Genomic DNA, 144,179 nt, shown 5'->3' with positions numbered 1-144,179 from the left:
TCAGTGGAAGACCCTGCTCCAGCCCAGATCCAGGCCCCAGCAAGCCCAGTGACAGTCCCCAGGCAGGCCCCAGGGGGTAAATGTCTGATAAAGGGGTAGGGGGGATGTTTGGTGAAGGTGTTCAGTGGCACAGGGGTGGGGGGAGGGGGATCACTTAAAATGACACAGGAGGATCAGAGGGGACAATCAAAATGACACAGGAGGATCAGAGGGGACAATCAAAATGACACAGGAGGATCAAAAGGGGTTACTAAAATGGTAATCCCCCCTCTGATTCTCCTGTGCCATTTTGATTCCCCCCTCTGATCCCCCCTGTGTCATTTTGGGTGATCCCCCTCCCCCCACCTTGATACCCCAATTCCTTTTTTTTACCCCTAGAAATGAGCGCAAAAAGGAAAAGCTACTCCGTGGAGTACAAGAAAGGAATCGTGGAAGACTCTTGGGGCCAAAATCTTACTGCTTTCTGCAAAGAGAAGATGTTGAGTATCCGATTGGTCCAAAAATGGCGAGCAGAGTATGGTAACCTCATTGAACAAGTGGACAAGGGAAATGCTAAAAAGCGCAAGTGTGGATCAGGTCGGCAACCATTATTTTCCGAGCTGGAAGACCTGATCTGTGAATGGGTTGTTGACAGGAGAGCAAAGGCTTTGGTTGTGAATAGGGCTCAGATTCAAGAATTTGCCCTTGCAATGGCACCACAGTTTGACATAGCCCCCAAAGACTTCAAAGCATCACAACACTGGCTGGATAATTTCCTTCAGCGAAGTGAACTGTCTTTAAGAAGATCTGCAACATTGTTTAGGTTGGAAGATACTCAAGTTATTAAGCGAGCACTTGCATTCAAGTCCTTTATTGATGATGCTGACTTCTCTAAATACAATCTTTCCAACATGATTGCTATGGATGAAACTGCAGTGTTTATGGGCCAATCATCTCAAACAACAATTGAACAGTGGGGTGCCTCCTTAGCGTACATTCCCTCCACTGCTTACGAAAGTGCACGTGTTTCCTGTATTTTGGCAATTCGTCTGGATGGCACTAAAATCCCACCTTTAATCATTTCTAAGGGCAAGAAGGAAAAGATTGAACGTGTTTTGGGTGTTTTTATTCTTGAAACTGAAAAAGCCTGGGCCACACAAGCAGTTATAAGGCAGTGGGTCGATTTAATGCTGCCACTTGTTATGCGAGGGAGCCAAAGAGGTCTGCTAGTCTGGGATGCAGCCAGCACTCACCACGCTAAAGACATGAAGGCATTTCTTCACGAAAGAAAAATAGATCAGATAATGATTCCCGCAGGAATGACGGCCTATCTCCAGACTCTTGATATTGCAATAAACAAGCCATTCAAAGACAATTTGCGCATGGAAATTAATGACTGCATTGAAAATAGAATGGAGAGAAATCAGCGTGGAAACTCTGTGAAACCTAAACTGCAAGAAGTTGTGACTTGGGTGAAGAATTCATGGGAGAAAATCACTGACAGTTGCATTGCAAATGCACTGCGAGCAGGCTACCTTGACAAGAAGTACTCATTTAAAGACAGTGCTATTGCTAAACATGAGAGATTTGGTCCACTGATTCTGAAAGAAATGGAGTCACAAGAAATTCACCAGGAAATTCAGGAATTGGATTGTTATGATGATGATCCAGAAGATGATGACATGATTGTCATTGAATAAATGAGTAAATTCTTGATACTGTAGGATTCACAGTTTGTCTGGTTTGTGTTGACAACTACCGTACTACCGTACCGTATACAGGTAATAAATTTCCTTTATTTTCATTTAACAATAAATGTGTACCGTATTCTTCTTCATGGAAAAATAAGACATCCCCTGAAAATAAGACCTAGCGTGTCTTTGGGGGCAAAAATTAATATAAGACACTGTCTTATTTTCGGGGAAACACGGGTAGCATTTAGCAGGCGGAAAGAGGTGTCCAAAGGGGAGAAAATATCAAAGTGGGACATTACTTTTTCCGCCTCCAGTTTGGGAACAAGAGCAGGGAGGTCTCCCTTCAGCAGTTGTATGGTTGCTATTATACTTCAGGCCATTTGAGTTTAATATGGTTCATTATTACAATACATCGTAAAACCTTCAGAATGAAAGGAGAATGTTTTGTGGGCCACTTGGTCCTTTTGTGTGTGTGGCAACTCTTAAGTTATTAGTTTTTAAAATCAGTACTTTTTAATGGAAACACACTCAAGCAGAGGGGCTTTTCAGAGAGGTCAGGGAGTCTGATTACAGTGTAAGGGTCACCGGTTCCCCCCACGCCACCTTCGTTGGCAGGAGGCAAGCGCTTTTCCCAGTGGGAACAGAGAGGGAAGGACTGCCGCCTTCTCCCTCAGTGGGAGCACCTTCATTTGCCACCTGGGGACCTGCGCCATGCTCCCCCGCCTCCGCCCACCCGGCGCCCACCCCCCCCCCCCCACAGCCCTCAACTGGCAGGGTTATAATTGCCTCTCCCCACCCCACCCCCAGGGGTTGTTTTGAGTAGCTGGAGGCGGCAGCGAGGAGGGAAATTCCCTTGTGACTCCCTGCGCCCCAATGAGACCCAAGAACCCCGGCGACTCCTTGGATACTTTTCACCGTGTTCTGTTGGGGGGCTTAAAGGTGGCAGCTAGAAAAAGAAACTTCAAAAATTAGAAGGATTGAATCGGTCACAGCAGGTAAAGGCAGCCCAGAAAGTCTTTAACAATAGGGACACCCCGGAGGAGAGACAGGTCCCGCAGTCAAGGGGGAATGGAAAAAGGAGAGAAAGAAAAGGCCAGCAGCAAATAGGAAGGAATTAGTATGCCTATTGTAGGAAGCAGGGGCATTGGAAGAGAGAATGTCCTAGCAGGTTAGCTAGGGAAGCAAAAGGGGAGACTCAGACTCCAAGGATCTTTAACTTAGAGGAAGAGGACTGTCAGGGCCAGGGCTCCTTTCCATTAAACCCCCAGGAGCCCAGGGTAACCTTACAAGTGGGGGGCAAACCTGTTAGTTTCCTGGTGAACACTGGGGCAGTCTATTCAGTCTTGACAGAGCCGATGGGACCCGTAACCTCTAAGAAGACATCAGTCCAGGGAACCACTGGACAAACTGCCTGTTTTCCTTGGACATCAAAAAGGACTGTGGACCTCGGAAGGAACACGGTAACGCATTCATTTCTGGTCATGCCAGAATGCCCGTACCCCCTACTTGGACGTGACCTCCTACAGAAACTACAAGCCACCGCCACTCCAGCTCGGCTGCTGAACTGGACCGAAGTGGAACAACAGGCCTTTGAGGAGCTAAACAAGGCTCTCGTCTCAGCACCTGCCCTAGCCTTGCCAGACGTCACGAAGCCCTTCCACCTCTACGTGAGTGAGTTAAGGGGCATTGCCAAAGGGGTTCTCACTCAGACTCTAGGTCCCTGGAAGAGACCTGTGGCCTATCTGTCTAAGAGGCTAGAGTACGGCAGCAGGGTGGCCAGTGTGCCTCCGGGCAGTGGCCGCCACAGCATTGCTGGTAGAGGAGGCAGTAGAGCTGACTCTGGGCCAGGAACTAGCCCTGACAACACCCCATGCTGTGGAGGCCCTCCTTTGAGGTGCTCCGGAGAGATGGATGTCAAACACCAGGATCACCCAGTGCCAAGCTCTTCTCCTGGACCAGCCCCGCATCCGGTTCCATAAGACACTGGCCATCAACCCTGCCAGCCTGCTCCCAGACGATGATCCGGAGGAACCCATTCATGACTGCACAGAGGTAACAGACACAGTACAAACAGCTCGCCCAGACCTGACAGATGTCCCGCTATCATCACCAGACGAGGTACTGTTCACGGATGGGAGCAGTTATGTTCAGATGGGATCCGATATGCAGGGGCAGCGGTAGTCACCCTGGACCACACCATTTGGGCACAGTCCCTGAACAGGGGAACATCAGCACAAAAAGCTAAACTTTTGGCCTCAATCCAGGCCCTCCGATGGGGACACAGTGCCATCCACCGGGAAAGAGGGTTACCAACTTCAGCCGGAAAGGACATTAAAAATAAGGAAGAGATTTTAGCCTTATTAGAGGCCATCTGGCTCCCAAGGGCAGTTGCAATAGTGCACTGCACAGGACATCAGAAAGGGGAGACAACTGAAGCCAGAGGAAATAGAGCCACAGACCAAGCTGCCAAGGAAGCCGCCCAAAAACTAGTGGGGCCTTTACAAGTCTTAGTAACCCTGCCGGACCCCGACCTACGACAGACCCCCTCCTACATCAAGCAGGAGGAATTGGCAGAACAGAAGCAAGCCATCAAAGGACCAGATGGTTGGTGGACCCTACCAGGTGACAGACTGTTGGTCCCAGAGGCTCTAGGTCGGACGTTAGTTGCCCAGTTATCCCAGGCTACCCACCGAGGTGTCACCAAGACTTCTGAGCTTCTGCAAGGCAGGTACTACATACCAAGCTTAGATAATTAAAAGCATAGTCACTAAAGGTGCTGTCTGTGCACAGGTAAATGCTAAGCAAGGTAAGAGGGTCCCCCTGAAAATTCGGGCCCTGGGAGAAATTCCCCAGGAGAGCATTGGGAGGTGGATTTCACAGAGATTAAGCCACTAGTGTCAGGGTACAAGTACCTGCTAGTTCTTATAGACACCTTCTCAGGTTGGGTTGAAGCATACCCCACTAAGACAGAAACTGCCTCTATAGTAGTCAAGAGATTACTCCAGGAGATTATACCTAGATTCGGGCTGCCAGTAGTCATAGGATCAGATAATGGCCCTGCCTTTGTAGCCAAGGTATCCCAAAGTATAACAAGCCTTAGACATAAATTAGAAATTCCATCGTGAATATGGCCACAAAGTTCTGGACAGGCATGAGCAGGACTCTAAAAAAGGACTTTAACTAAATTTGTCCTAGAAACCGGTGAAAACTGGACCAACTTCCTGCCCTTCATCCTCTTATGGGCCAGGTGTACCCCCTACCGGGAGGGGTTCTCCCCTTTTGAGATCATGTATAGTAGACCTCCCCCAATCCTTCCCAGGGTCAGGGAGAAACTGAAAGCTGAAATTCATAACCATTCCTTGCTCAAGTCCTTACAGGCTCTGCAGTATACCCAGAGAGCCACCCATAAGCTTGTTTGAAACGCACTGCCAGTGCTCACCGCGGACCCTGTACATCCCTTCCAGCCCGGGGACTCGGTGTGGGTAAAGAAGTTCACTGCCTAGTGTTGGCTGGCGTGGCTCAGTGGGTTGAGCATCATCGTCCCATGCCCTGAGAGGTCGTAGATTCGATTCTCATCAGGGCACATAGCCGAGTTTCGGGTTCAGTGCCCGGTTGGGGTTTGTCGGGGAGGCAACCCATCGATGTTTCTCTTATGTCCATGTTTGATGTTTCTTTCTCTCTCTCTCCCTCTCCCTTCCTCCCTCTCTAAAAGTCAATAAAAACATTTAAAAAAAAAAAAAAAAAGAAGAAGTTCACTGCCCAAGGATTCACCCCAACCTGGAAGGGACGCTACACTGTTATCCTGAGCATGCCCATGGCTGTTAAAGTAGACAGCACCCAGACCTGGCTACACCACTCCCAGCTCCTCACCAGGAAACGGCCTGGATCCTGGCAACCAGCGACCTCACCGGTGAGATTCCAAGCCTGGGCTCCACACAGGCCAGGAGGAGACTCGACGTCTGCAGGAGGGGAACTGGGCTTCAGTGAGGACAGTACTGACGGGGACCGTGGTACTAGGGGCCTTGGTAACTGTAAGAACATTTTTGCTAGCCAGTGAGAAAGTCCAGAGCCAAGTAGGGCTAGATGTGCTAGGGGACAACAGAGCAGGAACAGAACAGAGAATGTCCTTAAAAGAAGTGGGGTGAGTAAATACAGTAAATAGAAAACTAAATGTACCAAGCAGGCAGTTTAGAAAAATTAATGTGGTCAAACTACTTGTAGTTAGGGGCAGTACAATCCCCTAACTAATAAGGATGAGTTCATGATTTGACTCATAAAACCAGTAGGGTATGAAGCATGGTAGCAACCATGCTTGGGTAAAAATTGCTGTTTAATATTTTAACCTGCTGTTTTGGGTTCTGTACTCATTTGCTTGCTAAAACAATAGAAAAGTTATTTTGATTTTCTGAACTTATATATGCTATCCCAATCGATTGAATACTCCATTGATGGTGGTTTGAATATCCCATTGATTGTGATCTCACTGGTTATTGAAGCACATTCTTCTGGGAACGAGGACAGCTCAATTACCCTAAATTGTTTCAGTAGCTACAGATAATGAGTTTCAGTTGACTCAGTGGTTCCGGAATCAGCCTCAGTAGCTACAGATAATGCATTTTGGTTGACTCAGTGGTCCCGGAATCTGGACAGCACAATTATTCTAAATTGCCCCAGTGGCCCCAGATAATGTGTTTCTGTTGAATCAGTGATCCGTAGACCCAAAACTATACTTTAGATAACTAACTTGCTCAATTTTGCTTCTGTAACTGCTTTGTGCAAACCAGGTTCCTCATTCCAGACCCAAAGATGTAATCGATACCTTTGTGATATTCTGCCAATATAAGCCAGATGTGGCAAGCTTTAGGGTGCTGCGAGATCTGGAGCACTTTTGCCCCTTGTATGCTGCCGGCCTTTAATAAATGACTCCATAATTTGACTTCTTGAGGCGTCCTTTGTGAGATTCGGGGTACACTACAACATCCCTACCTTTCCTCTCTGAAATCAATAAAAATATTTTTTTAAATAAAGATAAAAATAATCAGCAATACTTTAAACAAAAAGTTCCAAAAATTACTGTCATCTTCAGTTAATTCAGTCCTATAATCAATCTTTGTTTCTCCTAATTATTCACCAGAGCTTCCATAAATTCAGGTATTTTCTAGAGTTATAGTAATCTTAATCCAGTTTAAGGGGATGATCTAAAATTTTTTTCTGAGATATGTAATTTAAAGTAAAGAGTCCTTTCCAGGGATCTCTCAGAAGATGTAACATTTTATATATATATATATATTTTTTATTAATTTTTTACAGAGAGGAAGGGAGAGGGATAGAGAGCTAGAAACATCGATGAGAGAGAAACATCGATCAGCTGCCTCCTGCACACCCCCCACTGGGGATGTGCCCGCAACCAAGGTACATGCCCTTGACCGGAATCGAACCCGGGACCCTTCAGTCCGCAGGCCAACGCTCTATCCACTAAGCCAAACCGGTTTCGGCAGAAGATGTAACATTTTAATAAATGTATTATAACAAAACTAGAGGCCTGATGCATGAAATTCGTGCAAGAATAGGCCTTCCTTCCCCCAGTTGCTGGCACCGGCTCGCAGCCCTGGCTTCATCGGGAAGGTCATCTGGAAGGACGCCTGGAAGGATGTCCAGTTTAATTAGCATATTATGCTTTTATTATTATAGTGAATGTCTCTAAATGAGAAAACTAACAAACACACCTTAAAATGACATGGTTACGTTATAGGCACCTCTCATGACACCAGAGAGGTGTTCCTGACAGGACAGCCCCCTGAGCCAGAGGGAGAGGGCTATCCCCAACCTTGACCCTTGTCTTCTCATGTAAATGAGCTTATAGGATAGACCTTGCCTGCATTTGAAAGCCAATGTATTAAAGCAGTTGGAGTATGCACCTTTACTGAAAAAGCAAAGCCAGCAAACCTATGCACCTGGCTCATGAAGCACAGAGAGGCTCTCAGCTCATCTGAAGAGCAGGTTGGGTGGGGTCTGGGCGTTATATACCCTCGGGTCTATAGGTCTCAAAATTCCTTTGAGTAACTCTCAAGGTCCCTTTACTTTATTGTGGCCTTCCCAGAACACATGAGAGGCACCTGGCAACTTTATCTTGTCAAGCCTGAGACTGCGGGCTTCTCTGCTTAGGGAGTAAAGCTGCCCCTTTTCCCTCCCCCCCACCCCATTCCCTCCTTTCCTGCATCCTCTCCTTAGGGAGGCTTTTAACCATTTGCTGTGTCCTTGGCTGGGGAAGAAAATGGCGTTTAGTTACAAGCTGGATGCAAATTGCCCACACTGTGTGGCCTTATTTTAACTTTCCTGTCTCAGTTTTCCTATTCCTCCTGCCCTGGAATCCAGTAATAGTTATAGATCTAACTAGAGGCCCAGTGCATGTGCACTGGGGGGAGGTGTGTGTGGGGGTGGTGGGTCCCTCAGCCCGGCCTGTGCTCTCTTGTAGTCTGGGAGCCCTTGGGGGATGTCTGACTGAAAGTTTAGGTCTGCTGCCCATGGAGCAGGCCTAAACCACAGTCAGACATCCTCAGCGCTGCTGCGGAGGTGGGAGAGGCTCTTGCCACCACCACTGTGCTTGCAGTCATCAGCCTGGCTTGTGGCTGAGTAGCACTCCCCCCTCCCCCCGTGGGAGCGCACGGACCACCAGGCGGCAGCTCCTGCCCCCTGGTGGTCAGTGCGTGTCATAGTGACTGGTCGTTCCACCGTTTGGTCGATTTTCATATTAGCCCTTAATTTTATAGGATTATAATGTAATTGACACCTAACCATGTCCTTTCTGTAACACACAACATTCCAGAATAACAATCAGTTATAAATGAAAGTATCAGAATTTATAGACTCTTGGAGATTTTTATATAATCTCTAGAACATTTTAATGTGGTTATGATTTCTTATTTGATAAAACATCCCATGTACCTTATGTATAAATTTTTTCCTTCATAAGGAGAAAAAAGAAACCCTTTTTTCAACAGAGCACCTATGCATGCACAGCACATGCATGTGAGGGAATGTGTATCCTCCCAACCTCTCTTTGTAAAATAAATGGCAGCACATGATAAGCTTGCTCTGCACTTGGTTTTGACCTTAATATGTTCTGGAGCTCGCTCCATGTCCATCAACACAAGGCCCTCTCTCTTCAGTGGCTGCAGAGGGGCCACTCTGTGACTATATCATAAATGATTTTTTAGCTCACAGAAGTTGACATTACTGATGTATGACATTAGTAATGTCAACTTCTGTGAGCTAAAAAAACATGAGATGATTAAAGAAGGGAAAAGTGTGGACACCCTTTGTCTCTGTGTTTGCTAGCCAGCTTCATCCACTGCCTGCGGGAACCCCTTTCACGTCCCACGTGGTTCAGGGTTCAGGTTCAAGGTTCGGGTTCTGGAGGAGGCCGCACACAAATGAAAGAGACTAGAAAAGTATTAATTTGGGAATATTGGGGGCCAGGCGGGAGCCCACCTCTAGGGGGAGGACTAATCTTCGCTCTGGCCTTGCAATCCCTTTTATTAAGGTTTGGGATTCACCCATAGCCAGTAATAGCCAATCAGCAAGGATTTACATAAGATTGACAGGTGGAAGTTGCTTCAGCTACCAATGTCTCAATCAGAGGACAATGGGCGGCTTCTGACATCTCCCCCATTTCTTTTCTTTAAAAAAATCTTGCATCTGCAGACTAGAAATAAACATATAAGAACAAAAAATGAGACAAGCAGTAATGGTTATGCTGAGAGGCAAATGAATCAGTCTGTAGTAAGTTTCTTTTCTGGGCCAACAGTTTTTTGAGTCCCAATTTCAATGTCAAACTGTTTTGAGTCCCAATTTCAATGTCAAACAGTTCCTTATGTGTACATGTCAGCAATGATATTTCAGTTCTGGATGGTGGACAAATGGTGGTAATGCAGGTCCAACCCTCTCTGGTTTGGTCCTGGGTAACCTGCAGTGACACACAGCTGCTGACTGCTAGTATGGCAAGGCGTCGTCAGTGTCTTCCATCTCTGGACTGTTTCTCCTCTTGTCTTCGTGGCTGGAGCAGTCCTGTCAATTCCTCTCTGTTGCAGGAATCCACATGGTCTTGGAGTTGTTTTCTGAAAATATACAAACATATTCTCGACCAAAAGTTAATAAAGGAATCTTTTCTATAAATTTGACTTGGGATCCTTTTATTTTTGCCCAAACCATTTTCCTTTGGCTTATTTTGACACCATGTGTGTTTTTCATGGGTGTCTTGCTGTTAGCATTACAAATGAAAATTAATTTTCTAAAGTAAAAATTTTCTAGATGTAATTTACTTACAGGATATTTTTCCTTACATGATATTACTCCACTATCCCCCCTTTTTTTGATTTAATTATTAGGAGGCTTTTGGAAATTTTATAATGTAGTCTTGATAACTTTAAATTTTATTTTTTTGCACAAAAATATGACTGCATGTTAAGCAATTTTACCATGAGATGAACTACCAATAGAAATTTTAGTTAATACTTTAGGAACAGCTTTTTGTCCAGTACAATTAAATTTTCTTGAATATTCACTTATTTCAATTAGCCAATTTAATCTGAAAACTTGACTACTATTTTACTGTCAATTTTAATACTCTATCAACAATCTTATTTTACCCTGTAAATATTAGTGGAAACGATTATTTGCATTCTTGAGTAGGCTCTGAGCATTCCTGTTGTTAGGTTGGATTTAGATATAGGGCAGTTGCTGTTGGCCAAGTCTCTGTCTGTTACCTGGGTCCCGATCTGAGCTGGGCGTGGGAAGTGAAGCAGCCATGGGGGCAGGAGACCTCCCTCAGAAGGGGTGAGGGTTCAGGCCCCTGCAAGGTTGGGAGGGTGAGGGTCTGTGCCCCACCGCTGTTGACCCCCAAGTTCTCTCCTGATGGCCCCCCCTGCAACTGTGCCTGTCTTAGGTTGTTCCTTCCCTGAGGAATCTTACCCGTCTCTGGCTAACCAGTCATCCTCCGGGGCCAAGCAGGGTGATGTGAGGTTCAGTTCTGTCTCCTTAGTAGCCTATGCTCCCGTGGCCTCCACGCCCAGCACCTGCCTTGGGATCCCCTCACCTGCTGGCAGGGCCCCGGCACTGATCACATATCTTGGGGAACCCAGGTTTCTTCTCCGGGGAGGGCCCATCTCACCCCACTGGGCGAGAGACAGATCCATGGTACCAGCCACCACGAGGCTTCAACCTCAGGATGAACAGAAAGCTCAGGCAACAGCTGTGGGCAATTGGATTGTGAGAAGAGGGTCCCTCTTGGCAAAAAGGGCAAGAGGGGCCAATATAGAATGCTCAAGTGCCTTCCCAGTGCCTTTATTTCTTCTGAAAGGGATTAAATCCTTTCGTGTCCTTTTTAAATTGCCAAACATTCAAAGAATTAGTTTGTAAGTTTGTTTGGGATAATTGTACAATATGCTGTTGTAAAATATCAAAAATTATAATGACATTAGTGGCCCGGTGCACGAAATTCATGCACATTAAAAGGGGATTAATTAGAGGAAATAATTTAATATTGCTATTTGCCCTTTCTCTATAATAGAAGTGTCAGAGATGAAAGAAAATTAGTACAATGTATACGAAAACTTTCCTCCTGTCAGAGTCTGGGGCACACCACGGGACACAGAGTCAAGTCCCCGCCCACCCACATATGCTTCAAAATTGCGTGAGACCCAGACCTGGCCGCGCGCCCCCCCCCCCCCACATTGGGCCAGATCCAGACCCGGCCAGTCCCAACCTTGTCAAAGCCCACTGGGCAGGGGATGTAGCCTCAGGTCCCCTGGCCCGGTGCCAGGACAGGGGGCGTGCCTTGAGGACCCCCGTCAAGTTCCACCAGGTGTGGGACACGGCCTGAGGTCCCTATCAAGCCCCGCTGGGTGGGGGTGTGTGGCCTGAAGTCCCCTAGCCCAGCACCAGGACAGGAAGCACACCTTGAGGTCCCCCGTCAAGTTCCACCAGGTGTGGGACACGGCCTGAGGTCCCTGTCAAGCCCCGCTGGGTGGGGGTGTGTGGCCTGAGGTCCCCAGCCTGGCACTGGGGCCGGGGGATCAGCCTGAGGTCCTCTAGCCCAGCACCAGGACGGGAAGCGCACCTTGAGGTCCCCTGTCTAGCCCTGCTGGGTGTGGGGCGTGGCCTGAGGTCCCTTGTCAAGCCTCATGGAGGCAGGGGAGGGCATAGCCTCAGGTCTCTGCTGATTGCTCGTTAAGGCTCCTTATGGGAACTTGGCCTCAGCTGTGGGTGCAACCATCTTTGTGATGGAGTGATGCTTAATTAGCATATTCACTATTTATTAGATAGGACTGTAGAATAATATCATGTAAGGATATTCTTTGCTCTAGTCCAGCCATGGGCAAACTACGGCCCGCGGGCCCGATACAGCCCGTTCGGCTGTTCTATCCGGCCCGCGGAGCCGAAAGAGTGGAGGGTTCTCTTCCTCTCCCCTCCGCTCCTTTACTTTGAATTTATATTAGTTCACACAAACACTCCATCCATGCTTTTGTTCCAGCCCTCCGGTCCAGTTTAAGAACCCATTGTGGCCCTCAAGTCAAAAAGTTTGCCCACCCCTGCTCTAGGCCGTAGCAATTCCATTTCAAACTGGCTGTCAATTTCTTTTTGTATAGACAAGGTCTTAGTTACACTCCCAGGAGCAAGTAGTGATAGTCCCTTCCTTTGGTGTCCATGCAAGCCAGAAGCCTCTCTTTAATTTTACACACAAAGGAGCAGTGGTTTGATTTTGTGTCATACAAAGGGGAAGCTGGGTGGGGACCTCTGTGTGATTATACTTCCTTGCCCCACCCATGTTCCTCCTGGATGACCAAGGTGTTTGGTATTATTGGTGACTACATTAGGCGGGGGATCAGCCCACGTAAGGGCTCTTACCCATGAAGGGTCAGGAACATAAGTCCAAAATACTTCCCCATTTGCCCCAGGTAATATTACCATACAGTTGATGACTGCTAGCACGGTAAGAAAGACATTCTCAGGCATTCTTGGGGTTCTGGTCTCCTCACAAATTCACTCAGCTTTTTGTACATCTTCTTTACCATGCCCCAGGTGTCCTCCAGGCTGTTTGTTGTCCGGCTCGTCCTCCTCCTGCTCCTCATCTTCAGTGGGTTGCTTGGAGTCGCTGCTCTCTGTGGCTGAGGTAGTTGATTGTCTATAGCTGCATGGTGTGGCTCCAGGCGCAAGGTCCTCATTAGTCTGGCTAGTTTCTCTCTTGGATCCCTGTTGCAGTTTAATATTTCTAACAGGAATCCACTCGGGTTTGGAAAAATTCTCTGGAAATATACAAGCATACCCTCTGCCAAAGGTTAATAATGGATCGGGTCCCTTCCATAAACCAGATTCAAGATCTTTCCATTTAACTAGAGCATTTTCTTTTGTTTTATTCTGACACCAATGTAGCTCCATAGGTGTCTTTCCATCAGCATCACAAGTGAAAAAATTTAAAGTAATTAAGGCTTGGTACAGCCTACGGGCAGGTGATTTCTCCATCATTCACCCTTTTTGTTTTTCAAGTTGGGATTTTAGCCGCTGATGCTGTCGTTCAATAATGGCCTGTCCTTGGGAATTATATGGTATTCCTGTAATGTGCTGAATTTTCCACCTTTTACAAAATTCCTGGAATTGACAGCTTGTGTAAGCAGGCCCATTATCAGTTTTAATAATTTTTGGAACTCCCATAACAGCAAAAGCAGCTGGGCAATGATTAATAACCTGTTTTACCGTTTCTCCTGTAGATGCAGTGGCCCATAGGACTTTTGAAAAGGTATCTACAGAGATATGTAATGCCCCAAGGCATCCAAAGGAAGTATAATGCATTACATCCATTTGCCAGATATGGTCTCTTAGCAAACCTCTAGGGTTGACTCCTGTGTTAGGCCCTTGAGGTAGATGTAACATGCAAGTGGGACATTCCTTAATCATCTGTTTTGCCTGTTGTCGAGTGATTGAGAATTGTTTAGACAGCATTTTGGCAGGCTGATGTAAAAGCTGATGAGATTCTAAGGCTTCTTTTAATAAAGCAACCAATTGATCAGCATGTGCATTTCCTTTTGTTAAAGGACCAGGTAAGACACTATGAGCCCTGATGTGAGTGATATAAAAAGGATATTGTCTCTGTTGTACAATCTGCTGAACTTGTTTAAATAGTAAAAATAAACTTTGGTCACTAAGCCATTTCAACCAGGCAGTTTCAATTCTATTCACGAAGTTCGAAGCGTAAAAGGAATCAGAGACGATATTAAGAGGCTCTTAGAAATCCTGCAATGCAGCCTTAATGGCCTCTAGTTCAATTCTTTGTACAGAAGTATGACTGGTCAGTATGACTCGGTCTGAATTTATTGTATGATAGGCAGCTTTCCCATTAGATGATCCATCAGTAAAAACAGTTAAAGCTCCAGGAATAGGTTCCTGCCTAGTATTTTTTGGTATAATGATGGAGGTATTATATAAAAATTGTAGTAATTTATCTTTTAATAGGTGACAGCTAAGTTCCTCTGAATATCCACTTAACCCAATTTGCCAATTTATATCAGTCTGAAATAACATTTCTAATTGCTTCCCAGTGAGGGGGAGGTAGATACACTGGGGCTCTTCCCCTCTAAGCTGTTTACAACATTTTCTAATTTGAAATATTAACTGGGCCAATAGTTCTACATATGTAACCACAGTTTGAGAGGATTGATGCCCTAGGTGGACCCATTCAATAATAGCAGGAGAGTTTTTATTTTGAAAGATGACTCCACTGGGACTATTTGCAGTAGGGTTAATTTGTCCCAATAAAGGTAATTCGGGCTGTACCTGTGCTACTTGGGCTGAGGAAATTGCCTGCTCAATTCTTAGCAACTCATTCCTATGTTTCGGGAGAGGAAAGATTAGAGTCACCTCTAAGTAAATTAAATAAATTTGTCATTTCTCCTGTAGAGATCTTCAGATAAGGTCTTAACCAGTTAATGTCCCCTAATAATTTCTTTTTTTTAAAATATATTTTATTGATTTTTTACAGAGAGGAAGGAAGAAGGATAGATAGTCAGAAACATCGATGAGAGAGAAACATCGATCTGCTGCCTCTTGCACACCTCCTACTGGGGATGTGCCCGCAACCAAGTTACATGCCCTTGACCGGAATCGAACCTGGGACCTTTCAGTCCGCAGGCTGACGCTCTATCCACTGAGCCAAACCGGTTTTGGCTCCCCTAATAATTTCTGAAAGTCATTTAAAGTTTTAAGAATCTTTTCTTATCTCCACCTTCTGAGGCCTAATGCATTGGTTTTCAATTATGGTTCCCAGATATTGGAAAGGCGTTTCTTTCTGTACCTTTCCTGGAGCAATTCTTAAACCCCATTTAGGGAGCCCCTCTTCTAATTGGGAAAACATGGCCAAAGTCTGCTCTTCCCATGGGCTTGCTAAGAGCAAGTCATCCATGTAATGAATAATGTAACATTGGGAGTATTTGTCCCTTAAAGGCTGAACAGCTTGAGCCACATATTTTTGACACAAATTAGGGCTATTGGCCATTCCTTGAGGTAAAACCTTCCATTGATATCTTTTCATGGGTTCTATATTATTAATAGATGGCACTGAAAATGCAAATCTTTGTTTATCTTGAGGTGCCAAGGGAATGGTGAAAAAACAATCTTTAAGATCTATTACTATAAAAGACCAATGTAAAGGGATTTGTGAAGGTGCTGGGAGTCCAGGTTGTAAAGCTCCCGTGGTATGCATAGTAGCATTAACTGCTCTAAGATAACAATCGCCATTTTCCTGCCGCCTTCTTAGGTATAGTAAATATAGGTGTATTCTGAGGTCTATTGGAAGGCTCTATGTGACCAGCTTCTATTTGTTGACCCCATGTGGGGTAGTTTTGGCCAGCTGCCTTCTGCTTCTCTCCTTTTTATTAAGCTAGAATTTTATTTTTAAAGAGTATCCCCTTAGGCTTATTTGCATATACAGAGGGATCATGGGAGGTCTCAGTAACTTTATTCAAAGGGAGGGGTTGGCCTTTGCTATTTCAAGATGGCGGCCCCCAGGGGACTGGCAAGCCATGTGGCCATCATGGCAGCTGCCAAACACAGGCAGTTCTCATGGTGGCTGTCTAAGCTGTTCTTTTAAAAGATAGTCAAAATTATATTGCAGACAAACAAAAATCTCACTAGCTGTTTCTCGTCTTTATTAGAATTGTTTACAAAAATATTGGCTTTTCATTTAGCTGAAAACCTTTATTATAATTTAAAAAGCTAATTTATTTAAGTAATTTAAGTAGGTATCTTTAATTAAAAAAAAGCAAAGCAAATTTAGTAAATGTTTACATCTGATGCACAAGCTGCAAATGTTGCCCCACCTCTAGCTTAATTAAGAATGCAAATGGCTATGGGCTTTTTGTCATTTTAAATTCTGCTGTTGGATTTTAAGAAATATTTAATTACTTCATTTTGCCCTTCTTAGAGGCCAAAACCTTCATAGCATTTAAAATATAGTTATTAATTTTTATTTGATGCAATTTTTATTTCCATGCAATTTCAAGTATATTAGATCGGTTAAATTGAAAATATTTCCTTTAAGAAGAGAGAATTTATTTCTTGTATTACTCTGGGCGCCCTTGGAGCTTTCCAAGAATCATCTCTTGGTTACAGCCTTGAAATTTTCACATGGAAAAAAACATCAATATATATATATATATATATATATATATATATATATATATCCATATATGATTTAAAGATTATAATACTTTTTATAATTATCTTAAGATATCAATTAGATTTTAAACTGGTCTTTATATTAAAAATTTTCAGTTGGGAATCACAGAATTAATCCTTCTTTTTTAATTAGACCAATAAACAACATATTTTGAATTCCTAATTATTAGAGAAAACACAACATTTTACTTTCTCAAAAATAAGTTTTTATACTTTAGGCATTTAATTACCACAACCACATTTTTTCCCAATTTAATTTGCACTTTGAACTTTTAAAGCTGGCAGGTCAAATATATTTAGCATTTCCTAGATTAATAACACTTTACATTTTTAAGAAAAATACAAGACATAATCAATTAATAGCTTCAATTCTGTCCTCTAGGTTTTTCTCATGAGGCAAATTTAAACTTTAATTTTTATTTGCCAGTGGCTCTGGAAAACCAGGTTTGGTCTATTCAAATGTAAATTACCACATTTTTCAAAGATGGCTCCTGGCAGGAAACTGGATTACCTGTCTGCTGGGGGAAGGGCGTCTACCCCTTCCTCCATTAACAAAGGGCGTAGCCAGCCCTCACCTGGGCTATTTAGATTTTTTATAATTAATACATTACTTACCTATATTTCAACAATTTCTTTGAGATTCTAGAGTCAATTATAATTATTTTAAAGCATTTACTTTGGATAAATTCTATAACAGAGACAAATTTACTTATTTCCTTGAACACCTTAAAAGTTAACTTTGACCGAGGTTCATTAGCATTTTAAAAACTACTCTTTATTATGGAAATGCCAATCCTGCTACAGCTAGAACTAGCTTGACTTTCTTTCCCTGGGTCAACTTCGCCATTTTTCTTAGGAAAAAAAAACCACATTTCTGTGTTTTTCCTTTCTGCAGCCCTTGTAGAGAGATTCCAGCTTAAAACTCTATCTAATATGTCCATAAATTGGACCGTGCGTGCATTTATTTTTAAGCTGGGCTTCTCTTCCCACAAGTACAGAAATTCCAGACACATTTCTAAATTTTTAAGACTTTTTCATGGCGAGAAAGGAGACTTTAAATTAGCATACTGGGAGAATGGGCATTCATATTGGATCGCCATGTGTCTCTCCCTTCCCCTACATCCTGCTTGCTCTGGGGGAAGCATCAGCAACAGATCTGGCTGAATTTCTTTTCATGCTTAATAGATAAAGGCAGATCTCAAATTTTTTCTTTCTTTTTCTCTTTCCAAAGCAATAACTAACACCCAGTTTGGCCAAGATTTGCATTTCCCTTTGAGTTCTTCTATAATTTTTAAACAAACCATTGAGTAATCTCATTGTGGGAGAGCAGAAAGTGTTGCCCTCTCCTGCCACCTTTGAATTTCTCTGCACCAGAGGCAGTTTCAGCAGTGGAGTTTCATTTATTATTACAGATTTTAGATTCCAAATACAAACTAAGATTTTAATTTGAACAAGAAACCACATTCCTTAAGCATGCAAACCAAAATTCTATAATAAAATTTACTTTATAACCTAATTCTTCCCCATTAGCCTGGCTGAAAAAGACGTTCCCACCCTACTTACAGATCCTGTTTCTGTAGCTGGCTGTGGGCTTTGAATTTCCCTCACCTTTTTTCGGTGAATTTTCCACACCTTTTCTCAGTGTATTTTTTCCCTTCTTCCCTCTAGGCGAAAAATATCATCTCCTCCAGATGCCCCATGTTTGGGGCGCCAGTTGCGGGAACCCCTTTCACGCCCCGCGTGGTTCAGGGTTCAGGTTTTGGAGGAGGCTGCACACAAATGAAAGAGACTAGAAAAGTATTAATTTGGGAATATTGGGGGCCAGGCAGGAGCCCACCTCCCTTTTATTAAGGTTTGGGATCCCCCCATAGCCAGTAATAGCCAATCAGCAAGGATTTATATAAGATTGACAGGTGGAAGTTGCTTCAGCTACCAATGTCTCAATCAGAGGACAATGGGCGGCTTCCGACAACTGCTTCTTTTAAAAAAAGTTTTTTTAAATTGATTTTTAGAAGGAGAGGGGATATGGGAGAAAGAGAGAAACATTGATCGATGTGAGAGCAAAACATTGATCAGCTGCCTTCTGGACACCCCCTACCGAGGATTGAGCCAGCAACTCGGGCATGTGCCTTGACCTGGAATCAAACTGGCAACCTTTCAATGCGTGGGATGATGCCTAACCAACTCAGCCATACTAGCCAGCGCCATCCCCAGTGGAGGTTGTGCAGGAGGCAGCTGATCAATGATTCACTCTCATCATTGATGTTTCTATCTCTCCCTCTTCCTTCCTCTCTCAAATCAATAAAAATATATTAAAAAATTTTAAAGAATACACTTGGCATAAAGCACAAGTGGGCATCTCAGCTAGTCTGAGTGCCCCATTTGGTTTCTTTTCCCCCTACCGGTTTCAAGGTTCCTTTGCTGGATAGACTAGATTTCAATGTCACCTTTTTACATTGTTGTGGCTTTTCGCAGAATTTATGAGAACATCTGTTGATTTTATCTTGGCAAGAACCAAGACTGCTGACTTCTTTTCCCCTTTCCCCTCCACCTGCCCTTGCAGCTATCTCTCCTGCCTAACACTCCCCGCTCATGTGATATCATCCAAATGCTTTTGAGGTTTGAGGAACGATGGTCAGTTTTCCTTATCTACTTCCTGCTGATTGAGGATGTAGAGCTGGTTCTTGGGTGGCATCACTTGTCTTGCCAGACACTACTAATATATGTATGTGTTAGACACACCTGCCCTCAGTGAGCTCAGGCAAATGAGAAAAAGGTTTAAAGAGCCCCATTGTATGAGGTTACACTGTTGGAAAGTGCTTAAACCTGGGAGTCAACCCTAGATCTATCTGACCCCAAAGTAGATTCTGGGGTAAAGAGTTTGAATTTTATCCTGGGAACACAGCAACTGAAAGATGGGAGATCAAGGAGTCACTATCAGATGGTTTGTCAAGAGGTCACTTGGAACAATAGAAAGATTTGAGGAAGCAAGGGTTCAAACTACAGGCAGTGGCAGTGACTGAAATAAAGGAAAGGATTTGGGACCATCTGGGAAGTAGAATAGAATTACTTGTTGACTAGATGTGGAGAGAGAAGTGAAGAGGTGAGGCCAAAATTGCCATTAGGTTTATGACATGGGGATTGAGCAGGTAGTTAGAGATAGAGAATACAGGAGGAGGAATAGGTTTGCAGAGGATATTGTCTCTGTTAAGTGAAACATCAAAATGGAACTCTCTGGTTGAAAGTTGGCTATGTTCATTTTGTGATATTACAACTTATATTTTTGAAAATAGAACACATTAGATCAGACCAAAGAGAGTGATTAGGAAAATTTCTTGAAGTTCACATGCTAAGAATATCACATGTTTTGTGATTGATTTCATGGGGCAACTTGGAATCTATGGTTTATTAAATAAGGCATCCTATGTAAAAATAAAACTGTTAATAAAAACATTTAAAATTGTATTGTCATTACATTTTATAAAAAGTAATTGAAGCCCAGCTGGTGTGGCTTGGTGGTTGAGCATTGACTGATGAACCAGGAGGTCACGGTTTGATTTCTGGTCAGGGCACATGCCTGAGTTTCGGGCTTCGTCTCCAGTGTGGGGCATTCAGGAGGCAGTCAATCGATGATTCTCTCTCATCACTGATGTTTGTATCTCTCTCCCTCTCCCTTCCTCTCTGAAATCAATACAAATATATTTTAAAAAGTAAAAAGTAATGGAAGCCATTGCCATAGAAGTGATTACTTTGAGAATATCTATAATATAAAAGCCTAATGACCATCACAACAGAACAGTCGACCAGTCTGCGTGGGGCGACTAGGCTGGCAGGGGGGTTAGTGAGGGGTGACCAAATGAATGAGCAACAGGCTGTGTGGGGCACCCAGGCCAGCAGTGGGAGCAGTTGGGGGTGACCAGGCTGGCAGGGGGGTGCAGTTGGGGGTAACCAGGCTGGTAGGGAGGGCATTTAGGGGTGACTAGGCGAGCGGGGGGCGGGGAAGTTGGGGGTGACCAGAACCACAGGGGGGGCAGTTAGGGGAGATCAGGAAGGCAGGCAGGCAGGTGAGCAGTTAGGAGCCAGTGGTCCCGGATTGTGAGAGGGATGTCTGACTGCCGGTTTATGCCTGATCCCCAGGATCGAGCCTAAACCAGCAGTTGGAGATCCCCAAGGGGTCCCGGATTACAGAGGGTACAGGCTGGGCTGAAGGGACCACCCGCCTATGCATGAATTTCATGCACCAGGCCTCTAGTATCCTATCTAATAAAGAGGGAATATGCTATTTGACCATCACTCCATCACAAAGATGGCTGCACCCACAGCTGAAGCCAAATTCCCATAAGGAGCCTTAAGAAGCAATCAGCAGGGACCTGAGGCTACACCCTCCCCCACCCCTGTAGGGCTTGACAGAGGACCTCAGGCCACGCTTCCTGCCTTGGCAACAGGCCAAGGGACCTCAGGCCATGCCCCCCACCCGGTGGGGCTTGATAGGGGGCCTCAAGGTGCACTTCCTGTCCTGGTGCTGGGCTAGGGGACCTCAGGCTGTTCCCCCCGCCCCAGTGCCAGGCCGGGGGACCTCAGGCTGTGATTCCCTGTCCAGCGGGGCTTGATGGGGGACCTGAGGCTGCATGCCCCCCCACCTGGCAGGGCTTGACGGGGGACCTCAGGCCATGTCTCCCTACCAGTGGGGCTTGACAAGGGATCTCAGGCCATATCCCCCACCTGGCGGGGCTTGATGGGGGACCTCAAGGCATGCCCCCCGCCCCAGTCTGGCCTGGGGGACCTCAGGCCATGCCCACCGTCCTGGCGCTGGGCCAGGGGCCCTGAGGCTATGTCCGCTGCCTGGCGGGGCTTGACAAGGGTGGGACTGGCCAGGTCTGGATCTAGCCCAATGGGGCGGGGGCCGGCTGGGTCTGGGTCTCACGCAATTTTGAGGCACATGTGGGTTGGTGGGAACTTGACTCTGGGTCCCGTGGTGCGCCCCAGACTCTGACAGGAAGAAGGTTTTCATATACATTTTACTAATTTTCTTTCATCTCTGACACTTCTATTATAGAGAAAGGGCAAATAGCAATATTAAATTATTTCCTCTAATTAATCCCCTTTTAATGTGCATGAATTTCGTGCACTGGGCCACTAGTATATAATAAGAAAGAAAAAACGAAAGAAAAAGAATTCTTGAAGAAAAGGGGGATTTAAGTGGCATTTAAGTGAATGTTGCGGAGATGAGCAGTGGAAATCAAGGGACTTGCGTGTTATTAGGAATGACTGAACTTATGAGGCGGGAATCTCATCTGCCTTATAATATTGACAATATTCCCTATGCTGTACTTTACATCCCATGGCAGATTTTCTGTTTCATGATTCAGTTTTGGAAGGTTGTAAGTCCTAGGAATTTATCCATTTCTTTCAGATTATCCAATCAGTTGGCATATATTTGTTTGTAATATCCTATCTAATAACAGGGTAATATGCAAATTAACCATCACTCCATCACAAAGATGGCGGCCCCATAGCCACAAGATGGTGGCACCCAGTTCTCTCAGCCCCGCCAGAGTCCCCTAGTACGGGGGTGGGAAGGTGGCCGCTGAGAGCGGGCAGCATGAGTGGCTTTCCATACCCGGCTGTGAATGAGCCTCTGGCCAGGCGGAGGCACGGAATGCTTGCATCGTCGCCCCGGCAACGAGGCAAGCGTTTCGCACCTGGCCGTGGATGGGCCTCTGGGACATAGAGAGCCTCTGGGCATCTGGCGTGGAGTGGCCAGGTCCTGCAGAGAGCTACTGGTGCATGGATTTGTGTGCAGGGCTACTAGTTTCCTTTCTTTTTAAAAAAAATTTAAATATATTTTATTGATTTTTTTATAGAGAGGAAGGGAGAGGGATAGAGAGTTAGAAACATCGATGAGAGAGAAACATCGATCAGCCGCCTCCTGCACACCCCGTACTGGGATGTGCCCGCAACCAAGGTACATGCCCTTGACTGGAATCGAACCTGGGACCCTTCAGTCCCCAGGCCGATGCTCTATCCACTGAATCAAACCGGTTAGGCCACTACTAGTTTTCTTATAATCTTTTGTATCTCTGTAGTGCAATTGGTTATTTTTCTTTTATTTCTGATTTTATTTATTTGGGTACTTTCTTTTATTTTCTAGATAAGTCTGCTTAAAATGTTTATCAGTCTTATCATTTCAAGGAAACAGCTCTTGGTTTTATTTATCCTTTGTGTTGTGTTTTATTCCTTTAAATATATTTTTATTGATTTCAGAGAGGCAGGGTGAGAGATAGAAACATCAGTGATGAGAGAGAATCATTGATTGGCTGCATCCTGCATGCCCTCTACTGGGGATCATGCCCACAACCCAGGCATGTGCCCTTGACCAGAATCAAACCTGGGACCCTTCAGTCCACAGGTTGATGCTCTATCCAACGAGCTAAACCAGCTAGGGAGTGTGTCTTAGGTTCTATTTATTTCCACTCTGACCTTTATTATATTCTTTCTTCTACTTACTTTGGGCTTTGTTTGTTGTTCTTTTTCTAGCTCCTTTAAGTATAAGGTTATTTTCTGAAGATGTTTTTTGTTTCTTAAAGTAGGCCTAAAATGCTTTGAATTCCTTTTAACTCTGCTTCTACTGTGTCCCATAGATTTTGAGTTGTTTTCTCATTTTCTTTTAATTTTTCCAGGTCCTCTTTTAATTTTTTTATTAATATTTTTTATTAATTTCAGAGAGGAAGGGAGAGGGAAACATTAATGATGGGAATCATGGATCAGCTGCCTCCTGCACGCCCCCTACCAGGGATGGAGCTCACAAGCCGGGCATGTGCCCTGACCAGGAATTGAACCTGGGACCCTTTAGTCCACAAGCCGATGCTCTATCCACTGAGCACAACTGGCTAGGGCAGTTTTCTCATTTTCATTTGTCTCAAAGTATCTTTGATTTTTTTCCCTTGACCTCATTGTTAACACACTCATTGTTCAGTAACATGTTATTGAGCTTCCACGAATTTGTTTTTCAGGTTTTTTTTTCTTGTAATTAATTTCTAGTATCATATCATACCATGGTGATCAGAGAAGATGCCTATATGAGTTCAATTGTGCCACGCCAGCACAGCCAGAGGTTCGGCGAGCCTGAGGGAAGGCTGGCGAAGGATGAAGAAAAGACAGACAAAGAGAATAAGCTGGGTCTAGGTGGATCTTCTGTGCCTGGCTGAGACCACAGAGCAGATCCAGACGGCAAGCTGTGCCTTTATTTTATAGTCAGAAGTAAACAAGGTAGTGGTCACTATAGTTACAATGTTCTTGTGAGTTTCACTTGTTTTGGCAGCACTTGCTGCATCTCCCACAGCCCATTAGGTACCCAGGAAGGATCTAGGGAGCAGTCACAAGATCAAGCTTAATTATGCTAAGAGGGCTGTGCCCTCCAAGCTGGGACTTGTTTGTGGCTTTGCCAGCAGGTCAGTCCGAGGCTTAACCCTATAACTGTTCCCTACATCTCGCCCTTCTTTTATTTTTAAGCTACTATAATGAAAGTAAAACTTAAACATAAAGAACAAAGTTCTGACTATTAAAATATTAACAAAACAATGCCAATTCAAAACCCAATAACAAAACAATGCCAATGCAAAACCCAGACATGGCTATTAATAAAACAATGCCAATGCAACACTACAATAATAGAGAAATCAAACTACAGTAACATTTTTCTACTAAATGAAAGTTTCTTTTTTTTAAAAAAATATATTTTATTGATATTTTACAGAGAGGAAGGGAGAGGGATAGAGAGTTAGAAATATCGATGAGAGAGAAACATCGATCAGCTGCCTCCTGCACACCTCCCACTGGGGATGTGCCCGCAACCAAGGTACATGCCCTTGACCGGAATCGAACCTGGGACCCTTCAGTCCGCAGGCCGATGCTCTATCCACTGAGCCAAACCGGTTTCGGCGAAAGTTTCTTTTGCTGATTTACTCAGAGTCCTCAGACTTGGCTGCGCAAGAGTTTGCAGAAGACTGGCAGCTAACCAATACTAGTATGGCCAGAAACATGGTTGAGAGAGTAGCTTCCACTTCCTGCTTTTCTACCATCTGCTGGGCCTCAATTGTTAACTTCTTCAGCTGACCCCATGTTGGCACCTCGGTCTCTTCCATAGCCTCCTTCGTCTTCCTTTTCTGCTTTGCTGTCATTGGGGCAACTCTCAATCTTTTGAACAATGGGATAAGGAGCTTCTCTGGGTCCATTGTGGTGACGCACGTAATGCTCTGGCACCCAAATTGGCTGCGCTGCTCCTTCTGGAAAGATACAAACACAACCTCTTCCCCACATCATTACTGGATCTAGTCCAAACCATTGTCCAGTTTGTGCATCCTTCCATCAGGCTAACCCCGCGGAGGCTATTGTACAGGAAGCCTGATGCCTTTTGGCTGCTGTACGACCCTCTGCATCGCAATTCAAAAAATTTAAAGTATAGAGAACATGACTGAGTTTGTTTTGAGGTGACACATAACATCCGTCTCCCCCTTTCTGTTTTAGTAATTGCATTTTAAGAGTACGATTTGCTCTTTCCACTATTGCTTGACCTTGAGGGTTGTAAGGGATACCAGTTTTATGACAAATTTGATATTGCTGAGAAAAATGTTGAAAAGCAGAACTAGTGTATGTGGGTCCATTGTCTGTCTTTAGCTCTAAGGGAGGACCTAGTACCACAAAGGCAGCTAGGCAATGATTAATTACACGCTTGGCACTCTCTCCCGTTTGGGGAGTTGCAAAGATAAAGCGGGAGCAGGTATCTACATTAACATGTACCCATCTATGCTTACCAAATTCCGGTATGTGGGTGACATCCATTTGCCAGATTTGATTAGGTTTAAGACCCCTAGAATTAACCCCCAACGATTGTACAGGGCAATGAATTACACACTGAGGGCACTGCTTAACAGTTTGACGAGCCGAGAAATACGGAATTGTTTGCGTAAGGCAGCAGCATTTTGATGATGCAAAGCATGGGAGGACTGGGCAAGAAAAAATGGGGTAGCCTCTTGCATTATAGCAAGGAGGTGATCAATAGCGTCATTGCCCATAGCTAATGGACCAGGGAGACCTGAATGAGATCGGATATGACCAATAAAGCAGGGAAATTGCCGTTCTCTAATGACTTTTTGAAGGTTGAAAAATAAACGAAAGAGTTCCTCCGAATTAGTGTGCCCTATAGTAGCCGTTTCAATTAGTTTGGCCATACTTACCACATAGGCACTATCACTATATAGGTTGATGGGCTCCGTAGCAAAGTCTATCAAGGCATAAATAAGAACTTATATTTCTACCCATTGTGCTGAAATATAAGGGGTTTGAAGTACCCTTACTTCCCTGCTGCAGTAGATCCAGCCTTTCCAGAACTGGATCCATCTGTAAAAATGGTTAGTGCCTGAGGTATAGGTTGTGACTTCACTGTCTTTGGGAAGGTAAAGGTAGTAACTGAGAGAAATAGTAAAACCTTATTTGCTGGATAATGGTTACCAACCTGTCCAGAGAAATTAGCAAGTGCAACTTGCCAACTTGTTGATCGTTGCCAGAGCCAGTCTTGCTGTATAGCTGTAAATGGTACTACATAAGGTCAGGGTCTTGGCCCACTAACTGGCCTGTTTGAAGGCGGGCTCGAGCTATTAGCTGGGAAACTGAATCATGGAAAGGAGTTAATACCTTAGTTGGAGAATGAGCCAAATATAGCCATTCAACAACTCCAGGAGCTTGCCAAGTGACCCCAGTGGGTGTATGTGTTGTAGGGAAAATTAAAACCTGTAAAGAAAGGAAGTAATCAATTCTAGTAAGTTGTGCTGAACTTAAGGCATCCTCAATTTTATGTAAGGCTGTCTTGGCTTCCTCTGTCAAGCAGCGTGGGGATGAAAGAGATGAATCTCCCCTTAGGATATGAAATAAAGGGCTTAAGTTAGCAGTGGTTAATTTTAAAGCAGGTCGAACCCAGTTATTATCTCCTAATAATTTTTAGAAGTCATTTAATGTAAGTAAAGTGTCAGTCCGAATTTGAATTTTCTGAGGTTTTATTGTTTTCCCCCTCAATAATGCTGCCAAGATAAGAAAAAAGAAATGTCCTTTGAACTTTTTCGGGTGCTATGCATAATCCAGCACAATGCAGGGAATCCTGTAAATCTATATAGATATTATTTAGATGCATTTCATTTTCATGAGCTAAGAGAATGTCATCCATATAATGAACAATATAAGCCTTGGGATATGTTTTCCTTATAGGATGTATGGCTGCAGCCACAAAATCCTGACATAAGGTAGGACTATTGGCCATGCCCTGAGGCAATACTTTATGTATCTCCACCCCTATCTTGCTTTCTCCAATCCTTGCTCATATTTGGGAGAAAGTGCATCGTCTGGAGGGCTCTCTCCTACAGGAGCTATAGCCCCAGGGACTGGAAGAGGCAGCGGAGGCGCCAATGGTGGAGTTGGAAGTCTTTGGTACCCTTCCCCAATCTGTCTTGATTCCCCTGCCACATTCATCCACTCCCTTTCTGGAGTAGGCTCTAGAGTAGGGGTGGGCAAACTTTTTGACTCGAGGGCCACAATGGGTTCTTAAACTGGACCAGAGGGCTGGAACAAAAGCATGGATGGAGTGCTTGTGTGAACTAATATAAATTCAAAGTAAACATCATTACATAAAAGGGTACGGTCTTTTTTTTTTATTTCAATAGTTTTATTCATTTCAAACATTTTAACAAGAAGAATGTAAACACTAATTATTATAATTTGAAACTTCAAAAAATGGAGGAATCATAGCACAATAACATACCTTATATTGAAGATGGCAAAGGCAAAATAAAATTGCCTAACAAAGGAAAGGTACAAAAGCCTTTCAAATTAAACTTAAATATAATAAAATAATTTAAAATTAAAACAAATAGAAAAGAACAAAATGTGTAAACAGTAAATTAAACATTTTCTTTAGTGCAACTTCCAAATTATGCCTGGGATGTAGATGTAGATGGCAATGTAGACTGGGTTGAAAGGTTTTTGGTCTTTAAAACATCAACTTCAGTGGGAACAGTGTTGTTGGTCTCCTTTTTAGCTAATGCTCTGATACTGTGCTCTCCAGGGGCCTGTCTCCCTACATCAGCACGATAACGTGTCTATGCATTCCCAGGGTGATGTCGGGGGACGCGTCCGCGGGCATTTCAAGGAGCCTCTGGAAGATTGAGAGGTTGTTCCTTCTACTGAATGGGCGGATATAAATCCGCCCACTCAGAAGAAGGAGCTGCGGCCGTGTTTCCCGACGTTGCCATGTTAACACTGCTGCTGGTGAAGGAGCGGAGGGGAGAGCAAGAGAACCCTCCGCTCTTTCGGCTCTGCGGGCCTGATAGAACAGCCGAACGGGCCGGATCCGGCCCGCGGGCCGTAGTTTGCCCACGGCTGCTCTAGACAGTCCCGAATCAGGGACCACAGACTGAAAGTAGAGGCAGGCATTTCCTCTGGACCTTCAGCTATATAATGATCACGAAGCTGTTTTCCTACCTTCTCCCATGCCTCTATATTTACCTTTCCTTCCTCAGAAAACCATGGGCAGGTTTTACTCACAAAATCCAACAAATCAAAAAGCTGTTCATACCTCACAGAACAGTCCTTGCTTGGAGCATAGCCTTAAGCATGGATACGCATACATTCTTTCCCTGCGATCCTGAATTTCCCATGTTTTACACATAGCTATTACTAAACTGTGCTCCTTACCTTCCTTTTTGCTTTCTGCACGTGCTTCACTGGAGCGTCCTTTCACCTGACAATTGCAGTTCCCTCACACTCAGGTCTGCATTGAGTGCCACTTGTGCTGAACTCAGCCCCACGTTGGGCACCTCTTGTGCCGCGTGAGCACAGCCAAGGGTTCGGCGAGCCTGAGGGAGGCTGATGAAGGATGAAGAAAAGACAGACAAAGAGAATGAGCTGGGTCTAGGTCAGGGGTGGGCAAACTTTTTGACTCGAGGGCCACAATGGGTTCTTAAACTGGTCCGGAGGGCAGGAACAAAAGCATGGATGGAGTGTTTGTGTGAACTAATATAAATTCAAAGTAAACATCATTACATAAAAGGGTACGGTCTTTTTTTTTATTTCAATAGTTTTATTCATTTCAAACATTTTAACAAGAAGAATGTAAATACTAATTATTATAATTTGAAACTTCAAAAAATGGAGGAATCATAGCACAATAACATACCTTATATTGAAGATGGCAAAGGCAAAATAAAATTGCCTAACAAAGGAAAGGTACAAAAGCCTTTCAAATTAAACTTAAATATAATAAAATAATTTAAAATTAAAACAAATAGAAAAGAACAAAATGTGTAGTGTGAAAGAGCCCATTATCAATGTCAGATTGCATCCACTGGACTCTATAAAAACAACCAAGTGCCACTTTTAAATGCCCATTGCAACAGTTTTTCTTATTAAAAGCTGGAAATGGCAGGATATTTATCTATATACCCCTACTGTGACAGCCTGGCAGAGCATTACAAAGGAGAAAACCCAGCATCTGGTGATGTCCATAAGTACAAGACTTCAGGCTGTCATTATCAGGAAAGGGTTTCATCCAAGTATTAGATATGAACATTTGATTTTCAGTTTTTCATTTGTCCAATTACTTCTGAAACCCTGAAATTAAGCGATTTTGTAATAAAATCTTTAGTTCATCACATTTCTATACAATCTTTTTGTTCAACCCACTGAATTAGGGTTCATTCACACTAGCTGTGCTGCCGTTGCAGTGTGGTGCAGTACTGCAATGCAGCGCAGCTAGGGTTAATGCAGGGTACACAGGTTTCTATCATGTTTGCGTTGATGCTAATGTGCAGTGGTGCATGTTAACACAAATGTCCTGTAGCACGCATTTTTACAGGCGCAAGGGGGAGAAGCAAACGCAGCGCAAAATGCATTTGTTTTGCCGCTAACACATGCGGTTAGTGGCCACGGTAGCGTTACTGATACCGCATCCGTATCAGCAAAAAAATGCAGCCGTAGCATGGCTAGTGTGACATGTCCTCTGTGTGTCTTTTTCCCTGCTGCGCGCGTCCGCAGTGGGAAAAAAAACTGCAGTGGATATAAGCCCTAAAAGCTGAAAGTCTTTGTTGTTTTATTAACAAGTCATTGTGATGTACAGAATGTGGGAACAGGAAAAAAATGTGTTTGAGTAGAGCTCTTAATCTTACCTCAGAAAGGCTCTGATACTGTGCTCTCCAGGGGCGTGTCTCCCTACATCACCACGATAACGTGTCTACGCATTCCCAGGGTGATGTCGGGAGACGCATCCGCGGGCATTACAAGGAGCCTTGGAAGATTGAGAGGTTGCTCCTTCTACTCAGAAGAAGGAGCTGCGGCCGTGTTTCCCGACGTTGCCATGTTAACACTGCTGCTGGTGAAGGAGCGGAGGGGAGAGCAAGAGAACCCTCCCCTCTTTCGGCTCCGCGGGCCAGATAGAACAGCCGAACGGGCCGGATCCGGCCCGCGGGCCGTAGTTTGCCCACGGCTAGTCTAGGTGGATCTTCTGTGCCTGGCTGAGACCACAGAGCAGATCCAGACGGCAAGCTGTGCCTTTATTTTATAGTCAGAGGTAAACAAGGTAGTGGTCACCATAGGTACAATGTTCTTGTGAGTTTCACTTGTTTTGGCAGCACTTGCTGCACCTCCCACAGCCTATTAGGTACCCAGGAAGGATCTAGGGGGCATCATAAGGTCAAGCTTAATTATGCTAAGAGAACTGTGCCCTCTAAGCTGGGACTTGTTTGTGGCTTTGCTAGCAGGTCAGTCCAAGGCTTAACCCTATAACCGCTCCCTACATTCAATCTTCTTAAATTTATTGAGATTTGTGTTGTATCTTAACATGTTGTGTATAGTAGGAAATGTTTTATATGCAAGTGAAAAGAATTATTTTCTGCTGCTTTAGATTAAATGCTTTGAAAATATCGATTAAATCCATCTGGTCTAGCATCATGTTTTGGACTTCTGGACTTGTGTGTCTTTTTCCTTCACCAGGTTTGGGAAATTTTCAGTCATAATTTCTTCAAATAAGTTATCAATCTCTTGCTCTATCTTTTCTCATTCTTATAACCTCACGATGTTGATGTTGTTATACTTTTTTTTTATTGTTTTCATTTTTATTTTTTATTTATTAATAAATCTTTATTCAGATTATTATAATTGTTTCTCCTTTTCCCCCCCATAGCTCCCCTCCACCCATTTCCCACCCCACCTTCAACCCTTACTTCCCCCCCACTGTCCTCATCCATAGGTGTATGATTTTTGTCCAGTCTCTTCCTGAACCCCCCCATACCGCTTTCCCCCTGAGAATTATCAGTCCACTCCCTTTCTATGCCCCTGATTCTATTATATTCACCAGATTATTCTGTTCCTCAGGTTTTTAATTCACTTGATTTTTAGGTTCACTTGTTGATAGATAGGTGTTTGTTGTTCATAATTTATATCTTTACTTTTTTCTTCTTCCTCTTCCTTAAGAATACCTTTCAGCATTTAATATAATACTGGTTTGGAAGTGATGAACTCCTTTAGCTTTTTCTTATCTGTGAAGCTCTTTATCTGCCCTTCAATTCTGAATGATAGCTTTGCTGGGTAGAGTAACCTTGGTTGTAGGTTCTTGCTATTCATCACTTTGAATATTTCTTGCCACTCCCTTCTGGCCTGCATACCGTGTTTTCCCGAAAATAAGACAGTATCTTATATTAATTTTTGCCCCCAAAGACACGCTAGGTCTTATTTTCAGGGGATGTCTTATTTTTCCATGAAGAAGAATACGGTACACATTTATTGTTAAATGAAAATAAAGGAAATTTATTACCTGTATACGGTACGGTAGTACGGTAGTTGTCAACACAAACCAGACAAACTGTGAATCCTACAGTATCAAGAATTTACTCATTTATTCAATGACAATCATGTCATCATCTTCTGGATCATCATCATAACAATCCAATTCCTGAATTTCCTGGTGAATTTCTTGTGACTCCATTTCTTTCAGAATCAGTGGACCAAATCTCTCATGTTTAGCAATAGCACTGTCTTTAAATGAGTACTTCTTGTCAAGGTAGCCTGCTCGCAGTGCATTTGCAATGCAACTGTCAGTGATTTTCTCCCATGAATTCTTCACCCAAGTCACAACTTCTTGCAGTTTAGGTTTCACAGAGTTTCCACGCTGATTTCTCTCCATTCTATTTTCAATGCAGTCATTAATTTCCATGCGCAAATTGTCTTTGAATGGCTTGTTTATTGCAATATCAAGAGTCTGGAGATAGGCCGTCATTCCTGCGGGAATCATTATCTGATCTATTTTTCTTTCGTGAAGAAATGCCTTCATGTCTTTAGCGTGGTGAGTGCTGGCTGCATCCCAGACTAGCAGACCTCTTTGGCTCCCTCGCATAACAAGTGGCAGCATTAAATCGACCCACTGCCTTATAACTGCTTGTGTGGCCCAGGCTTTTTCAGTTTCAAGAATAAAAACACCCAAAACACGTTCAATCTTTTCCTTCTTGCCCTTAGAAATGATTAAAGGTGGGATTTTAGTGCCATCCAGACGAATTGCCAAAATACAGGAAACACGTGCACTTTCGTAAGCAGTGGAGGGAATGTACGCTAAGGAGGCACCCCACTGTTCAATTGTTGTTTGAGATGATTGGCCCATAAACACTGCAGTTTCATCCATAGCAATCATGTTGGAAAGATTGTATTTAGAGAAGTCAGCATCATCAATAAAGGACTTGAATGCAAGTGCTCGCTTAATAACTTGAGTATCTTCCAACCTAAACAATGTTGCAGATCTTCTTAAAGACAGTTCACTTCGCTGAAGGAAATTATCCAGCCAGTGTTGTGATGCTTTGAAGTCTTTGGGGGCTATGTCAAACTGTGGTGCCATTGCAAGGGCAAATTCTTGAATCTGAGCCCTATTCACAACCAAAGCCTTTGCTCTCCTGTCAACAACCCATTCACAGATCAGGTCTTCCAGCTCGGAAAATAATGGTTGCCGACCTGATCCACACTTGCGCTTTTTAGCATTTCCCTTGTCCACTTGTTCAATGAGGTTACCATACTCTGCTCGCCATTTTTGGACCAATCGGATACTCAACATCTTCTCTTTGCAGAAAGCAGTAAGATTTTGGCCCCAAGAGTCTTCCACGATTCCTTTCTTGTACTCCACGGAGTAGCTTTTCCTTTTTGCGCTCATTTCTACTGTAGGGGTAAAAAAAAAAGGAATTGGGGTATTAAGGTGGGGGGAGGGGGATCACTCAAAATGACACAGGGGGGGATCAGAGGGGGGAATCAAAATGGCACAGGAGAATCAGAGGGGGGATTACCATTTTAGTAACCCCTTTTGATCCTCCTGTGTCATTTTGATTGTCCCCTCTGATCCTCCTGTGTCATTTTGATTGTCCCCTCTGATCCTCCTGTGTCATTTTGATTGCCCACTCTGATCCTCCTGTGTCATTTTAAGTGATCCCCCTCCCCCCACTCCTGTGCCACTGAACACCTTCACCAGACATCCCCCCTACCCCTTTATCAGACATTTACCCCCTGGGGCCTGCCTGGGGACTGTCACTGGGCTTGCTGGGGCCTGGATCTGGGCTGGAGCAGGGTCTGCCACTGACTGAGAACCTTCAGTCATCATGAAGGCGGCTGCGAGCATCAGGTAGTGTCACCAGAGACAGACCAGCACTCACCACCTTCGCCGCGTCCTGTCCGCTCTAATCCTCCTGTTCTTCTACACGCATCTGCGAAAGTCTCCTCTCTCCCGCCCCGCACTCACTGCTCACTCCGACCTCTGCTCCACCTCCCCACAGCAGTGATGTCAGGACTCCGCGTAATGTCACTGGTTGCAAGACGCCAGTCGGGGCAGCCGTAGTGACCAGTTTACGGTAAATTAATTTTCATTCTGAGATAGAGCCTGGGGCCTTATTTTCGAGGGATGCCTTATATTTCACTCAGAAGGAAACCTGTAAGTAGGTCTTATTTTCGGAGGATGTCTTATTTTCGGGGAAACACGGTAGTTTCTGTTGAGAAATCAGCTGACAATCGTATGGGTACTCCCTTGTAGGTAACTAACTGTTTTTCTCTTGCTGCTTTTAATATTCTCTCTTTATCTTTTGCTCTTGGCATTTTAATTATGATGTGTCTTGGTGTGGTCCTCTTTGGATTCCTTTTGTTTGGGGTTCTCTGTGCTTCCTGGACTTGTAAGTCTATTTCTTTCACAAGGTGGGGGAAGTTTTTTGTCATTATTTCTTCAAATAGGTTTTCAATATCTTGCTCTCTCTCTTCTTCTGGCACCCCCATAATTTGGATATTGGTACACTTGAAGTTGTCTCAGAGGCTCCTTACACTATCTTCATATTTTTAAATTCTTTTTTCTTTTCCGATTGGGTGTTTTTTACTTCTTCGTATTTCAAATCTTTGACTTGATTCTTGCGATCCTCTAGTCTGCTGTTGGATCTCTGTATATTTTTCTATGTTTCAGTCAGTGTAGGCTTAATTTCTCGTTGGTCCTTTTTCATATCTTCGAGGGTCTCACTAAATTTATCCGTGGTTTCTAGAAAGTTCTTGAAAAACCTTATAACCGTGGTTTTCAATTCTATATCCAGTAGTTCGCTTTCCTCCATTTCTGTCATTTGTGACCTGTTTCTTTTTCTCCGCATTTTGGCTGCTTCCCTGTGTTGATAGAGTGGCTTTGTGTGCTAGGTGTCCTATAGGGCCCAGAAGCTCAGTCTCCCCAGTTACCTGAGGTGGACACTCTGGGTGCACCCCTTTGTGGGCTGGGTGCGCATTCTTGTTGTAGTTAATCTTTGATTGTTGTTGGTATCACTGGGAGGAATTGACCTCCAGGCCAACTGGTTGTGAGGGTCAGCTGTGTCTACGATGGGAGAACTTCTGTGCTGGAGACACCCTTATGGGGCAAGACTTACTTCAGTGGGGCTTTGGTGCTCACTGAGTTTCCCCCCTGAATGTATCCCTTATGGATCTGAGGAGTTGTAATCTGGATGGTCCCACTCTGACTAGTGGGTACACTGGCTCTTGGATCTCTAAGGAGGTGCTAATTTAGCCTCTGCCTGAGGCCACCCAGCTGGAGCTACGGAGAGATCTGCAGATTCCTCTTCTTTGTTTGGAGTTTGGAGGTGCCCAGATGAGTCCCAGCTGTGAAGCAATGCAAGCTGCTGTGGGGCCTTGGGCCATCTTTTGGATGTTCTGGGTCTCTCTGACTCAGCTGCAGTTTGTTAGGTAATTTTAGATTTAAAAGGACCAGGCCATTCATATGCAAAAACTTCTGCGCACAGCGTGGGTGGGGCGGCGTCTCAGGGTGGAGCAAACAGCAATGGCTGGCCGTCAGCCCTGCCCTAAGAGGCCCCCAGGTCTCAGTGTCCCTCTGTAATCGCTGCAAGCATCTCTGAGAGAAAGCTGCCCTCAAGTTCCGCCCGATGCCAGAGAGTCCAGTTTCTCCCCACATGAGTCTGAGTCCCCAGAGTCTTGCCCGGAACTGGGGTTCAGAGCAGTCGGGAGCTTGTGTCTCCCTCCCGATTAAAAGACAGCTGCGTGCGTACTCAGTTGCCAGCTCTCTCCTTTCGCGTGCCTCCATACCTCTGTACTTTACTTCCGCAGCTCCTCTGAGTCTCAGTGTGCTTTTCTCTTTCCTTCTAGTTGTAGAATTCCCACTCAGCCAGCCTTCCTGTGGTTCTGGATGATGTCTGTTTTGTCTTTTAGTTGTAGTTTTGAAGTGGTTGTGTGAGGCTGCAATTTCAGGTGTTAACCTATGTCGCCATCTTGGTTTCTCTCTGTCCATTGATTTTTAGAGAGAGTGGAAAGGAGAGCGAGACAGAGAGAGAAAATCGATGTGAGAGAGGCACATCAATTGGTTGCCTCCTGCATGCACCCTGAACAGGGCTGGGGATTGAGCCTGAAACCAAGGTATGTGTCCTTGACTGAAATCGAACCCGCAATCCTTCAGTCTGTGGGTCTGTGCTCTATTCACTGAGCCAAACCAGTTAGAGTGGATATTATATTCTTTATTTTTGGTTCTTTTTTTATGGTATCTATGTCTTTTTACATGCTATTGAAATTCTCAAGTTTTTTGAGCATCTTTATAACCATTGCTTTGAACACTCTGTTAGATAGCTTGCTTCCATTACATTTAGTTTTTTTTTCTGGAGATTTCTTGCTATTTCATTTGGGACATGTTTCTCATTCTCCCCATTTTGGCTGCCTCTCTGTTTTGCTGTTGCTGTGTATTAGGTAGATCTGCTAGCCTTAATAGTGTGGACTTACACAGTAGGCATACAGTGGTACCCGGTGACATAGTCTCACTGGTCACCTGTACATAGTGCACCAGGAATGTTTGTTGTGTAGGTTACATTTGCCCCTGGGTCGGCTCTCCAGACATGTCCCCATCCCGCTAGTTCCCCAAACATCCTCCATCTCACAGATTGTCCTCCTGCCGGCCCTCAGCATTACCCAAGCAAGTCAATCACATCCTCTTGTGGAAACCAGGGGTTACTCTAGCCCAGTGGTGGGCAAACTTTTTGACTCGAGAGCCACAATGGGTTCTTAAACTGGACCGGAGGGCCGGAACAAAAGCATGGATGGAGTGTTTGTGTGAACTAATATAAATTCAAAGTAAAGGAGCGGAGGGGAGAGCAAGAGAACCTTCCGCTCTTTCGGCTCCGCGGGCCGGATAGAACAGCCGAATGGGCCGGATCCGTCCCGCGGGCTGTAGTTTGCCCACAGCTGCTCTAGGCTCTGGTCACAAGCCTGCCCCCGCCCCCCATCCCAGCACCTGTGGTCTGAGATCATACTTTGTATGACTCCCATCTTTAAGAAATTGTCAAGGTGTGTTTTATGGCCTAAAAATGTGGCCTGTCTTGAGGAATGTTCTGTAAGCTTGAGGCATACACTTTGAAATAATTTAGGAATGTCAATTTGATGTTCAGTTCAACAACGTCCTTGCTGAACTTCTGTCTCTCTGCTCACATCGCCCGTCTGTTCTCTCATGTGTCCACTGTCTACATTAGAGACCTTGGTAGATTAATCCTAGTTGTTTAAATTCCCAGTCTGGTAATTCCAACATTGCTGCCCAGTCTATGTCTGATGATTGCTCTGAGTTTTTTGTCTTTTAGTACACTGTGTATTTTTTTTGTTAAAAGGTGGACATGATGAACTTATTGGGTAAAAGGAACTGAGGTAAACAGGCCTTCAGTGTGACATTTTAGGTTTATTTGGGTAGAAGCTAAGACTGTTTTACCATTTGCTAGAGCTGTAGGTGTCAGAGGTGAATTCAGTTTATGAAAGAGGTATGTTTTGTATGTTGGATGTGATAAGTTTTGTGACATATAAAGAATTTTACGCCGATAATGATGGCTGTATGGTGCTCGAGCTCCCATCAATGGCTACAGGCCTGCCGTGCAGGACCGGTCCCAGAGGCTGCTCTCTTAGTGGTGAGGTTATGCTGCATTTTCTTCAGACCTGGAAGTAGCTGTGAAGCCCCTGGCATTTGAAGATTGCCTCAGTGAATTTCTTCCAATTTCAGAGGAAAGCCTCGGAGCCAGGCTGGCTCCCAGGAAGAGCTGTTTCCAGACACTGCTGTCTGCCGCAGGGTGCCTGTCACAGTGTCTGAGGACAAGGACATCCTAGCACTTAGCTCTGAGGCAGTTTGGAGTCAGTGGTTGTTTGTAAAAAACTAAGCAGTAAATATGGTGCTCAGTCATAAATACTAGAGATGTACAGAGAGCACAAGAAGGAAACGTGGGAAATGGAATGGTAAGCATGATTTTAGCTGACTAAAAAGGCTCAGAAAGGCCAAATGATAGTATGGACCAACAGCTGCTCCTACGTGAAGTTGGCCTTTACATTACTGATATTGGTTGAAACTATTTTCCATTTTGGAACTTCTCAGGCACATAAAAATACATTTTTAGACAGCTAAATCTCAGACAAGCTTTAGGGAAGACAACATGTAAAACTCTATACAAAAAAACTGACAGCAAAAGAAGAATAAAAAAAATGTAAAGTGCTGTATTTTTAATATTAACAATTACATTTTCAAAAATATCATTCACATCTAAAGGTAACAATGCCATAAATCTATAGCTTACAGTAGGAAATATAGGTGTAAATAGCCTATGTACACTTTGCATTATTGATACAATTTTATACACATAACCCTATACAATACCCAATAAGCTTCAGAGAAAACACCTACAAACCCACTTGTCTAGACAGTAGAGAAGTTTTTTAAAAAGAGACAAAAACAAATGATTCCTATTTCTCAGCTGCGTGTGATGGAGCTGTACATGTATGGAGATGAAGTCCGAGGTATTTATCACATGAAGATATTTAACTTTGCTCCATGCCAGCCATGAGGGACAGTGCTAGAGACTCCACTGTGGGGAGAATAAAGTTAAAAAAATTGGTTTAAATATTAGAAAATGTATGAGTAAGGCTTTAATCAATTCAAAACTGAAAAGTATTTAAAGACATTTTCCATTTTTATTGATTTCAGAGAGGAAGAAAGAGGTAGAGAGAGATAGAAACATCAACGATGAGAGAGAATTATAGGCTGCCTCCTGCACACCCTCTACTGGGGATTGAGCCTGCAACCCAGGCATATGCTCTAGACCTGAATAGAACCCAGGCCCCTTCAGTCCGCAGGCTGACACTATCCACTGAGCCAAACCTGGTAGGGCCACATTTTCCATTTCTAACTAAAATGGTGATTATTTTTAATGTATAATAAAGATAATCTTCATTTATTAAATACAAATTTAAAAAGTATGATTTATTTCTATTCACTTCATTTTAATTTTGAAAACAAATAAATCTGGACATTTCACGAAATAAATTGTATTTGTTCCACATGTCAGAAACTCTGGAGTCCGTTCATAACAAAATGCCAAGTTCTAACCTGCAACCACCCAATTAAAAAATGGACAAATGGCCCGGCTGGTGTGGCTCAGTGGTTGAGCATTGACCTATGAACCAGGAGGTCATGGTTCAATTCCCAGTCAGGGCACATGCCAGGGTTGTGGGTTTGATCCCCAGTGTGGGTGTGCAGTAGGCAGCTGATCAATGATTCTCATCACTGATGTTTCTCTCTCTGTCTCAGTTCCTCTTTGAGATAAATAAAAATATATTTAAAGAAAATGGACAAATGCATCAATATTCCTAACACAGTGTTTTAAAAATTGTTCAGCTGTTCTTTTTTAAAAATATACTAAACTATGCAGATATTCCAAAGATTAAGACATTTCTTTTTTTTTTTTTAATATTTATCCTTATTTATTTTAGAGAGGGAGGAAGAGAGAAACATCAATGATGAGAGAATCATTGATTGGCTGCCTCTTGCACGCTCCCTACTGGGGATCAAGTTCATAACTCGGGCATGTGCCCTGACCGGGAATCAAACGATGACCTCCTGGTTCATAGGTTGACGCTCTACCACTGAGCCACATGGGCCAGGCAGTTCAGCTATTCTTAATGAATAGATCACAATTTGAATATGCAGAAACAGGGAAGAGATTAACCCTGCATATTTTCCCCAAAAAGCTGCACAAAGAAATACGACTTAGTCCTGTGTTTCTGCAAATTAAACATCACTCTCCTCCCCGACGCACCCTACAGACTTCTGCCTGCTTCAGTGTTTGTCAGAAGTTTTAAAATTGTTAAAGAAACCCTCCCCCATCTTTTGAAAAGGAATAGTTACAAAAGCTGCACATGATAGAAAGTTACTGAGCCCAGCCGGTGGTTGAGCATCAACTTATGAACCAGGAGGTCATGGTTTGATTCCCGGTCAGGGTACATGCCTGGGTTGAGAGCTTGATCCCCAGGGAAGGGTGTGCAGGAAGGAGCCAATCAAGGATTCTCTCTCATTGTTGATGTTTCTATCTCTCTCTCTTTCTCCCTTCCTCTCTGAAATCAAGAAAAATATATTAAAAAAAGAAAAGTGTGACTGAAATCTATTTTGCCTTCTGCTTTTCTAAGCAATAGTTTCAGAATCCACTGGTGTAACAAATGACATACTAGAAAGCAAAATCTTTAGTAACTGTGTTTTATCTTTGATATTCATTCATCCCACAGTAATTCTGAAAACAAAACAAAACTAAAACACACACACACACACACACACACACACACACACACACACACACACACCAACCACAATTCAAAGCATGGTCCAGCTGCTGACACTTTCCAGGTTGAAATAATTCGTAATGAGATCAGTATCAAAATAGGAACATGCAGCCTTTGTACAAGAAAATAGAAAAGCAGTAAGATTTTAGTATGTATACTCACGATGTGGAAAGGACCCCCTGCAGACAGCTTTGTTTAAAATGGTGACAAGAAACATATGGCAGTTTTTAAAATCAGACTCCATTTTCTCTATAGATTCCATCCTAGGAAAGAAAGTACATTTCAACTTAAGTAAGTGCATCTGGAATAATTTCAAAAGTACCTCAGTCTAATTATTTAGAATCCCAAGTATAAAGACAGAAAATAAAATTTCTTGCCTCACTTTTTAAAGAATATTTTCCCTTTTTTTTGGCCATTTAATCCTTTTTTATTTTTCAATTCCAGTTGACATACAATGTTGTATGTTTCAGATGTACAGCCCAGTGATTAGACATTTTAGAACTTACTAAGTGGTCATCCCGATAAGTCTTGTACCCATCTGACACAACACCTTAGAATACTGACTGTATTCCCTATGCTGTCCATTACTCCCGCATGATTCTTCAACCCATTCGTACTCCTTAATCCCTTTAATTTTTTTGTCCAGTTCCCCAACCCCATCAAGTAACTGTCAAAATGTTCTGTTTCTATGAGTCTGTTTCTGTTCCTCTTGTTCATTTATTTTGATTTTTAGATTCAATTGTTGATATGTATTTATTGTCATTTTATTGTTCACATTTTTAACTTATTTTTTTCTTATCCTCCTTAAAGAAGACCCTTTCATATTTCATATAATACTAGTTTGATAGTGATTAACTACTTTAGCTTTTTCTTGTCTGGGAAGCTCTTTTATCTGTTCTTCAATTCTGAAAGAGAGCCTCGCTGAATAATCTTTGCTATATGTCCTGCTTCTCATCACTTTGCATATTTTCTGCCACTCCCTCTGGCCTGAAAAGTTTCTGTTGAGAAATTAATCAACAATCGTATGGGTGCTCCCTTGTAGGTAACTAACTGCTTTTCTTTGCTTTTAAGATTCTTTGTCTTTAATCAAATGTCTTTGGCATTTTAATTATGATGTGTCTTGGTGTGGGCCTCTTTGGGTTTGTCTTGTTTGGGATTCTCGGTGCTTTCTGGGCTTGTGTGTTTATTTCCTTTACCAGGTTAGGGAAGTTTCCTATTATTATATTTTCAAATAGGTTTTCAATTTCTTGCTCTCCATTCTCCATGTGGCATCCACATGATGCAAATGTTGGTATGCCTGAAGTTGTCCCAGAGGCTCCTTACACTATCTTCATTTTTTTGGGTTAGGGTTAGGGTTAGGGTTAGGGTTAGGTAATTGGGTTAGGGTTAGGGTTAGGGTTAGGTTAGGGTTAGGTTTAGGGTTAGGGTTAGGGTTAGGGTAATTGCAGCATTACATTAATTTTATGAATAAGGCAGAGAAAAACTAACTGCTCTGCTGTACATTTGAGCTCACAATGAGGACGTAGCAGGGTGCTCAGGCAGGCAAGCTCCTGGTCCTTGCGCCCTTTGCTCGCAGGGCGCTTGCCCTCCATGTGCTGACGTGAGTCATGAACACCCCACACATCGAATACAGAATCCTTCTTCTAGGGCTCATCTCAGATACAACTTGGGACTACAGTGTAGCATGGCTTCTAGAATTTGCTTTAAAATTCATTAAGTGCGAGTGGGTGAGTAGTAAGCAGACCTAGTTACAGCTGGCGCCTGTTGAGGCGGAGTGAGGGCGCCTTGGGTCCGTTCTGTCCTTTTCTCTCTACTTCTATGTATGCTTTAAGCATCGACAATAAAAATTTAACAAAACCTACACAACAAAACATGAATGTAATCGAAGGATATTTGTCCTCATTTAAAAGACTTCAAGTTTTACTTATTATTTTACTGCTCACAAAAGAATCGCACAGTCCTGATGTTGTCTAGTTTAGGTGAGCAGATTCTTCAATTTTTTCCTTAAATATGTGGTATGTGATATGTTGCCAAGATGAAAACTCTCAGGATGGAGCCAATGAAAACACTTACAGCACAGAGGCTCCATAAGCCACATACTTACTGCCAAGCCCCAAGGCCTGCCTGCCAACCATCTGCAAACATGAGAGCCAAGTTCAACACTTTCATAATGGCTTCCTTCACAAAGCTGACCTGCAGATCAAAGCACGGACAGATCACTGTCTTGGTAACTACGTTTGGACATTGACACCAAAACTTTTACCTCACTTAGTCACCAAACAAGTCCCTCAGCACAATGACTGCGTGCTGCGCAGGAGAAAGGGCGCCTGGCTCGGAACAAAGTGCACTGGGCCCGGCCACACACACGGCGCCCGCAGCACAGGTGGTGGCAGCACAATCTGACCCCTTTCCTGGGACAGTCACTGAAATTCACCAGTGAAACGAGGCAAGCATTTCCAATGGCTATAAGAGGACTTCACCCCAATATTCACACTAAGGTGGGCGCACTTCCCGAATAAAGTACTCTTATGTCACACGTGCAGATAAAAATTTCCAACTGACTCTACGCGCAGAGTAGGTGAGGCCAGGCTGGCAACAGAATTCTCACGGTTTCTCTAAATTTGTAACCTCATGTGGTCTGGTCTTTCCTTAAAGAATATTCTACAGAACAGAAACCTAATAACTATAACATTCCAAAGCCAAGAGGCAACCTCCCTTGCCCAGCTTCATTCCCAACTCAGTGGACAATATTACAGGTGACGTCCCATCTCACGTACCTTCTCTCTCAGCAGACATCGATCATGGATAGTTGACAAATATCTATAGTGAATTTTAATCAATTGATCTAAATCCTTGGCTTCCTCAATTTGATGTTGAAATTCCAACCCTGTACTGTGAAGAATCTTGGAAGAGAAAGATGAAAGTATAATCAGATTTCTTCTTAGAGAACTTGTGTAACCCCACACAAAACTTTCATTTTATTTAAAAAATATTATTACTGATTTCAGAGAAGAAGGAAAAGGGAGAGATAGAAACATCAGTGATGAGAATCCTTGATTGGCTACCTCCTACACGCCCCCTAATGGGGATCAAGCCTGCATCCTGGACACATGCCCTTAACTGGAATCCAACCTGGGACCCTTCAGTGCACAGGCCGATACTCTATCCACCAAGCTGAAGTGGCTAGGGATGCACTAATTTTTTTGAAATATAAAAATTAAAAAATTTATCAGTAAATTGAACAAGTTTTTCTAAGTTCCATTGTCTATATAGAGGTGGGCAAAGTAAGTTTACAGTTGTAATACAAATAAATGCTATAATAATTAATAAATAATAATACAGGAATAAACTGCTTCCTGTACTCACAACTGCACACCTGATCCTCCTGCCACTTCCTCAGCACGGAGGCTGAGGCCAGTGCCTGAAAGGCCACGCTGCAGGCCCAGGAGGCAGAGAGCGCAGCAGGTCTGACATGGAGGCTGGGAGGACTCACTTCCCTCACAGAGTGGGTTTAGAACCTAGAGATAGTGTGACTAGAAGTGTTTTTGGCAAGCACCTGAAACCCCCAATGAGTCCTGCCCTCCAGTAATACAGCCATCGTTCAAATAGCTGAGTGCCTCACTCAGAACTTCCTCTTGAGCTGGTTTTAAGATGTGTAAAAAAAAAAAATAGCACTGTAATTAAGTTTCTTGTTTTGAAGAAAAGAAAAGAGGATGTGATCTGGTGGTTTCTTCCTCCTGACACTCCACACTAGCCTGACAGATTCTGGCTGCTACCCAAAAGTGAAGCGATTTCCAGGGGCGGCTGTCAACACTGATCAAGTTCAGAGGCTCCCGCAGCAGGTAGGAAGGCAACTCCAAAAGAGGGCACTGGCTGTGTCTGTCGCGGGGGACAGGAGGGCCGACGGGATACATGTCTCAAAAACAGCCCCTCCCTACCCTATTGCCACAGTTTCATGACCAAAGTTTTTTTAGGGGCTATTTTCACATTTACAGTCTATGAGTACGTGGGGGGCTCCTCTGGGTGTATTACTATTGGAAGGAATCTTACCTAATAATAGACAAACATGTAAATTGACTGTACCTCTGCTATGCCCACAGACAATCAGAGTGAGTATGCAAATTAGAAAACCAAAGATGGCGGCTGCCCAGCTGCTCCAGGCACGGAGTGGCCAGGCAGCGCAGGACGCCTGCTATGAGAGGGAGGGCGGGGGGCGAAGGGATCTACAGGAGCAGAGTGCCGCAGCAAAGACAAGACTCTGGCGGGAGTCTGCAGCAAAGAAGGCAGACTCTGGCCGGAGTCTGCAGCAAAGACGAAGAAGGAAGACTCTGGCCAGAGTGAAGGCTTGGGTCCTGGGTGCCGGAGGAAAACCGGTGCTGGAAGCCAAGGGAAGGAAGGCCTATTGTACGAATCTCTTCGTGCAATGGGCCTCTAGTCCTATGTAATAAAAGGGTAATATGCAAATTGCCCGAATGGTGGAAAGACTGGTCGCTATTGACACACACTGACCACCAGGGGGCAGACACTCAACGCAGGAGTTACCCCCTGGTGGTCAGTGCACTCTTCAGCCACAAGCCAGGCTGATGGCCGGAGAGTGCAGCAGCCTGCCTCCACGGCAGTGCTAAGGATGTCCAACTGCGGGGAGCGGGCCTAAGCCATCAGTCCGACATCCCGAGGGCTCCCGGACTGTGAAAGAGTGCAGACCGGGCTGAGAGACGCCCCCACCCAGCCTGTGCACAAATGTTGTGCAGCAGGCCTGTAGTTCTCTATAAACAGATACGAACCCTGGTCATGATGTAGTTGTGTAAGCTGTTTACAAAGTGCATGAGCTTCACGCGCAAGAGGAACATGCGATGAATCTGCTGCCTCACTGGTTTCTTCTGTGGTCCAAACTGGGCAGCCATTTCCTGTCCACACAAAAGCCCATCCTGCAGTGGTGGCTGTCCAGTTAGTTCTGTAAAGGATTCAAAGAGCAGTGTGGGGGACGAGCTCCACTCTAAGCTGACCCTCCTGCTCAGGGCAGGTCCTTGGCCCATGGTCACCATGTGCACGGCAGGGACCGCCCTTCAGAAGCTCTGGAAGTTAAGCTCTGAGAAGTTTCTGTATCACCTGGATGATTGCTGTTATCAAAAATGTACATGCAAAGTCCCATGAACTTGTCATTAGAATTTTCACATTACCTAAGATGAGCTATTATTTTGGCTAAATTCCAAATCAAGTTGTTGTATTTCAGGTTAACTGTATATATGTCTGGTATTTCATTCAGGGACATTAATTCTGACATCTGTAAAAATGCTGCTATGAATACATGTCATTTTGGTACTTGTATATACCAACCTCTTTTCAGGGCTAAAATTAAATGATAATTTATCTGCTGAAAACAAATCTTACCACCAAATAGTAAAACATCCAAACTGTATTTTGCCCATTTTATTTGCAGTAAGAGAAGGAACACCTGATTATAAATTTTTTGACATTCTGAACTTATAACAATGTCCACAGGCCATGGGACCTATGAAAACAAGAACAGAAAATTAGAATAGAAAGTATTCTAATGAGGCACATTCTCATTTTAACAGAAAGCAATGTTCTTACAAAGAGGACCAGCACTTACCTTATAGCTCAGAGTCAGGCCATCTAAAATGTGAACGGGGAGTTTCTTCTTAGTTGTGTCCACATTTTCAAAAGATATAGACAGACTAGATAAAAGAAATTTAGTTTTAGTTTGTGAAAATATTATGCTCATATAAAAATGCTCTTTAAAAAAACCCTTATCGCCCTAACCGGTTTGGCTCAGTGGATGGAGCATCGGCCTGCGGACTCAGGGGTCCCAGGTTCGATTCCGGTCAAGGGCATGTACCTTGGTTGTGGCACACCCCCAGTGGGGGGTGTGCAGGAGGCAGCTGATCGATGTTTCTCTCTCATTGATGTTTCTAACTCTCTATCCCTCTCCCTTCCTCTCTGTAAAAAAATCAATAAAATATATTTTAAAAAAAAAACACCTTATCACTTTAACATTTATTTTATTTACATTGTATTCCAAAAAAAGACACAGTATTTCATAAAAGGAGTGCAAATATTCCAAGAAAGGCATATTTTCTGACATATATTCCAGAATAGGAATTTGGTTTTGGAAATAAGAGGGAAAAGTTTTCAAATACTGGGTTTAGCTATAAAAGAGAGGAGACACTTCACAGTGGCAGTAGGTTAGTTAGGAAGAGACGAAGGCAGGGTGCTGAATTCTGAAAAAAATGCAGGCAACAGGCTCAGAAGCAAACCTCTGCTCACCCAGAGTGTGTGTGTGTGTGTGTGTGTGTGTGTGTGTGTGAGGTGGGTTCTGATCCTAAAGCATGGTGTCATGCTCATTTTATCCACTCGTCCCTAACACTGGTTTGAATGTGGCTCTCAAGTTGCAGCAAGAACCACTCCTTCCCCAAAGAAGCCCCACACATCTGTCCTGAGGCCACAGTGAGGGGCCTGCGTGTGAGGGTGCAGGTGCTGCTGGCTTACGCAGTAACTCTGGTGGCTTGTGGGGTCAAGTGGAACGGGAGAAGCTAAGAGCTGTCAAGCTAAGAGCTGTCAAGAGGCATCAGAGAGGAGCTTTTAGATGAGCAGCATTGAAGACACAGGGATATGTGACATTCGAGCAGTCAAAGGTGTTAGCTGTGCAGGCTTTTGGGCCAGGTCATTAGGGGTCGATGAAGCCATCAATAGGGAAGGGACTTGCCCAGGAACGAGTGCTGAGGGAGGAGGACAAGGGGCCTCCGGGGGGTTGGGGAGAAGTGCGAGGTGGGGAACAGCCTTGGCCTTGATGCTGAACCCAGAGATTCTCCCTGGGACTCAGGAAGCCAGAGGGGTAGACAGACATGCAGAGCACATGGAAGCCATAGCAGGAAGGGTGGGCGGCTCCTTGCCCTGAGTTAACCTATGAATGAATGCAATCTAAAAAAAAAAAAAAAAAGCCCTAGCCGGTTTGGCTCAGTGGATAGAGTGTCTGTCGGCCTGCGCACTGAAGGGTCCCAGGTTTGATTCCGGTCAAGGGCACATGTCCAGGTTGCAGGCTCCCCAGTAGGCAACATGCAGGAGGCAGTCAATCAATGATTCTCTCTCATCATTGATGTTTCTCCCTCTCCCTCTCCCTTCCTCTCTGAAATCAATAAAAAAAATGGCATCTAGTTTTATGTTTTTGTAGAGCCAGACACTTGAAGATAAAGTGCATTTAGAAAAATAAATAAGCAAGAATAGCCAGGAAAACCCTATTAAACCAAAATGCAATAGGCACACAAATAAAAAGAACAATGAAATAGAATGAAAAATCTAGAAAGAGGCCCAAATACATATGAAAATTTAAAGATAAAGGGGTATCTCAAATAAATGAGGGAAAGATACATTTTGTTTTTTGTTTTTTTTAAAGAAATAAGTGATGAGAACCAACCAGTCATTTGGAAAAAGATTAAGCTGGATCTATTTCTCCTATTTAGCTGGATAAATCCCAAATGAATCAATATATAAATGTAAAAAATCAATTCAAACACTGGAAGATGGTGAATTTAAATAAAACTGGGAGTAAAACCTTCTTAACTATGACTCAAAATCCAGAAATAATAAGAGAAAGACTGTTATGCTATAAAACTAAAAAAAATCTGCATGACTATATGCAACAAAAATGATTATATGACAAGCAGAACAAAAAGACCAATGTCAAAGTGGGAGAACAAACTACAGAGCTCCTAAAAGTAGAAAAAGATGATAAAGACCAACAACCTGACACTGACAGAAATAGTGTCAAAAGACATGAATAGCTGTTCTTAAGAGAAACGCAAAAATGAACATTTGGAAAGATGACAAAGCTCACTCATTTTAAAAATGTGAATTAAAACTACACTGAGCATCAGATGGCAAAAAATCCAAAAGTTTGACAGCACATTGTGTGGGCGAAGCTGTGGAGAAAGCCACTCTGTGCACTGCTGGGAATCAGAGGAGATATAGCCTTTGGGAGGAGGGATCTGTTGGGACCCAGCAGAATTACACACATGTTTACTCTTCGCCACAGTCCCAATTTAGAAATCTACTTCCAGGTCACACTGAGGTGAACTGTGCAAGGCCAGCCCTGCACACATGCACCGCGAGAATCAGAACCCAATGCCCCCTATGGCGCAGTGGGCTGATGGACATGGCAAAACCAGTCGGTGGGAAAGGACGCCCTGCCTGACCTGTGGGGGACTGAGTCTGCGATGTGTTATTTACGTAAGAAAAACCGAGCAGGTGTTGGAGAGTGTGGACTGTGCTGCATTTCATGTAACATGCAAGGAGGAAAAGGAATACATACACACGTTTTTTTGGTCCAAAAAGTAAACATAACAAGGATAAAAGAAAATCTAATAAAAATGATTACCTACATTTTTGAATGATAATCATTCAAAACAGGCAGAAACAGAAGCCAGGTGTCCCTAAAAGTACCTTTGTACCAGTGATTTCAATTTAAGAACGCATAGCTGTTTTACCTAATTCAAAAACAAAATGGAACTGCCCTGGCTGGTGTTGCTCAATGGTTAGAGTGTCGGCGTACACACCGAAGGGTAACCGGTTTGATTCCCAGCCAAGGGCACATACCTGTGTTGCAGGTTTGATCCCCGGCCCTGGTCGGGGAGCATGTGGGAGGCAACCAATTGATGTGTCTCTACATGGATGTTTCTTTTTCTCTCTCCCCGTCTACCCTTCTCCCTCCTTTCCACTCTCTCTAAAAATCAATGAAAAAAATATCCTTGGGTGAGAATTAACAAAAACAAAAAACAAAAAAAGGAACTAAGGTGGGAAGAAGCAATTCCTGGAAGTAGAAAATAAACTGTAACCCTTTGTCAATGCTGGTCTAATCATAGGAAGAGCTATTCCAATTGACCTTGAAATGCAGATGACCTGAAGTACAAGAAAATAATCCCAAGCATGTTTTGGGGGGCTTGTTATTGTTACTTTGGAACTATTACTATTTATTATAGAACGAAACCAATGTCTGTTACTGTAATGTGTTAGTGACATTCAAAGGAAAATAAAAATGAAATCTGTTATCTTGAACATACACTGAAAATATCGATAAGAGCTTATCTCTCTTTCTACATGTCTCCTAGCTCTGTCCACACCGAGAGCCCAGAAGTGGTGACCACCCAGGGCCGGGGGATGTGCTCGTGCTCCAGCCCCAGCTGAGGGCTTCCGAAGCCTCCCAACAGCCGAGCGCTGTGAGAGGCACTGGGTCTGGGCAGGGCGAGCGCAGGACGAGCACAGGGCGAGCCTGGACAGGCTGAGCAACAAGAAAAGACTGACTGCCCTAACCGGTTTGGCTCAGTGGATAGAGCGTCGGCCTGCAGACTGAAGGGTCCCGGGTTCGATTCCAGTCAAGGGCATGTACCCTGGTTGCGGGCACATCCCCAGTAGGGGGTGTGCAAGAGGCAGCTGATAGATGTTTCTCTCTCATCGATGTTTCTGACTCTCTATCCCTCTCCCTTCCTCTCTGTAAAAAATCAATAAAATATATATAAAAAAAAGAAAAAGAAAAAAAGAAAAGACTGACTGCAGCCCTGGCCAGTGTGGCTCAACTGGCTGGGCAGCATCCATACACAGGGCACAGGCCCGGTGTTGAGCTCGATCCCTGTAGGGGGTGTGCAGGGTCAATGTTTCGCTCTAACATCGATGTTTCTTTCTTCTTCTTCCTTCCTGTCTAAAAATATTTTAAAAAAATGAATGTCATAGATGAAAACTTATTAAAAATAGAAAAATTCATGGGTTTCTACTGATATTGAAAAACATAAACTTCTCTGGTCCCCTCTGGGGGGTGCTGGGCACTAATTTCTCATCTGGAAAAGAATTGAGCAGTTATCCTGCTTTTACTAACTGTATTATTGATGAAATTCTGTTTTTATGGAAGAATCAAAGGTAATAAGAGAATGAAATAAAAACAAAAGGAATTATTCTATCTACTACCAGCAATAGATGATCAGTAACCAGCATGGCTGTGAGAAAAATAATGCCTTAAAAGTGACACGTAGCCCATGTTAACCATTATCGTTATTTATTTCAAAGGGGAGTAAGAAAGGGACTGAGCACGATGGGGTGAATGGGATCCCTGCGCTATGAAGACTTGGTGGCACTGACCCCCAGACCTGGCCCAGCTGCTCCGCAGGAAGGAAGAGCTGAAACATACAACTCTGCCCATCAAGTGGTGGCATCTCCTTCTCACTGAGCCGGGCTGGCCTGTGACTCGGTCTGAGCAGCATGTGGCAGGAGTGAGGGCCCACGAGGCCAGAGCTCCCACAGACCCCTTGAGACTGTCATGGAGGAGGCCAGGGCAGCTGGCTGGAGGGACAGCCACTCGGCAGGGAGGTTGCACAGCTCACAGCAGCACAGCCTGACAGTCGAATAGTCCCATCTCGTCATCCCCTTTTGCTTAGTGGGCAAGTCACTTAGCTTCCTGCTGCCTTGGTTTCCCAATATGTAAAATAACAGCAGCAAAATTTATAGGGTTAGTGTGAAGATTAAATAATATACACAAAAATTCACAGAAGGGTTCATGGCACGTGGTTTACTTTGTAATATTGAAAATGAAAGGTGCCTCCCATATTTTACCGTGAACTGTCTTCAGGATAACGCTGTCCTACTGCTTCTTGGAGCTGGACGTTAAGAAAAGACACATTTTGCCAGTTTTCCTTTTCTCTTATTTTGTCAAAAATTGATGTGTAGAAGTCATACATGGTATCTCCACCCTCCATTAAAAAAAAATTCCTCATGGCCTGCAAGTACTCCACCAACCTGAATGGAGAGAAAATAAGCAACTTGAGCCAGGATTCTCCATCAGTAACAGGTTTATACGCTACCATTTCCAGTGAAACAGGCTTACATCCCACAATGACTAAAATCAGAAACACTAACACTTCTTAAATACATTGTTAATACTAAAAATAGCATTGCTTTATTTTAATGATCAGAAAGTTATTTTTCCATCACGTAGAACACTGGGCAGTCACAAAAGTGTAATAAAAAATAGTGAGTCCAGCCCTGGCTGGTGTGGCATCTGAAAGGGTGCAGATTTGATCGCCAGTTGGGACACATACAGGAGGCAACCGATCAATGTTTCTCTCTCTGTCTTTCTCTCTCCCTCCCTCATCTTCTAAAAAATCAATGAAAATGTATCCTTGGGTGAGGATTAAAAAAAAAAAAAAAGTGAATCCAAATCCTACTATTCATAGTGAATTTCCACTGTTAATATTTGGGGTGTTTCTTCCCAGTCTTTTTTCTGTGCATTAAAAAAAATATAGTCCTCATTATATAACACTAGAGGCCCGATGCATGAAATTCGTGCAAGAGTAGGCCTTCGCAGCCCCGACTTCGTCCAGAAGGTGGTCCAGATGTTTTGCTGTTTGGCCATTCGGTTGATTTGCATATTACGCTTTTATTATTATAGATATCATGCTTTTTAAGAACAAAATATGTTATTAAATACTCTGTATAAACATTATTTGTATGAACTTTACAAAATTCACACATGATATGAATATGGCATATTTATAGATATGCCATAATTTAAAGAACTGGTTATTTCATGTTTTTCACTCTGATGGCAAATTTTGTGATGGGCATTTTGTGCAACAAGCTTTATCTGTCTTTCTTTTGGGATAGCATATCAGAAACAAAAAATTAAATTTCACAACACAGTTAAGAAAACATTAATGGTTAATTGATTCTTTCAAAAGAAAATTGTTTACTGCATAATTATTTCCTACTCTAATAGAACTTAACTTGAAATACAGGTTTTAAAATAACTGTTCTTAAGTACAATAAACTACAGACTACTTCCGAAATGAACTCCTTCATACCTGTAATCTGTTTTCAGCGTTTGCATGAGGTCTCCACAGCAATCTAGATACTGCTTGTCAATATGGGGGTAGAGGCAAGATCTCAGCGTTAACTCAAATGTCTGGCATGTCACAGATTCCGATGACCTAGCCATACACACCTCTCCACCAGCAAACTTCTCGTGAAAGTCACTCTGTTCCAAATACAACCTTTACACACACAAAAAAATGAGTCTTCTTTTTAAGAGCAGCTGTTAACAGAATTCTCTTTAACTCCAGAGTACCATTTTAACTGTTAAGTCTTTAAATTACCAACTATTACAGAAAATCTTTTTCCTCAAAATATACTTTGAGTGGCCCTAGCTGGTTGCTCAATGGTTGGAGCGTGGGTCCATGGACTGAAGAGTTACAGGTTCGATTCCAGTCAAGGGTATGTGCCTCAGTTGTGGGCTTGATCCCCGGCCCTGATCCAGACTTGTGCAGGAGGCAACCAATGTGTCTTTCTCACATTCATGTTTCTCTCTCTCTCTTCCCCTCCCTTCCACTCTCTCTAAAAAAAAAAAAAAAAAAAAAAAAAAAAAAAAAAAAAAAAAGAAAGAAAAAATCAACGGAAAAAATATCCTCGGGTGAGGATAAACAAAACAAAATAAAATGCTTTGGGTGGATCAATTTTTCAAAGTCACTTTTGTCTTTAGGATCAAGTACTTGTAGCCATTTGGTTGCTGGTAGTGAGTGATGGCCATCAGATGATGAGGGGGCACTGTGTTGGTATTAATACCTAAATGCTTCAAAGGGCCAAGGTGCATTCTGGCCATAAGGAAGGTCTGACTCAATATGTCTGATGTCCATCCATAACCCAGACTTAAAAATTAATTTAATCCTCACCCGAGGACATACATAGAGGAAGGGAGTGGGAGGGAAACATCGATGTGAGAGAAACATTAATGGGTTAACCGCCTTCCAAACATGCCCTGACTGGGAATCGAACCAGCAACCTTTCTGTGCACAGTACGATGCTCAATCAACTGAGCCACCTGCCAGGCAGAACCCTGACTTTTTAGAGCATCTCCGGTTCCAGGGGCAGCACTCCCTTGGGCCTAGGGCACGTGATAATCTGTGGACTTGCACCAACATGGAGGCCAAATAAGACATCTGAAATAAGTGAACACAGTATCCTGTATTCCATTCATGAGGTAGGAGAGGCTACAAAGTTTTTATTTTTAAGGCTGGAAAGCCCCACCTGGCAGAAATAAACCATTACTAAATACTGCACAGATTCTGCTATTTCCACCATCGAAGATATTGCAGTTGGATTTCACCTGGCAAAGTTGACTGCCAGCAGGGGGTCGTGAGCATCGTCCAGCTCCAGGTGTCTTTCCGCAATGGACTGCATCCTAACGAGGGTCCCTCGGGCTGCCTGCTGCTTGGTGAGGGGCTGTGTACGGGCTTCTTCTCCATGTCGAAGGCGTGACTGCACAGATTCCAGAAAGAGGCTATATAAGCCTTTTCTTCCTGCATCTAAAACATAAAGAAATATGTCAAGTTACTTAATGTTATTAGCCATATTCTAGTAAATAATATTAAGTAGCATTCAGAATTATTATGTAATTTTATCTAAATATAGCCTGGTATTTTTCCTTTGGATTATGAGGGTCTATTCCTGTTTCGTTACCTTTAAAATACAGTGCCACTAAACATTTTTACATCCTGTCAGACAACTGCAAAATTCATGGTGAAACATTAAAGTGTAACCTAACTTTTTTCTGAACAAGGTAATACCCCTAAGGAGGATGCTTGAAAGTTAAGTTACCATGATACCGTACAGCACTTTGATAATAACACTAAGGGAAGTCTTAATTTCACTGGAAAAAAACACTTCTAACAGTAACCCTGAAAAGCTCAAGACATTTTACTATTCATTCAAAAGAGAAATATTACAAAGTGAAAATATTATTAAAGCACATAAGATATGAGATTTCTGGTCAAGATGCTGGTGCAGGTAAATGCAGTACTTGCTGCCTCCCACAACCACATAAAAATTACAACTAAAATACAGAACCACCATCATTCAGAACAACCTGAAATCTGGCTAAATGGAAGTCCTACAACTAGAGTATTAAAGAAGAAAGCACATTGAGGCTGGTAGGAGGGACAGAGCCACAGAACAGAGTGGTCTGACACCCATGTGTGGTATTCTTTTAATCGGGAGGGATATCTTAGTAGTGGAGGTCTATGTGAGAAGCAAGGTGTCCCAGCCCCACACCAGGGCCCTCAGCCAAGGGTTCCAGAGCTGGGAAGAGCATCCCTGTAATTTCAGGCTGTTAAAACCATTGGGAATTGTGGTTGAGTGACACAGAGGCTGCTGGTGTCACAGGTGTTCCTCTTAAAGGTTCAGCACATGAACTTACACTGACTTGCTGCCTCTGAGCTCCAGTGCTGGGGCAGTAGCTTGAAAGGTGCAGGGGATATGGGGAGGAACTGAATTGTTTGGCATCAGGGTGAGGACTGGGGGGCAGCATTCTCCTAGACAGGGGTACTGTCATTGTTCCTTTGCTGAGCCCTCCCCCCAGAGCCTGCAGACAGGCGCCATATCTGAGTCTCCATCAACCTGGCTCACACGCTTCACCCCACTTTGGTGACTCCCTGAGATCTGACCCCACACAATTTGCAGCCTGAACCCAAGCTGTTGCAGTGGTCTTACCATATGAATAGGCTCTCTTGGCTCAGACTTTGCTAAAATCTCTCAAACAAGCAGCAGCTGGCCTCAGCATGTCCCATACCTCTCATTAAGAGGGCCTAGGCCTGGCACTAGCAGCCATTTGCAGATCACTCCGTAGCTCATGCCAGGTGGTCCTAGGCAGAGCATAGGCCAGCCGTGGGCAAACTACGGCCCGCGGGCCGGATACGGCCCGTTCAGCTGTTCTATCCGGCCCGCGGAACCGAAAGAGCACAGGGTTCTCTTGCTCTCCCCTCCGCTCCTTTACTTTGAATTTATATTAGTTCACACAAACACTCCATTCATGCTTTTGTTCCGGCCCTCCAGTCCAGTTTAAGAACCCACTGTGGCCCTCGAGTCAAAAAGTTTGCCCACCCCTGGCATAGGCAGTAGCTGACTTTGCACCTCCCTGGAGGCCCCAGAGCCAGTGCACCCTACAGTGGACAGCTTCAGACCATAGCAGATTACAACTCTATTCAACTATGAGTGATACACTCAAGGGGCAGACTCAGTGAGCAGCAAAGCCCCACTAAAGCAAGTTCTGCTCCATAGGGTGCCTCCTACACAGCAGCTCTCCCACTGTAGTTGCAGCTGGTCCTCAGAGCCTATAGGCCTGGATGGAGGTCAACTCCTCCCAGCGATGCCAACAACAATCAAGGCTCAACTACAGGGAGTGCCCACCTAGAGTGCCCAGCTCAGGTGACTGGGGAGGCTGAGCCACTGGGCCCCACAGGACACCTACTACACAAGGCCACCCTACCAATTCCAGGAGACATAGCAGCTCTACCTAATACATAGAAACAAACACAGGGAAGCAGCCAAAATGCAGAGACAAAGAAACATGTAACAAAAGCAAGCAACCTACTGAATACAGAGTTCAAAACCACGGTTATAAGGTTAGTCAAGGATTTTTATGAGACTTTCAAGGATCTTAGTGAGAATGTCAAAGACATGAAAAAGGACCAATCAGAAATGAAGCATACACTAACTGAAATAAAGAATAATTTACATGGATTCAACAAGCAGAGAAGATTCCAAGAATCAAATAAATGATTTGGAATATGAGGAAGCAAAAAACTCCCAATCAAAAGAGCAAAAAGAAAAAGAATCCAAAAATATAAAGATAGTGTTAAAGAGTCTGAGGGACAACTTCAAGCATACCAACATTCACATAGGGGGGTGCCAGAAGAAGATGAGAGAGAGCAAGATATTGAAAACCTATTTGAAGAAATGACAGAAAACTTCCCCTACCTGGTGAAAAAAAAAATATACAAGTCCAGGAAGCACAGAGTCCCAAATATGAGGAACCCAAAGAGGCTCACATCAAGACACATCATAATTATAATGCCAAGGGTTAAAGACAGAGAAAATCTTAAAAGCAGGAAGAGAAAATCAGTTAGTTTCCTACAAGGGAGCTCCCATAACACTGTCAGCTGATTTCTCAACAGAAACTTTGCAGGCCAGAGAGTGGCAAGAGATATTCAAAGTGATGAACAGTAAGGACCAACAACCAAGATTACTCTACCCATCAAAACTCTCATTTAGAATTGAGGGTCAAATAAATTGCTTCACAAACAAGAAAAGACTAAAGGAGTTCACCACCACCAAACCAGTGTTACATGAAATGTTGAAGGGTATTAAAAAAAAACACCAAACTTCTTTTTTCGCAATGGGTTTGCCACCAGAACACAGGTGTCGTGAAAACCACCATTAACTCAAACACAAGATGGGAAAGGAAAAGACTCACATCAATATCGTCGTCATTGGACACAGATTCCGGGAAGTCTACCACTACTGGCCATCTGATCTATAAATGTGGTGGGATTGACAAAAGAACCATCGAGAAATTTGAGAAGGAGGATGCTGAGATGGAAGGGCTCCTTCAAGTATGCCTGGGTCTTGGATAAACTGAAAGCTGAACGGGAGCGAGGTATCACCATTGATATCTCCTGTGGAAATTCGAGACCAACAAGTATTATGTGACCATCACTGATGCCCTAGGACAGTGGTTGGCAAACTGCAGCTCACGAGCTACATGCAGCTCTTTGGCCCCTTGAGTGTGGCTCTTCCACAAAATACCACATGCAGGCACGCATGTACAGTGCGATTGAAACTTCGTGGCCCATGCGCAGAAGTCAGTTTTCGGCTCTCAAAAGAAATTTCAATTGTTGTACTGTTGATATTTGGCTCTGTTGACTAATGAGTTTGCGGACCACTGCCCTAGGACACAGAGATTTCATCAAAAACATGATTACAGGCACATCTCAGGCTGACTGCTGTCCTGATTGTGGCTGCTGATGCTGGTGAATTTGAAGCAGGTATCTCCAAGAATGGGCAGACCCATGCCCTCCTGGTCTACACACTGGGTGTGAAACAGCTGATTGTTGGTGTTAACAAAATGGATTCCACTGAGCCACCCTACAGCCAGAAAAGATACAAGGAAATTGTTAAAGAAGTCAGCACCTACATTAAGGAAATTGGCTACAACCCTGACACAGTAGCATTTGTGCCAATTTCTGGTTGGAATGGTGACAACATGCTGGAGCCAAGTGCTAATGTGCCTTGGTTCAAGGGATGGAAGGTCACCCGTAAAGATGGCAATGCCAGTGGAACCATGCTGTTTGAAGCTCTGGATTGCATCCTGCCATCAACTCGTCCAACTGACAAGCCCCTGCGTCTGCCCCTCCAGGATGTCTACAAAATTGGTGGTATTGGAACTGTCCCTGTGGGCCGAATGGAGACTGGTGTTCTCAAGCTCGGCATGGTGGTCACCTTTGCTCCAGTCAACGTTACAACTGAAGTGAAGTCTGTTGAAATGCACCATCAAGCTTTGAGTGAAGCTCTTCCTGGGGACAATGTGGGCTTCAACGTCAAGAACGTGTTGGTCAAAGATGTTCACTGTGGCAATGTGGCTGGTGACAGCAAAAATGACCACTAAAGGGAGCAGCTGACTTCATAGCTCAGGTGATTATACTGAACCACCCAGGCCAGATCAGTGCTGGATATGCACCTGTGCTGGACTGGCACACAGCTCCCATTGCTTGCAAATTTGCTGAGCTGAAGGAGAAGATTGATCGTCGTTCTGGGAAAAAGCTGGAAGATGGCTCCAAGTTTTTGAAATCTGGTGATGCATCCATTGTTGATATGATTCCTGGCAAGCCCATGTGTATTGAGAGCTTCTCTGACTACCCTCCTCTGGGCCGTTTCGCTGTTCATGACATGAGACAGAAAGTTGCTGTGGGTGTCATCAAAGCAGTGGACAAGAAGACAGCTGGAGCTGGGAAAGTCACCAAGCCTGCCCAGAAAGCTCAGAAGGCTAAATGAATATTATTCCCAACACCTGCCATCCCAGTCTTAATCAGTGGTGGAAGAATGGTCTCAGAACTGTTTGTTTCAATTGGCCATTTAAGTTTAATAGTAAAAGACTGGTTAATGATTACAATGCATCATAAAACCTTCAGAAGGAAAGGAGAATGTTTTGTGGACCATTTGTTTCTTTTGTGTGTGTGGCAGTTTTTAAGTTATTAGTTTTTAAAATCAGTACTTTTTAATGGAAACAACACGAACAAAAATCTGTCACAGAATTTTGAGACCCATTAAAATAACAAAGTTTAATGAGGAAAAAAACTTTATTGTTGAGATTATTACAGATGTCCTTCTCCCCCCCCCCCCCCGCCCCATAGTTCCCCTCCACCCAGTTCCCACCCCATCCCAGGCCCTTGCCACCCTATTGTCTGTATCCATACATGCATAAAGATCTATGTCTAATCTCTTCCCGCCCCCCTCTTCCCTCTGATAATCGTCTGTTCCATTTCCATGCCCCTGATTCTATTCTACTCACCAGTTTATTCTGTTCATAAAATTTTTTATTTATTTGATTTTTAAACTCACTTGTTGACAGATATGTATTTGTTGTCACTTTGTTGTTCATAATTTTTTATCTTTATCTTCTTCTTCCTCTTCTTAAAGAATACCCTTCAGCATTTCATATAATACTGGTTTGGTGGTGATGAACTAACTCCTTTAGCTTTTTCTTGTCTGTTAAGCTCTTTATTTGACCTTCAATTCTAAATGATAGTTTTTCTGGGTAATCTTGGTTGTAGGTTCTTGCTATTCATCACTTGAAATATTTCTTGTCACTCCCTTCTGGTTTGCATAGTTTCTGTTGAGAAATCAGCTGACAGTCATATGGACACTCCCTTGGAGGTAACTAACTGCTTTTCTCTTGCTGCTTTTCAGATTCTCTCTTTGTCTTTTACCCTTGGAATTTTAATAATGATGTGTCTTAGTGTAGTCCTCTATGAATTCCTCTTGATTGGGGTTCTTTGTGCTTCCTGGACTTGTAAGTCTATTTCTTTCACCAGGTGGGGGAAGTTTTCTGTCATTATTTCTTCAAATAGGTTTTCAAAGTCTTGTTCTCTCACTTCTTCTGGTACCCCCATAATTCGGATGTTGGTATGCTTGAAGTTGTCCCAGAGGCTCCTTACACTATCTTCATATTTTTGGATTCTTTTTTCTTTTTGCTCTTTTGGTTGGGTGTTTTTTGCTTCCTCATATTTCAAATCATCGACTTGATTCTCAGGATCCTCTAGTCTACTGTTGAATTCCTGTATGTTATTCTTTATTTTAATCAGTGTATGCTTAATTTCTTACTGGTATTTTTCCATTTTTTTGGAATTCTCACTAAGATCCTTGAAGGCCTCCCTAAGTTCCTTGGAGGTTTCTAGAAGATTCTTGAGTAAACTTATAACTATGGTTTTGAATTCTATATCCAGTAGTTCGCTTTCTTCCACTTCTTTCATTTGTGACATGTTTCTTTGTCTCTGCATTTTGACTGCTTCCCTGTGTTTGTTTCTATGTATTGGATAGAGCTGCTAAGTCTCCTTAAGTTGATAGAGTGGCTTTGTGTAGTAGGTATCCTATAGGGCCCAGTGGCTTAGCCTCTGCAGTCACCTGAGGTGGACACTCTTGGTGCACCCCTTTGTGGGCTGTGTGCACAGTCTTGTTTGCTGTTGGTGTCACTAGGACGAATCGACCTCCAGGCCAATTGGCTGTGAGGACCAGCTGTGACTACAGTGGGAGAGTTGCTGTGAAGGAGACACCCTTATGGGGCAGGACTTGCTTTAGAGGGGCTTTGGTGCTTACTGAGTCAGCCCCTTGATTGTGTTGCTTGTGGATGTATAGAGTTGTAATCTGGTATGGTCTCACATTGACCACTGGGTACAGTGGCTCTTGGATCTCCAAGGAGGTGCAAAGTCAGCCACTGCTTGGGGTCACCCAGTAGGAGCTACAGAGAGATCTCTAGATTCCTCCTCTTTGTATCGAGTTTGAAGTGTCCAGACAAGGCCCAGCTGTGAAGCAAGGCAGGCTGGTGCTGGTGCCAGCCTTGAGCCTTTTATTGATAGCTTTGGGGCTCCCTGAGCCAGCTGCAGCTTGTTTGACAGGTTTTAGGCTGAGAAAAGACAGGCCATTCATATGCAAAAGCCACTGTGCACAGCTTGGGTGGGATGGTAAATTGGGTGGGGTGGGGGTCTCAGGAAATCTCCAGGGCAGAGCAAACAGAAATGGCTGCCAGTCAGCCCTGCAACCAGGGAGGTCCCAGCACGGGAACAATGACCACTGCGAGCACCTCCATCTGGAAGAAAGCCACCGCTGAGTCCTGCCCTGATGCCAGATAGTCCAGTTTCTCCCCGTATCTGTCTGGGTCCCCCAGAGCCTCTCCCGGCACTGGAGCTCAGAGGAAGTGGGAACTTGTAAATCCAGTTTGCGGTGCTGGCCTTTTAAGAGGAGCAGCTGGATCTCCAGCAGCCTGTGTGTCACTCAGCCCCAATCCACACTGGTTTTTACAGTCCATAGTTCTTACTGCCTGTAGGGACTTCTTTCCCTAGCTCTGGAACCCTGGACTGGGGGGCTGGTGTGGGGCTGGGACCCCTCGCTCCTCCAGGCAGCCTCTGCAGAGGCGATCTCCCTCCCAATTAAAAAAATGGCGCGCACACACACACACAAAAGCAGCACACTTGGGTGCTGAACCAGCCCGTTGCATGCCTCCGCACCTCCTACCAATCTCAGTGTGCTTTCTTCTTTACCTCTATAGTTGTAGTACTTCTGCTCAGCCACGGTTCTGGATGATAGTTGTTCTGTATTTTAGTTTTAATTTTTATGTGGTTGTGGGAGGCAGCAAGTACAAGGCATTTACCTGTGCTGCCATCTTGGTTCCTTCCAAAAATATTCTTTAAGAAGAGGAAGAATAAGCCCAGCTGGCATGGCTCAGTGGTTGAGTGTTGACCTATGAACTAGGAGGTCACGGTTGATTCCTGGTCAGGGTATATGCCTGGGTTGTGGGCTTGATCCCCAGTGAGTGTGTGTGTGTGTGTGTGTGTGTGTGGCGGGGTGGGAGGTGCAGGAGGCAGCTGATCAAAGATTCTCTCTCATCATTGATGTCTCTATCTCTCTATCCCTCTCCCTTCCTCTCTGAAAGCAATAAAAATATATTAAAAACAAAAAAAGAAGAGGAAGAGTAAGAGGAAGATGAGGAGGAAGAAGAATAGGAAGAGATTAAAAATATGAACAATAAAATGGCAACAAATACATATCTATCAACAATTGAATCTAAAAATCAAAATAAATGAACAAGAAATCTAAGGAACAAAATAAACTAGGGAATAAAAAAGAATCACAAGCATGGAAGCATGGAACAGACTAACAAATCTCAGAGGGAATGGGGGCGTGGGAAGAGATTAATCAAAGATCTTACCTATGGACACAGACAGTAGTGTGGTGAAGGCCTGGGGTAGGGTGGGAACTGGGTGGAGTAGGGCAATGGGGATAAAAATGGGGACATCTATAATTATCTCAAGAATAAAGATTTAAAAACAACAACAACAAAAACAAAAAAATTCCCAATGAGGACAAACTTTTTTCAATCAGGAGTAGCATAATCTATTCACTTGATCATGGTGAAAATTTCCATGTAACTAGAAGTCTTTGATGACTTTTAAACTAAACCATGATGACAAGAATCAAGAAAGCAATCACCCCAATGCTGCGAGAGAGGCACAAGGAAAGGGCCCCACCTCTGGCCATGGCCTGGCACATGTTGCTGTCCCCAACCTGCAGGTGTTTGAGCAGCTGCATGGACTTGCCAGCCATGATGATCTGCTTCAGGACGGGTCTGAGGAAGGACACCATGGTGTGCTGTCGGCTGGACGGCCCTTGGTCACTGCCAGAACTTGCACTGGCATTATCACTCATTTTTTCTTCATTTTCTGTCTTTTCTGATATACTGTACAGTGTGTACGTTGCATACCAAAAGTCTCTGTGATTTACTGGAACATTTTTGTTTCTACAGAGATTCAAAATAATTTAAATGTTAATTTCCCCCTCCCTCCCCAAAACAACAGTATATCTGTTCTAGCTTAGTCATATCATCCAGACATTCTAAAACATAGTAACAGCAATTAACAGCAATTACAGCTAAAACGAAGCAATGTCGATGAATAACAGGGGATATTTTATCTGACTTCAGTTTAACATGGAAAAGTGGATAAATACACTGAATGGCAGAGGTAAAATATAACTAAGTAGAAAGTTTCCTTAATTAGAATTAAACTATGATGAATTTGTTCATCTCCTGTGAGGGTAATCTTCAGATTCCACATCTTTTTTCCCACATAGATTCTTAACTGAACTTTTTATTATTTTTTTAAATACTCACCTAAGGATATATTTTCCATTGATTTTTAGAGAAAATGGACGGGAGAGGGGAAGAGACAGAGAGAAACATTGATGTGGGAGAGACAGAGATACACTGATGAGAGAGAGACACATCAATTGGTTGCCTCCTGCAGGCCCTCAGACCAGAGCTGGAAGCCTACAATGGAGTCATGGGCCCTTAAACGGAATCAAATCCAGAACTCTTCAGTCCACAGGCCAATGCTCTATCCACTGAGCAAAACAGGCTAGGGCTGGATGGCTTTTAATAATGAAATGATAGATACTCATCACCATCTAAGAATAGTCAGAATCCCATTTTTACAAAAATTGTCAAGTAAGAAAGATGAAACAGGACAGAAGGGACATGAGATGGACTTGAGGAGAGGCTGGCTCCTTTATCTTGGCACTGGAAACAGGGCCACCATTCCAGAGCTCTGAGGAATCACAGTTGCCCTTCCTGCCCAGGTAAATGGACAGCTGTCAATCAAACCTAAACACAGTGCACAACTTCAGAGTTGAGATGCGGACAGTTCCACATGGCAGATTCTATTTAGAAAAACCAATTAATTGAAGGGTAGCTAATTTGGAGAAATAAATATATTAGAGGCCAATTCTGTAATATTGTCATACTTTTGTCTTACTGATGACTTATATTGGAATGACTGAAGCCTACTACTGGTTGTTACCTGAACTAATTTTATGAAAAGCAGTGTGCATTTACCAGACCAGCCCTTCATGAACACACTGTTACTCAAAAATGTGATTTGCAAAGAAAAGCTGTGAACTGACATAAACTTGGAAAAATGTATTTTGGGGCAGGGGCTGAACCTGCGATTGCCGCAGTCACCTCTGGATGATGAATTCCCGGGCGCAGTCGCATAGGTGGCCGTGCACAATCCACTCGTCCACAATCTGCAGGTACGGCCTCACAGTTTCCACCCAGAGAGAGAAAAGCAGTGAGACCTGTGGAGATAGCATGCACAGCCCACACTCACCTCTGCATGAAATGAGTTGCAAACATTTGTGAAACACTGTTTTTTAAAATCACCAGATTTCTATTTCTTGAAACAAAAAATTAAAAATTCAAAACATGTTATAAGATCCTGACAAAAAACTCACCTATATGTGAGATGAGCACATATCTCTAGTCCATACCAGGACCCTCCTAAGAGTGATGGTTACCCAGGGACGATAGGGATACAGTTCCCCTACCTAAATGGGGCAATTAGCAAGATGCCCATTAAGAATGAGGAAATGCCCTAGCTGGTTTGGCTCCGTGGATGGAGCCTCAGCTTGCGGACTGAAGAGTCCCATGTTCGATTCCAGTCAAGGGCACATGCCTGGGTTGCGGGCTCGGTCCCCAGTAGAGGGTGTGCAGGAGGCAGCCAATCGATGATCCTCTCTCATCATTGATGTTTCTATCTCTCTTCCCTATCCCTTATGCTCTGAAATCAATAAAAAAAAAATACATATATATATATATATATATATATATATATATATATATATATATATATATGTATATATAAAAAATGAGGAAATGATTTCATTCTACTATACAAAAAATTGCATAGCAGAAAGAAATTAACTGCCTTTGGACTAAACTGCAGCACAAAAATGTTGAGAAAACAGTACACCAACAAACTAGGAAATATACCTAAAATATGTACTACCATCCTACTTTCTGTTTCTAAGAATCTGACTGCTCTAGGTGCCTGATATCATAGATTTGCATTTTTGAAAATATATTTTTTAAAATATAATTTCAGAGAGGAAGAAAGAGGGAGAGAGAAACAGAAACATCAATGATGAGAAAGAACCACTGACTGGCTATCTCTTGCATGCCCGACTAGGGATTGAGCCCAGAACACAGGCAGGTACTCTGATCGGGAATTGAACTAAGACCTCCGGGTTTATAGATCGACGCTCAACCATTGAGCCATGCGAGCTGGGCTGCAATTTTATTTAGAAAGGATTATGCAAGATAAAAAATGGTGGCAGAGTTAAGTGGGTGCTACACTGATATGCTCCCAGGACCATACTGGAATTACAACTAAAGTACAAAAAAATCACCCTGAATAATCAACTGAAGACCAGCTGGAGAGAACCCTGATAACCAAGGATAGAAAGTGGAGACCACATAGAGACTAGTAGAAAGGGCCAAGGGGCAAAAGGCCTGGCCAGGCTCCCACAGAGAACAGCTGAAGGTCTGGAAAGATATCTCAGCTGTGGGGGATTGCCACTGAGAACTCTGGGTTTACCTCAAGCTGGGCGCCCCAGCAGAGAGCACCGGAACTAAGAAAGGTGCCCACATAACATCTGGCTGTGAAAAGGAGTGGGGTTGCTATCTACCAGGGAGATATGGCTGGAAATGCAGGCACCCTCTTAAAGGGCCAGCACACAAAATTCCATGTGCAGCCATTCACCTTGGGCTCCAGCACAGGGAGGACAGAGTGGATTAGAGCTGTGTGAGCAGAAACCAGGGTTGGGGGCTCAAGGGTTAGAGCTTGGAAGGCAGACACCCTGGTTTCCTGTGCTGAGTCATCCCCTCATGCTGTGGAGGACATCATTCCCAGCAAACCTTCGCTATTCAGGCAGTTTTGCTTGGAGGGAAAACAGCTGACCCACACTACTGGAAAACACCATGCCCCATGTGTGGAGTTTCTGAGGTCCATTATGAGACTGAGAATAACAATAAGCCTCCAGGCAGAAGCAATTGCCCCAACTTGTTGGGAAACCTCTCACCCCACCTCTGGACGACTGACTGAGGGCTACTCAAGATTGAACCCAATCAGTCTGCAGGCAGAGAGGAGTCTCCGGAAGCTTTGCATCTTTGCCTGATCTAACTAGTCAGAAATAGCATCTGACACTGTCCTGCACAAGAGACTGAGAGGCATAGCAGATGTTCCTCATATAGTCACAAACCTAAACAGGCAGCCAAAATAGGGGGTCTGAAAAACAACCCCCAAATGAAAGAATAAGAGAATTCTCCAGAAGAAGAGATAAATGAAATGGAGATAAGAAACTTATCTGGGAGAAACCAAGATGGCGGCATAGGTAAACACCTGAAATTGCTGCCTTGCACAACCACTTCAAAACTACAACTAAAACACAAAATGGACATCATCCAGAACCACAGGAAGGCTGGCTGAGTGGAAATTCTACAACTAGAAGGAAAGAGAAAAGCACACTGAGACTCAGAGGAGGTGCAGAAGTAAAGTTCAGAGGTACGGAGGCGCGGGCACGGAAAGGGCTGGCAACTGAGTATGCTGTTGTCTTTCTCAATCAGGAGGGAGACACAAGCTCCCGACTGCTCTGAACTCCAGTTCCGGGCAAGACTCTGGGGACCCAGACTCATACGGGGAGAAACTGGACTGTCTGGCATAGGGCGGAACTCGAGGGCGGCTTTCTCTCAGAGGTGCTTGCAGCAATTACCGAGGGACACTGAGACCCAGGGGTCTCTTAGGGCAGGGCTGACGGCCAGCCATTGCTGTTTGCTCTGCCCTGTTAATTCCCTGAGACCCTGCCCCAACCAAGCTGTGCACAGAGGCTTTTGCATGTGAATGGCTTGGCACTTTGCAATCTAAAATTACCTAACAAACTGCAGTTGGGTCAGAGAGACCCAGAACATCCAAAAGAAGGCCCAAGGCCCCACCGCAGCTTGCATTGCTTCACAGCTGGGCCTCATCTGGGCACCTCCAAACCCCAAACAAAGAAGAGGAATCTGCAGATCTCTCTGTAGCTCCAGCTGGGTGGCCTCAGGCAGAGGCTAAATTAGCACCTCCTTAGAGATCCAAGAGCCAGTGTACCCAGTGGTCAGAGTGGGACCATCCAGATTACAACTCCTCAGATCCATAAGGGACACATTCAGGGGGAAGACTCAGTGAACACCAAAGCCCCACTGAAGCAAGTCTTGCCCCATAAGAGTGTCTCCAGCACAGAAGTTCTCCCATCGTAGACACAGCTGACCCTCACAACCAGTTGGCCTGGAGGTCAATTCCTCCCAGTGATACCAACAACAATCAAGGCTTAACTACAACAAGACTGTGCACACAGCCCACAAAGGGGTGCACCCAGAGTGGCCACCTCAGGTAACTGGGGAGACTGAGCTTCTGGGCCCTATAGGACACCTAGCACACAAAGCCACTCTATCAACACAGGGAAATAGCCAAAATGCGGAGACAAAGAAACAGGTCACAAATGACAGAAATGGAGGAAAGCGAACTACTGGATATAGAGTTGAAAACCACGGTTATAAGGTTTTTCAAGAATTTTCTAGAAACCGCTGATAAATTTAGCGAGACCCTCGAGGATATGAAAAAGGACCAACTAGAAATTAAGCATACACTGACTGAAATAAATATTGATATACAGAGATCCAACAGCAGACTAGAGGATCGCAAGAATCAAGTCAAAGATTTGAAATCCGAAGAAGCAAAAAACACCCAACCAAAAGAGCAAAAAGAAAAAAGAATCCAAAAATATGAAGGTAGTATAAGGAGCCTCTGGGACAACTTCAAGTGTACCAATATCCAAATTATGGGGGTGCCAGAAGAAGAGAGAGAGCAAGATATTAAAAACCTATTTGAAGAAATAATAACAGAAAACTTCTCCCACCTGGTGAAAGAAATAGACTTACAAGTCCAGGAAGCGCTGAGAACCCCAAACAAAAGGAATCCAAAGAGGACCACACCAAGCTGCATCATAATTAAAATGCCAAGAGCAAAAGACAAAGAGAGAATATTAAAAGCAGCAAGAGAAAAACAGTTACCTACAAGGGAGTACCCGTACGATTGTCAGCTGATTTCTCAACAGAAACCATGGAGGCCAGACGGGAGTGGCAAGAAATATTCAAAGTGATGAATAGCAAGAACCTACAATCAAGATTACCCAGCAAAGCTATCATTCAGAATTGAAGATCAGATAAAGAGCTTCCCAGTTAAGAAAAAGCTAAAGGAGTTCATCACCGTCAAACCAGTATTATATGAAATGCTGAGAGGTATTCTTTAAGAAGAGGAAGAAGAAGAAAAAGATGCCCTGACCGGTTTGGCTCAGTGGATAGGGCGTCGGCCTGCGGACTGGAGGTTTCGATTCCAGTCAAGGGCATGTACCTTAGTTGCAGGCGCATCCCCAGTGGGAGGTGTTCAAGAGGCAGCTGATCGATGTTTCTCTCCCATCGATGTTTCTAACTCTCTATCCCTCTCCCTTCCTCTCTGTAAAAAATCAATAAAATATATTAAAAAAAAAAGAAAAAGGTAAAGATAAAAATTATGAACAACAAATACATATCTATCAACAAGTGAACCTAAAAATCAAGTGAATAAAAATCTGATGAACAGAATAAACTGGTGAATATAATAGAATCAGGGGCATAGAAAGGGAGTGGACTGACAATCCTCGGGGGGAAAGGGGTGTGGGGGTGCGGGAAGAGATTGGACAAAAATTGTACACCTATGGATGAGGACAGTGGCGGGGGTGGTAATAGCAGAGGGTGGGGTGGGAACTAGGTGGAGGGGAGCTATGGGGAGAAAAAAGAGGAACGACTGTAATAATCTGAACAATAAACATTTATTAAAAAAAAAAAAAAAAGGAGGCACAGAGATTCCCAAGAAAAAAGAACCCAAACAGGACCATGCCCAGACACATCACAATGAAGATGCCAAAATTAAAGACAAAGAGGGAATTTTAAAGGCAGCAATAGAAAAGCAATTTGATACCTACAAAGGAGTTGCTGTATAAGGCTGTCAGCTGATTTCTCTTCAGAAACTCTACAGCCAAAAGAGAATTGCATGAAGTACTCAAGGTAATGGAAAGCAAGGATCTGAAACCAAGATTACTATATCCAGCAAGTCTATCACTCAAAATAAATGGTGAAATAAAGAGCTTCCCAGACAAAAAAAGGCTAAAGGAGTTCATCACCACCAAGCCAGCATTACAAGAAATGCTAAAGCTCTCTCTTTCTCCGCCATCTAGGTGCGTGTGTTCGCTTCTCCTTCACCATGTCTTCCCACAAGACTTTCAGGATCAAGAGGTTCCTGGCCAAGACACAAAAGCAGAATCGGCCCATTCCCCAATGGATTCGGATGAAAACTGGTAATAAAATCAGGTACAACTCGAAGAGGAGACATTGAAGAAGAACCAAACTGGGCCTATGAGAAATCACACATGAGAGATGAATCACATATTTATGCTATATCCAGGATGCCTACACCTTTAAATGATTGAAAAGATGCTACTGTCTAGACAGTTGGGGCATTTTAATTGGAAAATTAATGGATTTGTGATTTTGCTCTATTGATTTTTTCCTCCTGCAATAGTAGGTTGGTTCAGTAATAAATGTGTGAGACCTTTAAAAAAAAAAAAAGAAATGATAAAGAGACTGCTATAATGAGAAGAAGAAATAGAAACCTAGGCATACAGAATTAAAATGGCACCTACCATGATAACCTTAAATGAAAATGAATTAAATGCTCTAATCAAAAGACATTGGACAGCTGAATGGATAAAAAAACATGACCCAACTATATGTTGTCTACAAGAGACCCACCTCAGAACAAAAGACTCATACAGGACTAGAGTGAAGGAATGGAAAAAAATTTTCACACAAATGAAAACAGAAAAAAGCAGGGGTAGCAATACTCATATCTGAAAAAATGAACTTCAAAATGAAGGCCATCACAAGAGACAACAAAGGTCACTACATGTTACTAAAGGGACAGATCCAACAGGAGGATATAACCTTGGTAAACATATATGCACTCAAATATATAAGCACCAAAATACATAAAAAAAAACAACTTCTAGAGGACTTTAAGGGAGAGATTGACAACAATACAGTCATAGTAAGGGACTTTAACACCCCACTGACTTCACTGGATTTTTGTCTTCCAGACAAAAAATTAATAAGCAAACAGTGACTCTAAAGGATACACTGGATCAGATGGATTGAACTGACATTTATAGAACATTTCATCCCAAAGCAGCAGAATATACATTCTTCTCAAGTGCTCATAGATCATTCACAAAAACCACATGTTAGGACACAAAACAAGTCTCTGTAAGTTCAAGAAGATTGAAATCATATCAAGCATCTTCTCAAATCACAGGGGAATAAAATTAGAAATCAACTACAGTAAAAACACCCCCAAACATTCAAACACACAGAGGCTAAATAGCATGTTATTAAACAATGAATGGGTTGCCAATGAGATCAACAAAGAAATAAAAAACTTCCTGGAAACACACAACAAACAAAAACCTCTGGGACACAGAAAAAGCAGTCCTGAGAGGGAAGTTCATAGCACTACAAGCATACCTCAAAAAACAAGAAATATTAATAATTAACTATTTAACCCTACAACTTAAAGAACTATAAAGAGAACAATAAGAATAGCCCAGAGTAAGTAGAAGGAAGAATATCATAAATATTAGAGCAGAAGTAAATTATATAGACTTAAAAAACAATACAAAAAAAATCAATGAAACCAAGAGCTGGTTCTTTGAAAAGATAACCAAGATTGATGAACTGTTAGAAGACTCATCAAGAAACAAAGAGCGAGGACTCAAATAAATAAAATCAGAAATGAAAGCGGTAAATACTGACACCAAAGAAATATAAATAATTATAAGCAAACACTATGAACAACTAAATGCCAACAAGCTGGACAATGTGGATGAAATGGAGAAATCCCTAGAAAAATATATCTCCCAAAACTGAATCAGGAGGAATCAGAAAACCTGAATAGGCCAATAACAATTGAGGAAATAGAAGCAGTAATAAAAAAACTCCCAGCAAACAAAAGTCCAGGTCTATATGCTTCACAGGGGAGTTTTACCAAACATTCAAAGAGAACTAATAACTATACTCCTCAAACTATTTCAGAAAACCCAAGAGGAAGGAACACTTCCAAACACTTTTTATGAGGCCAGCATTATCCTAATTCCAAAACCAGATAAAGACACTACAAAGGAAGAGAATTACAGGCCAATATCCCTGATAAACCTAGATGCTAAAATCCTCAACAAAATATTAGCAAATTAGATCCAGCATTACATTAGAATGATCATACACCATGACCAAGTGGCATTTATTCCAGGGATACAAGGCTGGTACAATATTCGCAAATCTAAATGTGATACATCACATAAACAAAATGAAAAATAAAATTCACATGATCATATCAATAGATGCAGAAAAAGCTTTAGTCAAAATCTAACAACCATTTTTGATAAAAACTCTCAGCAAAGTGGGAATACAGGGAGCATATCTCAACATGATAAATGCCATATATGACAAACCAACAGCCAACATCATACTCAATGGGAAATAACTAAAACCATTTCCCCTAAGAACAGGAACAAGACAGGGATGTCCACTTTCACCACTCCTTTTCAACACAGTACTGGAAGTCCTAGCCACTATGATCAGACAAGAAGAAGGAATAAAAGGCATCCAAATTGGAAAGGAAGAAGTGGAAATCTCATGATACAATATTGGACATAGAAAACCCTAAAGACTCCACCCAAAAAATACTACGTTTAATAAATGAATTTGGCAATGTAGCAGGATATAAAACCAACACCCCAAAATTGATGCCTTTTTTAATACACCAATAATGAATTTCCAGAAAGAGAAACTAAACAAACAATTCCATTTACAATCACAACAAAAAAATTAAGGTACTTAGGAATAAACTTAACCAAGGAGATAAAAGGCTTGTATTCAGAAAACTATAGGACATTGAAAAAAGAGACAGAGAAGATATAAACAAGTGGAAGTGTGTCCATGGATTGGTAGAATTAACATTAAAATGTCAATACTACACAAGGGAATCTACAGATTCAATGCAATCCCTACTAAAATAACAATAGCATATTTCACAGATCTAGAATAAACACTTCAAACATTTATATGAAACTAAGAAAGACCTCAAATAGCTGCAGCAATCTTCAGAAAGAAGAACAAGTTGGAGGAATCACAATACCAGATTTCAAGTTTTACTCTAAAGCTACTGTGCTCCAAAGAGCCTGGTACTGGCACAAGAACAGGCATACATATCAATGGAACAGAACAGAGACCCCAGAAATCGATCCAGCCATTATGCTCAATTAATATTTGACAAAGGAGGCAAGAGCATACAATGGAGTCAAGATAGTCTTTTCAATAAATGGTGCTGGGAAAATTGGACAGATACATGCAAAAAAAAAAAAAAAAAGAAAGAAAGAAAGAAAAAAGAAACTGGACCACCAACTTACACCACACACAACAATAAACTCAAAATGGATAAAAGACTTAAATGTAAGGCAGAAAACCATAAAAATCTTAAAAGAAACCATAGGCAGCAAAATCTCAGACATCTCTTGTAGCAATTTGTTTATTGATACATCTCCTAGGACAAAAGAAACTAAGGAGAAAATAAACAAATGGGACTACATCAAAATAAAAAGCTTCTGCACAGCAAAAGAAACCATCAATAAAACGAAAAGAGAGCCCACTGTATGGGAGAACATATTTGGCAATGATACATCTGATAAAGGGTTAATATCCAAAATATATGAGAAACTCACAACTTAACAAAAGGAAGACAAACAATCCAATAAAAAAATGGGCAAAGGCCCTAGCTGGTTTGGCTCAGTGGATGGAGCATCAGTCTGTGGACTGAAAGGTCCTGGGTTCGATTATGGTCAAGGGCACATGCCCAGGTTGTGGGCTTGATCTCCAGTAGGGGGCGTGCAGGAGGCAGCCTATCAGTGATTCTCTCTCATCATTGATGTTTCTATCTCTCTCTCTCTCTCCATTCCTCTCTGAAATAAATAAAAATATATATAAAAAAATGGGCAAAGGATCTAAATAGATACTTCTCCAAAGTGGACATACAGATGGCCAGAAACATATGAAAAAATGCTCAAAGTCACTGATCATCAGAAAGATGCAAATTAAAACGACAATGAGGTATCACCTCACACCTGTCAGAATGGCTATCTTCAACAAATCAACAAACAAGTGCTGGCGAGGATACGGAGAAAAAGGGAACCCTCGTGCACTGCTGATGGGAATGTAGTCTGGTGCAGCCATTATGAAAAACAGTATGGCATTTCTTCAGAAAATTAAAAATGGAACTGCCATTTGACCCAGTGATCCCACTTCTAGAAATATATCCTAAGAAACCTGAAACACCAATCAGAAAAAAATGTATGCACCCTTATGTTTACAATAGCACAATTTATAATAGCTAAGATCTGGAAATAGCCCAAGTGCCCATCAGTAGATGAGTGGATAAAAAAGCTGTAGTACACTTATAGCATGGAATACTATACAGCAGTAAAAAAGAAGGATCTCTTATTCTTTGAGACAGCATGGAGGGACCTGGAGGGTATTATGCTAAGAGAAATAGGTCTGTCAGAGAAAGACAAGTATCCCATGATCTCATTCACATGTGGAATCTAATGAACAAAATAAAGTGAACAGAGTGGATCCAGAGACATGGAAGCAAGGAACAGAGTGCAGAATCTCAGAGGGAAGGCGGGGGAGGGTGGGTGGGTGGAAGGTAATCAACCAAGGACCTTGTATGCATATATGCATGGCCCATGGACACAGACAATAGAGTGGTGAAGGCCTGGGGCGAGGGACAGGGGTGGGCTGGAGGGGGTCAATGAGGGAAAAAAGGGGACATGTAATACTTTCAACAATAAAGATTAAAAAAGAAAGGGTTATTGCAAATATAGATGTAAGTTAGCTAGGTATTTTTCACATCTTGCTTTATGTTTTACTTTGTCCTTTCCGCACCCTTTTGGTGATCATGGCAGTTATAATTTAGAAGCTCATTTAAAAACCCTGCACAGTGTCTGGCATAGCATGACTTAAGCACTGTTTTTACAAAAGCTGGGACAGCTGTGCACCACTCCTTTAGCAGGGCAGAATGGAGCCACACACTTTAGACTAGATGAGGGCCCACATACGGTTTGCTCAGAGGCTTCTCCAACATTGTCATATTCAAGAATGGCCTTGTACAGGGTGTTAAGCAGGTGAGATGCCCGCACGACATTCCGAGTGTCTGGTGGGACTTCTGCTATCCCAGTGCTAAAGACTTTGTGCAGAACCTTCAGCTGAGCCAGTCGAGGCGACAACTTGTCCACTACTATGGCAAGAGTTATTGTCGTATCTGCAAATATCAAGAAATCAAACTCATTAGCCAGGAAAAATATGCTTTCAAATGTGTTCAGCCACTTATGGTAAGGCAGAGCCAACAGAGGATGCTGGGTTTTCATCTTATATCTCAAAGGATTCATTTTCCTAAAGAAAGTACTTCCTAAAGGGAAAAAAAAAAGCAGAAAAATAATGTAAAAAGGAACTGACAGAAAAAGAAACACAAGTGATTCCTAAACATATAGAAAGATACTCGATCTCACTTGTAATTAAATAATGCAAATTAAAACTACATTGTGGGAAAAAAAATCCCAGACTACAATGGGCTACTATTTCAGTGAGGGGAGGTGGGCTGACTGACTACAAAGGGGGAGCAAGAGCAAGTCCCTTTGTGGGGAATGGCACAACTCTGAGTCCCCAACATGGAGGTGATTTTGTGAATCTACACATGTGACAAAATGTCACCTAACTGCACATAGATATTACTTGCCCCCTCCCCCTTCCAACAAAACAGCAAGTACCTGCAAAACTGGTGAAACCCACATCAGGTCTGTAGACTAATCAATATGCCATGTCAATTTCCTAGTTTGGTAACAGATGTAGCTATGTAACCCATTGGGGATGTGGGGTGATGGGAACACAGGATTCAGCACTACTTTGTGCAGTAGTTGTAAGTAAAATTGAGGAGGAAACCAACACTGGGTCACCATTTCACACCTGTCATATTGGTGAGTATCAAAAAGTTTGATAACACACTGTTGGCAAGACTATGAGGAAACAGGTATTCATATACACTGCCTGCAAGAATGAAGTTACTTATCTTTACCTATAGAACAATGTGGCGGAATCTATCAAAATTACACATGCCATCACACCTCCTCGTCCCAGCACTTCCACTCTTACACACTGTGGACCAGTAGTTTTATTGCTAGCTTTACCTAGTGGCCAGATAAGTTTCTACTGAACGAGTACAAAAAACATCCTATTTAATAAAGAGCTAATATGCAAATGGTCATCACACCCTCATGCCCTTGTGCTAGAACTGCTCAGACACTTAACACTGGGGAGAGAGGATTGGGGACCAGCCATGCACAAATGAGCTGGGGAGAGCAGAATGGGGACCAGCCAGGCACTAATGAGCTTGCGAGAGAGGAATAGGGACCAGCCAGCCTGCAACCCGGGAGAGGAACAAGCAGCCCATCCCGCGGTCTCGGGCACCTGTGGCTGCGGCCCGGGCTGGGTGAAGCAGGCCCGGGTCCTGGGTGCCTGTAGCTGGCCAGAGGGAGGGAAGCCTGGGTCCCAGGTGTGGGGTGAGGCAGAGGTGGTTAGGGGCAATCAGGTCATCAGGGGAGCAGTTAGGGGTGATCAGGCTGGTAGGGGTGATCAGTCAGGCAGGCAGAGGTGGTTAGGGGCGATCAGGCAGGCAGGCAGGCAGGCAAGCAGTTAGAAGTCAGAGGTCCCAGATTGCAAGAGGCAGTTGGACATACCCCGAGGGGTCCTGGATTGGAGAGGGTGCAGGCCGGGCTGAGGGACCCTCCCCCCATGCATGAATTTCATGCACCGGGCCTCTAGTTTTACATAAATGTTAAAGGCAAGCTTTAAAAAATACCCATTGCATTTTGAAGTTACTGATTACATGTTCTTACAAGCTAATATCTTTTTCAAGTATGATACTTTGTAAAACACTGTGTAATATGAAAACACGAGAATTCCCGTCATCCGTCTGCAATGCGTTAAGAACTTATGCTATAGATAACTTGCTGCACACGCGCACTGTGAATTACACGTAAGAAGTTATCACTGTAGCAGTTGGCAATAGCAAAAGATCAGAAACAACCTAAATGCCCACTAAAAGGGGCCTTGGCTAGTAGCTCAGTTGGTTAAAGCATTGTCCAACATTGTGGTTCGATCTCTAGTCAGGGCATATACAAGAAGCAACCAACAAATGCATGGATGGGTGGATCAACAAATCAATGTTTCTCTCTCTTTCCCTTCCCCTCCCTCTCTCTCAAATCAATATATTAAAAAAAATAAAAATGAGGAGGCTCTTTATATACTTACTAGAGGCCCAGTGCATGGATTCATGCACAGGTGGGGTCTCTCGGCCTGGCCTGTGGGGATTGGGCCGAAATCAGCTAACATCCCCCGAGGGGTCCCGGATTGCCAGAGGGCAGTTCTCAGGTGATGCACCCTGGAATCGGGCTCTCTCCTCTCTGGTTCCGAGTGCGTCACCTGAGAACTGTAGCTGCCAAGTCACTGCAGCTCGGCAGCTCCTGCATTGAGCGTCTGCCTTCTGGTGGTCAGTGCACATCATAGCTATTGGTTGAATGGTTGGCCTGTCGCTTAGGCTTTTATATATATACTAGAGGCCCGGTGCACGAAATTCGTGAACGGGGAGGGTGTGTGTCCCCCTCAGCCCAGCCTGTACCCTGTCCAATCTGGGACCCCTTGAGGGATGTCCGACTACCTGTTTAGGACTGATCCCGGTAGGATCAGGCCTAAACGGGCAGTCGGACATCCCTTTCACAATCCCGGACTGCTGGCTCCCAACTGCTTACCTGCCTGCCTTCCTGATTGCCCTAACCACTTCAGCCTGTCAGCCTGATCACCCCCTAACCACTCCCCTGCCAGCCTGATTTCCCCTAACTGCCCTGCCCTGCAGACCTGGTCAACCCTAACTACCCTCCCCTGCAGGCCTAGTCACCCCTAACTGCCCTCCCCTGCAGGCCTGGGTCCCTCGCAACTGCCCTTCCCTGCAGGCCTGGTCGCCCCCAACCTCCCTCCTCTGCAGGCCTGGTCACCCCTAACTGCCCTCCCCTGCAGGCTTGATCGGCTCCTCCTTTGCAGGCCTGGTCCCTCCCAACTGCCCTCCCCTGCTGGCCATCTTGTGTCCACATGGGGGCAGGATCTTTGACCACATAGTGGCAGCCATCTTGTGTGTTGGAGTGATGGTCAATTTGCATATTACTCTTCTATTAGATAGGATAGAGGCCTGGTGCACAGGTGGGGGCCGGCTGGTTTGCCCTGCAGGGTGTCCTGGATCAGGGTGGGGGTTCCCTTGGGGTGTGGGGTGGCCTGGGTGAGGGGCCTGGGGTGGTTTGCAGGCCAGCCACGCCCCCGGCCACGTAAGCGGAGGCCCTGGGATCTGGGATTTATTTATCTTCTATAATTGAAACTTTGTAGCCTTGAGCAGAGCCAAGCCTCCTGCTTGCTCCGTGGCCGCAGTCATTTTTGTTGGGATTTATTTATCTTCTATAATTGAAACTTTGCAGCCTTAAATGAAGGCCTGGGCCGGCCAGGGTGTGCGGAAAGCTTGGCTTCCTCCATTGCTGGGGAAACCCAAGCCTCCTGCTCGCCCTGTGGCCGCAACCATCTTGGTTGGGTTAATTTGCATACTCGCTCCTGATTGGCTGGTGGGCGTGGCTTGTGGGTGTAGCAGAGGTATGGTCAATTTGCATATTACTCTTTTATTAGATAGGATAGATAAGGTAGCAATCTTTTTAAAAAAATATATATATTTTTTATTTCAGAGAGAGGAAGGGAGGGGGAGAAAGATAGAAACATCAATGATGAGAGAGAATCATCGACTGGCTTCCTCCTGCACTCTCCTTAATGGGGATCAAGCCCACAACCTGGGCATGTGCCCTGACTGGAAATCGAACCGTGACCTCCTGGTTCATAGGTCGATGCTCAACCACTGAGCCACACTGGCTGGGCATAAGGTAGCAACCCTAAAAATTTAAATAAGAAATGATTGGAAGGGGGCAGTTAATAGACGTCTAGGTATGCACATACGAACAGGCATGGACTGCATGTGTCTAAGTTCTCTCAGGGAGGGTGCACCAGACACTGATCACTTGGCTGCCTCTGGGGAGAGGAACTGAGTACTCATCTGGACAATTGGAGCAGGAGGAAAAATTTTCAGTCTTTCGTTACTGTTTGTATTTTTAAAGATATGAACAGCTTAAATATAAATTTAAAATAATTAAAAAAATGAATGTACTCATAACAATTATTTATTTGCCATGTAATTTTCAAACTTTATCTCAATTAACAACTTAAATGGCATTCAGTTGTGTGTCAAAGGGAAGAACATTTAAATACCGTTATTGATGATACACTTCTCAATTTCTGTAAGTTCTTCTTTGAAAGTAATAAAGTATTTGTATAGGGCCCACATGAAAGCCTGGTAAGTTCGAAAGGGAGCTTCTGTCAGCTTCTTAAGAATGGATCCATTCCCAGGAAGCATGCGCTCGGAGCTGTGCCCCATGACTTCATCAATGAACTCCTGGAGTCGGAACACAACCTGGCCATACGCTGCTATCTGCTCCAGCACTGACCGCAAACAGCTCTGTGGTTAGATGAAATGAGAATTAAAAACTGCAATTATTAAAGTCAGTCTCTGTAAGCACTCAAATTCATATCCCCCTCACTGTAAAATATTTCTTTCATGACTGTTTTGAACAGTATGCTTAGGAGATGACAAACTAATAAAGCAAATATTTAGATTCAAAGGATACTGTGAGCATTAATTTCTACAAAATATAGAATTATGGCTTCTACTTTTTAAAAACACATTTCTGGTAAATGCACTACAGGCAACAACAACAAAATTACAGTATACAGCTTTCCCAATACACAATGACAAATAAAAAAGAGAAAACACAAATTAAAACTAAATGTAATATCACAAACAATACTAAAGAATTCTCTAAGCACTGTTAAGATGCACTTAATTTTGCCTTTTAGATCTTAAATATATTTAGTAGTTTTAATAATGAAAAATGTTCTAAAGTTATATAAAGATGATCTATATAAATCCTATCATTTAACTGTAACTATAACAAATACAAATCACTTACATGTGTCAAATGGGTCACTATTATATTGTTTCTCACAGTTACCTTCCCATCTATCAACTGAAATATAAAGAGCTTTTTGACCCCTGAAAGTAACCTGAAATGAAATAAAAAAATGAGTGTATTTTAGTCTAGAAAAATATTCACTCCTGCAGGGTGGGGGAACCTTCCTTCAGCCAGGGGCCATTTGGATATTTATAACATAATTTGCAGCCATACATAATTATCACCTTAAACATTAGCCTGTTCTATTTGGTCAAACATTTAATTAGCTCTCCCTTAATGCCTAGGTAGGGCCAGACCGAATGATTTCTCAGGCCTTATATGGCCTGCAGACAGCCGTTTCCCAGCCCTGCACTACAGTAATAATAAGAAAATTTAACAAAAGACTCAGAATTGGGTAGGGGAGGCAGAGGTCAGATAACTGGAAAACAGAAGACATCAATCTTTTAATCTGATTACCTTATCACTGAAGATAATCTCAATACTGTCTTAGAGAGAAGTTCAAAACAGTGTTATCAAAGCCTTTCCTCCCAGAGGAGAGAGTCTCACACTCCTCCTGCTTTGAGAAGGCCAGCATCCCCCTTTCTGCAGAGGGAGCAGAACTGGAGATCTCTGCAGCGACTGTGCTACCTGCTGAGCTTTCATCTCGTTTGGTGTGACACCATCTGATTTCTCGGATTCCTGGTGTGCAGGTCTGAGGCACACTCGAGCTTTCACTGATACACTCTGTCTGTTACAAGCAGCAAACTAGGAACCTTGCTTTGAACTCAGATATTAGAAAAGTGATAGCTTAACCTAATTAAATCAGATAGTAAGCTATTCAAAATAAAAAAGAAGTAAATACATCAAAACCGTCATCTCCATGGTTGAAAATGCAGTGTGGGCTTCCTGAGTTCAGGTGCCCACTGGGGACTCTTTAGAATTCATACCTAACGGCCTGTTTCTAGGTCACAGATGAAAAAACCCGGAACACTTTTCTTTAAAAATGCAACATTTTGCTTCTCACTAATAAAGTCTTCTAGACTATTAACTGGGTGAATAGGACTCACCATAGTGTTTCCCGAATAACCTGTGTCTCAGTAACAAAAACTCTGTCATCTGGAACATATAACGGGTCACTGCTGTACAAGTGCTGGTCCCTATTAGAAAGCAAACAGCAAATGTCAATGAAAATGTTTCTCATTTAGTAAAATTACCTCTCAAAGTATATATGCAATTTAGTGGTAATTTAACCAGTGATCAATAAACAAGTAAAGACATTACAAGCTGTAAATGCCCTCCCATATTAATTTTCACAAATCAACTAAAATACTCCTGAAGAAGTACTTTCAGAGCAATCCTAATTGTTATGTTTATTGCTGATTCAAGCAAATATTTAAAGTATGTATCGTTTGTGGGTTTCTTTTGGTCAAAATGGCAATAGTACTTTTATTAACTTCAAAGTTTTTAAAAAAAATTATTTTCCAAAAGACAGGCTAACAAAGCCTAAACTTTTTATTTCACCAGCCAGCACGATGCTGCAATTCCTCCAGGGAACAGAGGAAGCAGAGGTCAGCCTCAGGCTATTTACTGATAGGACATTTCTCTGCTAGTCTGTTACATAGGCACTAGCCAAGCTTCTTCTTTTTGAATTGATTATTTATTCATAAATCAATCAATCAATCAATCAATCTATCTATCTATTTATTTTGAGGACATGCTTAGAGAGAGGAAGGGGGGAGAGAGGGACAGAGGGAGAGAGGAAGAGAGAGAGAGAGAGAGAGGAAGAGAGAGAGAGAGAGAGAGAGAGACATCAATTGTCTGCCTCTTGTGTGCATACTGACTAGAGATTGAGCCCACAACCTGGGCACATGTGCCTTGACTGGAAATGAAACCTGCGACCTTTAAGTGCGTGGGATGACGCTCAACCAACTGAGCCATACCAGCCAGGGCTGGCCAAACTTCTTATTCAGCCAGAGAATGGATTTCTGTCTCAGTGAATGGCAAGAAGATGCACAAACCTGTGGTGAGAGTGTCCTGGGTCCTCCTCAGAGTAAGCTGGGCTGGATATTTGTGAATGGAGGTGTTGCACATGATCAAAGTGAATTAAGCTCTATCAAAAACTCTCTCTCTTAGTGGTATGTGAGCTGCTTCTAGAATCCAGAAAGGCCCACACCCACAGCTTTTCCCACACATGGCCAGCTCCTCATGCACAGCTACATGGGAAGCACAAAACCCTTTGTGAACTCTTTTTTGAAGGAGGAACTTGGGAAAGTTGTGCAATGGATTTTTTATTTCTCACCAGCAAAAACTATGTATCTACACATACACTTAGACACACATACATGTCTATTTTCAAGAAAATTTTCTTGCCTATGACCACAGAATCTCAGAATGCAGCCACCCCCAGGCTGAGACATTCTACCAGGGGTGGGCAAACTTTTTGACTCGAGGGCCACAATGGGTTCTTAAACTGGACCAGAGGGCCGGAACAAAAGCATGGATGGAGTGTTTGTGTGAACTAATATAAATTCAAAGTAAAGGAGCGGAGGGGAGAGCAAGAGAACCGGATAGAACAGCCGGATCCGGCCCACGGGCCGTAGTTTGCCCACGGCTGGTAGACACTGCACAGAACTGGCGCAGCAACACATGTAAGACTTCTGTGCTGTCTCACAAACAGAGAAGGCAGGGGAAAAGGGTGGCTACTCAAGGGGGATTGGCTTTTTGTCTGAAATCCAATCTAATTGGCCACACTGTTAGGTCCAGGTTCTGCCCAACCCCCTGTGGCAAGAGGGAGTGACTGAGTGGGGACAAGAAGCATTTCTCACAAAGTCTCTGTGGGCGCAGCTTCTCAAAGCCCCGCAAAAACCTGGTGCAGCATAGCAAGGGGCAGTGCTGACAGGCCCGGAAGGGAGCACTGTGTCAGCAGAACATCAGCCCAGGTAGCTGAGGGTACAACACAGCCCCACTCCTATCACCAAATAAAAAGACTTCACTCTGCTGAGGGTGCCAGCCAGTGAGGCAGGAAGGTAGCCAGAGGCAGTACAGCTCCTCTGTGATGCTGGCTCGGGACAGGGGATATCCAGAGCAAAATCCTACTGTCCTCACGGCATGGAAGAAATACAAAGTCCTCTGGGAGAGGCAGCAACACAGATGATATGCCCAGAGTGAGCTGGGTATGAATTCAGTGCTATCTGCTGAGTGAGGTGCCAAGCCTTGTTATAGAAGTCTTCGCCACCCCTGACAACGTGTGTGCCAGAGCTAGGACAGGCACAGGAGCACTATGCCATTGTGCGCATGCTCGCAGAACTTGTTGACAGTGAGTGTCTCCTTCTCATCCAGCTCCCACAATTCAACAGCATCTGACTGGAAGCCACTAGAATACCTCTGTCCCCTCCCAGGTGAGGTCAGTCACTGGCCTCTGAGTGCACTGCAGTGGAGCAGAAGCCTTCACTAGGGCAGCACAAGGGCCTTGAAAAGCCAGAGGGAGCCAGCTCAGCTGCAGCCACTCAGGCTGGGGCCTCGGGCAGGAGTGCCTCATCTGACCGCTACCACGCAGACTCCAACGGCCACTCGGTACAGGTGGGTGTGTTAGGGAGAAGGTTCCAGGGGACGTGAGGGAAGGTGTGGTTCCTTCTGCATTTTTACTGTGCCAATTCCAACCTAGACCCAAACTGGATATCAATAGAGATTTAACTCTGGCAGTCCATAACCAAAATTTCTTCTATTAACACATTAAAGGAAAAACCGAGCTTCTTACCAGACAGCAGCTAAATTGGAGTGCAAATGCAAACTATGAGGAAACCTCGAGGACTGAGCTGTCCAGTATTGATAGACCACATGCTGCTCCAGCCAGCTTCGGGCATCTGGCTCATCCACTAAAGGAAATGTAATATATTTAAGTTATGAGTTAACAAAACAACAACAACACTTGATCAACTTTGCCACAATATCTGAACTTACGAGTCCCTTCAAATATTCAACAGAAAGAGGCTCTTTAAAATAACAGCTACCACCCTGGCTGTCGAGATTGCAGGCTCGATTCCCAGTCAAAGCACATACCTAGGCTGTGGGTTCAATCCCAACAGACAAGGTGCGTACGGGAGGCAACGGATCAATGTATCTCTCTCACATTGATGTTTCTCCTTCTCTCTCTCTCTCTCTCTCTCTCTCTCTCTCTCTCTCTCTCTCTCTCGCTACCTCTCTCCCTCCCTCTTCCCCCCCCCCCCCACAATCAATAAGACATATCCTCAGGCGACAAAAAAATAGCAGCTACCTTTGTATATATAATTATTTAAAACCATATATATTAAAACATAGTTAACCCAAGTTCAGGTCAAGATGGCGGAGTAGGTAAACACTGTGCTTAACGTCCTCCCACAACCACATCAAAATTACAACTAAACGTAACAGAACAGCCATCATTGAGAACCGCCTGACATCTAGAGGAACAGAAGTCCTAAGAAAGAAGAAGTCACATCAAGACTGGCAAGAGCAGCAGAGACATGAAACCCACATGTGGCAGCTGAAAATCATGGGATATCTCAGAGGCAGAGGCCCACCCTGAGGTCAAGGAGTCCCAGCCCCCCACCAGGCTCCCCAGCCCAGGGTTCCAGCGCCAGGAAGAGGAGACCTCACAATGTCTGGCTATGAAAACCAGCGGGGATTCTGTCCATCCAAGTGAGACGGGAGCCTGCTAGAATCCAAGTCACCCACTTAAAGAACCTATGCATAGACTCACTTGCCAAGATACAGAAGCACCCTAAGTTGTCCAATGATAGACAGGAGAGAGGAGAGAGAAAGATACTGAAAACATATTTGAAGAAATAATGACAGAAAACTTCCGCTATCTGGTAAAAAGAAAGACTTACAAGTCCAGGAAGTGCAGAAAATCCCAAATAAGAGGAACCCAAAAGAGGCCCACACCAAGACACATCATAATGAAAATGCCAAATGTTAAAGACAAAGAGAGAAGCAGTGAGTTACCTACAAGGGAGCACCCATACGACTGTCAGCTGATTTCTCAACAGAAACTATGCAGGCCAGAAGGAGTGGCAAGAAATATTCAAAGTGATGAATAACAAGGACCTACAACCAAGATTACTCTACCCAGCAAAGCTCTCATTTAGATTGAAGGCCAGATGAAGAGTTTCACAGACAAGAAAAAGCTAAAGGAGACCATTACCACCAAACCAGTATTCCATGAAATGTTGAAGGGTATTGAAGAAAGAAGGAGAGAGAAAAAAGGAGAAAAAGAAAAATATGAACAATAAGATGACAATAAATACATATCTATCAACAATTGAATCTAAAAATCAAAATACACAAACAAGGAATCTAATTAAAACAAATAAACTGATGAATAAAATAGAAGCAACATATAATAGAATGACAAATGTCAGAGGGAAGAAGTGAGGAGAGTTGGGGAGAGATTAATCAAAGATCATATATGTATACTAGAAGTCCGGTGCATGAAATTCGTGCATGGGGGGGGGGGTGTCGCTCAGCCCAGCCTGCACCCTCTCCAATCTGAGACCCCTGGAGGGAGGGGGGCAGTTAGGGGCAATCGGGCCTAAATGGGCAGTCGGACATCCCTCTCACAATCCAGGACTGCTGGCTCCCAACCGCTCGCCTGCCTGCCTGCCTGCCTGATCACCCCCTAACCACTCCCCTGCCAGCCTGATCAACGCCTAACTGCTCTCCTGCTGGCCCGATTGCCCCTAACTGCCCTCCCCAGCTGGCTTGGTCACCCCTAACTTCCCTCCCTTGCCACCCTGGTTGCCCCTAACTGCCCTCCCTGCAGGCCTGGCCCCCCAAACTGCCTACCCCTGCAGACCTGGTCACCCCTAACTGCCCTCCCATGCAGGCCTGGTCGCCCCCAACTGCCATCCCCTGCAGGCCTGGTCACCCCTAACTGTCCTCCCTGCAGGCCTGGCCCCCCAAACTGCCTACCCCTGCATACCTGGTCACCCCTAACTGCCCTCCCATGCAGGCCTGGTCGCCCCCAACTGCCATCCCCTGCAGGCCTGGTCACCCCTAACTGCCTTCCCCCGCCGGCATGGTCGCCCCTAATTGTCCTCCCCTGCAGGCCTGGTTGCTCCCAACTGCCCTCCCCTGCTGGCCCGGTCACCCGTAACTGCCCTCCCTTGCCACCCTGGTTGCCCCTAACTGCCCTCCCTGCAGGCCTGGTCCCCCCCAACTGCCTTCCCCTACAGGCCTGGTCACCCCCAACTGCCCTCCCCTGCAGGCCTGGTCCCCCCCAACTGCCCTTTCCTGTTGGCCCCGTCACCCAGCCCTAACTGCCCTCCCCTGCTGGCCTGATCGCCCACAACTGCCCTCCCTTGCCGGCCATCTTGTGTCCACATGGGGGCGGCCATCTTGTGCATTGGAGTGACGGTCAATTTGCATATTACCTCTTTATTAGATAGGACTAGAGGCCCGGTGCACAAAATTCATGCACTTGGGGTGGGGGCTCTAAGTCCAGATTGCAAGAGGGCACTGGTGCACGATTGGGGCCGGGGAGGGATGCAGGAGGTTGGCCCAGGGCATGTCTGGCCCATCTTGTTTAGTCCTGATCGGCTGGACCCCAGCAGCAAGCTAACCTACAGGTTGGAGCGACTGCCCCTGGTGGTCAGTGCATGTCATAGTGAATAGTCAACTATCTACCCCCTGGTGGTCATCATAGCAAGCATGTCATAGTGAGTGGTTGAGTGACTTTAGCATATCATTAGCATATTATGCTTTAATTGGGTGAACGGATGACGGGACACTTAGCATATTAGGCTTTTATTATATATGATATGCATTACCTATTGACACAGACAAAAAGGGTGATGAAGGCTTGGGACAGGGTGGGAACCAGGTGGAGTGGGGCAATGGGGGAAAAAAGGGAGACACCTGTAATACTCTCAACAATAAAGATTTAAAAAAACCGTATGGGGGGATCTCTGTACAAGTTATATACATGTCTAACCACTGTACTATATACCTGAAAAACAACATTTTGAACAGCTAACCCAACCCAATAATGTAGTAAAAACAAACAGCATGATCAAGGAATTGTAGCTCAGGAATTCAAGGATGATTCACTATCAAAAAATCTATCAATGCAATAGTAAAGTAAAAGAGAAAAATTATAGGATTATCTCTCAAATAAAGAATAGCATTTGATAGAGTTCAATATCTACTCATGATTAAAGACGGCTAGAAAAACAGAAATAGAAGGAAACTGTCTCAATTTGATAAAGGTCCCATACCCAGAACCTATAACCCAAGCCCATTACACTTCATGAAGGAATTTCAGGTGCAACCCTCTTAAGGATGAAACCCACCAACTTCCACTGCCCTTGCTTCCTCTGCAGACTAAAGGGCTGGCCAGAAAAAAGACACTGTTACATATCTTTTTTTTTTTTTAATGTTTTTATTGATTTGAGAAAGAGAGGAAGGGAGGAGGGAGAGATAGAAACAACAAAGAGAGAGAATCACTGATCAGCCGTCTCCTGCACACCCCCTACTGGGGATTGAGCTCGCAACTCAAGCATGTGTCCTGCCCAGGAATCAAACCAGCGACCTCTTGGTTCATGGGTGAATGCTCAACCACTGAGCGACATCAGCTGGGCTGTTAACATGTCTTGAAGACATAAGAACCAGCAGAAGGAGATACAATTGTCAATATTTGCAGGCGGTATGCACCGGTGGGGTCACTCAGCCTGGCTTGCTCCCTCTCTCAATCCAGGACCCCTCGGAAGATGTAGTACTGGGTGTGGGCACCGTGCTGCTCCCACTCATCGCGGCTCTGCTGCGCCTGCTGTTACCACTGCCGCTTGGTAGCACGCTAATGCGGAGGCGGGAGAGGCTCATGCCACTGCAGCTGTGCTTTGCCAGCTGTGAGCCGAGCATCTGGCGCCTTTCAGTCAGCTGAGCGGCGCTCCTGCATTGAGAGTCTGGCCCCTGGTGGTCAGTGTGCATCATAGTGACCGGTCATTCAGTTGCTTAGGCTTTTATTTATATACTAGAGGCCCGGTGCACGAAATTCGTGCACTGGAGGGGGGTGTTCCTTAGCCCAGCACCTCTCCAATCTGGGACCCCTCAGGGGATGTCCGACTGCCGGTTTAGGCCTGATTCCTGTGGGATAGGGCCTAAACTGGCAGTCGGACATCCCTCTCACAATCGGGACTGCTAGCTCCCAACTGCCTGCCTGATTGCCCCTAAATGCTTCTGCCTGCCAGCCTGATCACCCCCTGACCACTCCCCTTCCAGCCTGATCAACGCGTAACTGCCCTCCCCTGCCTGCCCGGTGTCCCCCAACTGCTCTCCCCTGCCGGCCTGGTACCCCCCAACTGCCCTCCCTTCCCTGCCAGCCCGGTTGCCCCCGACTGCCCTCCCTTGCGGGCCTGGTCCCCGCCCAATTGTCCTCCCCTGCTGGCCTGGTTGCTCCTAACTGCCCTCCCCTGCCAGCCATCTTGTGGCAGCCATCTTGTGACCACATGGGGGCGGCCATCTTGTGACCACATGGGGGCAGCCATCTTGTGACCACATGGGGCGGCCATTTTGTGCGAGGGCGTGATGGTCAATTTGCATATTACCTCTTTATTATATAGGATTAGAGGCCCGGTGCATGAAATTCGTGCAGGGGTACTGTCCCTAGGCCTAGCCTGTGATTAGGGCCATCTTCCCCAGTTGCCGGCAGCCGGCCCTGCCCCCCACTGCCACCCAACCAGGTTCCCAGTTTGCTATTAGGCGATTGGAGCCTGATGGCCAGGGGAGGAGGGATCGAGAGGTCGGCCGGTCCCTCCTGCTTGTGGTCCTGCCCCACTACGGGTCGCCCTCTGTGTGTGGGGTGACCAGCAGGGCGGGGGCTTTTTCCTGGTGCTTCCCACATCCCCCGCCACCCACCCCCAGGTCCCCGTTTGCCATCAGGAGATGGGAGCCAGCCAGCCAGGGAAAGGGACTGAGAGATGGTCAGTGTACCTCATAGTGACTGGTCGAGCGGTCGTTCTGCCATTATGGTCACTGGGCTTTTACTATATAGGACTAGAGGCCCAGCATCGTGCACATGTAGGGTCACGTAGGCCTAGCTGCTATCAGGGCCATTTCTGCCGCCCCACGACATCTTGCACATTCCGTGGATGCTGTTGGCGCCCCACAATGCTCAGCAGACTCTGCCGGCGCCCCGTGATGCTCCACTGATGCTGCTGGCGCCCGGCGATGCTCCGTGGATGCTGCTGGCACCCCACAATGCTCCGTCAACGCTGGCGACACTCCACAGATGCTGCCGGCGCCCAAGGGGTGGGGGTAGGTTCCAAGAGGTGCTCCATGAACCTCATGGTGACTGGTCGTTTGGTCATTTCGGTCGTGACGCCTCTGGCCTTTTATTATTATGACAGATGAGAGTCCAGCAATGTTGGATATAAGAACAATTTACAAAACCCAATAGTGTGCCCTGACCGGTTTGGCTCAGTGGATAGAGCGTTGGCCTGCAGACTGAAGGGTCCCAGGTTTGATTCCAGTCAAGGGCATGTACCTTGGTTGCGGGCACATCCCCAGTGGGGGTGTGGGAGGCAGCTAATTGATGTTTCTCTCTCATCGATGTTTCTAACTCTCTATCCCTCTCCCTTCCTCTCTGTAAAAAATCAATAAAATATATTTAAAAAACAAACAAACACACAAAAAAAGCAACAATGTTCTACACCGCAAAAAAGATGCCCCTCACAACAAAAACTGGTAACATTTGTAGAAATTAACAGATAAAGATTTTTATAAAGAAAATTTCCAAACTAGTAAGACATTAAAAAATTAAAAGAAATGTAGATATTTTCTAAGTAAAGATGTCAAATCTTCCCTAAGTAAACCTATAAATTCAATACAATCCCAATAAAAATTCCAACTAGATTTAAAAAATGAAACTTATTATACTTCTTCTAAAATGTCTACAGAAGAATAAAAGTCAAGAGAAAGCGAAGCCAATTTTGGTGAAGAGTAAAGGAGGCTAGGGGAAACTTGTCTTCTATGTGTTGAGACATATTACCAAACCATATAACTAAAATCATTTGTTCCTCAGCAACTCAAATTAAAGGATGAGAAGGGAATGTTCACAAATAAATACACATATCCTATATAATAAAGAGGTAGTATGCAAATTGACCATCACGCCCTCGCACTAGATGGCCGCTCCTAGGTGGTCAAAGATGGCCGCCATGGGAGGGTAGTTGTGGGGCGACTGAGCCTGCAGGGGAGGGCAGTTGGGGGGGACTGGGCTTGCAGGGGAGGGCAGTTGGGGGCAATCGGGTCAGCAGGGGAGCAGTTAGGCGTCGATCAGGCTGGCAGGGGAGTGGTTAGGGGGTGATCAGGCAGGCAGGCAAGTGAGCGGTTGGGAGCCAGCAGTCCCAGATTGTGAGAGGGCAGTCAGACATCCCCCGAGGGGTCCCATATTGGAGAGGGTGCAGGCTGGGCTGAGGGACAGTCCCCCAGTGCACGAATTTCCTGCACTGGGCCTCTAGTTGATATATGATAATGGTAGAACCACAGAGCAATGTGGAAAGGATGGACTACTGACTAGATGCTTTGGGGAAAACTGGCATGAAGAAAAATCAGCTGGACTCTTTAACCTCACTTCATAGGTAACAGTGGGCCTGGCAGTCACTAGAGACCTAAATCTAACCTACAAAAGAAGCAAACAGAGGGAGAATACAGAGAAAAATATCAAGACGAAAATACTAATCACACCACAAAAAAGTCACAGGTTTGAAACCAATATAGTATTTTAAAAAATGACATTATTTGGCCCTAACCGGTTTGGCTCAGTGGATAGAGCGTTGGCCTGTGGATTCAAAGGTCCCAGGTTCGATTCTGGTCAAGGGCATGTACCTTGGTTGCAGGCATATCCCCAGTAGGGGGTGTGCAGGAGGCAGCTGATCGATGTTTCTCTCTCATCAATGTTTCTAACTCTCTATCCCTCTCCCTTCCTCTCTGTAAAAAATCAATAAAATATATTAAAAAAAAAAGACATTATTTGAAGGATACCATGCAAAATGTTAATATCAGGTGACTAAGAAAAGATCATTGTAATGTCTAAAACTTAAGAATTAATATCTAGACATCCAAAAAGGTCTGAAGAGTCAGGTTGGGCAGATAGGACATGATATTCAAAAAAACAAGCAAAGGAGTTAATAATATTGTAATAACTATGTATAGTGCCAGGTGGGTACTAGAAATATCAGAGGGGACCACTTTGTAAAGTATATGATTGTCTAACTGGTATGCTGTACACCTGAAACTAATATAAAATAATACTGAAAGTAAACTGTAATTGAAAAAGAAAAACAAGCAAAAGATGTCATAGAAGGGGCTATACTGAGGGGCCTTAGGAATCACAAACACTCATCTTGTATCCTCACACAAATGCAAATGAAAATAGACTCCAAACAGAGGAGAGAATCTTATAAAGTAGGACCAGGTCCATATGGGTGGGGTACTAGGCAGAGGAGGCCAGGCAGCTCAGGACACCACTAACAAAAATGTGGGGGTACAAAGCACAGCATCCCCCAGAGTTGTTGGGAGCAACAGAAGAAATGTTCACAGAGTGATATGGGCAGATTTCACCCAGAGTTCAATGCAAAGAGGAACAAAGTTTACACACAGTATCACAGCTGTATATAGTTTAAAATCAGAACCCACCCACCAACATAATGTACTTTATAAGAAGTTAACATATGCAAGAACACACATACCCACTCCATCAGAACAGGTGCCTATAACTGGGGGACAAGGTGAGAATGAAAGACCCAAAGAGAAGAAATATGCAGAGGGCCCTGAACACACCAGTGATGGCGTGCTCTGAGCTCTTTAATCTGTGCTCTGCCCTGAACGTCCCAATCAAGAATTAGAAAGGGAAGAAAAGAGAAAATCATTAGGAAGCTAAAATCAGCTTTAACTCCATTATGTCCATTGGGCAAGGTTCAAGTACAGCGCACAGGGCCTGGGCACAGACCCCAGCCTCTGGGGCTTGTGTCTCAGCAGTGCAGCCATGGGAAAACCACTGTAACCAGGCTCCTGCTTCCTTATCTACAAAATGAGAAGTAGGATTTGATGACCTAATCTATAAGGTTGTTTCCAGCTCTTTCTAGATTCTATGAGTTCATAGTTCTTCAGTGAACACTAAAAAGCAGACACCCAAATTGAAAATTAAATGGTATAAATATTTTCCTTTTAGTCACCAACTTTAGCAAAGGCAATCCTTCTCCAATAAAAAACAAACTAAAAATATTCAGGACCAACACAATTCTCAGAACTATAAGAAAAGAACAAAATTGCAGTCTAAATCCCCTTTCAACATTAATTCTATAGCGCTACTTCTTAGACAATTATAGATCTAATGATGAAAAGATTTGTTTTATAAGGATGGCAGAGCTTGCCAATATTTTAAATGACATGGGTATGAGTCTCAAAGCTGGTCTTTCCTCCTAGAGAATTCTTCCATTAGAGAAAGATGCCAATATCCAAGGACACAATACCTTTCCAGCTGACACATGGCCCCGGCTTTCTGTTGTGATCTTGTTCCTCTAATGGTGTCCTATCCACCTGAATCCCAGAGTCCTCTCTGCTCCAGGGCTGTGGATCATCTTCATCCTCGCTTTCTTCAGACCAATTCTGATGAAGAAAGGAAAAACACCTATCCTTAGAAGGTGTAACAACGGAAGCTACTTATATTAAAAGATTAGGAAAATTTCAGAGGAAAAGCAGCAACTATATCAAATGAAACTTTTTCTAAATGTCTTGAATGGATGGAATTATTTTGGTGGCAAAAATCCTAAGTCACAGTTCTTTAAAGGATACTTTGCATTCAATTTCCTAGTACTAATGATTTGATATAAAATCTTAATGAATCACCCATAATAAACTACTCTAGTTCACTGAAGAGTGAAGTTGCTGCAGGACAGAAGGACCCATAAAAGTCATATATATCACTTGGAAGGGATTTGTATTTTCAATAGGAAAACTATTGACACTTACCGGTGTGTCTATATTCGGACTAAGGTCAATTTCTTCACCTTCCATCAAGTATTTCCCCCAGTCAAAATCATCTTTCTTTTCTAAAATGTAACAGAAGAATCTCATCAGTTTTATCAAATATGTGTGGGGAAAAAATCCACCCCAAACCTATAGGGAAAAAGTCTATCAAAACTCAAAATAAAATGCACTTGGAAATTTTTCTAATACATTTAAATTTCTTTTATCAAAAGTAATTTTTCTCTTCATATAATTGAGATTAGTTAAACTTACAAAGTCAGAATTTATATTTTAAATGAAAATTTGCAATTGTAATTATATACAATACAACAGAAATATTTTAGTCTCAGATTTTTACAAAGTGTATAAAAACCAATTAAGCATTAAAAATAATTTCTTTGTTATATATTAGAGTATCTGATAACGTACCCACTTCTTTATCTCTTGGTATTTCCACGTAATTGCTGTTTGAAGGAGAGTCAGAAAGACAAAGGAGAAGTGACAGTATGGAATAATGCACATCCGTCTTTAAAACAAAAAACAAAAAAAAAAAAAGAAAGAAGAGTATGAGCCACCGAGGTTGATAAGAGCTTTTAAAATTAGTTTGAGTAAAGAAAAGATAATCCCATGACTGTTATGTACTCGATTTTTTTCTAGTTTGAGAAAACATGAATTATCCTATATAATAAAAGCGTAATATGCAAATTGTCCCCTCAACTGGGAGTTCTGCTGGGAGTTCAACCGCTTGCTATGGTGTACACTGACCACCAGGGGCGGCGCAGAACATGGTGGGTGTTGGCGACACGGCACTGGCAGCGGGCAGCAGTGGAGGCGCTGCAGGCCCCGATGGGCCCTGACAAGAGCAGGACCAGGGCAGGATGGTGGAGTAGGTGAGTAGCACCAGGCCAAGGCAGGTGCGAGCCATTGGTCACCGGGCGGGGGCCGATTGCTTCGCTGCCACCACCACTAGTCACCCTGCGAATGGATCAGTGGGGTGATCGGGCCCCTGGAGGCGGTGACCAGCCAAGGCAGTGGGGGATAGAGCCGCTGCCCTGCTCCCTCAGCATCTGGGAGCTGGGCGGCACTGGGGTGATTGGTGGGGTGAACAGGTCCCGCAGGTGGCGACCAGTGGCAGTGGTGGGGGGTGGGGCTGCCGCCAGGCTCCTTCAGTGCCTGGGAAACAGGCAGTGGCATGATTGGCAGGGCGATCGGGCCCCTGCAGGCAGCAACCAACCGGGGTGGCAGGGGATGGGGCCACCACCTTGCTCCCAGGTGCTGAGGGAGAAATGGCAAGTTGCAATTTTAAAATATTTCTTCTAATTATTTTCCTTTCAGTGTGCACGAATCAGTGCACCAGGCCACTAGTTACCTAAATAAAACCTAACCTCTAAACTATCCTTTGAAATTTTATTTTTCAATTACAGTTTACATTCAATATTATTTTGTATTAGTTTCAGGTATAAAGTGATTCCCTCCAATATTTCAATTACCCATTTGGCACCATACATAGTTATCACAACATTATTGACTATATTCTCTATGCCATACTTTATATCCCTGACTATTCTGTAACTGCCAATTTGCACTTCTTAATCCCTTCACCTTTTTCACCTGGTCCTTTAAACCCCATCTCCTCTGGCAACCACCAGTCTCTTCTCTGTATCTATGAGCTTGTTTCTGTTTTGTTTATTTTGTCCTTTAGACTCCACGTACAAGTGGAATAAGATGGCATTTGTCTTTCTCTGCCTGACTTATTTCACTCAGCATAACACCCTTTAGGTCCATCCATGAGGTTGTGAATGGTAAGAGTTCATGCTTTCAGTGGCCAAGGACTAGTCCATCATTATGTACCACTCTATTTTTTATACTTCAAATGTGCATACATAAGGAACCTGTCAAAAATGCATTACCTAAATCATAATGAGGAATCATCAGACACACCTAAATTGGGAGACAAGTTACCAAATAATTGGCCTGTGCAGGTCAAGAAAAAGAAAGGCGTCTATTCCAGATTAGACACAATTGCTGAATCTAAGCAAGAGAATATAGGAGTTCCTTTTACCATTCTTTAACTTTTCTTTATATTTCTTTAAAACTTAAATTATATTTAAAAGTTATATTAAAAAAGTTATCAAAATAAAAACACTCCAAATTTGCTAAAAGTCAAAAGTATACATGGAAAGGAGAGGTGGGTTAAATTCAAGGAAGGTATGGAAAGGTCTAATACCTATAGAATAGGGACCAACTCTCCCTATTCTGTAGTCTAGAGCACCTTCTGTGCATCTCCATTGTGTTAATCACCCTATATAATAAAAGCCTAATATGCAAATCGACCAAACGACAGAACGACCGGTCACTATAATGTGCACTGACCAACAGGGGGCAGATGCTCAATGCAGGAGCTGACCCCAGCTCACAGGCCCCAGGCCAGCCAAGGCAGGTGCCAGCAGGGGGTTGGTAAGAGCTTTTAAAATTAGCTGATTGCCCCACAGATCGGCCCTGATCACTGGCCAGGCGTAGGCTCCCTACCCGTGCATGAATTTCATGCACCAGGCCTCTAGTAATCATAATAATTAAATAACTATTTGGTGGTACCATGTCTTTTTTACTCTGTATTTCCACCACTTAGTATGATGCTAGAGATAGAATACAAACTTGGTAAACTTTCCTGGAAACATAAAGCTCACTAATAAGGTTGCAAGGGCTTCCTTTTTATTGGTAATTTCTCATCTGCTTAAAAATGTGTGAGATTCCTTCACAAAGAATTTTTATTCCCCAGAGAAAAGTCATCTAAAATGGAAATACAGTTGACCCTTGAACAATGCAGGGATTCGAGATGCTGACAATGCACACAATGAAAAATGTACATACGCAGATTCCCAACTGCCAGCTGACCCTTGAATGACTTGGGTTTGAACGGCGTGGCTCAATTGAAGTGGGTCACTGCATATAACTGGACCCATGCAAGTTAAACCCACATTGTTCAAGGGTCAACTGCACTTGAAGAAAATAACTCTCACTATATGAATCTATTATTTATTAACAATTACTGTCAGATTGGATTTGGGGTGTGTGTGTAGAGGGTTTTGTGCACCTGAAAGAGGTGAAACTTACCAGTGAAAGAGGAAAGATGTGTAAAGTATGGCATAATGGAGGGAGGTTGTCTTAAAACCCTGTCCCCAAAAACTAATTATAAAGCTGCACAAAATTGCCAAGACAACCATTTCATTGCTCTGCTTCAAGCACAGGAAGTGTTAATCCATAAAAATGACCTTGTGACCACTCAGAAACTCCATTTCTTAAACATGACCCATTCTCTTTTCTGTCTCGTCCACTCCCTCTTAGGACATCAGAGTCTGGTCAACATCAAACTGTCTTAAAAACAAGCCTCAGGTCTGTGGACCTCAGAAACAGTTTCCATCAAGGTAAAGATAACACCGTAACTTCAGTTGTATTTCAGTCCCAGACCCATGAAACCCTGAATAACCCCACGGGCCACATCTTCAAGAAACCAGACAGAACAATGCCATGGTTGTATCAGGACATGATACAAGAATCAACTACTTCCTCCTCTGGTCCCAACCAATCAGCAGAGTGCATGATCCCAACTCTGTTAGCCACCATACCATGATTAATGATTGTCCCCCATATAACCCATTCCCTGGAAGCCATCAAGGAACCAGGTCTTTGAGCATTGCTTACCTATGACTCTGGGCTTGGCACCATTTCCTAAACTAATAACCCTCTCTTTCTTGGATGCAAACTGCTGATCACGTTTGATTGGGTCACTGAGTCTGATAACAACCTCAGGTAAGAATAGTGTGAGTTTGTGGCACATCTGCCTGGGGCCATCTCCCCACCTCCCTCCAGCTCCATCAGAGTGGCAGTTCAACCAGGACTGGGCAGGCAGTGAAAACAAGCAGCCTTGTTGCTGTTCTCCAAGGAGGTTCACTTGAACCTGAGAGCTGTCCGTTCAAATGGCAACTGCAGTGGCAAGTGAGCAGGGGAGCCAGCTACTGCCGGCCCATGTGGAGCAAGTAGTGGGCCAGTAGGACAGCTGAGGGTTCACCAAGCAGCTCCTGGTGGCCAGACAGCCAAAGGGGGATTGCTAAGCTCTCCACATGTCTGGGATTGACTAGAGGCTGTGATATGCACAGCAGGCCGAGTGGACCCACGCCACTCATACATTGTTGGCCAAGGGAGTGGAGTCCATGCACAGAGGAGATGAGAACCAACAAAGTACAAGCCAGGACAGTCTTGAGAATGGCCTTAAGTATGCATGTACTTCTCAGTCCACACACAAATAAAGCAGATGAATACCCAAAATCATTTGATGTAATTTACCATATGTCATGGACTGAATGTCAAATTCACATGTTAAAACTTGAACCTCCAATTGGATGGTATTTGGAGATGGGGTCTTTGGGAAGTAATTAGATCATGAGGTTGGAGCCCTGGTCCGATGGGATAAAAAGAGATACCAGAGCCCTGGCCAGTGTGGCTCAGTAGTAAGTCCATGCACCAAAGGGTCACAGGTTCGATTCCTGTTCAAGGGCACATGCCTGGGTTGCAGGTTTGATCCTCGGACCCTGTCAGGGTACGTGCAGGAGGCAATCAATCAAAAAACTTAGATGATTTTTTCTCTCTCTCTCCTCTCCTTCCCTCCCTTCCATTCTTTCTAAAACTCAATGGGAAAAATATCCTCAGGTGAGAATTAACAGCAACAACAAAAGGAGATACCAAAGAGCTCTCTCGGCCATGTCAGGACTTGGAGAGAAGGTGGCCTTTTACCAGTCAGGTGGGGTCCTCACCAGCAACCAAACTAGCCAGCACACTGACCTTAGACCTTCTAGCCTCCTCAACTTGAGAAAGGAAATTTCTGTTTTTAAGTCTGTGGTATTTTGTTATGGCAGCTCCAGCTGAACAAGACATCACATTAATAGAATACAAGGCAAAAAAACATTATCATCTCAAAGATGCAGAAAGATATCTGACAAAAACCCAACACTTAACTCTCAACACACTGGGAATAAAAGGGAACATGCACAACCCGCTGAAGGGCATTCAGTGGAAACCTACAACTAACATCATAATTAACGCCAGAACTGAAGCTTTCCCTCTAAGGCTGGTAACAAGGCACAGATGTGCACTCTGGCTTTTGTTCAGCATTTTTTCAAAGTTTCTAGCAAGTACAGTAAGCTGAAAAACAAAAACTACTCTACACCAGAAAGGAAGGAGTGTCTTTAATCAGAGATGACATGGTCCCGATTATAGAAAACTAGTGGCCTGGTGCACGAATTCATGCACACTGAAAGGAAATTAATTAGAAGAAATATTTTAATATCACTATTCACCCTTTCTCTATAATAGAAGTATCAACCAAATTCATGATCGACAATGACAGATGACAATGACACACACGTGCGATTGTTGCCAGCAAGAGCTTTATATGTATCGCGCACTTGCGAATCAATTTAGTCTTTTATACGTATAGAATGAACTTGCTTAATTAGAACTGCTTTCTGATGTAACTTTTCCAGCCCAGTGAAGCACCCCAACTTCTCTTTCAGGTAATTGTCCACAACACAGCAGTAAAAATCAACATGAAACAGATTATTATTGTAGATCATGCAGGGAGAACAAAGGGTAAAATATTTAACTGCAGCAGTGTTTGACTATATTCTGCACAGTGACAAAAAACCTGAATTCATTTTCTAGGTCCACCATTTCTTACTTCTTTTCAGCCGAGTCAAGTTTCTAAGCTTTCTAAATCTCCGTTTTCCAGCTAATGAAAAGAAAATAGGATTCCACCGAATCTCCTATCTACCTACTCCAGGACTTTTGTGAGGATCAAATGAGATGAGGCATGGGAAAACACTTCACTGATATTGGTTAAAGTGTAAATGTTTCCACCTGGCTATAAAGCAAGTCTTGTTCCTGGGATGAAGAAACTGCAAGGAGGCTAGTCGCTAGGGAGAGGAAGCCGGGCGTTGCTATGTGATGTCATTACCTGGACAGACACTTAGCACATTAGCCTTTCATATGTATGTATGTATGTGTATATATATATATAGACTAGGGGCCCAGTGCATGAATTTGTGCACCTTGAAAGGAACTGTGGGCTGTGAGGTTGCAGTAGGCACAGGGGCAAGTATTGGCTCATCATCTGTGCCCCTGCCCAGCCCCTCCCGCCTCGGCCCTCAGTTCTGTCTGCTGGCAGCCCTGCTCCCACAGCTGCTCCCACGCACTGATGGTGCTGTCCTGCTTGGACCCATTGACATCACGGAGCAATTGGGGCTGGCGCCCGCAGCGGGTGCAAGTGGTGGCTACTGCCCTAATTGCCCCTCAGGAGCAGGGGAAAGTGGAGAAGCCCTCAGGGGCGATCAGGGCCAGCAGCCGCCGCTTGCACTTGCTGATGGTGCCAAGTAATCGGGACTGGCACCAGGCACCAGCAGTGGGTGCGAGAGGCGGCTCTGGCGCCAGCTGCGAGTGGGGCCGGCGCTGGCAGTGGGTGCTAGCAGTAGCTCCAATGCCGGCAGCGGGTGTGAGTGGGCCCGGCGCCAGCAGCAGGTGCGAGTACCAGGTGGGGCCACGGTGTGCGGGAGCAAAGAATTTTCAGTAACCACCAGAGGCTTGCCCCAATGACAGTGACTGGCGTCCCGCCTTGGTCTGGTGCCCCTGCTCACCTGTTCCACTATCCCGCCGTGGCCAAGGCCTGCTACTTACCACACACGCCCCCTGGTGGTCATAGCACATCAGAGCGACCAGTTGTTTGGTTGTTCTGCCATTCGGTCTATTTGCATATTAGCCTTTTATTATATAGGATACTAAGCAATCCAGAAGAAAATTGCAAGAATAAAGCTGTTATCAAGGCTAAGTATATAAAAATAAATATTTTTTATATGCTAGCAATAAGGAATCTGCGAATGAAATTAAGAAGACAATTCCCTTGCCCTAACCGGTGTGGCTCAGTGGATAGAGTGTTGGCCTGCGGACTAAAGGGTCCCAAGTTCGATTCCGGTCAAGGGCCTGTACCTTGGTTGCGGGCACATCCCCAGTGGGGAGTGTGCAAGAGGCAGCTGGTCAATGTTTCTCTCTCATCGATGTTTCTAACTCTCTATCCCTCTACCTTCCTCTCTGTAAAAAATTAATAAAATACATTAAGAAATAAAAAGAAGACAATTCCCTTCATAATAGCACCAAACAGAATAAAATATTTAGGAATAAACATAAAAGAAATGCAAGATACATACCTGGAAAAATAAAATTGCTAAGCACAATTAAAGATGATCTATCACATTAAAAGGAGGGAGTCACATCCATGGATTAGACTTAATATTGACAAGATTGTGTATTAGTTTCCCTGGGTTGCCACAACAAAATACCACAAACTTAAAATAAATTTTAATGGCTTGAAATACATTTACTCTCTCACATATGGGAGTCTGAAGTCCAAGATCAAGATGTTGGCATCTCAGCCATGGCTGGTGTGGCTCAGTTAGTTGGCATGTCATCCCATACACTGAAAGGTCGCAGATTTGATTCCTGGTCAGAGCATATACTTGGGTTGCAGGTTCAGTCCCTGGCCGTGGCCGGGATGCATGTGGGATGCAACTGATTGATGTTTCTCTCTCCTTTCCCCTCTCTAACAAGTAATGAACATGTCCTCGGGTAAGGATGGCAGTTTCAGGCCCTTCTGAAGCTGGGGGGAGAGGATGCCTCCCCTCCCAGCTCCTGCTGATGCTGGCAATCGCTGGTGGTCCTCCAGCAGCTGCACCACTTCAGTATCTGACTCAGCATCGCACAGTGTTCAAATGTTTATTTTCTGATACGGACACCAGTCAACTGTCCTGCTCCAGCATAACTTCATGCTAACTTGCTCACATTGTAAAGGACCTGGTAAGGTCACATTCACAGGTAGCAGGAGACAGATCTTGAACATATTTTTTGGGGGGACAGAGTTCAAGCCAACCAAAGCAATATTCCCCCCCCCCCCCCCCCAATATCTACAGATTCAGCACAAAGCCTGCCAAAACACCAGGAGGCTTTTCACAGAAATTTAGCTGATCCTAAAATGTGTCTGGAAATTCAAAGGGTTCATAACAGACAAAACAATTTTGAAGAAGAAGTTAAAGGACTTAGATTACTTGATTCCAAAACTTACTATAAAGCTACAACAATAAAGACAGTGTGGGTGTGAAAATGGCAGCTGAATAGGCAGACCTGTCGTGCACCTTGTCCCAGGGCCAGCCTGAAAATGGAACTAAGTGGGAGAACAGTCACCTGGGATTATCACTGGAGGTCCCGCCGAGGAGGAGACACATCAAGGGAGGACCGAGCACCTGGAGCCCAGTAGGAAGGGCGAGGTTGCGAGGAGCTGAGCCAGCTCCCAGGGGCCGAGAGGAGGGAGGCTGGGCTGCGGGAAGGACTGTTCCCTCAGGAGATAGAGGCCTGAGCCCGAGATGGCTGCAAGCCGGGAGCAATGAGGGCCGAGACCTGCAGCCCTGGCAACACTAGCCATGACAGGCGGCAGGGCTGCTGGAGCCGTAAGAAAGAAAGCCGCCGTTTCGTTTCATTTTTTAACCCAGAGCACAGGAGTTTTCATTCGCAGCTACTCACCCGAGCTTTGGGAGTCATGGACTGGAGGTGCCTGAGGAGGGGCTGGGGTGGGAAGCATTGTGGGGAGACTTGGAAAAGCAGCAGCCGGAAGCATTTGGGCAAAGGCCCCCAAACCCAAACGTCCGTGTTTCCCCAGAGGAGCTGGCCGCTGCCAGTAGCCACAGGGCAGGGAAAGGGGAACCCCGCTCTGGGGACACAGCCCGCCCCTCAGGAGCCCTGCAGCCGCACCTGCACGTGAGCTTTCAGAGGAAACAGGCAGAGTCAAGCCTAGGGCTGAGCAGTCTCCAGAGCAGGGGTCCTCAAACTTTTTAAACAGGGGGCCAGTTCACTGTCCCTCACACTGTTGGAGGGCCGGACTATAGTTAAAAAAAAAAACTATGAACAAATTCCTATGCGCACTGCGGGCCCGGGACGAGTCGGCTGCTAAGCAGGACAGGCAGCGGCACCCGGCGGGCCGGATAAATTTCCTCGGCGGGCCGCATGTGGCCCGCGGGCCGTCGTTTGAGGACCCCTGCTCCAGAGCATTAGTGCCTGGATTGGGAGCGGGGCCGTCCGCCACACTATCCCGGGAACCAGACGGTCATTCCCTGCAGGGAGAACCGATAAAAACTCCAGGCTCCCAGCCGATCCCGCTGGTCTCCATGCAGGGACTTCTGTCAGCTGAGGCCACTCATGGAGGAGCAGCTCTGGGACAGGGAAACATGCCCACCACATTCCCTGAAAGCAAAACAGCACCTTCCCTGCCTAAAGCCCTTCCAGAAACAGACTTCTGAGTAATTAAGATTGACAGCTAGCCCTAACTGGTTTGGCTCAGTGGATAGAGCATTGGCCTTCGGACTGAAGGGTCCCAGGTTCGATTCCGGTCAAGGGCATGTACCTTGGTTGCGGGCACATCCCCAGTAGGGGGTGTGCAGGAGGCAGGTGATTGGTGTTTCTCTCTCATCAATGTTTCTAACTCTCTATCCCTCTCCCTTCCTCTCTGTAAAAAATCCATAAAATATATTTAAAAAAAAAAAGATTGACAGCTGGCTGACAGGCAGAGGCGGGGCCTGAGGAACCAGGGGAAGAGTGCTGACCGGCTGCTAACAAACCTGCTTCAAAGGGCAGACTGGCCCTCCTGCTGGCAGCTATGGCCTGTGGAGACGAACACAGCGGTGGATCAGTGGATCGCTGGGAACCTCAAGCAGGTGCTGAAAGCCAAAGGACAGTGTCTGGCAGTGGCCAGCACCTACGCACTAACAGGAAGCCCAGAGTCTGCAGACAGAAGAGTGGGGTCCAAAGCAAGCTCCCACAGGGCACTAAACTCGGCTGAAACAAACGCCACTTCACTTTTACTTTTTTCCTCTCCCTTTTTTTCTTTTCTCTTTTCTTTCTTTTTTTCCCATTCAAAATTTACCTTCTTTATCTAACGGCTTTATTGATTTACTGGAGGCCCAGTGCATGAAAATTCGTGCATTGGGGGAGTCCCTCAGCCCGGCCTGCCCCTTCTCACAGTCTGGGAGCCCTGAGGGGAGCAGGCCTAAGCCACAGTCTGGCCTCCCTCTGCGGGAGGCGACTGGGCCTATCATGGAAAGGCACCGCCCCCATCACCTTGCTGCCGGCTGCTGGCCATGGCCCTCCCTTCTTAGTGTTGGCCCCGCCCCCTGCCCACTGGTGGGTGGGGGGCGATCTGGGGCCAGGCCGGCTGGGGGAGGGGCTGTGGGAGGTTGAGGCACAGCAGGTCACACCCCATCCAGCCTCTGCAGGGCATGGCGCCAAGACCAGGCCCGCACTGCTGCCTCTGTGGCTGCCTCTGTGGAAGGGGCAGCACTGGGAATTGGGACCACGCAGCCCCCTCTCCCGCTGCCTCTGTGGAAGGGGCGGTGGTGGCGGCGGCGGCATCTCCTCTCCTGCAGCGGTGCCTCTCCTATGCCGCAGGCTCGCAGCTGCTGTGGCTTTGTCTGGATGGAAGTCCGGAAGACGTCTCGTCTAATTAGCATATTACCCTTTTATTAGTATAGATTATTCTACTCTGTTGTTTCACTTATATATCTAACTTTACACTTCCCTTTTCCTACCTTTCCCCCCATTTTTCATTACTCAATTTTTTTCCTCTCTTTTTGTTTTCTACTGCTTTCTCCTCTTTTTTCTTTTTCTTATTTTGGGGATATCTGCTTTTTACTCTATTTTCCCTTTCAAATTTTTTTCTTGTCTTTTCTTTTCTCCCTCCTTTATTTTAAACCATTTTCCTTCTCCTATATCCTTTAATTCTTTATTCTTATTTTATTTCTGCTCTGCACCTACATATTCTGTCCCCTCCTTTTCTTGTGGTTTTGTGTTTGTGCTTTTGTTTGTTTTGTTTTCTCCTCGTGTTTTTCCCATCTTTTTTTCTATTATTCTTAGTCTCTTTCCTCTGTCCTAATTCTCTCTTCTCTGGTGATTGCTTTTGTTGGTGCTGTAGGGATCTTGTGTATGTTTTTGTTTTGTTTCTTCTGATTCATGTTTTGTCGTGTTGTATTTTGTTCTGTTTGGGCAGCACTTTCACAACAGCTCTCACAATGTGGTTGTGGGTGAGCCACATAGTCAGCCAGCCTGAGAGGAGACTCCATCCATGACAGGCCAACAACATTCAAGACCCCACTACAACAGGAGAACCCAAATAACTCAAGTAGGGGGGCTTCCTAGAGCACCCAGCTCAGGAGAACTGAGACTGTGCCACTGGGTTCCACAAAACACCCGCTACATAAGACCACCCCACAAAATCTGGGAGGCATAGCAGTCTCATCTAATATACAGAAACAAAATCAAAGGGACAGCAAAAATAAGGAGATAAAAAAACAACCCCCAAATGAAAGTAAAGGAGGAATCACCAGAAGATGAACTAAATGAAATGGAAGTAAACCTTTTGTCAGATAAAGAATTCAGAGTAATGGTAAAAAGGATGCTCAAACAATTCAGTGAGAACTACAAGCAACTTAATGAGTATTATACAGGTCGTAATGAGAGATACACCAACATGAAAAAAGGTTGAAACAACGAATGAGAATAGGTTGGAAGTGAGGAATGACACAGCTGAAATAAAGAACACCTGGAAGGATTCAACAATGGACTAGAAGAGGCTGAGGACCATATCAGTGAATTACAAGACAAGGTAGAAAGAAACAGCCATTCAGAGCAGTGCATGGAGAGAAAAATTGAAAAGCAGGAGAGTTTAAGCTTTGGAACAACATAAAATGTCACAACATTCACATTATGGTGTACCAGAAGGAGCAGAATCTAAGAAAGGAATAGAGAACCTGTTTGAAGAAATAATGGCAGGAGAAAATGGCGGCTGAAGAGGCAGACCTGTCGGGCACCTCGTCACAGCGCCAGGCTGGAAATACCACTAAATTGGAGAACATACACCTGGAATTTCCAAGTGTGGTCCAGCTAAAGAGTGACTTATAACAAGGAAGAAAGAAGGCACTTGGAGATCTGTAGAAAGGGCGAGATCTAGAGAGGTGGGGAGCCCAGAGAGGAGGGTGCTGAGCTACGGGGAGAACTGTTCCAGGGCACAGGCAGGGCTCCACACACCACCTGGTGGCAGTGCTGCTGACCTGACCGGTGGGGCTTCCTAACCCGTGGCGGTGTGACTCGCAGCGCCCATATCATCCAAGCAGCTACGAGAGGTAGCAGGACTGTTGGTAGCAGCAGTCTAGACCCAGCAGACCAGAGCCAGTGGGGGAGAGAGCAGCAGTTTCGATTGCCCTTTTTTTTTCTAAGCCAGAGCACGGGAGTCTTCATTTGCAGCTACACACCCAGGCATTGGCGCAGGAAAGAGGTGTGGACGTGAGGTGACTGAGGAGAGGCAGGGAGGTAAGCAGGGCAGGGTGACATGGAAAAGTAGTAGTCAGGAGTCCTGCAATGGGTTGTTCATAGGCTTCCAAACCAAAATGGCCATTTTCCCTGGGAGGAGCTACCTGCTCCCAACACCCAGAGAGCAGGTAAAGGGGGAAACCCTGCTCCCCGTGATACAGCCTGCCACACCTGCACTTTGAGCTTTACTGAGAAAACAAAGGCAGAGGCCAAGCTTACGGGTCTGAGCAGTCTCAAGGAAGCCCCCAGTGATTGGATTGAAAGAGGAGCCGTCCACTCCACTATTCTGAGAACCAGACTGATAAAAACTCCAGGGTTGCAGCTGACCTCATTGGTCTCCATACAAGGAGATCTGTTCAGTCGAGGGCAGAGTGACATTTTGGGCCACTCGTGGAGGAGTAGTTCTGACACAGGAAACACACCCATCATATTCCCTGAAAGCGAAACAGCACTTCCCCCGCCTAAAGCCCTGTCAGAAACAGACTCTTGAGAGATTAAGTCTGACAGCTGGTGGACAGACAAAAAGAGCAGATTGGCCCTTCCTGCTTGCAGCCAAGGCCTGTGGAGAAAGACACAAGCTGTGGACTGGTGGATTGCTTGGAGCTTCAAGCAGGGAGCTAACAGGCAAAAGACAGTGTTTGACAGTGGTTAACACCTAAGTCCTCACAGGAAGCCCAGAATTGGCAGACAGAAGAGTGGGGTCCTAAGCCAGCTCCCATGGGGCACTAAACTTGGCTGAAGTGAATGAGACTTCACTTTATTTTTTATTTACTTTATCTATCTTATTTTTTTGCACCCCTTTCTTCTTCTCTTGTTTTCCTCCCATTTTTCTTTTTTCTACTTTTTAAAATAGATCTTCTTTACCTATCTGCTATATTGATTTGCTATTATTCTAGTCCCTATTGTTGTGCTCATATATCTAATTTCCTCTTCCTTTCTCTTTTCTTTTTATTTAACTATTCAATTTTTAATTTTTTTCTCTTTCTTTTTTTTCTAATTTCTTAATTTGTTTCACTTCCTAAATTTAGGTCTATCTGCTCTATTCTCCTATCTAAACTTTTTTCCTTGTGTTCTCATTCCTGACCCGCCCCCCCTTTATTATAAACCAGGGTCCTTCCCCTATTCCTCTAGTTCTTTAATATTTTCTTTTTCTTTTTTTAAAAAATATATTTTATTGATTTTTTTTACAGAGAGGAAGGGACAGGGATAGAGAATTAGAAACATCAATGAGAAAGAAACATTGATCAGCTGCCTCCTGCACACTCCCTACTGGGTATGTGCCCGCAACCAAGGTACATGCCCTTGACCAGAATCGAACCTTGGACCCTTCAGTCTGCAGGCTGATGCTCTATCCACTGAGCCAAACTGGTTAGGGCCTTTAATATTTTCAGCTCTATATCTACAGATTCTGCCCCCACCCACCTTTTCTGGGTGTTTTTTGTTTGTGCTTTATTTGTTTTTGTTTTGTTGTGTTCCTCCACATATTTTTTCTTTTTGTTCCATCATTCTTGCTCTCTTTTCTCTTTCTTAATTCTCTTTTCTCTGGTGGTCATGGGGCTATAGGGGTCTTGTGTACATTCTTGTTCTCTTCCTTCTGTGTTGTCTTGTTGTATTTTGTGCTGTTCGGACAGCACCTCCTCAATGGCTGGCACAACATGGTAGGAAATGAGACACATAATCAGACACCCTGAGAGGAGACTCCATCCACAAACAGACAATAACATTCAAGTCACAACTACAACAGGGCAACCCAAATATCTTGAGTGGGGGCGGGGGGGGCAGCTAAGGAGGCCAGGATACTGAGATACTGCACCACCGGTCCCAAAAAACATTTGACCAACACCAAAAATCTGGGTGGCATAGCAGCTTGATCTAATACATAGAAACAAATACAAAGGAACAGCAAAAATGGGGAGACAAAGAAACAACTTGTAAATGAAAGAAGGAAGAATCACCAGAAAAGGAACTAAATGAAATGGAGGCAAGTTAATTTGGCAGAGAAAGAATTCAGAGTAATGGTTATAAGGATGCTCAAACAGCTGAATGAGAAATACAAGCAGCTCAATGAGAATTATAAGGAGCTGAATGAGAAATACACCAACATGAAAAGAATCAAGAGAAAATGAAGAATGCAGGCAATAAAGACCATGATGGAAGGTTTCAACAGTAGACTAGAAGAAGTTGAGGACTGAATTAACAAGTTAGAAGACAAGGTCGAAAAGACACCAAGCAGAGCAGCAACTGAAAAAAAAAGTTTAAAGCCAGAGAGTTTAAAGGAGCTTTGGTACAACACAAATCAAAACAACATCTTCACCATAGGGGTGCCAGAAGGAGAGGAAGCTGAGCAAGAAATAGGAACCCTGTCTGAAGAAATAATGACAGAAAACTTCCCTAACTTGGTGAAGAAAAAAGTCACACAAGTCCAGGAAGTACAGAGTCCCAATCAAGATGAACCCAAAAAGACTTACTCCAAGACATATCATAATTAAGTTGGCAAATGTAAAAGACAAAGAAAGACTATTAAAGGCTACAAGAGAGAGACAGAAAACCACCTACAAGGGATCTCCCATTACCGTGGTCGGCAAACTGCGGCTCGCGAGCCACATGCGGTTCTTTGGCCCCTTGAGTGTGGCTCTTCCACAAAATACCATGGCCTGGGCGAGTCTATTTTGAAGAAGTGGCGTTAGAAGAAGTTTAAGTTTAAAAAATTTGGCTCTCAAAAGAAATTTCAATCGTTGTACTGTTGATATTTGGCTCTGTTGACTAATGAGTTTGCCAACCACTGTCCCATTAGATTATCAACTGATTTCTCAACAGAAACACATCAGGCCAGAAGGGAATGGCATGAAGTTACAAAGTGATGAAAAGCAAGGGACTAAATCCAAGAATACTCTATCCAGCAAGGCTATCATTCAAAATTGAAGGTGAAATCAGGAGCTTTGCAGACAAAAAAAAAAAAGGCTAAGGGAGCCCTACTGGTTTGGCTCAGTGGATAGAGCGTTGGCCTGTGGACTAAAGGGTCCCAGGTTCAACTCCGGTCAAGGGCATGTACCTTGGTTGCGAGCACATCCCCAGTAGGGGCTGTGCAGGAGGCAACTGATGGATGTTTCTCTCTCATCGATGTTTCTAACTCTCTATCCCACTCCTTTCCTCTCTGTAAAATAAATAAATAAATAAATAAATAAAATATATTAAAAAAAAAAAAGGCTAAAGGAGTTAATTACCACCAAACCAGCAATGCAAGAAATGCTAAAGGGACTGTTGTAAAAAGAAATAGAAAGGGAGGAAGGAACATAGGCATAAGGAATAAAAATGGCAACAAACAAGTTCCTATCAATAATAACCTTAAACATAAATGGATTAAATGCTCCAATCAAAAGACACAGGGTAGTTGAATGGATAAGAAAACATGAGCCCCCAGAGACATACGAAAACATGCTTAAAGTCACTAATCATCCGAGAGATGCAAATCAATATAACAATGAGATACCATCCCACACCTGTCAGAATGGCTATCATCAATAAATCAACAAACAACAAGTGCTGGCAAGGATGTGGAGAAAAAGGAACCCTCCTGCACTGCTGGTGGGAACGCAGACCGGTGCAGCCACTGTGGAAGACAGTATGGAGTTTCCTCAAAAAGTTAAAAATGGAACTCCCATCTGACCCAGTAATCCCATTTCTAGGAATATATCCCAAGAAACCAGAAACACCAATCAGAAAGGATATATGCACCCCTATGTTCATAGCAACACAATTTACAATAGCAAATATTTGGAAACAGCCTAAGTGCCCATCAGCAGATGAGTGGATTAAAAAACTGGTACATCTACACAAGGGAATATTACACCACTATTAAAAAGAAGGAACTTTTACCATTTGCAATAGCATGGATAGAACTGGAGAGCATTATGCTAAGCGAAATAAGCCAGTTGGAGAAAGACAAATATCACATGATCTCACTCATATGTGGGATATAATGATCAACATTATTTTATGAATAGATCAGGAGACAAATGGCAAGGGGAGGAGGGTTAGAGAGCAACCAAAGGACTTGTAAGCACGCATATTAGCATAACCAATGGACAGACACTGGGGCGGTGGGGGCTTGCCTGGGGTAGGAATGGCTGGCGGGGTCCAAGTGGGGAAAAAGGAGACATATGTAAAACTTTAGACAATTAAAAAAGAAAGAAAGAAAACATGACCATATATATGATGTCTATAAGAGACCCACCTCAGGACAAAGGACTCACACAGACTGAAAGTGAAGAGATGGAAAATTTTTTTTCCAGGCAAATGAAAATGAAAAAAAGCTGGGGTAGCAATACTTATATATGACAAAATAGACTTCAAAGTGAAGGCCATAAGAAGAGATAAGGAAGGCCACTGCATAATACTAATGGGGTTGATACAACAGGAGGCTATAACTCTGGTAAACATATATGCACCCAATGCAGGAGCATCCAAACATATAAAAAAACTTCTGGAGGATATCAAGGGAGAGATTGACAGCAATACAATCATAGCAGGGACTTTAATATCCCACTGACATCACTGAATAAATCTTCTGGACAAAAAATCAACAAGGACACAGCAATCTTAAATGACACTCTAGATCAGATGGAACTAGTTGACAACTTCAGAACATTTCACCTCAAAGCTAAATGAAATATACATTCTTCTCAGGTGCACATGGGACATTTTCAAAAATAGACCACACGTTAGAACCCAAGCTAAGTCTTTACAAATTCAAGAAGATTTAAATCATATCAAGCATCTTCTCAGATGACAATGGCATGAAGTTACAAATAAGCTACAATAAAAATGCTCAAAAACAATCAAACACATGGAGACTAAATAGCATACTATTAAACAATGAATGGGTTACCAAAGAGATCAAAGAAGAAATAAAAAACATCCTGGAGCCCTGACTGGTTTGGCTCAGTGGATAGAGCATCGGCCTGTGGACTGAAGGGTCCCAGGTTCGATTCCAGTCAAGGGCATGTACCTTTGTTGCGGTCACATCCCCAGTAGGGGGTGTGCAGGAGGCAGCTCATCGATGTTTCCCTTCCTCTCTGTAAAAAATCAATAAAATATATTTTTAAAAAAACATCCTGGAAACAAATAAAAATGAACACACAATAATCCAAAATCTATGGAACACAGTGAAAGCAGTACTGAGAGGGAAGTTCATAGCACTACAGGCCTACCTCAAAAAAACAGAACAAAAAAACAAGAAAAACTGGTAATAAGTTATCTAACATAACAACTTAAAGAATTAGAAAGAAAACAGTAAGAAAAGCCCAGAATAAGTAGAAGGAAGGAGATAATAAAGATCAGAGTGGAAATAAATGACATAGAGATAAAAAAAAAAAAAATACAAAAGATCAATTAAACCAAGAACTGGTTCTTCAAAAGGATAAACAAGATTGATGAATCTCTAGCCAGACTCACAAGGAAACAAAGAGAGAGGACCCAAGTAAACAAAATCAGAAACGAAAGAGGTGAAATAACAACTGACCCCACAGAAATATAAAGGATCATAAAAAAAACAACAACACTAAGAACAACTTCTATTTCAACAAATGGGACAAACTGGACGTATTCCTAGAAAAATACAACCTTCCAAAACTCAGACAAAGAAAGAGAACGACAGGCCAATATCCCCGATGAACACAGATGCTAAAATCCACAAAAAATTTTTAGCAAATCGGACCCAAAATATATTAAAAAGATCATACACCATGACCAAGTGTGCCAGAAGCTAATTCCAGCAGGTCATAAATGCAAGAAGTTCATCAAAAGGTTGGTGGACCTTGAGCCTTCAGCAATATGGAAAATACATATTATTGCCTGTTGGAAATGGCTGAGGGCATTTCCCCAAACCTGAAAAGGATGCATAAATGATTGCTTGCTGCCAGACAGCTGAGGGCATTTCAATCTACATGTTATTGCCTCCTGCTGGCCAAACACCTGAACAGCCAAATGCAGTTCCCCCAATTTGACAATAAATTCTGTATACTAAACCTTGGCCTTTGATGTGTACATCTACCTTGCCTTAGGATAATTTGTGTTAATAAAAAGCAAGAAGTCTAGAGAGACAGGAGAACTTGGTTTCTTTAGCTAAGTTTTCTCTGGCTCCCCAAAATGCCTTCCAAAATTATGTTTAGTCTCTGGACTCTTTATTAATTTACATACAGCGCCTTCTTCAGATTCCTGAACCCTTCTAGATGCTGGATTAAGACCCCTGGCATTACAAGTGGGATTTATTCCGGGAATGCAAAGCTGGTACAATATTCATGAATCAATAAACATGATAGAGCACATAAACATATTGCAAGACAAAAATCACATGATCATATCAATAGATGCAGAAAATGCATTCGACAAAATCCAACACGCTTTTTTGATAAAAACTCTCAGAAAAGGGGGAATAGAAGGGTCATACCTCAATATAATAAAAACCATATACTACAGCCAACATCACTCCCACTAAATGGGCAAAAACTAAAACCATTTCCCTTAAGAACAAGAACAAAACAGGGATGCCCTCTTTCAGTACTCTAATTCAACACTAGAGGCCCAGCGCATGAAATTGTGTGAGTAGGTTCCCTAGGCCTAGCCTGTGATCAGGGCCATCTTCTGCCTGTTCGCCAGTCCCCAGGCTGAACGCCACCTCCGCCGCCAGGGTGGGTAGGTTGCAGGGCGCCCCACAGTTTCCGTCAGCACCGCAAGCCCCAGCAGCAGTGGCGCCGCCTCTGTGAGCGGCCCCAAGCAGGCAGCATGTTCCATCAGTGGCTGGCCCGGCACACGCGCATGGAGGTGAAGTCGCCGGTGCCTGCTTTCCCGCCGGCCTCAGCCCCTAAGCAGCCAGGGATGAGCCGGGGATCCCAGCCAGCCTGACAGCCAGCCTGGACTTCTCGCCACCCACCCCGGTTCCCCTGTTCACCATCGCTGATCCACTGGAGCCTGCGGGCCAGGGGGAGGGACCAAGAGGTCAGCCGTTCAGCCCACTTTCCAGTCCCCAGTCCCGCCCCGCCACCCCGCCTGCCGCCGCTCACGGGCCACGGGACTGAGAGGTGGTCAATGCACCTCGTGGCAACCGGTTGTTCCGCTTATGGTCCCTGGCCTTTTATTATATAGGATAGTACTGCAAGTCCTAGCGATAGCGATCAAACATAAGAAGAAACAGAAGGTATCCAAATTGGAAGGAGGAAGAAAAACTAATTATTCCCATGATACTATACATAGAAAACCCTAAAGACTCCATAAAACCTACCAGATTTAATAAATGAATTCAGAATCTATGAATACAAAATTAACACCCCAAAATCCATGGCATTTTTATGCACCAATAATGAACTCTCAGAGAGAGAAACTAAGACAAACAATCTTATATGTATACCATTTCAACAAAAAAATAAGATATGTGGAAATAAACAAGGTGGTAAAGGACCTGTACTAGGAAAACAATAGGACATTGAAAAAAGGAAATAGAAGGAGATACAAACAAGTGGAAGCAAATACTGTGTTCATGGATTGGAAGAATTAGTATCATTAAAATGTCCATACTACCAAAGCAATCTTACAGATTCAATGCACTCTCTATTAAAATACCAATGGCATGTTTCACAGATCTAGAACAAGTATTCCAAAAATTTATATGAAACCATAAAAGACCCCAAATAGTCATAGCAATTTTGAGAAAGAAGAACAAAGTTGGAGGGTCACAATATTGAATATCAAACTATATTACAAAGCCATTGTAATCAAAACAGTATTGGCACAAGAACTGGCATGTAGATCAATGGAACAGAAAAGAGACCCGAGAAATGAACCCAGATGAATATCAATTAGTATTTGACAATGAAGTCAAGAGAATACAATGGAGTAAAGATAGTCTTTTCAATAAATGGTGTTAGGAAAATTGGACAGACACATGCAAAAAAAAAAAAAAAATGAAACTAGATCACCAACTTACACCATACACAAGAATAAACTCAAAATGAATCAAAGACTTAAATGTGTCACAAAACCTTAAAAATCTAAGACATCTCATGTAGCGATATTTTCACTGATATATCTCCTACGACTAGAGAAACTAAAGGAAAAATAAACAAATGGGAGCACAGCAAACTAAAAAGCATCTACACAGCAAAACGAACCACCAACAAAATTAAAAGGGAACTTAATGTATGGGAGAACATATTTGCCAATGATACATATGATAAGGGGTTAATTTCCAGAATATACAAAGAACTCACACAACTCAACACCAGGAAGACAAACAATCCAATTAAAACTGGGCAAAAGACCTGAATAGACACTTTTCCAAAAACAACATACAGATGGCCAATAGAATTATGAAAAGATGCTCAATGTTACTAATCATCAGAGAAATGTAAATTAAAACTACAATAATATATCACCCCACACCTGCCAGAATGGCTATCATCAATAAATTAACAAGCCACAAGTGCTGGTGAGGATGTGGAGAAAAGGTAGCCTTAGTATACTGTTGATGGGAATGCAGACTGGTGCAGCCACTATGGAAAAAAGTATGGAGTTTACTCAAAAAATTAAAAATGGAACTGCCTGGTGACATAGCAATCCCACTTCTATGAATATATCCTAAAAATCCCAAAACACCAATCAGAAAGAATATATTCAAGACAAATGCAACCTTATGTTCATAGCAGCATTAATTACAATAGCTAAGATCTAGAAACAGCCCAAGTGCCCATCTATATCTATATATATAAAAGGCTAATGTGCAAAGTGTCCCCTCGGGAGTTCGACCGAGAGTTCGATTGCTCACTATGACGTTCCCTGACCACCAGGGGGTGGCGCGGAACAAAGGAAGACCCCGGCCGGCAGCCGGCAGCTGGGGAAGGAAGGCCCTGGCTGGCCCTGATCACTGGCCAGGCCTAGGGACCCTACCTATGCATGAATTGCATGCACCGGGCTTGTAGTCAGTAGATAAATGGCTAAGAAAACTGTGGTACATTTATACACAATGGAATACTATGCGAATGTACAAAAGGAGCTCTTACCCTTAATGACATCATGGATGGACCTGGAGAATATTATGCTAAGTGAAATAAGCCAGTTAGAAAAAGACAAATACCATACAATCTCACTAATATGTGGAATTTAACGAACAAAGTAAACTGATGAATAATATATATCCAGCGGCATGGAAGCATGGAACAGAATGACTCAAGAGTAGGAGGTAGAAGGGAAGAGATAACCAAAGAACATCCTATCTAATAAGAGTAATATGCAAATTGACCATCACTCCAGGACACAAGATGGCTGCCCCCATGTGGACACAAGATGGCCTGCAGTGGGGGACAGTTAGGGGCAACCAGACTGGCAGGGGAGGGCAGTTGGGGGGCACCAGGCCAGCAGGGGAGGGCAGTTAGGGGTGACCAGGCCAGCAGGGGAGGGCAGTTAGGGGCAATCGGGCCGGCCGGGGAGCAGTTAGGCGTTGATCAGGCTGGCAGGGGAGTGGTTAGGGGTGATCAGGCTGGCAGGCAAAAGCAGTTAGGGGCAATCAGGTAGAGGCAGGCAAGCGGTTGGGAGCCAGCAGTCCTGGATTGTGATCGGGCCTAAACGGGCGGTCGGACATCCCTCAAGGGGTCCCAGATTGGAGAGGGTGCAGGCTGGGCTGAGGGACACCCCACCCCCATGCAAGAATTTCGTGCACTGGGCCTCTAGTATTAGTATATGCAAATATGCATAGCCCATGGACATAGACAATAGTGTGGGCAAGGCCTGGGAATGGGGGACATCTGTAACATTGACCACAATAAATATTAAAAAACATTTTTACTGAGAAGATAAAATAGAAACTGGAGGAATATATTTGTCAATCATTATTCTGATGAAGAACTTGTATGAGGAATATATAAGTAATTGATGACTCAATAAGAAAATAACATTCCAAATAATGGACTCATTCAAAGATGTAAATGATGCCAGGATTTTCAAAATGTACTTTGATGCATAATTTTCTGGCAAGGATACCAGAATTATCAGATTATATAGGAAGACTCTAGAATTCTGTGCCAAAAAACTTCACTTGAGCCTAAGGTGCTAACTAATAGGACACGTTTCTTACAGATAAAAATATAAATTTGAGACACTGCAAGAAGAATCCTTTGGCAACTTAGTCAGACAGTATCACCTTCCATGTGGCCTGCAGGAAAAGCCTAGAATGCAGGTGTATTCTCATCTGTACAGAGTGAATTCCTAAGCTGGATTATACAGCGTACTGCTAGAAATAATGAAATTCTCAAATTGGACTGAATCATTCTCATAAGTGGAAATATCACTGACCTGGAAGGTTTCATGTTTATTTGGTTTTTTAATGCAGAACTTCTTTGATTAAACACAGAAATGTATAGGTTGGTCAGTCTTCACATTTTTGATCATGTACATACTTCGTGATTTCAACTCAAGATCTCAATGATCTGCGTGTTTTGCCTTTTCTTTTGTGAGCTCATTTTAATGTAGGGTCATTGAACTTTCTAGAACGCCCCTCACAACTTCCCCCAAATCTTGGAAATATTATGAGAGATGTGTGTGTGTTGGTGTCCACAGGGGTGCACAGAGAACTTGGGTGCCCCCTTCAGGTTGCTCTCTCGTTGTTTTATTTCCTCTTCAGAGCAGTCCTATGGTGGACAGGACGGATGATAATAACATTTTGTATTGAAAACACCTAAGCCTAATAGAGCTATATAATTTATTTTTTTTGGAATAAAGAAACTTTAGAATATTCAGTTATTTTGAATCACAATGGTAAATCTCTGTGATGCGTATATAGTGTGGGTGGGGGACAGCTAAAATTTCTTAGACTGACAGGTTCAGTAAATCTGACTGTAAATTTTAATTTAGCTGTAGACTGGCCAAAAGAAAGAAATAACATTATGATAAAGGAAAGTCAGGAACAGGGAAAACAGGAAACAATGAAAAGTTTTTAAATTCAAGGTCTAGCATCTAAGGATATGATGACTAGCTTTTCATTCATGTATTCAAAGTGTCTTGGTTGTCTAAAAAATATTTTTTGAGTATGTAGGCTTCTCATTTTGCTGTTGCCCAGGTTGGTATTTAAGTATATGGATTAAAAACGTAGTCTGTACTTAAAAAAAAAAAATCCCATTTAAAAATAGATGAAAGACTTGAATGGACATCATAGAAGACATATCAGTGGCTAAAAAATACATGAAAGAAACACCCAACATCATCAGTCATTAGGGAAATATAAATCAAAACTACAATGAGATACTCTCTAGGACAGTGGTTCTCAACCTTTCTAATGCCTCGACCCTTTAATACAGTTCCTCATGTTGTGGTGATCCCCAACCACGAAATTACTTTCGTTGCTACTTCATAACTGTAATTTTGCTACTGTTAATGAATCGTAATGTAAATATCTGTGTTTTCCGATGGTCTTAGGTGACCCTGCTAGCGGTTCTCAACCCACAGGTTCGCCTGCTAGCAGGGTCGCCTAAGACCATCAGAAAACACAGATATTTACATTACGATTCATTAACAGTAGCAAAATTACAGTTATGAAGTAGCAACGAAAATAATTTCGTGGTTGGGGGTCACCACAACATGAGGAACTGTATTAAAGGGTCGCAGCATTAGAAAGGTTGAGAACCACTGCTCTAGGATGTGTATAACAACAAAGACATGTAACAATAAGAAGTGTTGGCAAGAATGTGGAGAAACTGGAACCCTTATACATTGCTAATGGGAATATAAAATGATACAGCCACTTTGGAAAATAAACTGGCAATGTTTTAAAAGGTTAAACATAAGCTGACCATATAAGTCAGTAATTCTACTTCTAGAAACCTATCCAAGAAGAGTGAAAACTTATGTCCACACAAGTTTGCTTGAATGGCCAAGTTCATTTGTCACACTAACCAAAATCTGGAAACAATCCAAATATCACCCACAGGTGAAGAAAAATGTGGCATATTCATAAAATACCACACTATTCAGCTTTTAAAAGAAAAAGAATATGGATGATCCTCAAAAGCATCATGAAAAAAAGCAGACACAAAAACTATATATGATCTCATTTATGAAATGTCCAGAAAGGCAAATTCATAAACACAGCAAGCACACCAGTAGTTGTCTGGTGTTGCCATGGAAGCATGCACTGACTTCACGTGGGCTTGAGGGAAACTTTTGGGTAATAGAAAATGTTCTAAAACTGGACTGCTGCTGTATAACTACATATTTACTGAAAATTGGTAATCTGTATATTCACAATGGATGGATTTTATGGCATGTACTGGTAAGTATTGCTATACTACCACAGATGTGTCAAAGGTGCCAGAGTAAGGGAGAAAGGGAATCAATTCTGCCTGTGTAACTGGGGCAGAGAGGGACAGTGGGACAGAAAGGATCACACAGATTTATTTCTTCAACAAATATTGATTGTCTTCTTTGTTCCAGGTGCCTAAAATTAATATTAAAGGATGGGGTGGCTCACCAGAAGAGGAGGGGAAGGGCTCTGCAGTGCAGCACCCAGGATGTGCCACTGCAGGACTGGGGATGTGGTCCCAGTATTCAGGGAGCCCTATTGCTGGGTACACAGAAGGATGACTGGGGATGGCCATGAAAAGGTCAAGGTAAAAAATCACAAGTGACACTCACTGTTTCATTTAATTATTTGCAAAACATAGGTATTTTCATTGGTATAGATGAAACTGAAGTTATATAAAGCATTTGCCTTCCCAAAATGAGTCCTATAACAGTATCTATTGATTGTGGTGGTTATGGGAGTAACAGTGCCTGGCATGTAATAAGTGCTGTAAAAACATTTGCCATTATTTTTATTATTACTACTAGTGGCCCAGTGAACGAAATTTATGCACATTAAAAGAGGATTAATTAAAGGAAATAATTTAATATTGCTATTTGCCCTTTCTCTATAACAGAAGTGTCAGAGATGAAAGAAAATGAGTAAAATGTATATGAAAACCTTCCTCCTGTCAGAGTCTGGGGCGCACCACGGGACCCAGAGTCAAGTCCCCGCCCACCCACATGCACCTCAAAATCCCATGAGACCCAGACCCAGCTGGCCCCCGCACCCATTGGGCTAGATCAGGGGTGGGCAAACTTTTTGACTCAAGGGCCACAATGGGTTCTTAAACTGGACCAGAGGGCCGGAACAAAAGCATGGATGGAGTGTTTGTGTGAACTAATATAAATTCAAAGTAAAGGAGCGGAGGGGAGAGCAAGAGAACCCTCTGCTCTTTCGGCTCCGCGAGCCGGATAGAATAGCCGAACAGGCCGAATCCGGCCCGCGGGCCGTAGTTTGCCCACGGCTGGGCTAAATCCAGACCTGGCCAGTCCCACCCTTGTCAAGCCCGCCAGGCAGGGGACGTAGCCTCAGGTCCTCTGACCCGGCGCCAGGACTGGGGGGCATGGCCTGAGGTCCTCCGTCAAGCCCCACCATCAGGGGGGTGCAGCCTCAGGTCCCCTGTCAAGCCCTGCTGGGCGGCGGGCACGGCCTGAGTTCCCCCGACCCAGCACTGGGGGTGCACCTTGAGGTCCCCTGTCAAGCCCAGCCAGGCAGGGGGGCGCAGCCTCAGGTCCCCCCGGCCTGGTGCTGGGGTGAGGGGCGCAGCCTGAGTTCCCCCGACCCAGCACTGGGGGTGCACCTTGAGGTCCCCTGTCAAGCCCCGCTGAGTGGGGGGCGCGGCCTGAGGTACCCCAGCCTGGCGCTGGGGTGGGGGGAGCAGCCTGAGGTCCTCTAGCCCAGCACCAGGATGGGAAGCGCACCTTGAGGTCCCCCATCAAGCCCCGCTGGGCAGAGGGCATGGCCTGAGGTCCCCTGGATTGGCGCCGGGGCGGGGGATGCAGCCTGAGGTCCCCTGTCAAGCCCCACGGGGGCCGGGGAGGGCGTAGCAGCCTCAGGTCCCTGATGAATGCTCGTTAAGGCTCCTTATGGGAACTTGGTTTCAGCTGTGGGTGACGGAGTGATGGTCAATTAGCATATTCCCTCTTTATTAGATAGGATTATGGTGTCATAGGGTCTGTTTATTAAATTTTACAGGCTTACCAGAAAGGTATCCAAAATGAATCAAGAGATATAAAAAAGATGTGCCTTCTTCTTTTGCAGGAACAATACATGGGGTGTGCCGCTCACCCTTACGGCATGGACTCAGAGACTGCAGCTCTCTCTTTTCCAGAAATACCTTCATAGCCCTTCCTTAAAATGTCTAAAGCCCTCTTTCTTAGGACACCAATTCCACAACTTTGTGCAGACAAAGGGAAAGCCTATCAATATCAATAGAAGGTACTGCCCTAGCTGGTTTGGCTCAGTACATAGAGCAGGGGCCCTCAAACTACGGCCCGCGGGCCACATGCGGCCCGCCGAGGACATTGATCCGGCCCGCCGGGTGCCGCTGCCTGTCCTGCTTAGCAGCTGACTCGTCTCGGGCCCGCAGTGCGCATAGGAATTTGTTCATAGTTTTTTTTTTTTTAACTATAGTTCGGCCCTCCCAACGGTCTGAGGGACAGTGAACTGGCCCCCTGTTTAAAAAGTTTGAGGACCCCTGACATAGAGTGTTGGCCTGGGGACTGAAGGGTCACGGTTCTATTCCGGTCAAGGGCACATGTCTGGGTTGCGAGCTCAATCCCCAGTAGGGGGCATGCAGGAGGCAGACGATCCAGGATTCTCTCTCATCATTGATGTTTCTATATCTCTTTCCCTTCCTCTCTGAAATCAATAAAAATATATTAAAAACAATAATAACAGAGGTTACCAGGAAGATTAAACAAGTTAACTCAGGAGGCATAGACTGCCCAAACTGTGAACACCTCAAAGGTCTGCAGGACTGGCTTTCGACTGGCTCTTGAGAGAGAACCTGGGCCTTGGACTATCCTGTGGAGAAGAGGGTTTTTGTATGCTAGAGGCTTTGGGCCATACACCAGACCATGTATGCTAACAATGAGAGTTATGGCACATGCCTGTTTTCCTATGCCAGAGGTCTCGGTTTGACTGCTGTGGGGCTGGAGATTGAGTTGCTAAGGTCAGCCTCATGGGCACTGCACATCCATGCAACAAGTCACCCCAATATAAACCCTGGACACCAAGGCTCAGGTGAGCTTCCCTGGTTTGCAACACTTTGCATGTGTTGTCACACAGTCACTGGGTGAATTAAGGGCATTCCCATGTAACTCAACTGGAAAGGAATATGTTAAAGTTTGTGGTTGGTTTCTCCTGGGCCTCACCTTAGGCATCTTTCCCTTTGCTCATTGTTGACTGTATCCTTTCACTGTAATAAACCGTAACTGTGAGGAGAGCAGCTTTTTTTAAGTTTTGTGAATTTCTCTAGGGCATCATCAAGCCTAAAGGTGATCTTGGGGACCCACGACCGAAAGTGCTCACAACAGCACCTGGCATCTAATGAGCATTCTACAGGGAGTTCCTATTGCCAAGTGCTGAGAAGCCATTTAAAAGACCTGAGATAGCTAGACAGTGCTACTATTTATGTCAATTTCTTATCTCAATTTTCTTTTCATTTTCTACAAAATATATTTTTTATTGATTTCAGAGAGCAAGGGAGATGGAGAGATAGAAACATCAATGATGAGAGAGAATCATTGATTGGCTGCCTCCTGCATGTCCCCTAATGGGGGGGATCGAGCCTGCAACCCAGGCACGTGCCCCTGGCTGGAATCGAACCTGGGACCCTTTAGTCCGCAGGCTGACGCTCTATCCACTGAGCCAAACAGGCCAGGGCTCTTATCTCAATTTTCATAGCAGGCTGTGGCTGAGATGATTAAACAAGCACATGCTTGTTCTTTCATTTCGAGCCTGAAGCACACTGGGCTTCATGGCAATACTTATGTCAGTTTCCAGCGTATTCTGCTCTAGCCAGTGAACAATATTAAGAGAATTAATGTTTAATTAACAGGAAGTAGTTGACAACAATCAGACTGGAAATGGCAAAATACACAACAGAGCTCTCACAATATAACGCCTACCTTTATTTCCTGTATGTTCGGGAGCGATGCATTTAGAAATTCCTCAGTTAATCTCTTCCAACTGGCAGCTTTACCGAGATCAGAATGAATGATGAATTTTTCATAAATTCTAAAACATATTTAAAAAAATGTACTGATAGAAAGTTAAATTAACAAAAAGATCTATAAAATACATATTTTGAATATGTACATATATACACACACATATAAACTGACTTACCCTTCTACTGTCTTTTCTACTTTGTGACTGTTGACATCTAAGAAACGATGAAATCTAGAAGACAAAATGCAATTCTTACATCAATCTTGTCATCTAGCTCAGCAGACCAGTATCACTGCCCTCCATGTCTCCGAACACCCTACACTCAGCTATGCTTAACAGTGCACCTCTTGCTCTTTCATCCCCGTCATCCAGGCAAACCACCATGCATCTCAGGGAGTGCTCATGGGGCCTTTCAGGATGCAGGCCATTCCAAGCCACCCCCACCTATCCTCTGGATCCTCTATCTTCCCATAATGGCCTGTATTTAAGCCCAGCATAGCACATCCTATACTGTTTCTAATATTTTTCATGGCATAATGAAGCGCAGTGAAGAGTCGGGATCCCCTCTCTTAAATCATAAAATGAAATACAAAGGAAACCAAGTATACTGAAATACAGTTGTAAAGTATTTTTAAAAGTTTCTGATAAGTAAGAAACATTCCTTTTTAAAGCATTAAGTAAGATCTAGCAGTGGGTCCATAACTACCATTAAAGTGAATCATAAACAATACTAGAAATATCTGCAACTATAATATGACTAGAGGCCGGTGCACGAAATTCATGCACGGTGTGTGTGTGTGTGTGTGTGTGTGTCCCTCAGTCCAGCCTGCACCCTCTCCAATCTGAGATACCTCTCACAATCTAGGACTGCTGGCTCCCAACTGCTCGCCTGCCTGCCTTCCTGATTGCCCCTAACTGCTTCTGCCTGCCAACCTGATCACCCCCTAACCACTCCCCTGCCAGCCTGTTTGCCCCTAACTGCCCTCCCCTGCAGTCCTGGTCACCCCTAACTGCCCTCCCCTGCAGGCCTGGTCACCCCTAACTGCCCTCCCCTGCAGGCATGGTCACCCCTAACTGCCCTCCCCTGCAGGCCTGGTCACCCCTAACTGCTCTCCCCTGCAGGCCTGGTCACCTCTAACTGCTCTCCCCTGCAGGCCTGGGTCCCCCCAAAACTGCCCTCCCCTGGAGGCTTGATCGCCCCCAACTGCCCTCCCATGCAGGCCTGGTCCCTCCCAACTGCTCTCCCCTGCTGGCCATCTTGTGGCGGCCATCTTGTGTCCATATGGGAGAAGCCATTTTTGACCACATGGGGGAAGCCATCTTGTGTTGGAGTGACGGTCAGTTTGCATATTACTCTTTTATTAGATAGGACAGAGGTCTGGTGCATGGGTGGTGGCCGGCTGGTTTGCCCTAAAGGGTGTCCTGGATCAGGGTGGGGGTTCCCTTGGGGCATGGGGTGGCCTGGGTGAGGGGCCTGTGGTGGTTTTCAGGCCAGCCATGCCCCCTGGCGACCCAAGCGGAGGCCCTGGGATCTGGGATTTATTTATCTTCTATAATTGAAACTTTGTAGCCTTGAGCGGAGGCCAGAGCTGTGGGAGCTTGGCTTCCTCCATTGCCGGTGAAACCCAAGCCTCCTGCTCGCTCCGTGGCTGCAGCCATCTTGGTTGGGTTAATTTGCATACTTGCTCCTGATTGGCTGGTGGGGGTGGCTTGTGGGTGTAGCGGAGGTACGGTCAATTTGCATATTACTCTTTTATTAGATAGGATGTGAAATGTGACTTCTAATAGTGACACACTCATAGGTAAGCTAATATTGCTTGTTGCTTTCATTCATAATTGAAAGAAATGCTACCTTTTAGTTAAAGGTTAGTGTGAACTTTTTCGTGTCCAAATTTAGAACACCTGAATTCTAACTTCAGGCCCTCATGTTAAGAACCCCTATCATCTTCATATATAATTAACTTTCATCTCTTTCTTCCTTAAGGACAGAGACCACATTTCACCTCTCTCTGAAGTTCTAGGGCCTACAACATGGCCACAACTCTAAAAAGCAAATGCAAATTGTTCATTTTTCTGATAGATTAAAGCATCATAAAATTACTAGAGGCCCAGTGCACAGATCCGTGCACATTGAAAGGAAATTAATTAGAAGGTGGCTGGAGGGGCGAGAAGGGTTGGAAATGCCCTGGAGCCAACCTCCCGTGGTCCCTTCCCAGCTGGCCACACCTGGGGCCATGGCTCAAAGGGCGTCTGCAGAGTGAGCAGGATCCCTCTAGCAGGTGGGGTCCCTCGGCCTGGCCTGTGGGGATCGGGCCAAAACCGGCAGTCCAACATCCCCGGAGGGGTCCTGGAGTGTAAGAGGGCACTCTGCAAAATTGCTGTCGCTTGGCAGCTCCTGCGTTGAGCATCTGCCCCCTGGTGGTCAGTGCACAGCATACCTGCCAGCTAGTTGGCCGGTCACTTAGACTTTTGTATATTTACTAGAGGCCCAGTGCATGAAATTCGTGCATGGGGGGGTGTCCCTCAGCCCAGCCCGCACCCTCTCCAATCTGGGATCCCTTGAGGGCAGTCGGACATCCCTCTCACAATCCAGGACTGCTGGCTCCCAACCGCTCGCCTGACTGCCTGCCTGATTGCCCCTAACCACTTCTGCCTGCCAGCCTGACCACCCTCTAACCACTCCCCTGCCAGCCTGATCAACACCTAACTGCTCCCCTGCTGGCCTGATTGCCCCTAACTGCCCTCCCCTGCTGGCCTGGTCCCCCCCAACTGCCCTCCCCTGTAGGCCTGGTTCCCCCCAACTGTCCTCCCCTGCAAGCCTGGTGCCCCCCAACTGCCCTCCCCTGCTGGCCTGGTTCCCCCCAACTGCCCTCTCCTGCAGGTCTGGTCCCCCTCAACTGTCCTCCCCTGCAGGCCTGGTCCCCCGCAACTGCCCTCCTCTGCCAGCACGGTCACCCCTAACTGCCCTCTCCTGCTGGCCTGATCACCCACAACTGCCCTCCCCTGCAGGCCATCTTGTGGTGGCCATCTTGTGTCCACATGGGGGCAGCCATCTTTGACCACATGGGGGTGGCCATCTTGTGTGTTGGAGTGATGGTCAATTTGCATATTACACTTTTATTAGATAGGAGGATATAGATAGTATAGCTCATTGGCTCTTGTTTTCCACTTTTTTTAGTATCAAAGCCAACAATCTGAACTTTGAAGTAAATTGCACTACTAAATAACATTAATTCTACCCCCTAAATGGCTGATTGGAACACTAATTCACCATTATAATTTAGTTGCTCACTGTATAAAAGGAGGCAGTAACTTCTTAGTCCTTTTCCAAGTCTAAAATGATGTTGTCCATCTACTTACTGCCATTTAGAAAGATTAATAGAAAAATTATTTTAAATACACATTTTAGTTTCTGTCCTTGCAGTGTTATTTACAGTAGCCAAGATATGGAAGCAACCCAAGTGCCCATGGATAGATGATTAGAGAAAGATGTAATACATATATAGAATGGAATATTATTCGGCCATAAAAAAGAATGAAATCTTGCCCTGGCCAGGTAGTTCAGTTAGTTAGAGCAAGGTTGTGAGTTCAATCTCTGATCACATATAAGAAGCAACCAGTAAATGCATAAATAAGTGGGACAACAAAGCAATGTTTCTCTCTCTTAAAAAAAATCAATAAAATAAAAGAATGAAATCTTACCATTTGTGATAATAGCTATGGACCTAGAATGTATTATGCAAAGTGAAAAAGTCAGACAGAGAAAGACAAATACCATATGATTTCACTTATATTTGGAATCTAAAGAGCAAAAATGAACAAACAAAATAGAAACAAACTGACAGAGAACAAACTGATGTTTGCCAGAGGGGGACTGGGTGAAAAAGGTGAAAGAGATTAAGAAGCAGAAATTGGCAGCTATGAAATAGTCTCAGGGATGTAAAGTACTGCATAGGAATCCTATATAATAAAAGGTTAATATGTAAATCAACCGAGTGGCACAACGACTGGTTGCTATTACGTGACTGTCCACCAGGGGGCAGATGCTCAATACAGGAGCTGGCTCATGGCTGCCAGGCTTAGTGGCAGTGGCAGGAGCCTCTCCTGCCTCCCCAGCAGCAACTGTCAGACATCCCCTGAGGGCTCCCAGACTGCGAGAGGGCGCAGGTCCGGCTGAGGGACCCCTCAGAGTCTGGGCCTCTAGTACAGTCAATAACATTGCAATAACTATGTATGGTGCTAGGTGGGCACTAAACTTACAGGGAGATCACTTTGGAAATTTCATAAATACCTAATCACTACTAGTATGCTGTACACTTGAAACTAATAAAATAATATTGAATGTCACCTGTAATTGAAAAATAAAAATAAGTTGGGGGAGGAAGAAGAGGGTATAGGGGAAATAAATGGTGATGGAAGGAGACTTGACTTGGGGTGGTGTAGAATTGTGTTGGAGAGTGGGAATTTTTGAGCATGCTTCCTCCTAGTGAGAAGGCTAACCCCTATTTTGTAAAACTACTGTTTGGAATTCTCTGCTGTTTTTTTTAGATGGACTCTTATTCTAAAAATAACTTTGCTTTCTAGCCTGCTTGAATAATGAGGAAGATAAACTTAGCTGTCTGACCTTGTAGGCCAGAGACTAGATATGCCCATACTCTCAATGCCATGCCAGGTGCATTTGTTTTAGACTGTTTGCTCTGCAAAAACAGGATGTAGTGAATGGGTTTAAATACGTTCAGACACAAAGGGTCGGGGCTGCTCTCTGGGCTTGCTGCTTGGAGAGAGAGCAGTCAGCCGGCCGGTTATTAAAAGGCTCCCTAAATTTTAATTTGGTCTGGACTCCAGTGGTCGTTTACTCGCGTTCGCTCCACAACAATTGTACACCTGAAACCTACATTATTTTATTAACTAATGTCACCCCAATACGCTCAATAAAAAATAAGAAAAAGAAAAGCAAAACATAATTCATTCAATCTGTAGAAAAAACATTCTGTTAAGTTACATTTAAGAACTGAGTTTATTATTTTAGAAACTTGGCGGGCTTCTACCTCGTTGTCTATTCTCATGGTAAACCCAGTAGGAACTTCATGTATGATCATTAAGGTTGAAACTCAAGATCACTGATTTTGAAAAACTGTTCGGTATTCAAGATTTCTATTGAAATTAATCTGGTATGTTAACACTGACTTTCTTTTAGTAATAAAATTCCATTACAGATAATAACCCTAACAGTATTGTCTAATTTACATCTTCCATAAAGGAAAATAGGCGCTCTGACTTCATTTAAGTGTTTAAACTAGATAAATCTGGAAGCTGTACTACAAGTGTATTAGGTGGCGTAGTTCCAATGTGCAGGAACTGTTCTACTAGAAGATGCTGGGATGAGAAATGAACAAAACCGCACAGCCCTCGCGCCCCGGCCCGCGCCCCACGCCCCACACCTGAAGTTGGACCAGGCGAAGTGCAGGCAGAGCTGGAAGTTGGGGTCCGCATGGTCCCGGAGGCCCGCCACGTGACGCACGAGCTCCAGCACGTCGCGCTCCAGGTGCGGGTTCAGCCGGCACCAGGACGGCTCTGGCCGCGCCATGTTTCTCGGCTCCTGGGAGCCAAGTACCCTCGGGGAGTTGCACTCGCTCTCGCGAGAGTTCTCTCCGTCACCGCGCTCCGCTTTAGAGGCCGCTCTCGCGAGAGTTAGCGTCCCACTGCATTTTGTGTGGGAAAGGCTGAGGTTGCTCTCGCGATAGCCGGGCGGAGGTTGGCGGCTGCTGTGTGCATTTTCCAGTCTCCCTTCGTAAATTTAGAAGCGTCCTTGGAGAGTTAGACGTTTTGTTCACCAGATTAATACCAGTCCCTGGGTAACCGTGGTTGGTTTAACTGCTGGTGCTTTGAGAACAGCTGGTTAGTTGTCATTTAGTGTACTCCACCTGCCTCCTCAGGCGCCTTAGAGTGCAGCTATGAAAATAGTCACAGGGATGTGAAGTACAGCATAGGAATCCTATATAACAACCCTATATAATAAAAGGCTAATAATATGCAAGGTGCCCTCTCCGAGCATCTTCTGGAGTGGACCTCCGCGGGATCCGGCACCGGCAGCCAGCGTGGCGGCACGGCCGAGCGCTGCGCCTCCTGGTGGCCGGAGGACTTAATTCACCTTGGGCCAAAGCTGTCTTCTTTGCTGTTCGTAATTAAAACTGTACCTTTAAAGTTCGTTAATTATTGCTCATAAGCATTCTGAAACCTATGACATAGACCTTTATTTTTTCTTTTAGGGAACTAGGTTTTCGTGTGGTTTATTACACTGCATCCCTGTAGTAATGTGACAAGATAAAAATCCCGAGACAGTCTAAACCAAGCATGGCAAACTCAAAGGCTAACGAGCCAAATAAACAAGGTTTAAGTTTATGTGGGCTGCAAAAAAAACACACCCAAAAGCTTCAATTTTCATAGAAACATAGGTTTAATTCAAAAAGTATACTGTAAAAACAAAAAGGACAAGAGCAATGATAAAATTAATGTTTTCTTCCTGACACTTGGCATCTCTTCTCTGCGACTATCTTTCCTACTTCGGCGGAAATCTTGTTCGCAGTGATTCCTTTCCAAACTGACCCCAGGTGAGCGTCAGTAATTCTGGATCTGACAGGAGGCTTATTTCCTTTCATAATTGTAATAATTGCTCACACCGATAAGTACTTCCAAACATGGAAATAATTTCATATGCGAATTTTCGAGTATTTTCAAACCTAGCAGGTAAATATTTGTAAGATTCAGGCATGCCATCTTCACTGAATTTTGCCTTCAAATCTGAATCACACTGGATTTCAATGGCCTCCATTTGCATTTGATTAGGTACTGATTCTATATTTATTGAAAAAATCGAAGACTTACTTGTCTTCCAGAAATTTAAAATCTGCAAACCTTGTTTCAAATTCGGTTCTAAGACTTAAATTTTTTTTCTGCGTATTTTTGATACGATTTCACCTAAACTTAATTTGTTCATGTTGCATGTCGGAAAGTGCATTAAATCTTCATTTTTCAACTGCTTTCCCCAAAGAACTAGCTTACATCTGAATGCTTTGACTTGGTCACACATATTTGTAATAATCTGATCTTTTCCTTGCAGTTTTAAGTTTAATTTATATAAGTGGTTTGTTATATCAACCGTGAAGGATAAATCTTGCAACCATATAGAATAAAAAAACAGGCTTGTGTCTTGATTTTTAGTTATTAAGGACTGACATATTTCTTTTTTCAAGTCCCAGAATTGTGTAAGAACCTTGGAGCAGGATAGCCACCCTACCTCGGCATAGTAGGACAAGCCAGAATATTCGCTAATTCGCTTAAGAAAGCAGAGAACTGTCGCTTATTTAAACTTAGAGATCTTATGAAATTGATAATTTTTTTGATATATGTCATCACATTTTCCATGTTTATTATCTTCACGCATAATAAATCTTCATGTATAATGCAATGCGTATAATGAATCTTGGATCCATCATAAATTTCACTTTTTTTTTTTTTTTTGCAGTAATGCCACCAAACCATTGTTTTTTCCGGTCATTGAAGGAGCTCTATCTGTAGCTACAGAAGTTAATTTTGATAGAGGTAGATTGTATTTTTGCAGAAGTTTAAAAACATAATTAAATACATCTTGTCCTGTGCTAGTGTTATGCATCGGTACTAGTTCCAATAATTCCTCAAACATGTTGAAATCCGTGTTGCAAGCACGAAGAAACACAGCTAACTGAGCTACGCCTCCAATGTCCATACTCTCGTCACAGGCAATGGAAAAGCTTTGAAACTAGGTGATTTTGCTTTGATTTAAATACTTAAATTGCGGGCCAAATCAGTAACTTTTTCCGCAACTGTATTTCGAGACAAAGAGATTGTTTGAAAAGACTTCACATTTCCAGAACAAACTGTTTCTGCAGCTTTAATTAGACATTCCTTGATGAAATCATCTTCAGTAAAAGGTTTTGAGTCTTTAGCTATCGACTCCGACAAGACATAGCTTGCGTGCACCCCCGCTTCCCTTTCTTGTGATACTTTAGTAAACATGAACTGTTGTTTTTTCAGTCCCAACGTGAGTTTGCAACTTTTCTTGTCTCATTAATCCCTTGTAATTATCATATTTTGATTAACGTTGTTCATAGTGACGATTAATGTTGTATAACTTTGGTATACCAACAGCATTATTACATATCAAGCAGATTATTTTATTTTTTACTACGCAGCAAAAATACTCCAATTCCCACTTTTCTTGGAAATTTTTATGTTCGTCAGCAATTTTTCGTTTATTTTTACTACCACTTGATTTCGATAGAGACATGCTGAATGCAAAGGACTGAAATAAACAAGTAATTGTTAACATAAAATAACAGAACATTTTAATAAAAATTAATATTTTTTCTTGAACAGTAACTTACCAGACACTGAATAACTGCACAAATTAATAAGCGTAATGCAAATAAACCTATTTTTCTTGTTCTCCGGAAGCAAAATATTTCCTATTGCGCACACCAAACAAGACTAATGATGTGGCAATCGGCTGATAAAATATTCACTGCTGGTATTGTTAGAGAGTAGAAATTTTTGAGCATGCGTGAATCCCAGCTGCACCTCACAAAATAGCCTTGTAATATAGAACACTGTCAGCTTTCTGAAAAACAGGATGACCCTGTAAATAACATGGTCATCAATAACACGACCCTGACATTAAAAACTGTTTTGTCTTAAATTACTTGCTCTGCAAAAACAAGATGTGGTAAATGTGCTTAAAAGCGGTCCTGCACAAAGGGTCAGGGCTGCTCTCTGGACTCCCTGCATGGAGAAAGGCAGAGCAGTCGCCGGCCGGCTAATAAGGGCTCCATAAATTTTAATTTGGTCTGGACTCCAGTGGTCGTACACGCCACAACATTTGGAGGCCCCAACGAGATAACCAGCCTTTGACTGGTCCTGTGACCGGAGCCTACCGGGGTCCCCGGACTCTCCGACCCAGGGGGAGATCTCTGAGAGATGTTCCTCAGACCCCACCTGCTAAATTTCCTGATGGACTCTGATTGGAGCCGCCTGGATCTGGTTCTTACCAGTAAAAATCTTATTTCTGGTTCAGTGGGCGCCCATCTAGGGTCTCTGGAAGGCTGGACGCAGCGCTACTTCCGAGACCAGATCCCAGCGCATGACAGTGCCCAGCGATCCTCAGTTGGTTGTCATTGTCTTTGTTACTCTGTGTTATTGTGGTCTAATTGTCTCTATTTGAATGGGTAAGTTTGCTTCATGTTCTGTCTGTACTCCCTGCAATGTTTTTTGAAAAATTTTCAGGAATTCAAGTGGCGAGCGGATGACTACAGAGCCTCCGTTAATGCTTTTGATTTACAGAAATTTTGTTAGTGGAAATAGCCAAACCAGGTAGACTGTTTAAACTCTGAGTAAATATCTGGTAGAAGTAAAAAACTCAGACTGTCTGGTGTATAAATGTAAGTGTGAGAGTCTGTGTGAAAGACAGTGAAAACCCTGCTTTAGAGGGAAGACAGTAGAGAACTTTTAATAGCTTTTCCTTGATTTATAATTTTGCTGTGTTAGTTTAAAATTTTGGAATTCTAGGGTTAATTTAAGGGTATAAAATTTGTGAAGGTTGCCAATCCAGAGAAGTTTAAACAAAGGCTTGTTGGGTTAAGGTTAGTCATAATTAACTGCTTTGTAAGCTGCCTTTTTCAGCCCTGCTAGCAAACAGAGAATCATGTGGTCCTGAGAATTGCGACCTGCCTGCCCTTCCTGATAGATTTACAGTGGGTCTCTGGGGGAGGAAGAGAGCTGAAAAACTGCTCCGGAGCAGGTGTAAGAACGGGTAGAGGCAGTGGAATTCACTCTCAGCCTGCTGAGATAGAAAAGCCCTAGGCTGGGGGGCAGGGGGATGGTTGGAGATATCAGAAGTGGTGAAGGTTAAAATCTTCTGGGGCCTTGGAGTAAAGAAGGAAAATCTAGGAGGGAGAGCAGCTGTTCCTTAAGTGTAAAAAGCCTGGTTATACAGGATCTCAGACCGCTTGCCTTATTTCCCCTGCTAAGGACAGAATAAATGGTTAATGCAGAAAAAGGGGGGGGGGGTGTCGGCAGGGAGAGCAGGGAGAGATAGGTTTTTGTTGATTTTGCTGGCTACAACCTGCTCTGCTGGTGTCCTTGGTTTCTTGCTTATCTGAACTATGCTAGACTCAAGGCTTTCTACAAAACACTGTGGATCTTCCTCTGCCCTGTTTTCTTCTTTTTAACCCTTCCAATACACATAAAGAAAATCTCATTGTCTGAGCCTGGCAGGGTGGGGTACTTTTTGGGCGGTGGTGGAATATTCAGCAAAGGAACTTTAAGATATAATATCTTTAATGTTACAACTAGTTTAAGTTTTAAAAATCTCTCAAAAAGAAATATTTTTACCTACTCTTAGTTTTATCACAGAAGATCTAAGTCATAAATGTTAATCTAAGAAGTTCTGGCTGTTTACTTTTTAGAAATCATTAAAGGATTGAGGTTTCAAAGAATAAGGAATACTGAGTAGAAGGTCTGAGGCATGGTTATGCATTTTTAAAGGACATAGGAAGAAGGTTTAAAGGCTAATTTGGAAGTGTAAAATTTATAAAGGTTGTGTATGTGATAAGAATGAGAAGAGAAATGTTGAAAGGAAATCAAATCATATAGGCCAGTAAGCCAGGAAGAGTAAATAATTTACATTCTGCCTCCCTAAAAAGAGGGTAAATAGCTTATGCCAAAGTACTTAGGGAGGGACTGATAAAAGAAATCTAATAGTTACTGTTTTGTTATAATATATTCAGAAAATATTACTTTAGAAAGTCCATAAAAAGGACTGGCAAGGAAAATTCTATCTTAAAGCAGATCAGTATATTTTTCTCCTTATACAATTCCTCCGAAATTTGGCAATACTTAATTAATAAATCATGGCAATACATTTCTTTGCATACATTCAATAAGACCGGTTTCCAATAGTAGTTTTATTAACCAGAAACGTTGACTGGGGTATCATGTTTTAAAGAGCCCTGCCTGAACTCTGAAGACTTGAAGCCATTAAGAGTGCCCTGGAGAAAGTCTGGTATCCTGCTTGGTAGCCCTGAAAATAGCTGGTGCTGGAGCATCAGGCCCATGTCCTACCATCACTGGAGGTTGGTCAGAGTAGAAGGGGAGCAATTAGGGTGCCTCTGCGTCCCTGCGGGACCCCCACGCACTCTGAGCCGTGACGAGTAGGAGGGTTGAGATGGGCCCTAGGGCATGGGCCCGGGTAGAGCCAATACAGGTGAGGACTTCACCTAACTCAGCAGATACTACAGACAGGCCTGACGGCAGCTGGATGGCTTGGCTTCCTGGCCCTACGGAGCATATTAAGATTCAATCATGAAATTCCCGCAAAGGTAGTCAGTTACCATTCTTGTTATGTTTATGGAAACAATCAGGCCAAATTAAATACAATAGATAAATTAGTCTTGATTTGGCTCTTTTGATAAACATGGGGGTAATTTTGAGGAGAAAAATTCTATTTCAATATAAGTTATTAAAACAAAGGTTTTCTTTCCCTTCCACCGGACCATTTGTTATAGTTTGTCTCCGCCAGGTCACAAGCCTTCAGTGCCCATGCCTCATTGTCCCTCTGACAGACAGCCAGGATCTCTTGGCTCTGAGAGAAACCTCTGACCCACCTCAGCAGGAAGTAGCTAGAAGAGCCCACTGACGTCCATTTTCCCTAAAAGAATTCAGGGCCAGGATCCTTGAGGTAATATATTAAGCAGTTAGACAGATATGAGCAGAGCAAGGACAATGGGCCAACTAGCACTACCAGATGTAATTATGTCTTTCCATCTCTACCTATGTGAGACAAGGGGACTCCCCAGAAGGAAGAGGGAACGAGGCTGTAGATGAAGCAGCCAGGGAGGCTGCCCTAAAACCAGTGGGGCCTCTACAGATTCTAGTGACTCTTCCAAACCCTGACCTACCTACCTCATCAGCTTACATGGAAACTCAATCTAGAAAAGCTGAAATCCATAACCAATCTTTACTCAAGTTCTTACAGGCTTTACAGTCCACCCAGAAAGCAGTCCAGAAGCATGTCACAAGGACTGACTCCTACCTGGAAAGGACCACCTCCACAGCAGTCAAGGTCGACGGGATCCCGACGTGGCTTCATCACACCTGGCTTAAGACAGCCCAGGCAAAATAGAGATTCCAGGACTCTTTGGACCCTCTAAAGGTTAGTCCTGGCCCTCATTCCAGGCCCTTATCTTATAAACAGGCCAACTGACTTTATTCAGCAGAGAATTAATTCTATCAAGCTTACAGTCCTCATGAGTCAATATAACTCCCTCACCAACAATGACCCAAAAGAGTCAATGATTTGACTCATGTACATAAAACCAGTGGGGAATGTTAGAGAGTAGAAATTTTTGAGCATGCATGAATCCCAGCTGCACCTCACAAAATAGCCTTGTAAGATAGAACACTGTCAGCTTTCTGAAGAACAGGATGACCCTGTAAATAACATGGTCATCAATAACATGACTCTGACATTACTTAAGAAAAACTGTTTTGTCTTGGGTTACTTGTTCTGCAAAAACAAGATGTGGTAAATGTGCTTAAAAGTGGTCCTGCACAAAGGGCCAGGGCTGCTCTCTGGACTCCCTGCGTGGAGAAAGGCAGAGCAGTCGCCGGCCGGCTAATAAAGACTCCCTAAATTTTAATTTGGTCTGGACCCCAGTGGTCGTTCACTCGTGTTCGCTCCACAACAGTATTAGTGGAGAGAAATGTGCAGCTGCGAATAAGAGAAATGAATGCAACATGATTATCGTAGTCATTACTGAACATTGTCATTTATTTTAATAATTATGTGTAACGGGATATTGTAAACATTAAGTTATGAAATTTTTATTAAAATATTCTTACATACCATTATATTGGCTGGGCCGCAATATAACATCCTTGGTCTAAACTAAATTACAGCAGCTGGATAGTGAGAGAGAGACAGGGAGAGTGGACCAAGTGATACTGACGGTGGGCACCTTCCTGAGTGTGTCTTAGGCTTTGGATCAACACCACTCAAGGGCAGTGCGTTCCACACACATACAAACTTGCTGATGCTTGTCTGTAACCAAGTAGAGGTAGCAACTGTTCCTTCAGATGGTGCTGTCCTAGAACAGCCCTGCTTCATCTTTCCCCACCCCCTTATCTGAAGCCGATGTAAATTCTCTCAAGACAATTTAGAACTTTCTTCCTGGTACTTGTACTTAGAGAGAGAGCCCTCACCTCCAGGAAGGCCGGCATGTTGCCTTTGCACCCAGTGCTGCTGCTGCTGTTGGCTTAGACTTCATGTCTCAGAACCTGGTCCTTTTTTCTTGCTAGCACATGGCTCAATAAACTCTTTCTTTTAAAAAGACTTTCAGCCCTGGGCGGTGTGACTCAGGTGTTTGGAGCATCATCCCATGCATTGAAGGGTAGGGGGTTCAACTCCAGGTCAGGGCACATAGCAGGTTGTGAGTTCGATCCCTGGTCAGAGTGAGTATGTGTGAGAGGTAGCTGATTGATGTTTCTCTCTCCCTCTCTCTGTTAAATCAATAAAAAATAATAAAAAGGACTCAGCTGTGGAAGTTAAGATTTGTGTTTTACAAACATAGCCAATACACTTAGTTCATTTGGGCTACTATAACAAAGACCACAGTCTGGGTGGCTTATAAACAACAGAAATTCTGGAGGTTGGGCTTCCAGATCAGGTTGCCAGCATGATTGGGAGAGGGCCTTCTTCCTGGAGCATACTTCCTGCTGTGTCCTCAGGTGCAAGGGGTGAGGATCCCACTTGGGCTTCTTTCATAAGGGACTCCTGGTCATTCAGATCACAGCAACTATCTAAAACATAGACTACACATGATTACACAAATCCCATAAAAAGGATAAAATCATAGTAGTAGACATGATTCTATGGAAGGGAATTTATACTCTCTCTAGTTTCAACTATCAGCTGCCTGTTTATAGCTCTCAATCTGTGCATGCAGCTCACATTTTTCTTTTTTTAAATTTTATTTTATTGTTTAACAAATAGTAGTACATATGTCTCCTCTCCCCACCCCCCATTGACCTCCCTCCAGCCTCCCCTATGCCCTGGCACTTGCCCTCACCCCCCACCCAGTGTCTTACGTCTGTTAGTTGTGTTTATATGCATGCATACAAGTCGTTCAGTTGATCTCTTACCCACCTGCTACCTTCCCGCTGTAGTTTGACAGTCTGTTCGTGCTTCTTTGCCTCTATCTATTTTTGTTCACCAGTTTAAATTGTTTATTATATTCCACAAATGAGTGTGATCATGTGGTATTTATCTTTCACTGACTGGCTTATTTCACTTAGCATAATGCTCTCCATCTCCATCCATGCTGTTGCAAATGGTAAGAATTCCTTCTTTTTTATAGCAGCGTAGCATTCCATTGTGTAGATGTACCACTGTTTTCTAATCCACTCATCTGCTGATGGACATTTAGGCTGTTTCCAAATCTTAGCTATTGTAAATTGTGCTGCTATGAACATAGAGGTGTGTATATCCTTTCTGATTGGTGTTTCTGGTTTCTTGGGATATATTCCTAGAAGTGGGATCACTGGGTCAAATGGCAGTTCCATATTTAATTTCTTGAGGAAACGTCATACTCTTTTCCACAGTGGCTGCACCAGTCTGCATTCCCACCAGCAGTGTACAAGGGTTCCCTTCTCCACATCCTCACCAGCACTTATTGTTTGTTGATTTATTGATTATGGCCATTCTGACAGGTGTGAGATGGTACCTCATTATTGTTTTGATTTGCATCTCTCGGATGATTAGTGACTTTGAGTATGTCTTCATATGTCTTTTGGCTTTATGAATAGCCTCTTTCGAAAATTGTCTATTTAGGTCCTTTGCCCATTTTTTGATTAGGTTTTTTTTTTTAATCTTCCTTTTGTTAAGTTGTATGAGTTTCCTGTAAATTTTGAAGATTAAAACCTTATCTGAGATAGCATTGGCAAATATGTTCTCCCATGCAGTGGGCTTTCTTATTGTTTTGTTGATGGTTTCTTTTGCTATGCAGAACGTTTTTATTTTGATGTAGTCCCATTTCTTTATTTTCTCATTAGTCTCCATTGCCCTAGGAGCTGTATTGGTCAAGATATTGCTACGACAAATGTCTGCTATTTTGCTGCCTATGGCTTCTTCTAAGATTTTTATGGTTTCCCATTTTACGTTTAAGTCCTTTATCCATTTTGAGTTTATTTTTGTGTATGGTGTAAGTTGGTAGTCTAGTTTCATTTTTTTGCAAGTATCTGTCCAGTTCTCCCAACACTGTTTATTGAAGAGACTATCTTGTCTCCATTGTATGCTCTTGCCTCCTTTGTCAAATATTAATTGAGCATACTGGCTTATGTCGATTTCTGGGTTCTCTGTTCTGTTCCATTGGTCTATATGTCTGTTCTTGTGCCAGTACCAAGAAGTTTTGAGAACCGTGGCTTGGTAATATAGCTTGATATCTGGTATTGTGATCCCTCCAACATTGTTCTTTTTTCTCAAGATTGCTGCAGCTATTCGGGGTCTTTTTTTTTTTATTTCAGATGAATTTTTGGAGAATTTGTTCTAGGTCTTTGAAGTATGCCATTGGTATTTTAATGGGGATTGTGCTGAATTTATAGATTGCTTTGGGTGGTATGGACATTTTAATGATGTTGATTCTACCAATCCATGAACATGGTATATTCTTCCATTTGTTCATGTCTTCCTCTATCTCTTTTTTTAGCATCCTGAAATTTTCTGAGTACAAGTCCTTTGTTTCCTTGGTTAAATTTATTTCCAGGTATCTTAATTTTTTGGTTGCAATGGTAAATGGGATTGCTTTTTAAAATTTTCTTTCTTGAGTTTATTATTGGTGTATAGAAAAGCCATAGACTTCTGGGTGTTAATTTTGTACATTGCCAAATTAATTTATTAAGTCTAGTAGTTTTTAATGGCATCTTTGGGATTTTCTATGTACAATATCATGTTATCTACGAATAAGGACAGTTTTACTTCTTTTCCAATTTGGATGCCTTTTACTTCTTCTTCTTGTCTGATCACAATGGCTAGTACTTCCAGTACTATGTCAAACAAGAGTGGTGAGAGTGGGCATCCCTGTCTTGTTCCTGTTCTTAGGGGAAATGGTTTTAGTTTTTGCCCAGTGAGCATGATGATGGCTGTGGGTTTGTCATATATAGCTTTTATTATGTTGAGGTATGATCCTTCTATTCCCACCTTGTTGAGAGTTTTTATCAAGAAAGGATGTTGGATTTTTGTCAAATGATTTTTCTGCATCAATGGATATGGTTTTTATCTCTCAGTTTGTTTATGTGGTGTATCACATTTATTGATTTGTGGATATTGTACCATCCTTGCATCCCTGGAATAAATCCCACTTGGTCATGTGTATGATCTTTCTAATGTAATCCTGGATCTGGTTTGTTAGAATTTTGTTGAGGATTTTGGCATCTATGTTCATGAGGGATATTGGCCTGTAATTCTCTTTCTTTGTATTGTCTTTATCTGGTTTTGGAATTAGGGTAATGCTGGCTTCGTAGAAAGAGCTTAGAAGTTTTCCTTCCTCTTGAATTTTTTGGAATAGTCTGAGGAAGATAGGTTTTATTTCTTCTTTGAATATTTGATAAAACTCCCCTGTGAAGCCGTCTGGTCCATGGCTTTTGTTTGTTGGAAGTTTTTTGATTACTGCTTCAATTTCCTCCATAGTTATTTGTCTATCCAGATTTTTTTATTCCTCCTGGTTGAGCTTTGGAAGGTCGTATTTTTTTAGGAATATGTCCATTTCTTCTAGGTTGACCAATTTGTTGGAGTAGAGTTGCTCATAGTATTTTTTTTAAGATTCTTCATATTTCTGTGGGGTCTGTTGTTATTTTACCTCTTTTTGTTTCTGATTTTGTTTAGTTGGGTCCTCTCTCTTTGCTTCTTGGTGAGCCTCTCTAGAGGTTCATCAATCTTGTTTGTCCTTTCAAAGAACCAGCTCTTTCTTTCATTGATCTTTTGTATGTTTTTTTTGGTCTCTATGTCATTTATTTCTGTTCTGATGTTTATTATTTCCTTCCTTCTGCTCACACTGAGCTTTTCTTGTTGCTCTCTTTCTAGTTCTTCACGTTGCAGAGTTAGATGGTTTATTACCAGTTTTTCTTGTGTTTTTTTGTTTTTGTTTTTTGTTTTTTTGAGGTAGCTCTGTAATGCTATGAACTTCCCTTTCAGGATTGCTTTCACTGTGTCCCAAAGATTTTGGACTGTTGTATTTTCATTGTCATTTGTTTCCAGGATGTTTTTTGTTTCTTCTCTTAGGGAACCCACTCATTGTTTAATAGTATGCTATTCAGCCTCCAAATGTTTGAATTTTTGTGATTGTTTTTACTATAGTTGATTTCTAATTTTATGCCATTGTGATCTGAGAAGATGCTTTATATGATTTCAATCCTCTTGAATTTGGAGAGACTTTGCCTGTGTCCCAATATGTGGTCTATCTTTGAAAATGTCCCATGTGTGCTTGAGAAGAATGTATATTCTGTAGTTTTGGGGTGGAATATTCTAAAGATGTCAATCAAGTCCATCTGATCTAGTGAGTTGTTTAGGATTGATGTTTCTTTGCTATTTTTTTTAAAATATATTTTATTGATTTTTTACAGAGAGGAAGGAAGAGTGATAGACAGTCAGAAACATCGATGAGAGAGAAACATCGACCAGCTGCCTCCTGCACACCTCCCACTGGGGATGTGCCCGCAACCAAGTTACATGCCCTTGACCGGAATCGAACCTGGGACCTTTCAGTCCGCAGGCTGATGCTCTATCCACTGAGCCAAACCGGTTTTGGCGTCTTTGCTAATTTTTTGATAGAGGATTTATCCAGTGATGTTAATGGGGTATTAAAGTCTCCTACTATGATTGTGTTGCTGTCAGTCTCTCCTGTGATGTCTTCCAGGAGGTTTTTATTATTATTATTTTTTAATGTATTTGGGTGCTCCTGCATTTGGTGCATAAATGTTACCAGAGTTATATCTTCTTGTTGTATTGATCCCTTTAGAATTATGAAGTGGCCTTTCTTGTCTCTTGTTATGGTCTTCACTTTGAGGTCTATTTTGTCAGATATAAGTATTGCTACTCCAGCTTTTTTTTTCATTTTCATTCGCTGGAGAAACCTTTTTCCATCCCTTCACTTTCACTCTGTGTAAGTCCCTTGTTCTGAGGTGGGTCTCCTGTAGACAGCATAAATATGAGTCATGTTTTCTTATTCATTCAGTCACTCTCAGTTCTGCCTCTCGCACAGAGAATCAGGGTCCCTGATCTTCTTGGGGGACTGGGTTGCACAGCTGCCCTGTGTCAGCAGGAGGTCCACTCCTGTGCTGCGGAAAACAGACTTCTGTGTGTGCTTGCCCAGAATCAAAATCAGGTGGCACTGCCACCCTGTGTGGGCATGGGGTCTGGTTGTGCGATTGCGCACTGCGGGAAACAGCCTCCCAGTGTCCACACCCAGGCTCAAATTCAGGTGGCACAGCTGCCCCATGTGGGCGTGGGGTCTGGTCAAGGGAGTGTGCACTTCAGGAAACAGCCTCCCAGTGTCTGTGTGCCCACGCTCAAATTCATGTAACGGAGCCACCCTGTGTGGGCAGGAGGCCTGCTTGCGTGGGGTGGGTCTAGCAGTTCCTATGGTGCTGCAGTGAGCCTGTGGGGCGGGGGATGGGCTCTGTTACTCACAAAAGTCTGGCCGGGATGTCTGGATTCTTGGTGTCTGTGGGTCTGCAGCTGTGGTCATAGGTCTTTGTCCCTAGTGACTGTAGGGTCCAGATTTGTGTCTGAGACCAGATTAGGTGGTGGTGAGGCTAGGATCCTAGTCTTAAGCAGTTCTGTTTTTCAAGATGGCATGGTCTCTGTGTTCGCGCTGGCCATCCCCGGAGTGTCCGTGGAGGCAGCAGGGTTTCGCTGTCTAAGACTGCCCAGTTTGGCAGCCCCTTGGAAGACCTGCAGGATCTAACTGTCCCTAGCTCACAAACATACACTGCATACATCCACACATGCCTCTATTGCTCTCTCACTCTCTCACACACTCTCCCTCCCTACCTTCTTGCCTGTTGCCATATTTTCTCTCTCACATTTTTCTTAGCACTCAAAATCTATAATCGAATTGCTTATTGCATATGTTCAAAAATCAAAGTATGGCGCTGGTCCAGTAGCTCATTTGGTTAGAGTGTGGTCCTAATACACCAAGGTTGCAAGTTCAATCCCACAAGAATCAACTAATGATGCTCCAGCTCAGTTGGCTGGTTAGGGCAGGGGGGTCCCAAAATAGCACAAAGAGGAGGTCTTTCTGCCCAGTGCCCAGGGCACAAAAGGAGGTGTGGAAAATCCTGAAAGAATAAAAGACACAGATATCCTTGATTTGTGGGCTGTGTCCTCGCGTCTGTCTGTGTGTTGTACATGTGTATGCTTCTGTGTCTTGCTGGGGCAAAAAGCCTACAGCACCCAGTATTCCAAGGTTGTCTCCCATCTGAGTATTAGCCAGGCTTGACCCTGATTAGCTTCCTAGTTCAGAGGTGATAGGCTGCCTTCAGGAGAATATGAGCATACACATTGACTGTGGCCTCCAGGAACCCCAAGAGCCCTTGCCTCACTTCCAGGCCCCTCACCACTTGGCCACCATGGGGCCATCTGGCTGAACCCTCTACCTGTCCCTTCCCCACATTTTCAGGTTCCACAGGGTGGGATTCCCAAGGTAGCATGGGAGGGAGTTCCCTCCCCAACTGGGGAAGACAGAGCCCACTAAGGATCGTGTGGGGCAGGGGTCTGCTGGCCTTTCCTCTTGGGCTTGGGTTTCCTTTACAGGGCAGCGGAGGGGAGGGGAGAGGGACTCCTTTGCCCTGTTTTGCGGTATTGGATTCCCAAAGTAGCACAGGGAGCATTCACCCTGGCATGTTCATTTTTATTTCTTCTCGCCTGTTTCTCTATACTTTTTATTTTTTCCGTTCTCTCTTTTTTCCTCTGTTCTCTCCATTTTCTCTGTTTATTCCTTTTCCTCATTGTTCTCTCCATACTTTCTTTGTTCTCTCCTTTTTCCCCTTGCTTTTTTCTCTTTGTTCTTTGTTTCCTTTGTTCTCTCTTTTTTCTTTTTGTTCTTCCCATTTTCTTTGTTCTCTCTTTTTTGTTTTCTTTTTATAAATTTATTTTTTCCATCACCATTTATCCCCTCTGTGCCCTCTTCCACTCCCCCCGCCCAAATCACCACACTGTTTTCCAAGTCCATGATTTCTCTCTTTTTTTTGCTCAATCCCTCCCCTCTTTTGCCCCCACACTCCTCAGAGCTGCCTCCCTGGTCTCTATCTATGGGTCTGTCTCTATTTTGCTTGGTAGTTGTTCATTAAATTCCACATATGAGTGAAATCATATGGTACTTGTCTTTCTCTGACTGGCTTATTTCACTTAGCATAATGTTCTATAGGTCCATCCATGCTGTTGCAAAGGATAAAATGTTCTTTTTTATGGCTGAGTAGTATTCCACTGTGTAAATGTACCACGAATTTTTATCCACTCATCTACTGATGGACACTTGGGCTGCTTCCAAATCTTGGCTATTGTAAATAATAGTGCAATTGAACATAGGGGTGCATACATTCTTTTTTTTAGTGCTTTAAAATTATTTATTAAAGAACTGAAGAAAATGTTTTCTTTGGAATGAATATTTCATGTGTTGTTGTTTGTTTTTTTTTTTTTTGGGGGGGGGGTAAATTCCCAGAAGTGGAATCTCTGGGTCATAAAGCAGTTAGTTCCATTTCTAATTTTTCTGAGGAGCCTCCATACTGTCTTCCACAGTAGCTGCACCAGTCTGCATTCCACCAACAGTGCATGAAGGTTCCCTTTCCTCCACATCCTCACCAACACTTTTTCTTTGTTGATTTATTGATGGTAGCCATTCTGACAGGTGTGAGGTGATAACTCATTGTGGTTTTAATTTTAATTTCTCTGATGGTTAGTGACGTTGAGCCCATTTTTATATTGGGCTGTCTTCCTGGTGTTGAGTTGTATAAGTTTATTATATATTTTGGAGATTAACTCCTTATATGATGAATCATTGGTGAATATGTTCTCTTATACGGTGAGTTTCCTTTTAGTTTTGCTGATGGTTTCTTTAGCTTGCTTTAGTCTCATTTGTTTATTTTTTCTTTTTAAAAAAATATATTTTTATTGATTTCAGAGAGGAGGGGAGAGGGAGAGAGAGATAAAAACATCAATGATGAGAGAGACTCATTAATCAGCTGCTTCCTGCATGCCCCCTTCTGGGGGTCAAGCCCACAACCCAGGCATGTGCCCTTGACTGGAATCGAACCTGCGATCCCTTCAGTCCACAGGCCAATGCTCTATCCACTGAGCCAAACCAGCCAGGGCTATTTTTTCTTTTGTTTCCCTAGCCCAAGGAGATATATCAGAAAAAAATATTGCTATGAGAAATAGCTGCAGTTTTACTGTTTTCTTCTAGGATTTTTATGGTTTTGAGTCTAACAACTAAGTCTTTAATCCATTTTAAGTTTATTCTTGTGTATGATATAAGAATATGGTCTAGTTTCATTTTTTTTGCATGTATCTGTCCATTTTCCCAATGCTATTTATTGAGTAGACTATCTCATTGTATGTTTTTTGCCTCCCTTTTCAAATATTAATCCTATATAATAAAGAGGTAATATGCAAATTGACCATCACTCCAACACACAACATGGCCGCCTCCATGTGGTCAAAGATGGCCGCCCCCATGTGGACACAAGATGGCCACCACAAGATGGCCAGCAGGGGAGGGCAGTTGTGGGCGATCAGGCCTGCAGGGGAGGGCAGTTGGGGGTGACCAGGCCTGCAGGAGAGGGCAGTTGGGGGCAACCAGGCCTGCAGGATCAGGCCTAAACAGGCAGTTGGACATCCCTTGAGGGGTCCAAGATTGGAGAGGGTGCAGACTGGGCTAAAGGACACACACACACACCCACACCCGTGCACGAATTTCGTGCACCGGGCCTCTAGTTTACTATAAAAGCACATATTTATTTCCGGACTCTCAATTCTGTTCCATTGATGTATATGTCTGTTTTTATGCCAATACCATGTGGTTTTGACTACTATGGTCTTATAGTATAGTTTGATAATGAGGTAGGGTGATATCATTTCTGGATATTTATTTTATGTCCTGATACTTTACTGAAATAATTTATCAGTTTTAGTAGTGTATTGGTGGAATCCTTAGGGTTCTCATCTGCAAATAATGACAATTTTACTTCTTTTTTTTTTTTTCCAGTATGGAGACCTTTTATTTCTTCTTCTTGTTTGATTTCTGTGGCTAGGACTTCCAGTACAGTGTTGAATAAGAGTGGTTAAAAGTGGACACCTCTGTCTTATTCCTGATCTTAAGGGGAAATGGATTTAGTTTTTGCCCATTAAGTATGACGTTGACTGTAGGTTTGTCATATATGGTGTTTATTATGGTGATGTATGTTACCTCTATTCCAACATTGCTGAAAGTTTTTGTCATAAATGGGTGCTGGATTTTATCAAATGCTTTTTTCTGCATCTATTGATATGATCGTGAGATTTTTACCCTTCAATTTGTTTATGTGGTGTATCACATTTATTGTTTTGTGGATATTATACCAACCTTGCATCCCTGAAATAAATCCCACGTGACTATGGTTCATGATCATTTTAATGTATTGTTGGATTTCATCAGGGATATTGGACTATAATTTTTTTTCTTTGTCTTGTCTTTATCTGGTTTTGGAATTAAGATAATATTGATCTCATAAAAAGAGCTGGGAAATGTTCCTCCCTCCTTTGTATTTCTTTGGTGTCAGTTGTTACTTCTCCTCTTTCATTTCTAATTTTATTTATTTGGGTCATCTCTCTTTCTTGATAAGTCTGGTTAAAGGTTTGTCAATCTTGTTTATCTTTTTAAAGAACCAGCTCTTGGTTTCATTGATCTTTTATATTTTTTAATTATTCTATTTCATCTATTTCTGCTCTGATCTTTATTATTACCTTCCTTCTACTCACTCTGGGCTTAGTTTGTTGTGTTGTTGTTTTTTTTTTCAAGTTTCTTTAAGTGTAAAGTTAGATTGATTATTTAAGCTTTTTCTTATTTCTTGAGATAGGCTTGTGATGCTATGAATGTCCCTCTTAGGACTGCTTTCCCTGTGTTGCACAGATTTGGGATTGTTGTGTTCTCAATTTCATATGTTTTGAGTTATTTTTTGATTTCTTCCTTGATCTCATTGTTAACCCATTTATTATTTAGTAACATGTTATTTATCACCTATGCTTTTGTGTAGTTTTTCATTTTTCTTTTTGTGATTGATGTCAAGTTTCAAAGCATTATGGTCAGAGAAGATGCTTTATGTGATTTTAATTTTGCTAAATTGATCGAGACTTGTTTTGTGTCTTAACATGTGGTCTATCCTAGAAAACATTTCATATACATTTGAAAAGAATGTATATTCTGTTGCTTTGGGATAGAATGCTCTAAAGATATAAAGTAAATCCATTTGACCCAGTGTGTCATTTAAGGCTGCCATCTTCTTGTTGATTTTCTATCTGGGAGACTAAAATTGGTGGTGGAGTAATATGGATGCTGCATGGACATGCTGCCAGGACCAAACTGGAATTACAACTAAAATACAGAAAAACATCCTGAATAATCAGCTGAAGACTCACTGGAGAGAACTCTGATAACTGAGGATGGAAAGTGGAGACCACACAGAGACTGGCAAGAAGGGTGGAGGTGCAAAAGGGCTGGCTGGGCTCCCACATATAGCAGCTCAAGTTCTGCAGGGATATCTCAGCTGTGGGGGATTGCCACTAACTCTGGGGTCTAATTCCTGAGCTGGGGCCCCCAGCAGAGTGCACCAAAACTGAGAAAGGTACCTACATAACATCTGGCTGTGAAAAGCAGCGGGGTAGTTGTTTGTGGGGGAGAGACAGCTGGAAATGCAGGCACCCTCTTAAAGGGCCAACACACAAAATTCCCTGTTGAGCCACTAACCTTGTGCTCTGGCAGAAGGAGGGCAGAGTGGACTGGAGCTGTGTGAGCAGAAGCCAGGATCAGGGACTCTGGAGTTAGAATTCAGAAGGCAGACACCCTGGTTTTCTGTGCTGAGTCATTCCCTCACACTGCGGAGGTCATCTTTCTCATGCAGGCATTTACTAAACAGGCGGCTTTGCCTGAGGGAAAGACAGTTGATCCACCCTATTGGAAAATACCTTGCTCCATGGTGCGGAGTATCTGAGGCCCATTAAGAGACTGAGAATAACAATTAGTCTCCACGCAGAAGCAATTGCCCCACCCTGTTGGGAAAAACTCTCACCACATCCATGGATTCCTATCAGTCTGTAGGCAGAGGTGGTCTCTGGAGGCTTTGAGGCTTTTCCTGATCTAATTAGTCAGAAACAGCATTTGACATTGTCCTGCACTAGAAATTGAGAGGTGTAGCAGATCTACCTAATACATAGTCACTAACTCAAACAGGCAGCCAAAATGAGGAGACGAAGAAACAACCCCCAAATGAAAGAACAAAAGAATTCTCCAGAAGAAGAGATAAATGAAATGGAGATAAATTTATCTGAGTTCAGAATAATGATGGTAAAGATGCTCAACAGCATGAGAAAAGATATCTTATATAATAAAAGCCCAGCAACCAAATGGTGGAATGACCAGAATGACCAGTCAAACAGTTGCTATGACACACATTGACCACCGGGGGAAGACGCTCAACACAGGAGCTGC

At 43.7% G+C, this 144,179-nt stretch overlaps 2 protein-coding genes and 1 pseudogene across 7 annotated transcripts; 2 read left to right on the top strand and 1 right to left on the bottom strand.

Moving 5' to 3' along the window:
* Positions 1-37,440: 37,440 nt before the first annotated feature.
* Positions 37,441-125,015, bottom strand: TUBGCP5 (tubulin gamma complex component 5). 5 transcript variants are annotated; one of them, XM_080670035.1, is made up of 23 exons: positions 124,797-125,015; positions 119,533-119,586; positions 119,313-119,421; positions 91,272-91,368; positions 90,846-90,925; positions 90,347-90,482; positions 81,595-81,712; positions 78,905-78,994; positions 77,856-77,949; positions 77,098-77,344; positions 72,807-73,009; positions 62,695-62,810; positions 61,208-61,476; positions 52,738-52,936; positions 51,440-51,628; positions 50,193-50,375; positions 45,190-45,274; positions 44,967-45,087; positions 44,360-44,529; positions 42,353-42,478; positions 41,680-41,768; positions 39,738-39,838; positions 37,441-37,828 (listed from the first exon to the last, which is right to left on the bottom strand). In XM_080670035.1, exons 1-23 carry the CDS (start codon positions 124,940-124,942, stop codon positions 37,782-37,784), a joined length of 3,069 nt encoding a protein of 1,022 aa, XP_080526161.1. In that variant the 5' UTR covers positions 124,943-125,015; the 3' UTR covers positions 37,441-37,781. The 5 variants fall into 5 exon arrangements, 4 of the variants coding, with proteins under 4 accessions (XP_080526161.1, XP_080526162.1, XP_080526163.1 ...); XM_080670036.1 differs by having other exon boundaries at positions 61,208-61,305; XR_013960684.1 differs by lacking the exon at positions 41,680-41,768.
* LOC308249173 (elongation factor 1-alpha 1-like) lies at positions 55,861-57,458 on the top strand (annotated as a pseudogene). Its single transcript has 2 exons — positions 55,861-56,142; positions 56,366-57,458. The product of its transcript is annotated as an elongation factor 1-alpha 1-like (transcript).
* On the top strand, positions 67,847-67,978 carry LOC308248473 (large ribosomal subunit protein eL39-like; the record flags this gene model as incomplete). The annotated part of the gene is made up of 1 exon (XM_080668544.1): positions 67,847-67,978. The coding sequence occupies one exon, from the start codon at positions 67,847-67,849 to the stop codon at positions 67,976-67,978; it is 132 nt and encodes a 43-aa protein (XP_080524670.1).
* Positions 125,016-144,179: the final 19,164 nt, after the last annotated feature.

Source organism: Plecotus auritus (genome assembly GCF_963455305.1).
Source record: "Plecotus auritus genome assembly, chromosome: 5".
Lineage (NCBI taxonomy): Eukaryota > Metazoa > Chordata > Mammalia > Chiroptera > Vespertilionidae > Plecotus > Plecotus auritus.
The sequence above is the reverse complement of the archived record's forward strand: the minus strand, read 5'-3'. Positions and strand labels throughout refer to the sequence as shown.

What these genes read in the sequence shown, in the direction of transcription:
- TUBGCP5 (XM_080670035.1), bottom strand. Translation starts at nt 124,942, where the DNA reads ATGGCGCGGCCAGAGCCGTCCTGGTGCCGGCTGAACCCGCACCTGGAG. An exon ending in CGGGAATTCATCATCCAGAG is followed by an intron (nt 61,477 to 62,694) that starts GTGACTGCGGCA and finishes GAATCTCTGTAG; the next exon opens with AAACAAAAATGTTCCAGTAA. An exon ending in CAGGGGGTCCTTTCCACATC is followed by an intron (nt 37,829 to 39,737) that starts GTGAGTATACAT and finishes TTCTCCCCACAG; the next exon opens with TGGAGTCTCTAGCACTGTCC.